Here is a 121,896-nt window from a genome sequence, read left to right on the forward strand (position 1 = left end):
ACTGATGAAGGTCTGACTGTATTCCTCCCCCAGATTTCACGGGCAACAACATCCTTTTAGCTTAAATTTCCTGCCTGGAAAATACAACTCATTAAAAGTGAAGGTCAGTGTGCTGATTGCTCTTTGCAAACAGAAAGCTGTGTGTGTGTGAGGAGAGGGGAGTGAGGATGCTGCTGGGTTCAGCATTAGCAGATGAAATTATCTTGAATATGAAACCCAATCAATATTCCAAGCTATTTAGGTATACATTTGACGTGTCAGCAATGTGTAGAATCAGCATGGGTATATTTATGTGTGTGTGTGTGTGTGTGTGTGTGTGAGCTCCAGACTTGCCAACTGCTCCCTGTTCTCTAAAGATGCCATCATTATTAAAGAGCTTTGCACCGATATCAACAGATTAACACAGCATCTGTTGAAATGATTCTGTTTACGCTATAATTCCATAAACCATTGAGTAAGCTAATCTATAGTGTGTGAGCAGCGATCAAAATAAGTATATTAAACCAAAACATATGATCTACAGCTCAGCTAATGGGCTGAAAAGCACAAAATGTTCAGTCTTAAGACGGGCAGAGAGAAAACACTGAAGCACCATCACCATTTAAAAAAAAAAAAAAAGGCTCATTGTTATGTGTGCCATCATCTATTTCTCCCGTTGCCCCCCTCTGTCATTCTGTCTCCCTCCCCCTTCCCATTTCCCCGCTCTGCTTGCTGTGCTTATCTGGCAACGGGAGAGGAGGAGGAGGAGGAGGAGGAGGAGGAGGAGGAGGATGAGGATGAGGATGAGGCTGACCGATTCTGCAGGCTTTCCTCTCATCCTACCTCCATCCATCCATCCTTCCCTTCCCTTCCCTCCCTCCTCCCACCCGCGTCCCCCCCGGGGAGAGTCACCCTGTGTTAGTGTCAGTGTTTGAGTAGAGCTGCAGGAGGAGGAGAGGGAGCGGCACTGCGTCCCATGTAACACACACTGATCGGCTGTGCCCGGACTAGCTCGTCCCCTCCCCCTTCTCCTTCTTCTTCTCCTTCTCTGCCATGCCCTCCTCTCTTCTCCTCTTTTATCTTTTTTCTCCTTTTATATCCACCTTTCCTTCCACCCTCTCATCTCCTTTTCTGTCCTCCATCTCATCTTTTACCTAAACTCTCTCTCCTTCTGGATCTCACAAAGTGCATTTACTGTGCAGTGGACAGTGTCAGTGTGTGTGTGTGTGTGTGTGTGTGTGTGTGTGTGTGTGTGTGTACGTGTACGTGTGTGTGTGTTTGTGTACACTATATGTCATGGTGTGCCCTGTATTGGCAGTCCACTCCAGTTTGCTCAGTCTGCTGTGCTTAGAGCTCAGTGTCCACGTGAACACACAGTGACAGATGGAGGAATGGCAGGGAGAGGAGAGATAGAGACAGGAGGACAAAGAGAAAAAAAATCATAGAAGGCAATATCAAGAGGTATGGAGAGAGAGAGAGAGAGCGAGAGAGAGAGAGAAATTGTAAAATACAGGAGAGGAGAGCAATAGCCATATGTGAGCATGCAGAGAATGCTCCCTGATTAAGCTTCACACTATCTGTCTCATTATAATTACCTCTCTACTTTCTCCCTCTCTCTTTCACACCCACCCACACACACACACTCCCCTGGGGCGGTCAGTAGACGTCACTTCACATCCGAGAGGTCAGTTATGAGCCAGTATATGGAGCACAGGCCAAAACATTTACGTGGACAGAAAGCGATACCGTGTCTCCAGGGTGTGAGTGTGTGTGTGTGTGTGTGTGTCTATGCATACCACAAACACATTTGTCTGGGGGAAGTAAATGAAGCGTGTCATTGATTTGCAATGAGCTCTGGCCTGAGCCTCCATTTGATTGATAATGACCATGTATGTTAGTGGGTTCTTGACAATGTCTGTTCATCGGCTCAGAAGCCCTTCCCTCACGGCTGTAAATGAAACCCTAATGACATTTATCTGAGGATTTACAAGAATGAAACGCCTTTGCCTACCATCTGGCCATTTAAAATCCAATGACATTGATTCAGTAAGTGTCTATAAACATGTAATAAGTAATACAATAAAATTAAAACATTCGATTAAGCTCACACATTTGGGACTGGACCAAAATGTTCTCTCTTCAGAGAGCTTGCCTCTGGCTTTCAGAACTAAATGAATGTGGCCTTAAATGTTTATACCAACAGGAAAATTGTGAGGAAATTGTGACGAAGCTTTGCCTCTAACAGAACTGTTTATATTGTGCAGCACACAACTTCAGTATTAAGATGTTCAGAGAACTGCAATATCATTATGTTGGCAATGCCAGTACCACAGCCCAGTCTCACATACTAATTAGATTATACACTCAGAGAACCTCAGAGGCTGCATAAAACGGAGAAAACTTGTCTTGAGAGAAATGTCTGTTTCAGTAAGATCTGTTGCATTTTGTAGAAGAAGAGAGAGAGAATGAGGGAGAGAGAGACAGAAACAAGAGAGCCAGACAAAGATCAGAGACAGCAAGAGCAGTGAGTGTCGGCTGTTCCCTCCTGGACGAGGGCCAGTGGTAAGGTACATGCCACATTAGCAGCCATGTCACAGCTCCTCTCATTTACACCTTTCCTACAGTGGCATCCTGCCCATCGGAACAGTGTGGGCTGCCGTGGGCTGCGCTGGGCTTCAAGTAGGGAAGCCGCCGGGAAGTTGATTGAATGCATGGTTGGTTAGTGACAAAACGCCTCAGAGACAGCCGTGGTTTCTTTTCTCTGCAACTTCGCCAGGCCTTCACTCACTCTCTCTCTCTCTCTCTCTCTCTCGCAGTAGAATATGAAATTGAAATTAGTCATGCTGGGCATTGAGGAAGATTGTCAGCTGCGTCATGGACATAATTGTCCTAAGTGAGAGGGAGGGACTTTGATATTTGTGATTTAATAGTTCTCGTCTAGATCTATTGTGCTTGATGCATTTGTGATGGATTCATGGGTAAGATTAGAGTTTTTATTTGCTTTTGTGCTAGCTAGCTACAGATAGAAATGTCCTACAGTACATATGTTGATACATACTGTACATAGGCTGAAGCAGTAGAATGAAGCCACCTTCAGAGCAGCAGTGGATGTAATAATTCAGATATTCAGGATAATCCTAATCTAATTATCATGCAAATCTGAGCAATTACCCAGGGGCAGACACCATGATAAATGTTTCCATAACATCCTTCCTACTCACCAACACCCTAGCACTTCATTGTGACATAAATTCACATTCTATTCAGTGTCGTTATGTTATATAAACATGAAGGCGTTTTGTGTTCCCTACCTTGCTAAGATCTTATTGAAATTGATGATAGTGGAGGAGACAGTGAGTGAATCACAAGCTTAGCGCAGAACATAGTTCAGCGGCACCACCTGTTTCTGTTGTGGGCTCATTTGTGTTGGATGAGCAGCTTTCTCTCTGCACCATCTGAACATTCATTTGCGGTGGTAAACAGAGGGCCAGTGGATAGGCTTCAGAGCATTTAATATGGTCATAAATTAAATGGAAAATTAAAATCACCTTCCTTCAGCCAAATCAGAGTTGAAAACACACACACACGTTCCTTTAAAGTCTCTGAAATTCTAGGAAGAAATTCTGATATTCACAACCAGTAACTAAAAATAAATTATTCAAATATGTGTTTTCTCCTGGGTAGGGATGGAAAGATTTCAAAATGTAACAGATTACCTTCTTAAAATTGTCTGTGTCTATAATCTCACAGTAAAAATACATTTTCCTCTCTCAAGCATGCATGATAATAAGCCTCCATCCGAAACATGTAATCTGCTGTTCATTAACCATGGTCTTGGGTTTGCTAGAAGAGAAGTGACTCATTCCAAGAGGTGACAGTGCCCCCTTGAGGTTTACAACAGCACTGCACACATTTCTTACAATGCAGAAGACAGACTGCAGGAAAAACATGAAGGGTCTCATCCTCAGATTTGCTGAGTTGTTCATATCTTAGTAAATAAGAGAAATGGAAACACATATTAGAGAATGAAAGAGGTCAGGCGAAAGAGTACAGGGTACTGAAGTCGTGACAGTGACCTGACTTAAATGGGTGACCTCTTCACCCATCAATTCATCACAGAGGAACTGAATTATATGACCTAGATAATGCCTCCATCACCTGTTTATGGAATGAAATAACTTCTAATGCGTTTTCCAATGTCCCAGTGGCCAGGTAAAGGCAGGAAAGATGGGCAGTAACTGAAAGGCTTTAGAGTTACAATTTAGGTTCAAGTGATTTTGTTATTTTGTACCCTGTATTCTCTCTGTCCAAGTCTCGATCAGTCTGAGACTGAGCAGATTCATTCTGTTGGATTAAGCAGATCCTGCCTCTGCTGATTAGGGGTCAGGTACTGCAGGCTCTGGCACCAATCATAAACAAATGGGACTGGATTAATTCACATCATTCCCCATCATCATTAGGGTTTCCAATAGGGATTTCAAACTGAAGAACCAAAGTGAACTAATTTACATTGCCTGATGGATAAATGATCAGACCATGACGTAGTTTTCACAGGCCTCATTCTCAAAGAGAACTGTCCATTACAATGCATGAAATTGAGATTTATCTATGGTATTTTTGGCATATATACGATATAAAAACATGACAGTCATACCACATAAAAAGACACTGGGCATAGGCTGCAGCAGCTGCTTGAGTGTATATGTGAGCTTTGGCAGAGCCATTTCAACATGCTCTTTTTGAGCGCTGCTTATCTGCTGTGTAGGGGATTGTTCTGGAAGGAACAAGGTGAAGAGGAATTAGTTGAGCCAGCGCATTACAGATACTGGATTTCCCAATAGTAGGAGGAGGAGGAGGATGAGGCTTATGTTAAAGTTAAGATGATTGTGACACACTGGGGCCTTGTCAGTATTAACATTTCTGTGTGATATGCAGAAAACAAAGAAGCACATAAGGGACTTTGTCTGTATACATTTATTACCTTTGTAATAGCATTTGAATGTCTGAACAAACATTTTTTTTTTTTGCCTGCTTGACAATTTCTCCAAAAATTCTTCCAACACTTAAATCTGTACTACAATAACAGTTAGAATAACAATTGCATCAACAGATGCCACAGTGAAAAGAGCTTTGGCCAAAAGGCAATGTTTATACTCAAATTCTTCTTCTGTGGAACTTGGTGCAGAATTGTACCTTTCTCACACAAACAATGGTTGTATAAGATGAAAAAAACTTGTACAAAAGTTAAGCATTACATCAATTCCTTAGTGGTTTACATTCATTATAAATGTACCATTTGATTGAATGCAGTACAAAGACCCCTTCAAATCCCTTTGGGCACAATAATATTTGACTAAAACAAAACAAATTAAAGACATAATTGTGAAACCATTCTGTCAAGGGCATAGACTAGACAAGCTGGCAGTAAACTTTTTCACTACAAATGAGTCCCTTCATTAATCTATAACAATGCAAAAACATGCACCAATAATTTTTTTTTTTTTTAAACAACATTCACTTGATAAGACTAGAACCTCTACTGCCCTCCAAGCAAACGCATCCGAACAAGGTGAACTTGGCTAGGATGAAAACAAATGTCTGCTAGGCAGGAACACGAGTCACGGCACTGGGAGAATCAGTGCTCAACAGTTTCAATGTAGTACCATGATGAGTGGGGGCGAACAGGCCCCGGGTTTCCTCTCAGGATAAAGAATCCCTTTCTACATTAGCTATCTCCCTTCCATCTTTCACTAAGACTTCAAAGGAAAAAAAGACAAATACCTGGTTGGCATTAGCAACCATGTCAGAATATTATTTAGTATAGTGTTATTATTTTGACAACCACATTGAGAATGGCTCAAATCAGACGAGAGGGAGGGTGAAAAGTGGTTAAAAGTCAACACGGTAAACAACAGATCATGTCAAAGAGAGTCAATGTGAGAGGAGGAAAAGAATGGCCGATTTCTCTCTGAATGTGATTATAGGAGGACTGCTGTTCCTGTTTGACATAATTCAGTTTACAGTTTGTCGAGGATAAACGTTCATGCACACGTCCGGTGATCATTTATTTGGAAGCGTCCTCTACATACCCAATACAGGCTACACATTGTACTCTCATTTCAACCAAGACAAGTAATTCTTCTGTCTTATTTAGACTTTATACAGTACTTACTGTACTGCATAGATATTCAGACACATTTTTCTAAAAAAAAAAAAAAAAAATCAAAACCTTTACAGAGGCACTTGGTGCGGTGTGCTTAACTGCAGTGAACACTCAAAATTCAGGACCTTGGGAAATGGATCGGCTTGAAAGCTGAATCTTCAGAAAAATCTTACAAAAAAAAAATCACACCAAAAATACATTTCAGAGTCCAAAGTTAATGAACTGTTATGAAGAATGTTTCCTTTTCAAAACACAAGACTGAACATAATACAAGAGCCCAGAACAAACACAAGCTTTGATGATAAACACTGCTGCTGCACACATAATCCTGTTACTTCATTAAACACTGCTTAACCAGATTTCCGGATATTAGATTGCATGACTGATACTAGAAAACTGTAGACGTCTCTTTGTCTTCACTTTAAATAGCATGGTCCTTCTGCTGGTTTTGACACTTTAAAGTGGACCGAGCCTAAACAAACTTATCCGATCAGTGTCTATTCTAGAAATGGTCATATGAAACCAAGTTGGCTACGAATATATTGGTTCTTTGTGTGATGTACCTCCTATCTGGAGAGTAACGTCAGTCAAGTTTAGAACAAAATATTAGTGTTCTTACGGAAATAACTCCCTGCTGAAAAACTAGTTATGTACATTGGCACGTTTCGCTACAAAGTGATGGCCTTGCTTTGTTACCGCTTTGACGAGGCATTTCCTTCTTTTAAATGAGACAGCCAGTGAATAGGAAGACAAAAGGCACACAGTTCTAGCATAAAGACTCGTGTTTGGGATACATGGAGGGGTGCACAGTGAGATTTCATGCACACAGAGGGGGCACAGAGAGGCCAACACGGACAAATACCATAGACAAGACAAAAGGCCACATACTATAAACAAACAGGGAAAGAAAACCACAGAAAGATGCCTATTGACACAATCAGAGAGAGGCCTATAATGCTTAGACAAACTGCCTCATCTCTCCACTGCTGTCTAATGGCACAGCCATATAACGGCTCCACAGATTAAGGGGCAGAAAAAAAGTTATCAAAGATACTAATAATCTTATTACAAAAATCATAGAAACTCATTCATGAACATATAAAAAAGGAAAACATACATATGTAAACTGATTACCGTTAAACATCCCTCCCATTCCCCTAAAATGATAATAAAAATTAAAAATAAAATCATAATGTGAGTACAAAATAGTTGATTTTTTTTGTTTTATTTAGAAATACATAGACAGACAAACCAGACTGCAGAACTGCAGCTGTTGCTGGATACAAAAACTGACCTCAGAGGAATGTCCACCAATCAAAACACTGAAGGCAGCCAAAGGTCAAAGGCCACAATGATATCTTTCCTTTGGTATATGTGTTAAAGTTGATGATGTCACCACTTTGGTGTGCTGACCTATTTTCCCACTTCATTTCTTGACGCCCTAATCTCACTGGCTAAGTGCTTACATTTGGCTTGGTACAAAATGCATCTGTGCTTCGAGTCAATACAAAAATGCATAGTTATCATTATTCCAATCTAAGGAATCAGGCTTTCACAGGCAAAAGTCTAGTATTGTTAAAGTGCATGTCATTGATACAACAGCATACTACAAATGCAGATAGTATCAATGTGTAAAATGATTGTACTAATCATTCTGCCTGTTCCCTTCAACAAAAAAAGTGGACAAAAATACTGGACAGTACCCTTTCTTCATAACTATAACAATAACCTTCATACATAAATGCTCCAGATAGACTTAATGGCTCTATAAGGAGTGAACACTGAACCTCATATATCTGAGAAATCCCTTTTTTCTTATTGGCACGTCAGGTAAAACTATGGCTTGTTTTTTTTTTTTATATATGGCAATGGCAACAATTCAGTCTTAGTTCAACTTAAGCTGGAGGAGGGTAAACGACCACTATGAGCCAGGGAGGCTGAAACCTGGGCTACCGAGGTGCAGAGAAAGACGCTGGATGCTGGGTCTCTATCATGGACGGTTCTGGGGTAGCCTGGAGGTCCGGAGGCGCCTACCATCGCCCGCTGACGCTGGCCATGTCGGCGTGGAACTGACGGGAGAGGCGACCGCTCGCGCCCCCTTCCAGGAAAGAGGACCTGATGGGCGGCTCAAATAGCTTCCTCCGGTTCTTGTTCAGTTCTGTAGGAACGACAAAACAACTGCAAAACCTCAGCAGTAGCAAAGTTGATACAAACAAGATTTTTCATGTCACCAACTTTACTCAGTGTTTGTTATGGGAGCTGCAGCAGATCAAAGTAATTGGAGGAAATACAGCCAGGGAGTATGTTAACATTTCTATAGCCTCAATTGATCAACAATGACAAGAAAATTGGATTCAAATCACTACAGGATTGCTCAGATCAACAAAACCCCTCTTTGTGTCCATCTGGTTTTACATGGCAGCTTGGACAAAATGCTTGCATAAAAATGTCAAAAGCACACCCTGGCATCGCTGAATTATTCATATGATAGCTGTGTTTTTGTCCTTGCCAGCAAAAACCTTCAGTTTGATTATTGGAGACAGGCAGCTCGCTCCAACTGCTCTTTATATTGGCAGACAGGCAGGAAGTAAAAACCTGGTTTGCCTTGACTGGCGTTCTATCTCTTCATAATGAGAGGCAGAAACACAGAAAGACAACGAGACGGAGAACGGAGTAGTGCGTGTTCCTGTTTTCAAGCCCACGAGTCCGTCAGCAGAGATGAGAGTTGACCTGCACTTGGCTGCGGAGCGAGGCAGTGAAACCAGTTCTGGCCTTGGAGCGCTCCGCTTCCTTAATAATCAGAGTACTGGCCATGCCGTTTCCCCCCATCGATCCCACCGCTAACCCTGGCTCTAGCCTGGGGTTTTAAAACCGAACATTTACAGAATATCCATGACAGGAAGCTCATGATCCCAAACACCAGCATGATTAAGTTATGCAGTCTAACAACACCAGCTATTACAATGTCCAAAATATGACATCAGTAATGAAGTGTGACACCCATTACATTCACATTACATCCAGAGCAGCAACAGGACATTAGCATGGGGAGGCAGCTGGAGCAACTGGAGCAACACCAACACGCTCATCTGTGAAGAATGTGTCTTAATCCTATTTACTCCTGCGGTGTAAATTACTGCTGCATGTTTTCTTGTATCTTTAGATAATAGAAGATATATGAATTGCAACAGCACTGCCTTGAACTTCTCTTCTACAGTGTGCCAACAAAAAGGGCCTCCTCTTACTTTCCAACCCAACGGACGGCAGTGGAGATTACCTCTTCTGTTTCAGTTCTGACAACAGTTGGAGGAGGTGTGTGCGGCTACACTTTCTGCCTATTGTGCAGCTGGGTTCCACTCAGACTTGTGGCAGAGCCAGACAAAATAGGAAACGTTAATGTAACACATAAGCCAATTTCGCACTGCCTCCAACAAGAGTGAGTTGGCAGGACTCCGCTGTAGCTGACAGCAGCGATTATCAGGACAGCACAACATCGACCAGATATCCCACACTGCCAGATAAGAACGAGGGGAGCTGGGTGCTGCAGCTCGAGTGACATCCTGAGACAGAGGTGTGTGTGTGTATCTGTGCCTATGCTATTGGTATTTTTTTGTCAATTTCGCCTTTATTGGACAGTTGACAATAGAGAGAGACAGGAAAGATTGGGGTAGGGTGACATACGACAAAGGTCCACAATTACTACCACTAATAATGATGATAATGATAATAAGAATAAGAATCAATAATAATAAACACTCTCTGTCACTGATCTGTACCTGAGATGGCGAGCAGCATTTTCCTGCGGGCTCCGAAGGTGGTGATGCCCAGTTCCTTCAGGTCCTGGTCTGTCAGAGTCAGGAAAGTCTGGAGGTCAATCTGGAAGCGACGACAAGCCCGTTCAACACAACTATCACCACACCTCAGCGACTAGTACAAACACTGTGAGAATCATCAACCAAAACTAACTAAAAGGCAAAAAAAGAAAAAGAAAGGGCCTCTTCAGTCCATGTATTGTATCAAGATGGCTATTCCTGACTAAAAATACTATGATGCCACTTGCAGTCAGAAGAGAATGGAGAAGAATTAAGACTTCTCAAGAAGGCGAAATACTCTGACATTTTTTCTATATGACTGTTAGCTTGAATAGACTAAATAGTTTGCCCTCCCCATACTTGTACCAGTTAACAACAAAAACTCTTCCCATTTTTGGAAAACGACTGCATTTCTCCAGGTCAGTCATGTCCTCAGTTATAACCGCAGGACTAGAGGAGGTGGGTCCAGGTCTATACTCTACCTCTTGTTGCTGGAAGACGTCTGTGTACTTCCCCAAGCCCAGCTTGCTGAACAGCTCCGGCAGGTCCGAGCCTTTCAGAGACGAGTTCAGACTGCAGCCGTTGCTGCCGGTTACTGAAGAGATGCAGTCCATGTAGTTGCTGCTGCTGAGGTAATGCTCCGCAGCTGCCCACCGAATGATCGAGGCAAAAAAGTAAATAAATAATTCATAAAAAAACAGCAGCAATCATTCATTCACATTTGAACTATCACAGATGTAAACACGTCGACACAAATAGTATTTAGCATAAAATGATCCCACGTTTTTTAACCAGTCAACAAATGGAGAGTGTAGTTGTTGGACAGAAGACATAATATTTAAGGTACTTTAAATTTAGACTGATAAGGACAATAGTGTTCCTGTTTCTCTATGGTCTTGATAGTGGTGGGTACTCCATTTCTCTGATGGGACTCAATAGGTTTGTTGGTATACTGGTATATGGAAATGAGCTCAAGTAGTTCAGCATCCCTGAACTCCTGAACACTGAGTACAGGTGTGCAGGTGGCACCAGGTGTTCACACTAAAATTTTAGAGTTTAGTTTTGAGTGGGTGGTGTTTTCTCTGAAGTGTGCACTTTATTTGCCCTCTCCAGTGCTTCAACATTAGTAGAGTGGCATTATTTGTACCTCATTAAAAACAAAATGAAGTTAAAAATGACCTTTTCACCTCATCTAATTTTCCATGTCCTAACAATGCATGCCAAACATGTTTTCCAAAATGTGTTATTTTCCTTGTAATTTTATATTAAAAAAGTACTTTTAGTGGCTGCTACATCACATACCAATAGAAATACACAAATATCCCAACCAATAATATGTATTTACAGTAGCTTGTCTTTTGCTCTTTGCTGAAGAATATCTCTGTTAACAAGTGATGGTATTTAATGCTTGTAAATGCATAGTATGCCAATGTGAAGCCGTTGAACTGACCAGATTTGTTCTGCTTCCTCTTGGGGCTGCTGACAGCGGTGGGGAATTCGGCGTGGCTGGGCAGGCCGTTACCGCTGCCGTTCCTCTCTCGCCAGTTGTCTGAGTCACTGCCGTTTCCCACGCCTTCCCGGCTGTTGGAGCGGGACAGGGACAGCGGGGAACCCTGAGGCAGAACGGACAGAAAGACAAACTGAACATTTCAATTAGAATTTCCAAATGACAGTTTGTAATTTCTGATATCTCACCAAGCAACCTTACACTATCTACTTAAACTTTCTTCAGATATATTTCCATGTAATAATGTTGCATCTCTATATGGGATATAATGACACACTGTCTGTGATATAGAACCTTGATAGTAAGACAACATAATCTTCTGTAATATACATATTCTCAAGGAAAATGCTGAAGGCAGTGATCTATTTTATACACCAAGGCCCCGTGTTACCGACCTCATAGGTGGTGCTCATGCTGGGCTTGTAGGGAACATGGTTGGCCCTGCGCAGCTCCTTGATGGTCTCTGCTGGCATGGACTTGGAGAAGCCCAGACCGCTCCATGTGTTGGTGGGGGTCCGCACCTCAGTCACCACAGGCTTCTTCAACATAGCTGTGGGGGCACAGACACACATACAGTGACACACACACACACACACACACACACAGATAATTCCTACCAACTCATCTTGTCAACAACTAAGAATAACCATAAATTATACACTCCCTAAGCCATGAATTCTATATTTTAGGCGTTAAGCTAACACTCCTATTCAGACTTACTGTACACTGAATTCCCTACTACTTCTTATTTGAAGACACTTTCACAGGACACATAGCTGTTGATGCGCTCATTGGCTGTTTCAAGGATTGAACCTGTGACCTTTACATTACACAGCAGTCTCTCTTACCATTAGGCTAAACTGCTAAAAGCGACAAGACCGATCAACACTTACCTTTGGTTGCCAACAGCTTTTTCTGTTCATAGTCAAATGCCTGAAAAGATAGTAGACAGTTATAGATACAGTTTATCCCTTATTACCAACAAGATTTTGTGTGTGTGTGTATGTGTATGTGAGTACCTGCATGTTGGCAAAGGAGGACTGTGGTGCCAGCCTGATCCTCTCCCTCTCGTTCTGCTGAGCTGCCCTCTCGGCCGCCCGCTCGCTCCCCGGCGCCCTCTTATCTGCCACGGGACTGTCTGACGAGCTGGACTCTGCATCCGACAGCAGGCAGTCAGAACTGTGGGGATTGTGAGGAAATACAGATGGTAAAGTCAGGAATGAGAACTAGCCTAAAAAACAGTCAGTTATTACTTACATGTCATAGTATAGAGAAACCAGACATTGCACATTCCTTTCAATCCTCACCATCTCACTACGGCTGTTAATCCTCCCATCTCATCAGATTTGATTGGGTACAAGTTTTTATTGTTAAGATAGAGTAAGTTGTTATAATAATCATGCGGAGGATGAGATAAGGATGTGTTGTCTAGGGTGAGGCCATGTGCTGCAGTCCATATGGCAGCCAATTTTTAAACCCATAAATCTCCCATCTGTGGCGCTTTCTGTATTATGATCCGTCTCTCTCTCACTCTTCACACTAGGGCTGCAACTAACGATTATTTTCATTGTTGATTAATCTGTCGATTATTTTCTCGATTAATCGATTAGTTGTTTGGTCTATAAAATGTCAGAAAATGGTGAAAAATGTCGATCAGTGTTTCCCAAAGCCCAAGATGACGTCCTCAAATGTCTTGTTTTGTCCACAACCCAAAGATGTTCAGTTTACTGTCATAGAGGAGTAAAGAAACCAGAAAATATTCACATTTGAGAAGCTGGAATCAGAGAATTTTGACTTATTTTTCTTAAAAAATTACTCAAACCGATTAATCGATTATCAAAATAGTTGGCGATTAATTTAATAGTTGACAACTAATCGATTAATTGATTAATCGTTGCAGCTCTACTTCACACCATGTATAAACCCGGTGTTTAGGTCTGGGTTCAATTCCACTTTCTGCACTTTGACCCCTGCGTGTCTGTGGCCATCTTTACTTTGCGCACGTCTAAAGATATTAAGAGAGCGATGCTAAACTGTAACAGGACGGGCTGTAAATGATCTCTAGATTCATATCAACATACTGTAGATGAGAGTTCTTGGTGCCCTGCAGCAGCTCCACAGCCTGTCGTTTCCCTGATGACGTCTTGCATGAAGCCAGCATCTGTTTCAGCTCGCTCCCGTTGGCTGAGTGAGACGGGCTTCTGGGCATGCCCACTTCCACGAATGTGTCAGAACCTGGAGGAAACAAACAAAAACATATTATCTTAGCCTTATATTCTATTCCAGTTTATCTGTTCAACTATTCATGTGAAAGCACAGACACAGAGGTTACCACCGTCCTTACGGAAATACTCCTACAGTATTATGACAACCAACAACGAAATATTCCTCATGTTTCTTCTCATTTTCCATCTTATGCCAGCCAGATAGTGTAGCACAGTCTGTCCTGTCCTCAGCACCTGTGAGTCACTCAGTATAACGGGGTGTGTGAGGTTTGGTGAGTGTATGTATGTGTGCATGCAAGTAACTGTTAAGTCTCAGTTGGCACCTGGATTAATTAAAAACACAGCAGCTGTAATTACAGAGGTTTTTCCCTTACCACTCTACTTTGAGCCTGCCAGCAAACTGCGCCGTGTAACAGGATGTGTGTGGGTCTGTCTGAGAGTGCATCTATGACTGTGTGTGTGTGTGTGTGTGTATGCATGTGTATGATCAAGATTATTTGAATATGCATGTGTACCTTTCTGTAGTGTAAAATAATATGATGTCAGTCAACCTAATGAAGCTCTCTGGGGTTTAATGTTTGACCACTTTCCCTGCGCTCCCTCATTCCACAGAGCAGAGCTGAGGCGGTCTGGGACGAGCCAGTCCAAACACATTCTGGGACACAGGAGGAGGTCAGGGAGGGAGAGGAAACCTTACTGGGACACACCGCGTTGGGGGAGACCGGCTCAGAAAACATGGGGGAAAAACGAGACGCGTGAGAGAGAGGCTTTGAGGGGAAAACCGCACGTGTAAGAGACGGAGGAAATGAGGGCCTTTCTGAACCGCTAGTAGACCAGCAGTTAATCTGTCTCTGTTCCAACCCAATAAACGCAGTCAGAGAGGGTGAGAGGGTAAGAAGGCAGTATAGAAAAACAGGAATAAGTTCATTCAAGGCATTTCCCTCAAAGTGGGTTTAAGGGTTACATAAATCTGGAGTGGAAAAGCTTGAGGTGGACGTTTGTGCGCAGTCTGCAGGTCCAAGGTCCAGCAAACTTGCAGAGTCAAAAATGTCCATAACTCAAAAATCTTGTCTATCCCATGTTATGATTACGCATAAATCACAAGGTGGTGAACGTGTCACTTATACAATAGACTCACAGTACGGTTAGACTACTGGAGTATAGAGTAGACTTTCACAGTTAAATTTTAGTTCAACATTCCAGCATCGGAGCTTGGCCAGATAGTAACAACACAGTATTGGCTGTGAAGGGAACCAGAGTCAGTGACAGAGTGTTGGCTACAAATGCAACAATATCCTCAATAATCTGAAGGGTTTTAAAAAGAAGAGATATCCACCATGAGATATCTACCATGTGAAAAAAAGAAATACTTACTCCTACAAAAAGACTGCTGGCAGTAAAATAAGGCAAATCATGGGTTCTTATTAAAGTTATGATATAATATATTTGTAAGACCTTTGCTTGCAAAATTAAATATCTGGTTGAGGATAGACTCAGCTGTCGCTGTGAAATGTAGACTGATGAATTTCAGGTAGTGACATTTTTCCAAATCGATATATAGCGTTTTAGGAATAAAACCCTTCATATCCACGGTGAGATGCCCAACACAAAATAAGTTACTTTTATAAATAGCAAGTTACAAGAGCATTGAAGCAGGACTGTGCAGCTAGCAGTGCTGTAATTGAAAACTGCAATGAGCCGATCTACAGTGATGAGGAGGACAGTTTTGCATGGTCTGTAGGTCAGGCTGATCGGGTTTCTGCATGGTTCAGCTGAGAGGAATACCTTCGTCTGGGTTGGACTTGCTGGACAGCGGTTCTGATGGGTTGTGTCCGCTGGCTTCCTGGACCGAGTCACACTGGGTTTGGCTCAGAACACTTTCTGCCATTGATGCAGTGGCTATCCTCCCATAGACTGAGCCATGATGCTAGACACACATGCATACACACACACACACACACACACACACACACACACACACACACACACACAAATGCACATGAAGCACAACATACATACAAGACAGATGAAATTAACATTAAACAAAAAAGTCAAATTGAATTTAAAGTTAATGCAGCAAAAGCAGTCAATGTGTTGGGGGTATGGGGTTCGCAATTCGATACAACCATGACCATGACACCATGTAATAAATAAAAGTTCAAAGACAACTAAGTATGACAATGGCATTGGCTGGCTAGAATGTAAACAATTTATTAATTTCATTACAAAGTGCAAATAATACAATTTCAATGTAGAGCTTGTAAAATTGTGATGGGCAAGCCGTCTTATTTGTGACTACTAGAGCAGAATAAAATGTAGCTAATATCTAATATTCATTTTTCTGCCCCACAATACGTATTGTCACATTTTTGTATTGCGATATATTGAATTTCGATACTTTCATACATGCCTGAAAAAGTAACATGACAAATTGCACCTACCTTGACATGTCCATTGAGAGTGCAGGGGCCCTTGGTGCAGTCGGGAACCCCATTGGGCTGCTTGTCTATGGGAGCCAGGCCAGGTGGGGGGGAGGGCGTACTCTGGGTGTAGCCCTGCACCCCTGACAGCAGGATGCTGCTCAGGGTGGCCTGGGTGGCAGGGTGCAGCATCAGCTGAGATGAGAAGCCTGAAGGGGGGAAGAATTTGCTATTAGCAAGGAAAATGTGTACATTTACCTACAACATCTATAGTCAGTGTTTTTCAAAAATGTACGACACAATTACATAAAATACTTGAATTGAATAATTGAATAATGTTTAGAATTTAAGTTCCACCTCAGAGTAAGATGAGATGGAGCATAATGAACTTGTAAATGAACCTATAAGTTGCATGGGTTTTCTATATAGATATAATGTATAAACTCTCTCTACAGTGTCACAATGGATAGAAATTCATTTCTCTAATTTGAAATATACATAAACGCTAAGAGAATATGTGTGTGCGTGTCTGTGTGAAAACAGTACTCAATCTGTAGAATGAGTTATTTCTCATCCATAAAGACCAGGGCTGGGTTCCCCAAATCCATCTTATTTCATTTTATACCACGATCATCATTACGAGGTTATGTTACATTGCGAGGTTAGAGCAAAGACAATCTTGACTCTAAGATGAGAAACCCAGCCCAGAGCCAGACAGCACTGCCCATTATACAGACCTTGGGGGCTGGTGAGGGAGCTGGGCCAGAGGGAGGGGGAGGGTGTGGGGGTGCTGGGGCTGGGGGTCTGCAGGGGGCTCATGGAGGAGTTTAAGCTGTTGAGGACCGAGTTTGGGGCGGGGGAGTTGCTGAGGGAATGGGGTGCTGTTGCACCCAGGAGACCTGAAGAGAAAAGAAAGGAGGAAAGAAAGAAAGGAGAGAACAGTAGACGGATGGATCAGCGGTGGTCCTGTCAAAGAACAGAACCATTTTTCAAGCTAAACACATGTTACATTTAGACACTCGGGAAAAACCTCTGGCCTTCCAGCTATTTAACTGGAATGCCATCATATTGCCATCAACCAGACAGCAAATGAGAGGAAGAAATGCTTAAAATCTGCAAGGCCATGGATGCAAAAGCACATATCCTGTATGTCCCCATACTAAATAACACCATGCTATTGAGAGCACCAACAATGTGGTGCTTGCTGTATCAACCCAAACAGTGTATGAAAACAGAAAGAAGCAGGTCTGTGGCTTTAACAAGGGGCTAGTTTGGCTCCAGGAATAAGGCTAGGGATTCTTCTGGCAAGCTGGCCTGTAATCTGATGAAGAGAAGCATGTAGCAATTACTAAAGGCCAGGATGTGGCCGTCCATAGCTTCACCCCCGGGCCCCAGGGTTTGAGCGAGAAGGCAAGAAATGGCTTCTACTGCAATGGGACACAATGAGCACGTCGCTTTGGAGCATATTCTTGAATACACCTCGATCCAGAGGTGGGGACTCGAGTCATACTTGTAACTGCTTGACTTGACTTGACGCATGAAGAGAATACTTGAGACTTGACTTGACTTGGGTTCTGGTGACTTGGGACTTGACTTTGACTTGTACTTTGATGAGCTGAAAAGGTTTCTCAAGTCTTGACAAAAGATCTTGTGTTTGTGTAAATGACTTAGATTGGAAGTTATGAGACTTGCTCCACCAGACGAAACTGATTATAGAAATCAATCTCATGATGCTCTTACCAAGTTTTTATTCTATTAAAACCATATTGCATTGAAAAGTCCAAGATATTTTGTTTTCTTTAAGATACTAAATTGATACTGGACTCTTGATTTGTTCTAACTTAACTTGGTGTTCTACATTTAGACCTGAGAATTGGCATTAATGACTTGGACTTGAGACTTGTGCCTCAGGACTTGAGACTGCCGAGAAAAGTTGACTTGGTCACACCTCTGCCTCGATAAAATAAACTGTGATAATGGCTATTGGGGGCATGCGCTATAGCCATGAGCTGCTTCCTGTCAGCATATTCCACTATTTTCTCTTCCCGCTGCCTTTGATGCATTATTCAGTTTGATAAAAAGCACGTCTATGATTTTTCAACACTTTGAACCCCAAAAACTTGTTATCTCTACCACATGAAAGCATGACGCAGATGATTGCGGCTAAATATTAAATCAGAAAATACTACACCTAGTACCATCAATTAAAAGTGACCCTTGAAAGAAGTTATCACAAGAACTGTTCTAGGCTGAACCAGTCCCATGCCGTCATGTTGAGGTCAGCTCAGCGGACAAACAAACTCCTACACAACTACAACCATCCATCCTATGATTCATAAGCAGATGATTCATTCGAAGTAGCGCAACCGAATTCATACTGAGGTTATTTTCTGATGGTTGACTGATCAAAGACCTGCACATGTGGGACAGGCTTCTTGGCATGAAATTCATATCTTCATGGTGAGGTCAGTCTCGCAGACAAACAACTCCTACTGTACAGCATATAAAGATGTTGGTGCCATGACTCACTGGCCATGATTCATATGAATGTTGAGAAGATATATTTTTTTTATCAGACTAAAATCACTCGCACTTCGTGATTCAGTAAACCTGGTGATAACAAGCTTTAAGGATGGTCTGGCACAGAGATATTATCGATTAATTTTTTTTTTTGCTAGGACAATGTTCTCATTGTCGGAGTGTGCGACTGGTAGAGAAGCGAATGACATTGACGTATGAGGACATTAGTTCCTCTACAAAGACATTTCATCGAATGCATTTTGAGTGAGAAAAAAAAAAAAAGCTGCTGCCTTTGTTTCTTTCCTCGCTGATTTTTCTTTCTCATCGATGTTGTAAGAACGAGGTCAGAAAAAAGAAAGCAAAAGGAAAGAAAAGTAGCACTTTCTTAACAATCCGAAAGGTCTCCTGAGATCCGACCAGAGAATTCAGACAATCTCATTACCCAGAGTGTTGAGCCCCAGGCCAGCTGAGGCCAGGATGTCCAGGCCGACGGGGCAGATGAGGGACGGGGAGGGGCCGTTGGTGGAGGGGGTCACCGCCGCCGATGGCGAGCATGACGACACGCCGTTGTTCTCCAGACCCAAGAGAAACTTCCGGGCTTCGTACATGTTCACCGCATTCCTCTCCACGCTCTTGACTATCACAGACTGAGAGAGACGGAGAAGGAGGGAAGGAAGGGGCACATAGGAAGGAGAGGAGAGGGGCAAAGGAGGGAGGGGTTACAGAGACGTGAGGAGAAGGGGATGAAAAAGAAGAGGTGGAGAGAGGGAAAGAGAGGGAGAATGAGGAGTGATAGTTAGAGAGACAGGGAGTGAAAGGGAAGGGGAGGAGGGTGAGGACAAAAGTTTAGAGAGGCAGGAGCAGGAGGGGGCAGATTGGATAGGGAGCGATAAATACCGAGACACGGAGAGGGAGGAGGAGGATGGGGATAGATAGGGAAGGGGATGATAGTACCAGAGATAGGGAGTGGAAGGGAGGATGAGGGGGGGGGAGAGAAGCAGAAAGGGGAGGAAGGAAGAGGGAATTAAGGGTAGATTAGAAGGATAAACATTGAGGCAGGGAGGGAGAGGGAGGGAGGCATGGGGAGCAAGGATCGAGAGAAAACGTTTCTTAATCAATTGCATAACGTATCTCACTCAGTGATATGAGAGAGGAGAATATGAGGCAATATTGGTTACTCAACGTCAGAAGGAGAAATATTAGACTTCGAGGCACTAAATCAAGCAGAAAGAGCTATAGACAGCGAGTGGTTTCCATCTTAATTGAGTTATAGCGTGAGAGACAAAGGGAAATTCGGCACAGTCTCGTACGTTTCCAGCATTAGCAGAAACTGTGCCCTTTCCTCAAAAACATCAAATAAAAAATGAACGTGAGCACAAATCATGTCATCGTTCTTTGCGTTTTGCCAGAGCCGAACCCTTGCCAAATGGATTCCAGTCACGATCAGTCTCTCCCTACACACCCTCCTTTATGGGCCTGCCAAAGCGCCAGGAGCACAGCGGCAAACTGCATGCATTTGGAAGGGCCCTTTGGATTATTGCTGTCACCTCGTTAAAATGTTTAAGTGAAGGGTTCTTGAGGGGATCTGGGCTGGGTCGGTGTTTACACTGGCACCTACACACCAGTCCCCACAGGCCTGTCTGGTTTCGGGCATCGGGCCCTGGCTGGAGGAGGGACGTGGGCACCTAGCACAGGCTGTCAGGACGAGGCCAAGTGGGCTGACGGTAAAATATGATTAGGAATATTATGAGCAGAAGAACAGTAGACTGTGAGTAACAGTAGAGGCTGGCTTTGAATATAACACAGGTGCACCACGCTTAAAAGGTTGTGATATATTTTGAAAATGGTCAACACATTACACTACTACACTAAGGGCCGTATTTACTGAGATGCACGCTAATTACTACCGTGCACAAAAACTCAACTAGCACAGCTTTCTCCAGTTTAGTGCCTGATTCATAAAGACCACTTATGCAAATCAAGTCAGTCACAATTTTCCAATTAGAATACCTGAGGCAGAATATAAGAACTAAGTGCGTATGTCCACTAGGTGAATAATGTTTTAAAATTGTGCAGGGGAGAGAGAGCAAACTGTGATTCCCCACTGTCTTGGTCCAAGGTTTTTTTATTTCATCAAGTAGTGAGGATATAATATGACTTGGCAATCTATAATTTCTTTAAATCTCATCTTCTGACATTTGAAACAGTAATTGCCACTTCTCAGAATACATATTAATTGGGTCAAATGCACTAAAAGTCTCCTGCCAAGTGTCTACCCCATTTCCACGCGCAAAATGCTTGTGTTCACATATTGCTAAATCAGAATTGTCACTTTTTAAACGCACACAACGCCACCGCGGCCCTGTATGTGTAGTTCAACTGATGAAGAAACCACATTATTTGAGGAGGTCATTTTAAGTTTCAACTCCTCTAAAAAACACTCCAGGCTTGGTGTCATACCTTGCTGGGCTGTTTTGGCTTGGGTTTGATACTGATGAAGACATCCAGCTGCTCCATCAGCGCTGTGATACACTGGGGCTCCACCTCAATGTCCTCTTTAATGTCAAACATCAGCACCAGTGGCAGGCAGCCCTGTGGAACACACACACACACACACACACACACACAAAAGCAAAAGACTCGTGTCATCATTTCAGTTGCAGTCAAATACCTTTCAGAGGCTAACTGTAGCATATTATATTTGTGTACTTTTGTTCCCACACTGTATACCATTTCTCACATCAGCAGTGAATTTTCCTCTAGACTATATCATTTGCAGCCCTCCATGTTAGCCATACCAATAAAAACAAGATTCACAGCCGGATTCACCCACGCCCCACACAGAGCTTGGGAAATTCCTCCAAGAGCAATCTGTTTTGCATGATCACCACCACAAGCGCCACAGACATCTGTATTTTGGGCAGAGCGCTGGACAGCGCTCCTATTGTGAGTGTGTGTAATTAGCAGAGTATAGGGCCAGGCTGGTACTGACAGGGCCTGAGATTGGAGCTGTAATCTACAGTCTGGCTGAAAGACGGCAAAACACACAGTACATGACGCCTCTCCTCCTCCTGGACTTCCACTCTCCTCTTCTACTTTCACTGCTACTCCCCTTCCCTCTCCTCCTTTCTGCCTCTCTCCTCTCTCATCTCATTCTCTGCTCTTGTCCTATCCCTTCCAACTCCTCTCTCATAAATCAATTTTTTTTTCTCAGGCAGACAGTGAGAGGCCCCTTCTTGTGTGTCCCGGTTCCAGACCAAGAGAAAGTCACGTTTAGTCACTGAAACAACTTTGGCATTTGCTAAATGTCTTTGGGGCCAAATGGGAGACCGCAGACAAAGAAGGCAGTCCTGGCAGAGTTACTGCCCCACATTATAGATCTCCAAACACAGAGCCAAAGATGTTTATGACTGTAATGTTTTAAATGCGACCAGCTCAGCAGAAGCTTTCCGCCAAAGATAATTAAACAGCCATCATTTTTACACATTTCTGAAACCCATGTCTCTGATTATATTCCTGAGTAATTCAGATAAGAGTAGCCTCAGTGGTCAGGGGCAACAAGACAAGAATGACCACAAAGCAATTTGAAACAACAGATATCTATATGTGAGGGCCTTCCCCTGGTCCAACAAGCCAATGCTAGAGTGCTGACCTATGAGCTACTGACAGGGGAGACCGCACAGAAATGTAAATCAACCAAAATCTATGTGTGAGGAAAGTCATCACCATTATCACCAATACCAATAATGTGTAAACGGAAAGGACATTTACAACTCAAGCCAAGTTGACACAAATATGCATAAATATCCATGTGGCAGCAATAAATTATGGAGGTCAACCTTAAGTAGGCTACAGATCATTGTTTATCTGATATGGGCATTTCAGCAGCTTGACCAGAGCCAAGCAAATCTTTCCCAAGGCCATTCAAAACCCTTGAAGGCAATCATGGTTAAATTGTCAAACCCATGGTTAACTTCTCAAAACCCGCGCATCATTCATTCACACACACACATACCATGATGATGTTAGTAAAACAACGACATCCATTATAGCTACCGCACATCGTCTGGAATCTCTAAATCTATATGTAAGGCGTATAGATTACTGTTGATTCAAGTTAGTCATTCTTATGGAGTGGTTTTCTGGCCAATGCCACCCGTTAACCACAAAACCAACAAAGCTTAGCAGTTACAGTAAATGCTCTCTACCTAGTGGATGTCAATTAACAAAACACACCGACACACACACACACACACGGGACAGACCATGAGGTACTGGCGTGCCAGGCAGACGGACTCGATGGTGCCCTGAATGTAGACTGTGGATTTCTTCTGGGGGCTGTTGGGGTCGGGGAAGTGGATCTGGGCTCCTGTCCTCTGGGTGATGTGTTTGATGTTGCTGCCGTTGCGGCCCATCATGAAGAGGTGGTGCTGGGGCGCGATGTCCAGGTGGGTGCTGACTGAGATGGCGCTGGCCAGGCTGCCAGCCAGGTGCTCCAGCAGCAGAGCTGTGCCCCTCTGCGGAAAACAGGGATGACAAAGTATTAAAGTATATTAAAGATATAGTATATTAAAAAAATATATTAAAGATGGTACTTTCAAAACTATATATTTGGGTTGGGGGAAAAAATAGAACTATATTCATTGCTCAAATTTTCGAAAATTCAAACATGATTCCATCTTCAAAATGGTGTGTAAACAAAAGTCTTATAATAACTAATAGCTTTAATAATATTCCATTTTAGCTTTAACTATCATGCCAGCATTAATTTTGTATAAGCAGGTGTCACATGGAAAAAATGATTGCAACCTCATTTTGGAACAGGAGTCAGAGTAAGTGAATACATGTTTGACTGTAAGAGAAGAGCCACTACATCTATGGTATGAGAATCTATTTATGGACAGTGAAAGCAAGACAATATTGCACAATCTGTTCTGAATGTGTTTCAGACATGAGTCACAAACTTATCACAAAATATGGCAAGCACTGCAAATGAAATCACATGAAAAAGTGATGAAAGCCAAAGTCTTTGTTAGAACAAAGCTGAAACAATATTTCATTTAGAATAATTTCTACACCAGAGTAATGTTGTGTCACCCATTTCCCAGACGAACACCAGTGTTTTCTATATAACCAATGGAAACTATTGTATTTTCCATTGCATCTGCTGGCCAGTTGAACAGTCTCATTCCTTGCTGTCTCTACTACGCCTCTGCAAGCAATCACTTGGCCTGGAAAAGAAAGCCGTTTCCAGTGTGGAACTAGAGAGTCCACACGCTGAGGCCAGCATAGCCCAGCAATCCACAGCGGTTTTGGCAATCTTCTAAGGTGCTCCAAGGGTCTCGCGCCACCACATAACATAGCACACATATTCCTCTAATCCCCTAGCCTTGATCTGGCTGCTTCCCAATCCTTCCCAACACTGACCTCTCAGACCTACCACAAACTCAAGGGCCCTCCTTCAGCATACACACTCATGCACAAACACACACAGCACACAGGAATGTGCACAAATACACACTAGCATCCAAATCCAAACAGGAGTTCACAAACACACGTGAATGAATGTACGCACACACACATGCATGCAGCCCCTGGAAAAATTCAATGGAGATCCATATAGTAAGTAGTGAAAAAGGGTGGTTGGTGGGTCTGAGGTTTGTTGGCATATATGGTGAGAAGGACAGCAAGTGTGTATGTGTGTGTGTGTGTGTAAGCGCACACAAATAGCAGCAGAGTGGGAGCACAGTAAGGAACTCTGGCTGAATCAATTTGAATGGAGAGAGACTGTCTGGACTTGCTGGTACAGTAGCGGTGCTTAGTTAAAAGAGCAGTATCTCCCAGCGGGGAGCTGAACCAACAGCCGTCCAGTTCAAGCGACCCAACATCTCTCAGCACTCTCCTGCCCCTGTGGTGCCGGAGGTAATGAAGCGGGTTATGGGGGAGAAGTGAGGAACGCTGAGAGTGTTGGTGGGCCTTGAAATGGTGTAGTTCAGGAAACCTTCCCTGGTGTGTGGCTGGCCATGTAAACGGGTGGAGGAGGGTAAATGAATGGACTCAAATGTTTTTACATAACATTTAGCTGACACTCTAAAGTGATTTACGGTACAGTGAGTGAGCAGGTAGGAGTTCAGTGTGTTCCAAGGAAACATATTGGCTGTTGGGGGGGTTGAACCTGTGACCTTGTGGTTATGGGCCGGTCTCTCTAACCATTAGGCCACCCTGACTCCCAACTTAAAGTCAAGAACTGAACATGCATTTTTTTTTGATTGACAGACAAGATTGTATAGTATTTTTGTGTATGACTTATGCTACTTTGATGCTATACAAAATTAAAAGTTCCCATTTAGACCCAGTTTTGTGTCTGATCTTTGGATTTATATAGAAAAGAAAAAAACGATCATACCCTTAAAGTCATACTGAAATGAAAAATGATCAAAATCTCACCACTTTTACTTCCTGGAAAAGTTGACTTTGTGTAAGACAGATTTTTTAGCAGTCCTGCCCCTCTGCCCTTCCTATCAAATATATCAACAAACTGCCTTGCTCTCCCTAATCCCATAGATACCCCATCGGTTTACACTTTTACACACAGAAGAAGCTCTCAAAATGCATTTTCACTGCGATTTTAACATGGCACTGGCAAGTTTTTTGTGTTCATTTCCACAGTACGAGACCGTCCTCACCTTGACGGCTGAGGTGTTGTTCTGCGAGCCGCGCACCACGCCGGTGGCCCCGTAGAGACGCGTGGGAGGCTTGAAGGAGACGGTGAGGTTGTAGGTCTGAGAGATGTGCTGCACGGTGGGGGAGCCGGGGTCAGGCTGCACGATGGCCGGGAGCTCAAACGACAGCACCAGAGGCAGCAGCTCCTACAAGATGGGAGGGGAGGGAGGGAAGGATGGAGAGGAGTTTAGAGCGATAGATAAAAGAAAAGAGAGAGAGAGAGGGAGAGAGAGAGAGAGAAAATGAGGTGACAGTGAGAAAGACATGCATAGTATCAACTAGAACTACATGATAGCAACTGGAATACTGCGGTTATGTAGAGTTGGATAGCTCATCACAAAACCGTCATTGCTACTGCATGAAAACTGATAGGAGTTCATCGGTAGAAAACAACACGTATCATTTCCCTACCAGGCAGAGTACAGTAGCTTGTATCACCTTGTCCTGTCGTGAGACCGTGATTAACGCCATTTGGACACGGAGTAAAAACACATGTCAAGAGGTGGAAGGAGATTTCTTTACACGGGGCAGACATATGTGTATCCACACACAGACATAACAAGCCTCCCTTCAGCAGGGAGTGGCAGAACACGGCATGTAAATCTGTCAGCTCGAATAAATCCAGAGAGGTCAATCAGTGAGAGGTCAGCGGCGCCAGAAATAAAAGATACGCCCTTTATTATGTGAAGTACGCTACCGTGTTGTGGTGCCACTTGGGAGACTGCACCACCGCATAATGTTTGAATCAAAATATGGCTTACAAATTCTGCATAGCTTCACTCCAATGGCCTATATGGCCTGCTGGTTCTCATATGTTAATGTGAAGTCAATACATCAAACCACAAAACTGCACAACTGTAGACGCTGAAGAGCAACAGACAAAGTCATTCAAATTAACTCTGTCATTTAGATCACAGCAGTCATTCAGACCGAATAAATGCAGACAAGAAGGCTTTAGTTCATGCATACACATACTCATGCACATATGGGAGAGAAGTCACACAGGTACACACCCATACACACACACACACACACACACACACAACTGGGAATGTACACATACGCACACACAAGGACGGAATATGAATATACACACACACACACACACACACTCGCACACAGTGTTATCCAAACACTGACTCTTGGGCAGAGTGCCACTATGGTTTTGGCTGCCAGTGAAGGGCAAGCAGCATGAATTGCTCTGACCAAAGAAATGCATCCCTGATCAGTCCCATATGCGCTTGGCCTTACATTTATATCACGTTTCAGCACTCGCTCTCTGAGGGATCGAGAAATTTAGGTCAGCGCCGAGGGAAACGCAGGAGAGGACAAGCAGAACAGCGGGACGCGGGCGCTGAATGAAGAATAGGCCGATTTACAGTGGAGCTGACCTCAGCTTTTTCAAAAAGGTCTACCTGGCAGATATGAGCCTCATATGTATTTAATCTGAAAGCACTGTAAAAAGCCTCAGTTCTCCTGACATAAGGGTGAGAGAGATGAAGAAAAATGAAAATATCTGCGAGGTAAAAGCGTCTGACTAGACTTTTCATCACCCACGCATCAGCTCCACCTCGGAAAGCTTCTAGAAATCCCCGGAGAATCCATCACCTCAACAACAGACTTGTTGCAGATTCAAACAGATCTCCACCCAAGAAAGACCCTGCAATACTTATAGTGGACTCTTAAGGACCACTATAGCCTGAATCTTAAGGGAGATTCCTCACATCTGTAGTGCAGCAAAGGGATAAGCCATAAACCAACCACTTCTGGTTTCAGGAGCGATGGGGGAGGATGTGGTTGACGGGCCACCCAGGACCGACCACATACTGTATACTGTTATATACTGGCAACCTAAACACAGGAGGGCAAGAAACGGAGAAAGCCTCTCCTTCCTCTTACTCCCAACATTGTGGGGAATTAACATTGACTCCTAATACACAGTATCCTTGCAGTCATTGGTGCCATCTTCAAAAGGCTGTGGAGTGGTAAAGTGAGGATGAGAGGGGATGGGAAGAACCCTCCTTGTAAGCACAACATTTCCCTCTCTCCGCCCTTTGTAACTATGGATTTAAAAGGAAAATTGGTGGAGAGACAATATTTTGCCTGCTCACCATCTTGTTTGTTAAATTTGTGCTAATCAGCCCCTGGTGTCCATCAATGTATCTGATCAATTGAGGAGCTTTGTTTCAAAATTAGATATCCACCATTTGAAAACACTGACAATTCAGTTTTTTCAAATGATGGATATCTCATTTTGGAAGAAATCTCCTCAATTGATAAGATACAAGCTGATTGCCGACATGAAATTAAACCTGTTTTTGGAGAATTTTCTTTTTGCCATTTTACCATCTTTGCCTACCAAATCCTAACATTATTGGGGATCAAATTATCTGTAATTCTGAACTGCTGATTGGTAGATTTTGAGTTACAGATGTTTCTTAAAATGGATTTACAGCGTTTTGGAATGAAACCCTTCAATTACACCCACTGTGCACAAGCTAGTATGAATTTGACTGCCAATTGCTGTGCATGTACTGAAAACACAGATGAGCATCTTGCCTAGGTGCAGGGGACAAAAATGTGACAAAAGGCTGCCGATTACCTGGTGAGACCTGAGCAGCGCTGTGTTTCGGCTATATATGGTATTAAAGACTGAAGAGTACTGAGTGCCTGGAATTCAAATGTAAAAAAATGTATAAAAACACTTTACTTCCGTACCTTACCACTTGCTGAATTTGAGAAGATTTCCTCCTGGTTAGTGATGCGTAGTTAATAGCCAAATTAAAGCTATGAGTAGAAGGACTGCCTAGTGGGGAGTGTTGAGTAGTCTTGTGTGGAACAGCAAACAAGCTGTTACGGTAAAAAGTGTTAGGATGAGTATGGAAGTCTGAGTCTGGGTCCAGAGAGAGAGAGAGGCCAGGTTGACGGAGAGGGAAACTTGTCTTTGATCCACCCCACTCATCCGCTGACTGTGTGTTTTTTGGAAGGCAGAACAATCCGTGCGGTTCTCAACAGCTTATATTATAACCCCTTCCTACAACACGGGTACGGTCAGGTTTGGTTACTCTTTTTTTTCCCCCCACAGCAAGGAAGTGGATGAAATGCGCTGCGGCTTGCTGCTTGTGAAAATACCCGTAAAGCACGGAGAGATATGTGTGCGCACACATGCCAGCATGTGCCAATACACACTGCACAAACATCCAGCGTACCCTTCTCTCTCTCTCCCCGCCTCACACTTCACTCGCTCACTCACTCGATCATTCACTCACTTACTCAGTCTCACACACATACACGTAGTGTTGTTAGTCTTGGTCAGTCCATAGTGGAAGAACGTGTTCACTGTAGAGAACTGTTGCGGTGTTGAAATACAGCTTAAGTTCACGGCTGTAACAGTTCGCACGAGCGTAAAGGTCCTCCGCCCACACAGCTGAGGCCGAGACTCCTGGCTGGAGCTGCGGCTGGGGGAAGGGCTTCCAGTCAGACTGAAACAGGAGCCGGAGAGGAGAGGAGGCTGGGGAAGGAGCTGGAGAGCGGGTTGGAAAAGGAGCTGGGGCTGAGATTCATGCTCGCATTTAACCATTGTTCTAGGGAAGTGGCTAGGGAATAGGCTACGGATGGCGCTTGCGGCTTGGAACAAGTGCTGAAATTGTGCCTGGGAATAGAGCTGAAGCTCTGGTTGAGGCTGGGGATAAAAAACTGAAAACACACAAACTGGGGCTTGGGATGCCACTAAAGCTGAAAATGGGGAAAGGCTTGAGCTGAGAATCACACAGGAGCAGCTCCAACCCCAGCAAAAAATACGGCTGCTTATTGGAGCGAAGTCTGGCAGCTGGAGAGATGATTGGCATGTGTGAGCACAGTCCACTCTGCTCCGGGCCAAATGGACAGGAGCGCAGGCTGGATTTGAGTTGCTTATTCCTGTCCCCTGCCACATGAACTATGGTCAGGTTACTACCAGTTCATACACACTGCTGTCACAGTCAGTCAGAAATCAACTGGATGATGATTCCAGTGAGACTATCAGAGTGAAATAAACGAAATAAAAGAATAAAATAAATATTCAGATATATCAGATTTTTTTTTTCATTCTCATTATTCTGTTTAATTTATATGTTGTTGTTTTTTATTCTCTTTTTCAGTTTGGCCTGGATTGGGTGTGTGGGGCAGCAGCAAATAAGTAACATTAAAGTTACACTATTATGATCATTATGATCATTATGTTTACTGTTGTTATTACTGTTATTATCGTTACTATTATCATCAGCATTATTATTATTGATTGTGAAAATATGCAACTGTAGAAATTATGCTCTACCTGCATCCCAGGAAAATGAATAAAAAGAGAGAAAGAAAAAAGAAATATTCAGATTAGAGTGGACATATGGTTCCTTAAGACAAATGAGGCTGATATTTGAGAGTTCCAACTTACCCTTATTTTGGCTCGAGCTGCCTCCACCCCTCCTGGCTGCCCTGCGATGGACACCTGTTCACAATGAGAAACAACACGCATCAGTTAGCCAAGCCAAACCCTGTCCAAGAAACACAATGGCTCAGAGCGTTGCATACAGTTGCATGTTATTTCAATGCTGGGAGCAAAAACTTAGAACACACACACACAATGGAAAGAAAAAAAAAGCAGAAAGTTTAAAGGCCTCCTCTGAAGTGAAAGTTGATACTTAACTCTTTGCAAATGTATTTTTGTGACTTATTTCCATAGCTAATGTTTTTTAATCAAGAACCACAGAACCATTATGGTCAGAAGTGCATTCATGAGTCCAACATCACGATTAGAAAAATGGCCTCCACAATTAAAGAAATTGCCTTTTCAACACATCCATCTAAGATGAGGGGCTCGATTAAGATAAGTGCCTCAGAAATGAAAAAGATGATAAACGCTCTCATTATATTTCTTGCCAATAGATGGGCAAATTTCTCTCCTCTTTCATTCTTTTCCCCCTTTATTCTTCACTCCCTCCCTTTCACTCCCTCCCTTTCATCGGCAACTGCTCACCATAATGGAGCAAACCATGAATTGGCCCACAGTGTCATCGCTAAAGCCAATAAGTGCTCCAGAACACATCAAGCCCTGTTTTTTGGGACCAGCTGGTATAAAAAAAAATAAATAAAAAATACAAAAAAACTCAGGGTAGGTCCATCTGGTTCATCTCAGGGCCTCCATTACTTCCACATGAACACACACACACACAGAGCAGGGTGCTGTAGTAAGTAGCAAGACCTCCCTTCAACCAAAGGACCCGGGTTCAAGCCCCACGTCAGCAAGCATCTGACCTACTGAAGTATCTTTGAGCAACACACTGAATCCCTACCAGCTCCAGCTAAATTAACTTGTGAGTATTTCCATACACAGGTGCATCGTGGAGCACCTGGCATAGCCAAGTCCACTAATGCAGCGCCTGGCTCCTCTGCTCCCCTGAACCCTTCAGACTACAGTTTAATGGTAATTACAGCAGAATCCTACTGCTCTTCTAGTCAGTCCAGCCCAAACACACCAGCTTCCTGTGGGTCGGCCAATCAAAACAGTCAACTGTACCAGCTCTCTGCAAGCTGCCTAGTCCGAGCCCCTCTGACAGATAGTAAATGGACTGGATGGGCTGCATACCAGATCAAAAAGGGACCGGTCCAATTGAAGTAGTTTGGAAACCAAAATAAGCTGAGTTTAAGACTGAGAAAACTCTTTAATCGTCGAGGGATGAGTTTAGCAAACATCCAAGGCAGCAAATCCCAGTACACTTGCTCTCAACACATAGCAACGGTCCAATGTTGTGATTCAGGAGATTAAAGCAAAATCTTCGCTAAAGCAAAGTCTTTGATCAGCCAGCAATTAAACAGCATCCTCCACAGCTCTCTCTCTTATGCAGGAGTGTGACTGTACAGAGTAAATACACGCTGTGGCCTCACACACCTGGTTGCTTTTCTCTGCCTGGTTGTTCCTGTTGGAGTCAGGGAAGTGGATGTGGCAGCCCGTCTCCTCCATCACTTTCTTGATGTTGTTGCCCCCTTTACCGATGACGTGGGAGTGCTCCGTGTGCGAAACGTCCATCTTCAGAGTTACCCTGTTGCTCTGCTGAGCGCGAGAGAGAGGGGTGGGGGTGGGGGGGTGAAAGGATGATTAACAATAACAATAGCAGCTCTGTGAGTTGACACTTAACACTACAAATGTATGATGAAAATGTTAGTCATGATACTATAAGGAGCTCTGGGTGAAAGTGTCCACCAAACGGCATATGTTAGAATAACTATCTGTTAAAGAAAGCTACAAAATTGTGCTGTGGTTGAACTAATGGCAGTGACACAGAATGTCTGACTAATAAGAAGGAATATCAAACTTCACAAACAAGACTTCATCCACTGCATTCATTCCAGGTGGCACTGTTAAAAATGTTGCTGTAGCTCTAACTTATTCCCCAGATGACTGTGTGTATGCCTGGTGCACACTGTGGCGTCGGCCATCTATAGCATATTATTAAGGCATATAGTAGTGCAGCCAACACTGCCGTAGCTCATAAAACTCACCAGATAACCGTCATCATCAGTCAACAAATCAACAAACATGTCTGTTTTTATGGCTGTGTGGCATTTTTACGAGTAAACAAACTATGAAGAGCGCCAAGACGTTGCTCTCTCCTTCTACCCCCCTGGTTCTCACACTGCTCCTCTGGCTACAAACGCTGCTTCACTGAAAAGCCAATGCAGCATCAGCTCCCTTCGCTCCATCTGGAGAGTCACAAGGCCCATGACCAATAATACACCCCATAAACCCCTTCAGATGTTATAATTATTTAGAAAAGAGAAGCAGATGAGCAGAAACACATGAAGCTAACCATTGCTACATTTGAAAAAAGCTTAATTAAACAATTCTATTGATATATTTCCCAGAAGAGTTCTTTTTGTGACAAAACCTTAATGAAAAATGCAATAACCGAAGCCAATCGTGTGTGCCTTGTGTGTGGCTGTTGTTCGAGTGCATGGATGATTGGCTGCCCGCAGGGGGTGCTACAATGCACTCGGCCAGGTACGTGATTTCTCTGTTGCCATGGAGATGAAGCCTGCATGCACACTGCAAAACCACTACAAACTCAAAATGTGAATATCTGGCTAGATGAGTGCCAACTTGTACCACACCGCTGTGTGCAATCTGTCATTTGGACTGCGGGAGAAGGGCAGCGAAATAAATTCTGACAGTGGGAGAAAAAGGGAGAGCAGGACAGATAGACACACACACACACACACACACACACACACACACACACAGAAAGAGAGAATTACACACACATCCTGACTGAACTCCATCTTTACAGCGATTAAAAAAAGGGAGAGCAGGACAGATAGACACACACACACAAAGAGAGAGAATTGCATGCACACACACACACACACACACCCTAATTGAAGTCCATCTTTACAGTGATTAAAAACAAGACGCTTAACTGTACCTTTGTGTCGAGGACGGACATGATTCTGTCTTTGGCTTCCCTCACGTTCTCCCTCTTCCCACACACCTTGATGTGTGGATCTGCAGGGAAATGACAGGGGGAAAAGGAACAGGGATGAGATTAAAAGTGAGAGTGACAACGCGTCCCAAGGTGTGTGCGCATGTATATATGCGTGTGAGAGAGTGAGTAAATGAGAGAGAATGAAGGGCAGAGGCAGGATGTGGAAGAAGTGGGACAGAAGTTAAACCCGTTTAACCAAACATGACACAGTCTGCATTTGTCAACAAATTGCGGTACATCATAGAACGCACCGCGACAGTAATTGCCGCTTTGAAATCTGCCGACTCCCATTAAAGTCGGCAAGAAACCAATCGGTGGGGGGGTGGTGGGTTATATTCAGACAGACAGTCAGTCAATAGAGCACACAGAAGCGCTTTGGGTTGAAAACAGCTTCGGATAATTGTTCTGCAATGAATTAGCCTCAGTAGAAGCTGGAGACAGTCACATGTGCGTCACTTCATTCCCCAGAACCTCATTCTGTCAAATCACTGCAAAGGATGTAACAAGAACTCTGCCCGTTTTTCAACCTCTTTCTCAAAATGTGTGTGTGTGTGTGTGTGCGCAAGTCAGCCTGCCTGTGTGTGCGTGTGTATGCTCTCCTTTTCCTGCCGTCACACATAAACTGAATGTACAAACTATTACGGACACTTGCTCTTTTCATGAAGTGCACTGATGAGGTGAGTCCAGGCAAAAGCCATTATCCTTTATTGATTTTCTTTATTAAATCTAGACCAGTCACGAAGGAGGAGATTTAGATGAAGGGCAGCAGATGAGTTAGAAAAGGATTTTTACGCTTTGAAACAATTGAGATGAGGATTGTGCAAAAGGGGCTGCAACTCCATATCAGGAATATGTCCCTAACATTTTGTACATTCAGTGTAGAACCAATGCCGTCTCCTGCAGTGCAAGAATTACAAATAAAAATTACCTAAATAACTAGATACCACTTTGCAATTGAAACTGCGATATCCTACTTTGCTGTGTAAATATATCGAGTGGGCACACAGAAGATCATGTGAGTAAAGGTACTAATAGTTTGAGTAAACTGTACTTTCAGAGACCTCCTTCGCCACGAAATACCGCCGCTAAAATAACCAAACACTGCATACCTAAACCATCCAAGGCTAACGCTTGTGTCTGTATAGCGTTGGGTAAGCCTACATCTGGCTCTGCCGCACGCCAGGCCCCCGGAGAACACTAATGTGAAAACACACAGACACATCCACATGCGCACATATCCAAGTGTGCACGTTCACATGCACTCATACACATCCACAGTCCGTCGCCCCCGTGTTAACTCTGCTGAGTGGCAGGAAGTCGGCTAAGCCCCCTTCCAGGAATACCCCTCCCAACACACACACACTGAGCATCTCAGATTTACAGTATAGCCTTCGGACGGGACTCACAGAAACGGATTTATTGTTTCACTGGGTCACTGGGACCTCAGAGAACCCCATTGTTGCCTGTTTGGGCTTTTTGGGAGCTTGGGAGTGCAAAGGCCAGTGCAAAATGAAAACAGCAAGGAAAAAAATAGCTAGATCCCATTTGTGATGAGCGAAGGCCTCAATTTATAAAAGTTTTTCATTGTGTCATCTGCCACTACCCACATCAAAGATTCACTCACAGAAACCAAACCAAGATACTCTTGACAGAGCAGCAAGGGCAGTGCATGATCCAAGTTATTCTCCTTCAGAGAGCAGAGTGAGATGGCTTGGCTAGGATGTGGAATCTCGTTGCTGGGAAGTATCTTAGGGAGCCTTAGCTCTGTGTTTTATGAGCGGAGGGGACTGTGGGAGCCACAGAGGGCGACACGGGGCCAGGCAGCCTCAGTACACTATGAGAGATGCAAGATCACATGGGGGGGGGGGGGGGAGAACAGCAGTCCTTAGAATGGCAAGAACCTAAACAAAACAAATCTCTAAAAAATCCCTCCCTAATCCAAACTGAGTTGCATCACAAGAGGGGCGGCGCCGTCCGAGACAGGAAAACAAAGGAAAAAGAACAGCGAGAGCGGCCAGGGACCCTTCACAGGCTCTTGTTCCAGGAAATTTTCCAAACATACAGCTGTTGCTGAGGACAATAGAAAGTCCTCCACTTCCGCCTGCAGCACCCTCTGCGTCCAGTAGGGGGCGTTTGGTCCTTCCACTGCCCTCGCTCTAACCTGCACAGCACATCTGGCAAACATTAGCCGGCCTAAACGAGTGTTGCAGTCGTGATGTAGAACACCCCCGCATTTTTGAAGTGGAGTGTGCTGCGTGCTCTTGTTTGATGATTGATTGTGGAATAAAAAAACTGTACACCTCAAGTCTTAATTTGGCACATGCAACACCTATAAAAACAAACAATAACAAGGTAGACATGCAGCTGCAAAATGTGAGCGCTTTCAGTCGCACGGCTTGGTAGTTTCACTTGACAGAAAAAGAACCTTTTGACCCTCGTCTCTGTACTGGCAAAGCTAAAGCATTTTTCCAGCTAGGGCTTACATCCGAAAATACCACACAAATGAAGGGGATTAAGTCCTTTTGGCTAGGCGATTCTCATTCAAAACATCTGTGGAAATGTTGAAACAGACAACTGGCAATTGTGAGTGGCATTAAGGAATTTATCACATTCAATTAAAGCATCACCGCTTAATAGAGGCCTTAAGGCGATCAATACATTGATTCGGCTACATTTAATCAAACAATCAGTCAACGCTATAGTGGAGTAGTCAGAAAAGGAAAAAAATACCTTTAGCAATAAAACATTTCATCTGATAAAAGTCGCAGTGCCACTGGGAAATAGTATTCATCATTCCATTTCATAGTTTATTCCGAAGATGTAACACAAACCTGGCTTGTGCATCAGCGGTACGGCTCCTCTGTAATAAATCACTGACAGTGTATTGATGATGGCTTGCTCCGGAGGCTAACAACTGGCCTTATCACACTTGTGCAGGTGGCAGCGATAGCTAGCTGAGGGTGATATATGCAATAGAGGAGCTGGCATTTTGATGGAGTGTGGGCCAGTATGGAGAGAGGTTACAATACATACAAACCCCTCACACCTGCCGCTATCCTGCCGGGCGTAACTGATCCTAGACAGCTCAGGAAACAAAACGCTAATGTAAGATACCGGGAAAACAAGGCAAAATAACACCCAACATTCAAGATTACATAAGATAACTCAAAATAATCCATTACCCCCCCCCCCCCCCCTCCCCGCCAAGAAAACAACTACGTCACTGGCTATTTCAAGGGCAGGTGATGGCGGCGGCGAAAACTAGCTGTGGCTTTGTGTTGGCGATATCAAGTGTATGAGTGATGAAGGAAGAATGGAATGTGGATCTCTGTCAACATTGATTCTAGTAATTTTCCTGATGGCTTCCTTGAGGTTTTACCCCCAGGTGTAGCGTCTTCAGTCGTTCTCTGTAAAAGTCAAGGCTGATTACTCTGTAAGGAGGTAGAAGATGTTCTTTCCTGCCATCTCGTTCTCTTTCTCTTTCCCACCCTCCTCCCCTCGCTCCCTCCCGTGACCCCAGGTTGTTAGAACACATGGTCAGGCCCACATGTGTCTCGTCTCCGACGAACACAAAAATGCAACACATGCATTCGCTCATAAGATAACTGCGAGTGATTAGCCAACATTCTTCCCCCTCTGCTCTCGGTTTACGCAACACAGAGAAAGTCTGACAGCCAACAAATCATGGGTCAGAATATTAAACAGTCTCACTGCACACACAGAACATCACTCCCCGATGGAGGGCGCAGGTTTTGTGAATGAACTAATACTTGACGTGAATGACTGGTTGTCTGAATGGGATGGGCAGGACCAACCGTTGATTAATTTGTTGAGGAAGGCTATTGAAAAAGATTCTGATGTAACCTTGTCAACATTTGCGGTACGGACTGAGGAAGTTACATAATGTCACTGGATTCCACATCTGGCTCGAAGACGCACACTGGCGATTCTCCTGGGGACAACAAAGTGGGCACAGCTACAACTAACCCCCCCCACCCACACCCCCACCCCCACCCCCCACCCCCCGGAAGAGCTTTAAATAGCCGTGATAATGTTTTATTGGCAACAGAGCGCTGGAACAACTTGGCCATTAAATGCATAAACTCCCACCCCTCCACCCCCGAAGAAAATCACAATTTTTTTAGTGCAGATGAAATTACTGACCAGTGAGGAATGGAAAACATGCAAGCTTTCATCTTTTCAAACCTTCCAATTAAAGTTTGAACAATGAACGCTAACGCAACCTTGAAATACTTCTCTCTTGTCTGGCTGAGTCTAATGACTTTCCTGAGAACATTCTTCTGGTTAAAACAACACCGGCTCTTAATCATTAACCTGACTTAAGAGGGGGGAAACAACGCAACTGAGTTGTTATTGGAGATTCACACATTAAATTCAGTTTAGCATTTAGTTTGGTGTTACCGCCACACATTGTCACAAACCAAATTACTTGTGTGCACTGCATTTCTGTGAAATGAAGTGAGGAGCATTGGAGTCAAGAGCTTAAGGAAAACTATGGAAGCTTATTTGCTGGAGGTAGAGCTTATAAAAAAATGATGCATTTGGTGCATCATACATTCGGTCTGCTTATTTGAAATCAGACTTATACATGCTCTTGGTCCAGCATTCATCAAATACTCAAACCACACAAGGCAAAAGCAATGGAAGCAGCAGTGCATGGGTCCAGCAGGAGAATCATCTGGGCATTAGAGAGAAAAGATGGGTCACCTTTTTTAGACTTGGCTCCGATCTTCAGTTTAGAAGGCCAGGCTATCTGTGTTTTGGTCTCATCCATGACCTGGAACAGAGAGGGGTCACACTTGTCAGAGGGAATAACAACACATGTTATTTTAACACATTAAATATTTCAACTTGAAAATTGTTCCTGCAACATAGTGTTAAATATGTACAGTACATGTTTTATCATCTATAAACTTTATTTCATTGTAAAGCTAAGCTGCCTCTCGCACAAAATAAAGTCATAAATGCAGCACAGGTGTCACAGCAGCCATGGGATATTTCACACACCCAAACAATGTAGTACAGCAGTATGACATGAATTGGATGTTCTTTGAGAGTTAGCTACTGGTCAGTATTACTAACAGCCTTGCAGTGTTCCTTCTGTGTGTGACTGTGGCTTTGGCTAGGTCTGAACTGTGGACAATGCTTCATTGCTTCTACTAGCACACCGAAACTCGTTTCGCCGTGCTGACGTTGGAGAGCACATATGAAACACGGTCTTTGCCATCAGTAATTAGACAGAAAGGCCTTACACACTGAAAGGGGAGAAAAAAAAAGTCTTCCTTACATTATTATTACTATTGGATCCAGAGAAGTCAAAGGAGTTGAAAAGTGTTTCATTCCAGTTTAAATATGCCTTCTGATATAAATATTTCCAGACACTGTATCATTTTTGCTCGACACCCCCGCCCCCTCCCTGAAAAAAAAACGCAGAAAAATCCATCGAGTGCACTTGGCTTTGGCACACGTGAAAAGTGTCAACAACAATCTATGTGCGAGTCCTTTGACAAGTCTACTCATCGTAACCAGGAGCATATGCACGCATGTGAAAAGGGGTGGCGCTGGTAGTACAAAAAAAATAATAAAAAAAATGCTAGATTGAAGCGCTGGTCCAAGAGGTCGTTCTAATCAGGGGATTCTGTTACACAACCTCCTGCTCCTCCTCTTCACCATGAGGAAGCTCACCTCTCTGGCTTCCTGGCTAGTAATCAACCAGACCAACCAACCTAAGAAATGCCTGCCATCACTACTGGTTCATGTTAGTGGAAAAACACAAGAGAAAAAAACATTCCAAACAACCCAAGAGTTAGTCGGGGGGAGAGGGGGGGGGGCACTAACTCTCCTGATGGACCTGTCCTCGTCCTGCACTTCCCTTGTTTTCAGAAAGGTCCTGTCGTCTTTGTTTGTTTTAATGCGTTCCAGGGGTTCGTGTTTTCGGGGCAGAGAAGGAACGGAGCTGTGGCGGCCTCAGCCACGTGAGCTAGCACCCGAGGACTGCATCGACCCATTATACGAGCTGCAGCCGCCGCTTAGGTTTCACCGGTGGTCCAGTGTGTTATGCAAGGAGACACATTTAACTGAAAAGGCAGAGAGAGCTGCATTAAGTGCAATCAGCTTTCTCTGCAAAAATGAGATGTTCGGATTATTATTATTACTGCATTTGACTTTTACAACTCTATTAAAATACTTTCGCATTACTATTAGTATTGGCTGCACTATGAAACGAAAAGAAAAACATTAATAAAGGACAACACCCTGGATTCTTGGGGGAATCGGTGCATAAATCACAAAGGGAAATGCCTAAATTCCTCCATATGCCACTCTGGAAGTAGCCAGGTCTGTTTGGCCTCCTCTACAACAGGTTCTGACAGCTTGTCCTCTGCCTGTCTCACACACCTGTAGAGCAGAGAGATGTTTGGAAGGCCTGATCTGTGCCGCTCTCTTTCTGCAGTTAACACACTCGGGAGTCCATGATGGTTGAGTGGAAGCCCCTTCAAGCCTCACTGGTTTTCTACAACATGCTATAATCAGATATAAATATGGACGGCCTAGGCAAGTGACAGAATGGGGTGCCTAGACCACTACTCTGCCATTAGCAAACCAAAATAAAATACATTTAAAAACACTTGAAGGCAGAAACATCATTTTGCTCAAAAGCAACTGCACTGATTTTATCAAAGCCAGCTGTGAGACCATTTTGTTTTTGCTATGCTGTAAATTCACAGCAAAAATTAAAAGCTCTTCCTACAAAGACAAGTTAGTCCTTAAACAAAATAGGATTCTGCATTCCTCACAAAAACTCATAAAAGCAGATCGTTGTAAGCCAAAAGACCATTGCAAGACACATTTGTACAACAAATGTGTCTTGTTGATGTTGAGTTACATTTTTCCTTTCTCTCTCTTATGCTCTTGGCCCATGCTGCATGTCTTTGGATACTATCATTCTCTAATGGCAGAGAAACATCCTTCCAAGCAGTCACTCTCATGAAATCTCTTGGCTGTGGCGCTGTTTCTACTGAGTGAAGCACAGAACCAAGAGGAAAGTATTTTTTCTGTGCAATGAAAATCAAAACGCTTTCAGACTACCTTTCACTCAGACTTCATTTAAAGAGTAAAATATTTTTGTATGGAACTGTTCACTGGTATCATTAACTGTGACTAAGGTGAAAATGATTCCAGCTTTAGCTTCCAGCATACCAATGTTCTCCCATTAACTTAGACCCTCCTTCCTTCCACTGGAAATCTCCCCATCCTCCTCTCTGCAGTAATATTACAAGAATTGCAATAATATTAGAAGTCTATTCTACCAGTCTGGCTTTCCACACAATGAAATGTTCTGTTCTGTTTGAGCCCTGGACAAGAGAACTGTAATCTACAGCATGTTACCTTCCCACTGTCTTCCCATCTACAATCTTTCTGTCATAGTATATATGAGAAAGCACAATTTATCACAATGACCCCTGCAGCTAAATGCAATTTTTCCTCCATCAACAAAAGTCACACATTCACTTCATCAGCTGGACGATTCAAGAACAAGTTTCTAGGACATTCTGTTCCTGGTGATGCACAGAAATTCCTTTAAATTCTGTCTTTCACCTTCCCTTTTTTTTTTTGGTTTCATTTTTAAATCAGTCTCATGGGCCAATAACAGAGGTTTCTGCTTTTTGTCACAAAGGCGTTCACCTCAACCTCTACCAGAAAAACTTTATCCTGGCGAAAGGAATTTAACACTGCCTCAAACTCTCAGAGGTGGTTAAAATGACTGTGGCAATTTGAGAGCGACTGGCAGATGAGTGATTGCAAACCTCATAAAAAAGAAAAAATCATTCAAAAACAAATCTACTGCAATATATGTAAATACAAAATGCTAGACCTCATCAGGAAATGTCCCATCAGTCCTATCCCAGCAGGTATATGGAAACACTGTTAATACAAAGCAGAGCAGAAACCCATTAAAGTCTGGTGAAACAATGGAGCTTATGATAAAAATGACAACCGTATATTGATAGAGGTAAATCCCAAAAAAAGTCCAAATTTTACAGCCTATTCAATTCCTTTTACCCTATCAATTTTTTCTCTATAGGGTCTTGTTCAGAGGAACTTGTTTCCTGTCCAGCATTGCTGTTCTTGGCAGGCTCCTGCAGATGGGAGTGATTTCTGACAGACCACACACCATTTTAAAGGGTGGATGGCGTTTATTTTTATGAAGGGGCCAGCAAATACCTCTCAAATGGGTCAAGATATTTGCACAAATTAGGTTACCTATACATTTAATGTTCCAGCCTTTCTTCTCTCTGCCACCACACCCTTTCTGAAAGGAATAAATGCATATATATGTAGGACGATGGTTGTGATCAGTTTCATGGCTCGGCCTTGAGATGATGATTGGTTCTTAGAGGTTTGTTGCTGCTGCTGCAGGTAGACGTGCGCAGAGTTGTAAAACGAATCAAACAGGATATCGTTAAGGCAATGTCATGAAGAACGGCACATATGCTTGACACACGTGACTGTGTGCATACGTGTGTGTGTGTGTGTGTGTGTGTGTGTGGCACACCAGCAATCAACATGGCAGGAGCAAGACCTGTTTCCTGCCCTGTTCTGCAATGGTGCAGCTGTTGATTCAGCTGGAATGTGCGTGTCTGTCTGTGTGTGTGTGTGTGTGTGTGTGTGTGTGAGTGAGTGAGGGAGACAGAGAGGGTTGTTGGGGGGTGTAAAGGGGTTGTGAGTAGAGTTAAGAGATTGACTGTGAAGAAACAGCAGAGCTTGAAGCCGACAGCCTAAGCTGGACCATCCCCACGAGACTCTGCAGTCTCAACTGAGTGCATGTTAACAATCCGAGTGCTAACTCGCACCACAAGCCCCATTACATTTGGGGCTAAGACCTCTACCTTAAGGCTAAGCTAAACATATGCATGGTTTTGAAAGAGTAGCCCACATTACAAAGAGGGCACTTTCGCAAAAACATCCTACTGTTGAAATGCATCAAGGGGAAATATGCTTCAAGGGATGGAACAAAAGAAACCAATTTAAGTTGCTTTACAACCACCAAACATGTCTTTATATATTTTGTTGTGATGGCATTCATACTAGCTTTCTCATTTCAACATCTGATGATTTTCTGCCAACCACACATATCATTATTTTTTGCCCTATGTCAGCGCGAAAAAAAAGTACAAGATGCTTCAGTGCTACAAAACTAATGAAATGGATTATGTCTGGTCTGAGATCTGAATACAACAGCACTTGTATATCATGCCTGGCATTATATACAGAACCACAACTCCTGGGAAGGAGACATGGAAGGGGGATGAGGGATGAACTGGCTGGGGACTCAAAGGCATCTCTCAACTTAAATCCACTCCAAGCTCTTCTGTGGTTCACAGCTATCGGCTCAGCCGGTCCAGCTTCTCAGCTCTTCAAAGTCCCATGGCTCAACTTCTCCACAGCTCTCCAAAAGGTTTAATGGTCTGCGCCATGCTTTGACACTCCAACAGTTCACAGTCCAAACGTTTCACTGCACAAAAATGCGTTGAACTCTTCAATGGTGCACGGTTTTTGTTGTTAAACAATCAAGTACTCCACATGCAGAGAAATCCCCTTGTTCCACCAGACTGATAGCAATGGTACATCAATGGTTTAACAGACTGCAAAGAGGAAGCAACAAGAAAACAGCAGGAGGGAGTAGGAGTTAGGAGGGAGGAGCAGTAGGGAAAAAACATGAGGCAGAGACTAGAGAGTAAAACAGAGAGAAAGATGGAGGACAGAAGGGGACATGGAGCAAGAGTGAGCTGCATGGTTTGTTTCCCAGCTGCAGCACTCCTCTGTGGTCCCACTTTGTCTGCAATCTTCTCTATTTTTTCTTCCACTAAATAAAGTACTAAACAGGGAGATTGGACTGCCTACTCTCTATTATAAAATGCTGCTCTGGACTCAAAGGAAGTCCAACAGACAGTGAGTAAGAGGGGTTGATCAACCACAGAGACCAAACCTGGGACAGAGTGCTCTGCAAATCTCACTCTGAAGGACTAGTATGTTAGAGTGTTTGAACAAATGACCATGTGCTTCCTTATGTGAGGGAGGGAGTGGGTAACTCGCTGTGCACGTAATTTATTAGTCTCACTAAGTGTGTGTGGTATATGGGCGTGTTGGAAGGGCAGGAAGCAGTCCAGCTAAGAGTTTCCATTTTCATCAACTTCAAGGTAATCCACACACCTCATCCATTTTGTTTCAACAATACCGTTCCAGATCCCAAAGCAGTGTTTATTTTCCTGACTTTAATTGGGCATATATGGTGATCACGCTATCAGAGGGAAACTATACAGAGTTATCCAAACGGAAATTCTGCAATAAAAACATGACTTCAGTGCTCCTCCTTTGCTGCTCCCCCCAGCTTGCCAACCCAAACAGCTGCACACTAATTTCTAATTATTGACAATTGAACCTTTAGTAACCACCGTCTGTTGAAAGAGCTGCGAAAGTGTCCAAGCCAGAGTCTTTAAAACCATGACTGGCACAGCCAAGGCACTAACAAGCGCAATTTGTCAGATTAGCTTTGTGGAATGAGCTAGATATGTACAGTCGATATCTTGAACATTAAACACCACTGTTCAAGCCAAAGCAAGAGGCAGAGACAAAATATATCTAGAGTCCATGTTAAAATTCCATGGAGGGGAATCTTATGGCGCCTGGTTTGCATTACTTGGTTTTTGAAAACTGCTTCGGGGACAGTTAAATTGCCTCCCTCTTTGACATTTAACTCAACTTCCTAACCTCCAAAACCAGACACGGAAAATAGACAAAGGAGGAATGCTAAAACAAACCACTGTCCATCATTTGGTTCATTACAGCCCATTAACATACTATAGAGGGAGTTTAACATATTCAGGAAACTGGACTTTAAACGGGAACAAATGAACTCAGATACTTAGGGAGTTTCACATAATTAACAGGGTTCCTATGCAGTAACTGATCACAAAATTCAATGACGACTTACAGGAAACTATGTCTTTGATTACATGACAAAAAAAATGAAAAAGAAAGCAATCATATTCTTATCTTGATTGATTTCCATACCTTGGCCTTCATTTACTGGCAGCACTGCAAATTCAAATCTGGCACGATCTTAATAGACCTAATGCATCTCTTGTGTAAATTCTCAACCCAGCAATATGAGCAATATGTGAACGGCCCATTTTAAAGAGCATGTGCATGTGAGCACACGCACACACATATATACACCGTCCACTGAAGTCAACAAGTAGTATTTAAGGTTCAAATTAAACAAATGGAGCGGACCAGGCCATTTTGTTTGCCAGTTAATAGACATATACACTCTCAACTATTGTTTCTGTTTTTTCCTCTATCTAATAGCACTAGAAGTACATGTACCAAATTTTACAGCACAAAACAAAAAATAATTGTGGATGCCTTACTTGCAGAAATCAAACACGAGGCCTCTGTAGCTGAATTTGTAGATATTCAGACTTGATTTAAATGTTAGAGACAGGGAGACTTTAATTGGACAGAAAAGTTAAAAAAAAAAATCCACTGTAGATTATGAGACTTGAGACCAGTCAGTCCTGATTATGTTAGTGATCAGCAATAGTCAATGAGGCAGTGCTTGCCACATCAAGCCTACATTTAAACTTTCACTAGAAAACTCATGTTTAACTGTACAGTAGATCTCCACTGGTCCTATATACTCTAAGCTGGAGAAGTGTTGTGTCAGCTGTATTTTAGGATCAGAGCCCTGGAATGATTTAACATCAGTTTCGTTCCATTGTTTTTCCTCGTTTTGATCTGTAATTAGGCCCGACTGGAGAAGCACCTGACATCTGCTCCCTTACCGTTACCAGGAGACGAGCGTTCCTCAGCGGGCTTGAACATCACCCAAAGACAATGCAAACATAACCCAAGTGCAGACTACACACTCACCTTCTGAAAGAAATCCTCCCCACCGTTGACTCTCCCTTCAGAGGCAGCTAGAGAGAGACAGAGAGAGAGAGGGAAAATAATTCATGAAACCACACGGAGCCACTCAATGTTGAATACACAATGTAACCTCAGCGGAGCCAAATCACGCTCGGCTTATCCAGTGTCCTAGAAATGTTAGGGTATCTTCACTCAGACCAGGGTTTTCGGTGGATCTCCATTTCTTTGGGTATTGTGCTTGGCGCTGCTACTGATATTATCATTTTCAGATTTGGAATAAAATGTTCCAAGTAATTTTCTATAATCCCAATGATTGGATACAGCTTCCGTGTAACAAATTGATGGATTCAGTGAAAATATTTTGGCATTTCTTACAGTAGCTGTTAACGGTGGAAGTCATACCACAATTGGGTCCACGGGTGTCGTTTTCACACTTGTTGAAAAGGCTTTTCACACTTTTGAAATGAGTCTGTCAGTATGTAAGCCTTCGAGACCATATGAAATACATAGAGTAGAATTGCATAATTGCCCTAAAGTCACCTGTACACAAACCAGCATTCAGGAGAGTCCCACTGGTTAAAAGTAGTTTTCCAAGCAGAATACCAAGAAACTCCCTCATCTGATACAGTAAGCTGGATAGGGACTGTGGGCTAACCACCAAAGCAAGTCAAGTCTTTAGTCTCTCCAACACATCTGCAAGTCCTTCAGACCGCGGCCGCTCTGTTAATGCAAAATACATATCTGCTGTCCAAGGAGAATTCTCATGTTCATCTGCCATTTGGGACGAGAGTACAGGGAGGGTAATGATGCATTTCAGGCAGTGTGTTTTCAAGATGGATTCACTGCTGTCTATGCAAATCTGGGTCAGGAACAGGAGTGGAGTTAGTGTGGGTTATACAGTCATAAATACTGGCCTTGGTGTAATGACAAGAATGATGTTATGATAAAGTAGACCAAAAGTCCTGCTACGTTTCAACTGCAGAGAACAACACATTTATTTCAGAATATACGGCTGAGATATATCGCATTTACGAGTGATTAATGAGCTTTAATTGGTGGGTGGAAACATTAGTTTTGGCTGAAATCGATATAAACATACTGCAAAATAATATTCTTTGCGACCGCACTGTGAAGTAGAAATACAGAACATTCCTCGTATCAGCAGAATACTTGTCATCAGAGTTCAGGGAAGCAGGGATGTTTTGAACTAGATAGACAAGCCTATGTTGATGTACTCCAGAATCTTCTTATCAGTACTTTTTTTAACTGATAGTTGACATCGTCTCCTACAGAATGAAAATGTCTCAAGGCCGTGGGTGCAAACCAAATCATTACGACAATGGGAAATTTCAATTCCTCAAAAGTTGGCTTTTCTGGAGAAATGAGGCTTCTGCGGGACACTGGAAAACAAATATTTACTACTTATTTATTGCTATTATTCAATGTTAAATTTATGTAAACACCTGAAGTCCGTTCCCCTCATACCACATACCGTCCACACTGCACACTGTTCAGTATGATGACCACCATGTGAAACCTGGGTGTGAAAATCATTGTTATGACTTTCCCCATCAGCACCATATTTCAAACCACAAACAAAGCAAATGAATGACCCTCGCTAAACATGGTTTCCTTTTCAACCAGACTAGACATTATAGCCTTCGGCGATGCAGTAATGCCTACATCATGAGCACTTAACACATGTTCGTACTTACACACACTCCCCCGTAAACAAGCCCGGGCCACAGCTGGGTGACATGAGAGCCGGCTGAACGAGGCCGGTAAATTTACACTAAATGGTCCCCCACCATTACGACTATGAAAATGAATGTATTCTGACTTCTCATTGGCTCATCATTCAAAAAGAAGAATAGGAAAAAGGAAACCTGAGAAGGATGTGTATTAGAAACAGATGGACAATGTAGAGTTTACTTTAACAGCATTGTTGTAAGGAAACAGTCAGATAGTTTGCAACCACCAACTACCAACCTTCTATCATTCTTATCCTCATTGCACAGTTGCATTTTAACAACACCACCACAAAGTCAATTACACGTCACCCACAAAGTTTTAAAGATACTTGGAGATACGCTCCATAACTGGAGACTGACATTCCACTGAACCATGAATTCATTCAAACTCATTTTTCTCACAATACCTACTTTGTGAAACACAGAGGCGTCAAAGAAAACTATTTCTAGTGTTGTGACGACACGGAAAAGCTAAATTAACAGATTGAAAGCATCACATACGGGAAAAAACAAAGTTGCTCAAACAATGTCGGTAGTCTCTCCAGCTGTGAGGAGTCACCAATTTGTGTTTATACAACATTTTTCCGATGCACTCTCATGCACTCAGTCACAGTGTACAAGAAAATGGTGTGTGTAATCAGAAGACATCAAAAGAAGCAGTTTAAATTTAGGGGGGATAATGGAGACGGGTCAAGTTAGGGTTCAGGTTGCCCTACCTGGAGTGAATTTGGCAAGCTTTCCAATTTTACTTGATAATTAAGGTTCAGATTGGAGGTTGAAAGATCCATGCTCCTCGCGCACATTCACACAAGGGCAACTGTCTTTGGTTCATCAGGATAATAGTAAGTGGGAGTGTTTACATCTGAGATTTGACATTGATATCATCCAGCTTTGAGGTGGAATGATAGGGATGAAGATCTGACGGAAGTGCTCAGCTCTTGGGTGGCCTGGAGTAATCAGTGATTACGAAAAATCCTTGTTACTGCTAGTGTTTCCTCTAAGAACCAAAACAACCAAGAAGTAGTCCAGCAATATCCAACACACTCTGCAACAACTTGCTCTTCTCATGTGCTATTCTCATAGACAGACACGTTTTATACAGGCTTTAGGCGTATAGATGCACAGAGAATACAAAATGAACCTAAAACTATCCAGAATGCTGTACAAAAAATGGATATAAATAATTAATATACTTTACCTAGTACAGAAGGCCAGTTTTATCAACTAAACAAAAGTACATCGCTCTGAGAATGTCTCTGCCACTGGCAAATGAAAAACAGACAGGAATAAAACCGGGTACAAGATAGGATAATTAAAATGCTAATGACAAACATCCCCAACTGCAAGAGGACAACAGTACTAAAATTAACCAAAAATATCCTCCACACGAAATATGCCTTTGAACTTTGGATTCCGCTCACCATCCATCCTACATATCATTTGAACTGTCATTGGCTTGTAAAGTTACTGGCCAATGGAGCCCTCTTATTATGCACAGAGAGAAAGAAAAACCATTTACTGGAAAGAGCATGAAATTCATGTAAGGCAAGGGGGAAAAAAAGTTGTGAGGTTGCTGTCAGGCAAAGAGACAGATGTACAGCTACTGAATTTGTGTTGCTATGCAAGAGAGTACAAATCACACCAACCACCACCGATTGGGCAGGGAGGCACAGGTAGTGTTGGCATGATAACCAAAATTTCAATACTACTTCATTACCATTCTGAAAGACTGAATTCAACATTGAAATTTCTGAACTTTTGACACTTACACCAAGTATGTTCTGCAAGCTGAAATTCCACTTCAGCATCACCTCCAGAGGGCGTACACATGAGGACTGGAATAGTTCAAACAAGAAGAAGAAGAGGGATTGGAATAGACAGAGCCTGGCTCTTGGCAGCGGACTACAGCAGTTAGCGGCTGAAAACACGGCAACAGCGTCAAACAGTTTACCGCATCTTGAACTGAATCCCAGTCCACCTAAACTGGTTGACAAACTAGTGCCAGCAGCGAAATATGAACCCATTCCACTTACAGCGCCAACAAAGATGGACGCCCAAGCAGCATTTCAACACTCCTGTGTAAAGGCTGCTGCAAAGCTGCACGAGTCAAGTGGTAACACATTGCTTGACGGTTTTTCTTGTTTGCTGTGGTATCGAAGCAGCATCGAATTTTCAGATATTAAACTTAGCACTAGTATTGAAGTGAAAACTCTGGTGTGATGACAACACTAAGGACACGTGAGGACAAATAAAACAATTCAGCATTAAACACACAGCAAAAAATACAATGACTTAAGTCGGCAACTATGCGTGAACCAAACACCAGCACAAATAGCACGACAACATTTTCGGTATGTGAATACTTGGGGCTGAAAGGAATTTGTGAAGGAACATGAGTGAAAACACAAGGGCCATGTGCTGAGAGCAAAACATCCTGTTGGCAGATGCGTGGCGTGCAGAGCGGCCGTGGGAGAACCCAGGCAGAGACGGGGAGGGTGCAGCAGGGTGCCCCACAAGCTCCGGGGTACATTATGTTATGGGGGCGGAGACCAATACTCCCATCCTACGCAGCACTTGTTCTACTTCTGCACTGTGCTATAGGCAATAGAGGGTCATGGTATATTTCAACTTTTTTTCACTGTAGTGTGAATGAAACCATTTTGGATATGAATTCTGCACTTTATTTGCTATAAACAATGGTGGAAGTAACTAATTACATTTCCTTACATTAATGTAATCGAGTAGCTAGTAGTCAGTAAATTTAGTTTTACTTAAGTACATTTTTACTGAAGCACTGTACTTGGCTACGTTTTAAATCACATACAGTACAGAGTGCAAATTTTGTGGCTCTCCATAAGCAACAGAAACTGGACAATCATACATTGACAAATTGTGAAGCCATTAACCGTGAACAATCAGTCAGCAAAGAAGAGAACAGTAATCTGGCTTTACTTTGTGCACTTTATTTTATAATTTCAAAATTTTCCAATTCAAGAATCCAGTTTGAACTCTGTACTCTCGTCCTTTTAGAATTGCATGGAAAATATCACATCTAACATCTAACAATTTTCTCTTTTCTAAAAAGTAACTCAGTAACTTTTACTCCGAGTCCATTTTAAATTAGATACTTTTTACTTTCACTTAAGTAGATTTTTACACCAGTACTTTTACGTCAAGGTCCCATATCGTGTAAAACAGGATTTCCCTTGCCTCTTTGATTATAAAGGAGTTGGATGCTATCTAAACACTGTGAAAGTATCAAAACGCACGGTCGCCAACGAAATCCATACAATCCATATTAGAAAACCGAGCCTCTAAACGAGCCGTTTGGACTTCTGTAACTTTGTGGCGTCACAAAGGTTCGCTCATTATCATTTTTGTAAGAAATAATAGGCTAACAAAGTGTTTTTTTCAAAGCAGTTGAGCGGTTGTCATTGTTTATTACCGGAGAGTTTTTCTTCATGTCACTGTCTGCAATTGCCATGTCTGTGGTGTCTCATGTTTCACTCATGGTTAGCTAATCAGAACAGAGAGGTCGTTAATATTAATGAGCCTTAAAGCCACAGCAACAGAAACAGCCTGTTCTTGGCAAGGCTCAGAGAGATGCTGGAAAATGAACGTGTAAAAATGGATTGAGAGTCTTTTTGGTACATGACACCACACAAACAGCTTTTAATGGACCTCAAGACATAAAATAAAACACTGGAAAGTGTAGAATATGGGACCTTTAAGTAAAATATCAGCAAAGTAACAATAGTTCTACTTGAGATAGGACATTCTAGCACTCTTTCCACCTCTGGCTATAATGGCAGCTGTAGCATTCTTAGTGCAGCCCGATTTTGTCATCATCCTCAGCAGTGCCCAGTGACACCAGTGACAACAGCATATAAAGTGTGTTTCTTAAGAGTTTCATAGCACTGATTAGTATCTGGGAGATTTGATGTCCTTGCTGAAGTGCTATATCAGTGTGTGTTTGAATGGTAGGAGGCCCAGGTTATATGAGGACAATGCAGCGCTCTTCTTTTCCAGCACAGCAGACTGTAAAGGGATCACAGCTGAATCACGACACAAGACCTCTGAGCACACATTAGATGTTGCAATCAGCACTGTCCACTGGTGTTTTTCAAAAATATGAAGCGAATAACATGGCACTAATTTATGAGCACTGATCTCCGACGTCTCCATTAATTAGGCAAAGTAAACATGAGGGACCCATTTAATCAGATCCACACCCATTAGTATAACCCTCTAATCCTTTCCAGGCAATATTTCAACGCACCTAATCTCCATTACTGCATGTACAGAACTGACCGTGCATAAAGATTCTCTGGAAGGCATGAAGGATGCAACACTGGTAGATGGATTTGGGGTCTGGTATCCATTATTTTGTGGACAGAGCAACTTTCTGGGAGATTCCGTTGTTTTGGAGGGGAGAGAAGCAAGAGGAATGTAAACAGCATTGGATTTCTGCAGTAATGGCTTCTTTCCACACACAACAATCCAGCAAACAATAGAGATACAGGCCCGGATACACCCGACAGAGTACTCACCACTAAAGGAAAGAACGTATTAGCGAGCCTATGTTGAACTTTTGACAGTAATATTTATACTTTTAGGAGGTTTCAGTCCTTCACTATGTGTCCAAGTTGAATGGACGAGTGGAGAGGGAGTACCAGCTAAATAAAAGCCAAATTAGGGCCAACAAGTCACAGTGACCTTCCCAAGAGGGTAAATGCCTCATAGCTCAGATGTGAACCAACATCCATTAATCGTTTTGAACACAGCCCATTCAAGCAATAACCACCCATTAACACAGGTGGGTGAACATATACATCTGGTTCCTCCAAGATGTGTGCCATGGTGGAATAGTCAAGAAAAAACACTCACTTGATATCAAAGCATTTGTATGAAGACAGGAGCTTTTTAGAGCATGAACAACAGAGGGAACACCCAAAGGCATCAGCTAAATCTCTAAACCGCACAGCCTGCTTACACAAATCCCTCTGCACTGGCAATAATGATGCGGGGACTAAGAGCTAGGAGGGCACACTGAAGGTGAGGGCTAAAGGTGAAACCTGGGCCATTCACAGAAAAGGCTAGGCAAGCATTAAAATGAGCAAAGTTATACAACCTCTATTTCCTCTGACATGATCGGGATAGGATTTCATAACAAATGCCAACTTCAATCTAAGCCAAGTTTCTGACATCTCAGTCCAGCCTTTGCTCGCATGTACAGGTAGTTACTAAAGTGAGCTAGCTGGAAATCAGAGCCAGATATGTGAGGCCCATTCTGGTCTGGTCTGATAGGACTACAACTAGTCTGGAGGAACTACACTTCCCATTTAGCAAAGCGAGCAGGAAAGCAGGATGTTGTTTTCACACCAGCCTCCCTCCCTCTCTCCCTCAGCAGTGCGTGCTGAGCTGTGCGGTATGGAGTAAAGCAGCGCTCAGCTGATTCAACATGGAGCTAATGAGAAGGCCTCAGGGAGCCATAGCAAAACACAAATACACACGCAACCTCACTCACATTGGGTCAACACCCAAACTCCTTCACACGTGCACTCACACATTTACACTGTTCTGCCCATCCATAGGTGCTGGGACCTGACTGATACAGGGTTGTTTGTCTGATCCTGATATTTAAGGAGAAACATTTGTCATTATCGATTTATCTGCAATCTGTGACAACTCTTGCACAAGTTTAGCTTTTAAAGAAAAATTATGATGACAAGATTCTCTGGGGGCTGATTTTGTTCCACTTGAATAACAGATTTCATAATCAAAATGTTATTTTATGGGTTTATCATGATTTATATCTAGTGATAATGTCTGACATAAAAACTTTGGCTGGTTATTATTAACATCTGATAATCAGTATCCAGACAGATTTGTATTGCTGACATAAACACTAATGACTAATAAAAGCTAATAAAAAAGCTAATAAAAAAAATCACAAAATCTAAATACAAAAGCACATCTGAATGGTAAACAACAAGCTGGACAACAAAGAAAACAACACATTCAGTCAATCAATACCAATCCGTCAGGTTGTTCTTAAATGACCGGCCTGTTCTCATCAATCAAACCTAAACGTCCCACTTCAAAGACGGGACGTTTCTACAAGTGTATCACCTTGCAGCTGACAAGTAGCTGGCAGAGACAGAGTTGAGATCTAAATGAAAACAGACAAAAGCCAACACTTTAGTCTCTTTGTGTGTTGCTTTGGCAGTGTTTTACGCAAGTTGGCATCCAAGCAAAAGACTCCAGTTCCTGAGAAACACTCCAACTGCTTCTCCGAGACTACAGTGATATCTAATCACCAAGGAAGGATTGGGGAAGTGTGTAGCTACAGCCAGACAGGTTGTCTGCTTACCGTGACCTTCAGTATCAACACTGCCAGAAAAGCATCCTGAGCTTTCCACACTTTGTTAAAAGGAAATAATAAGTTTATTCACAGCATTCTCAGATAAATGGCTATTATTTATTTTCCACCGTCATGCTTGCTTGTAAGATTTATTTTTTTCCCATTTTATTTGTCATGTGAGATCACTTATCAATCTGATATACAGCAATTGCTTCTTTACATTCACTTTTCCCCTGCTCTAATCGGGACGAAGTGGTGTTTTGTAGTCGGGGGCAAAGAGCAAAATCTCCATCCTGGCTTGTGCTAATACCTGTTTGTTTTTTTGTTTGTGTTTTTCTTTTTTTCTAATATCTATTTGCTAGCCTATGATCAATAACAATGTTTGACCAGCAGTGTAACCTCTCATTTGATTTTAGGTTGAGGTTTCCTCTAATGTCTAGTGTTTTGAAATCAATTATCACACACAAAACTCTAACACCTGTCAATGTGTTTCTGTCCAGAGCAGAAGTCACCCTACTCCAACATGGCTCCTCTCTCTCCCTCTCCCTCTCTCTCTCCCCTTCTCCTCTCGACGCCTGCAGTGTTGCTAGGCAACTGTGATATCAAATAAATAAACTAAGTGCCAGATGTTGCTTTCCGGCAGACACAGACGAAAGCCTGCCAGAGAAACTAGACTCACTGACCCCAAGGTCACGAGGATGAGACAGTCTCAAACTAATCTGGACAGCGAAAAAAGAAGGAGTCCATTCAAATGCCTAAAACTGTTTCACTATATCTATAAACACCAAGGCCATTACGACCTCACACAAACAGCGAGGTTTTTAAACACACTGTGAGAGTTTTTAAACACATTGCTTACAACCAAAATTGACTTTTCGGGCATGTTTGCAGTAAGCTTATCAACCCAGGAAATACAGCAGGAATAGCGACAAGCTGTTGTTAGTAAATTGTTTGGGTATCTTAACCATCCTCTTCTCCCTCGTGCGAATGCTGCCATGTCTGGAAGCGTGATAACACAACGGCCGTGCATTCCTGGTACCTGGTATCTAGCACAGGGAGTCAAGTCTCACTGAACAGCGTTGCACTATAAACATCGCTTACACTATTGGGAAAGCATCACATTCTGCATTCATCAACACCTCAGCATATGGGGAAGCCTTGCATTATTTCAACGATGGGAATTCGTCTTCGATTACTGTACTCGATTACTCAACCTCTGAGAAATCTCCACTGATACGTCCAATCAACCATAGTTATGCATAACTGCTCATAGGAAATGAACGTAATTCAATTAGGATCTTTTTTGAAATGACTGCCCTCAGCCTAACCTAAACAAAATGAGATTTCCCCTTTCTTTCTTTTTTTCCACCCTCTCTCTCTCCCTTTATCCAAGTGGCGAATATTCTCGCAATGGCCAGGACCAGATCCAAAAGGTACTCTCATAAAAAGGCATTCTCTCCAAATCAGGGCAAGTGGAGAAAAGGCAGATTGTACTGGATGTTGAATGAAGAGAGAGAACAACAAACCAAAAACCGAGGTTCTCCAAAGATAAACACTCAAAGCTCTGGGGGGAGTGGTAAGGGCTGGGTAGTGTGCATGCGTGTGTGTGCATGTGTGTCTGTATGTCTGTGTGTGTGGTGAATGCGCACGCGTGCGGGATAAGTAGGGGGTGCCCCCCCCCGAAAAACATTTCTAAAATAGCAACCGCAAACCAGACAGAATGTAAATCTGCACTTTGAAAAGGGCTGAAGAAAAAGAGCTTTGAGGGAAGTAGAAAAACAGGTATTCATTTCAGCCCATTTACAGTTCCAGGAGCAGAGAAATGGGTCAGAGCGCTCCAGCTCTAGTCGGACTGTTGAAATAGGACTCCTGGTTTTATTTTCTTGAGTAATGAATCACAGGTTTTTCCACCGACTGGAGCTCAATTATATTAGAGCTCCTGAAAGCTTCATCATGCCCAGGATGAAGGAATTCAACGCGTAAGCAAAGTTGAAGAGAATTGTTTAATTGTATCAGCATGTTTCAGTGAAATCTGTAAAAGAGAGTGGAGGGAGGAGGCAGTAGACTAGAGTGCATGGCCCAGTGAAAAACTGAATTTAACACTGAAATCAGCTGAATCATTTCAATTACACAGTTGTTGTTCTGATGCGTGACTGCGTGCCATATTGCTAACCATCCTACATAACTGGGATCACTTATTAACGCCAAGCGTTGCTACATGTGCTGTACAGGAATCACCCTCGTGTGGTGTGGACAGGCCACAGGTTGTCCATACAGCAACAGCTTTAGATATTTAACTGAGGTGTGCTTGGTTTATTTTAACTAACACCTGGGGCTGAAAAATTAAAATATATAATAAATACTTTGATCCTGATCATTTACCATGATTATTTATCTCTGTTCAGGAAACAAAATCCTTTTACTGCACTTTTGCACCTGAACATATATTTATTTCAGTGTAGTATTTCTCAAAGTAGCAGCAGCTGGAAAGTCTTGTTTTCACTCTTACTGTCTTACTCTTATTGTAGTCCTTATTTACAAAATGAAAATAATAAATAATTACTAGTTTATTACTTTGGGGCGTAGCTAACAACCCTAATGCAAACTTTGCACAGAATCTCTACTTGTTTGTTGTCATCTGGTTTAAAACCAAAGTCTCTTCAAATAACCAACGATGATCCACTTTGAGGAGCTAAAACGTTTTCACATACAGACTTGGGAGAAGGATTTTCCTCTCTAATGTTATGTTATCCAATCTTTTCCACTCGTCACTACATTTTCCCAAAGATGGTCTATGTAAGGTTTGTCTCTCTCTTTCCCATCGGAGCTGTCTGCTTCCCCATCTTAACTTTCATTTTGGTCACATGGGCGCACGCTGCACATTCAAAGGTTGTGATTGGTTGTGTGTTAAATAGCACACTGGGACTTTCAGGGGAATTGAAATTATAACAAACACTTCAATACTGCGAATTATACAAGCATTAATTAGAGCTGAAACAATTAGTCGATTAGCTTGACAGAAAATTGATTAAAATTTTGATAATCGCTTAATCATTTTAATCATTTATCAAGTAAAAACATCAAATATTTGCTGGTTACAGCTTCACAAATGCTAAGATTTGCTTACTTTTCTCCATTTCACATCACTATAAAATGAATACTTTGGTTTTTTTTCCAGCTGCTGGTCAGATCAAGTAAGCAATCTGGTAACTTGTGATGGGCATTTGTCATTATTTTTGCCATTTTATAGACTAAATGATTAATCCAAAAATGTATCGATAGATTAATTGATTATAAAAATATCGTTAGTTGCAGCCCTAGCATTTATCGTGGAAACAAAAAACTCTGATACACATCTTATCTTGTAAGAGTACCTCACTTACAAGATAAGAGAACCCAAGTGCTTCTGATGTTTAATCATAATGTATTCAACTAGTTTTTTGCCTGAGTTTGGATCGGTTAGGCCCTGCAGTGGGGACTGTGTGAGGATGAAGACCAGGGAAACTCCAACTGCTCCTGAGTGGATCTGCTGGAAGCTGGAACAACAGAGCAGTGTTCAAATGCTCGAGAGGGAGCAACAGAGGGAGAGAATGAGAGAAAGAGAGAGAGGGAGGGAAAGAGAGAGAGAGAGAGAGCCTGCAGCACATTCCCCACAAGACACTCACTTCCTGTCTGAGGGTCTTACTCAGCACCCAGGAGGAAGAGGAGAGAGAGGAGGATGGGGCCCTCACACACACACACACACACACACACACACTCCTTTTCATTATGTGGGTTGAGAAGCCAGAGAGATAATTCTCTTTGTATTAGGGCTGAACAATAATAAAAAAATAAAAAATACATTGAAAAAATAATATTGTAATCACATTTTCGCCTGAAGGACATTATCTCATTTCTCAGAGGAAGAGGTGTATCAGATGGCCTCCAAAGATATGTATTCTGGTGTTGTGCAGAATCTCTGGCCAGCAAATCAGGTTGTGTGTGAGAAAACATTACATTTTATTCAGACATAACAAATCCTGAGCAACTGCACCCCCCGAGGATATTGAGCGAACTAGCCAATATCTATATTTTACTGAAAACACAAGCACCATATACTGTTCACACTTGTAAAACCTCTGAAATTGGCTCGCTCGTCGCCATGTGTTTGCCGACGGTTTTTTTCCATTCCGAGACAAAGCTACCCAATAATAGTCTGTGGTTTAGAAACAGGAAAACAAATTAGTTCAATGAAGAAAATGATTCACTTAGCCTAATTGTAGGTTGTTGTAGCAGTTACTCAGCAAACATGTTGTTAGGATGTGTACACACTGGTCCACCAGGAGGCTTCGCACACTCACAAACACAACTAAACTCTCACAACTAATACTATGAGCAGGGAAAGCCATGACCCATATACAGTAGAATGCATCGGTAATGTATGCTAAAGCCCATGGAAAACCTTGTTGCACACACACACAAGCACACTCAATTTGGATAATAAGCTTCTGAGAAAATGTTACCGCTTTCCCACACCGGTCTCTTAACTTCATAATGAATGCAAAAAGGCAGAGAAGTTCTTTTATTGTTCTCTGTACACATAAAGCTATCCTTCAAGCTTTCTTTGCCGTGCCAAGGTCTCCCAGCCATAGAACCGAGAATTCTATTCTACAGTGCCAGCAGCACAACACTAAACCCAAAGGGCTGTCAGGGCAGAGATTTTGTTGTCACTTCACACACTACTTACGGATCCAAGCCTAGGAACCGCAACTCTGCCAGTGTGAGGGATTGTAAATCTATAATTGCTAAATGGTTAATAATTTCCATTTTCCTCTAAAGCAAATTGCGCCAGAACGGGGGAGTAAAAATATGACTGATCCAAACAAAAGTTGGTGTGAGTGTATATGCTGGGATTTCCTTCTAATGGAAGGAGTCACTAATATGAGGAGTCACTAATGACATCTGTAATGGTCACAGAGTGCTTCTGGGTCATTTTTCCCTCTTAGGCCTTAAATCTGATCTCCCACTCTCACTCCATGCCTGTACACTCTCTGTATAGCCAGCTGCCTAATTGGAAAAACAGAGTTCAAATTCCTGATTAAAGGCCAATATACTGTATCGATGGTATTATGGCCTAAGCCTTCAGGTACATGCAGAACATTTACTTACTTACAGGGGATGTGATTTCTCTGGTTCTATAGTAAAAAAACGATGGAGGACCAAGTCTGCCATGTCAATAAATAAATAAATTAGCAAATAAATGTGTAAATGTGGAGAGAAAAAGGATACAAATGAATAAATTAATACAACTGTAAGTATAAATAAATTGGGAAATAAATGAATAAATAAATCAATTCATTAATTACTTATTTAGAAGAGGAAAATATGCTTTAAATCACAAATATACATTAAATACATTTCTTTTCATATATTATTTTCCCTTCAACATATGCTAATAAGGGGTCTGCTGGTGTGGTATTGTAAGATTCAGGAGTAGTAGTCAAATTAGCACGGTCTACGAAGATTTGGCCACTTACGGAAACTTTCGGAGAATCGTGTCCTGCAGCCAGAGGGAGAAATGGCAACAGAGTGTAATGAGTCAGTGAATGAGTCAATTGATGAGCAACTGCTTCCAAATTTCTCCAAGCTAAGAGGCAAATTCCGTATTCTAGCAGCTAAACTGACCAAATTTCAGCCAATGACGCAACACCAAAAAGCATAATCAGGCGAGGCTTTACCTTTAGCTTCGTTCACCAGAACGTATAGCTATCGTTTGCCTGGACAGAGGCATCTGTACTAGTTAGCTAGCTAGCTGGTTTCATATGTGAACAATGTAAACAATGAGAAAGGCAATCGATCTAAGCACTTGGTCTTTGGGTACGACCCACAGGGTTTTGACTGACAGACACTCATTAGCATATGTTGGAGGTCAATGAAGTTGAACTGCAGCAATAAAATAAACCACAAATTAAATTCATGGATGAAAAACAAAAAAAATAACAATTGACATCTATTTGACATTTAGTTCTCTTTAATGATAAATGATTGCATACATTTCTTTATGCATGTATCTATTTATTTCCATTTTTCTTTGTGCTTTAAAATTCATTTATTTCCCAATTTATTTATACATTGATTTATTGATTCATTCACTAATGTTCCCATTTCTCTATGCATTTACTAATGTATATATTTACTGATATGGCAGACTTGGTCCTCCTTAAAAAAACAACAGAGAGGTTCCATCGTTCACACAAAACCTCTGACATGGCAGAAATGTGTTATCCATATGCATGAGAGTGAATGAACATATCGCCAAACACTGACAACTGCTCATCTGTCATCTGCCCCAAACCCTCATTGCAATTTCCTAAAAGATTACTCATTGAAATAATGGATCTTATAAAAACTGGGTGTAAACGCCGTTTCAAGCCATTGACAGCCAAGTATTTTGAAGACCTTCCAATGACCAGTTTATGAAGTTTATGTCTGTCTTTGAAAACATAAACTGTAGTCATAACATCTTTGATATTTAATGATTCTGGAGCAGGTGTTCATTCTTGCCACTAAAATGCAAATTAGTTCCCATACTGTCAGAATTTGGGAAAAAAGTGGGGATGCTATTGTTGTTTGGAAGTGATCTCAGCATGATGGGACCTGTGGCCCTTTGCCGAAGGTCGAGCACACTAAATTTTCCAAGGAGGAGAAGCCAGAGATACCGTCACAGACAATAAAACGCTGAGTAAAAATACACTGGAGTTCCCATAAAATGATTTCACTATGGGCCAAACTCTGGCCTGCAGAACATGCACGTCAAAATCTACATCTAATCCAATCAAAACACAGCCAGATGTTATACAGCTATGACGCCAACTGATGGAGACCAATAAGAGCATAAATATTTGGATGTATTTGGATGTACAGCTATGGCTAGCGAACCAAAGTTGAGAATCACATTGTTTATAACAACAGTAAGTTGAAAGCAGGGTGAAAGAAATCCAGACTGTGACTTTTGGTAGTCATTAGTGAATTATGCACACAAATACAGATGTTAGGACCATGTTGGGACTGTCTCTAAACGATACACGAGCCGCACAGGATGCAATCAGACACATCCTGGAATCTTCTTGAAGGCTAGAGGTCAAAGGTCGCAGCCGTTTCACAGTTGAGATTGTGTGGTCTCTCACCCCGAGCCTAACACTGACCAGAAACACCAGGACACAGTGGAACACAGCGGCAATTTCTATTCCACACTCCAGCTGAAACGTCAACATGAGCGATGTCAGCCATGATGTCATGAAGCAACAATCAGGAAACACCATGTTTAAGAGACGGGAGACCAAACTAACAAACCGTTGAGCAGACCTAGCCAGAATGCAAAGACGCAGTAAACTAGATAGGTTATAAACATACACACACACACACACACGCGTGCGTGCGTGCACGTACACCCACGCTCAGGCACATCGAGTGACGTGGCGCATGGTATGTCCGGGAGACTTGGTTTTAGGGCCGGTCTCTGGTTAAGTTGTTTTCCTGGAAGAGGCAGGGATGACATGGAGCTTTGAGGAATGTACCGAGCAGCGAGGCAGCAGTGGGCCCACAACCAGGACGTGCTCAGGGGGAACTACGTATGTGCGTGTGTGTGTGAGTGTGTGTGTGTGTGTGTGTGAGACAAAGGATAAAGTAACTCTAAAACCAGCTGCTTGCTGAAGATTTCTCTAAAAGGAAACACCTCGACCAAATTGAAATCACAACTTTGCTAGTAAATTTGACGACCGAACTCTGGTGAAGTAGTCACTGATGAGTAAAGCATACCTCAGTGAAAAACCTTGTGAGCAAGCTACAGTTATATTAATGTAACGTCATTCCAATCAACAAAGCAGAAACAGTTGAACATTCGATACCCTGCTTGTTTTCATTATATCCTCATGACAGACTGTTAATGTTCCTCCTCGGCCCTGTTTGGCAGCTTCTCCAGCTGATGGCGACTCGCTGTCGTCTTGTGGAATTGATATAGAATCCAGCCCACTTACATAACGCAACAATCTTTCACACTCTTGTGTTTTGAAATATCTGATAAATGACCTCAACCTCTGGGGTTCAAGGGACCTCTCAATGGAGATTGCCTGGCCTCTCTCTTCACAAGCCTGACAGTGACATCACTCCTCAACTGTTCACTGTCACTAGCGGATCATGAGAGAGGAGATAAGTGGGTGAATCACTTTTATCGCCACCTCAAAACAAAACATACAGTAACAGCGTTTGGATAAAAGGACACGTCACACAGAAACGGTCAACATGATTGTGTAGCCTACAACAGATGAGTGACTTGGGGTTTTTGATTAAAAGGACTCTACCGTATTTAGTCTGACAGTAGCTGAGTGCATCAACAATATGATAGCCATGAAAATGAAAGATTTTCCTTTTGTTACCAGTGTACTAACTGCATCATTCTTTCAGGTCAAAATGTCACTGACCACCAACTGCTTTACACTTATTTTTCCATGACGTTTTGTTTTTTTTCTTTAGGTCAGCCAAAGTTTTTAGACTGAACTTGTGACACCAGCGCAGTTGCTTCTGTATGCAGACTGCCTTCAAGTGAGAAGACTATATGTTTAGGGTCAATTATCCAATTTCGGGATGGTCTAAAACTCAAGGCACACAAAGGAAGTTTGGGTAGCGACTTCTTTTGGCCGAAACATGCTACTACCTCCCTGACCACAGAGCATCGGGCATGCTGATGGTTGCTGACTCTCGTGTCTTTGACCTCCTCAAGCCTCTAGTCAAACTTCAGTTTTAGGCTACAACATATAGCCTAGGCCCATCAACTCGACTCTTTACTGTGGTCATCATATCATTTTCTGCAGCCCGGGTATGACAGGCTAGCACTAATTGGAATCACAAAGGCTAATTGACTCGGCTTAATTGGCTTAATCGACTCAGATCCGGGTCATGCTCATGACCCGTGCTAACCAGGAATCTTAAAAAAATGTAAATTACTCAAAGTTAACGGTTTCAAGGTGTAATTTTACAGCTCCAAGTTGAACAAAGGACCGTCAAAGTACCGCTAAGTGGTGCAGATTCTGGGAAAACACGGACAGGCTACAAAATTGTTTCTCGAGTTGGGATGAAACGTGGAAAGAATGGAAGTTAAAAAAACACTATTTCCTATCGTTTGTTAACCGGTGAATTCATTTACAGTAGTTGCTCTGATATTTTTTGGTACTTTTTTTTACCTAATAACATGACTTCCAATTTCTTGCGGTCCACCCGAAACCTCTCCTCTGTCCACTCCGGGTCTGGCAGCGGATGAGGTCCGCTCAAATCCTCCTCGGATCCCGGGACAGGAGAGTCGGTGCTGCGCTCGCTGTTGGAGCCCTGGTCCGACTGCTGCAAGTATCCGCTTAAAGTGTCGCACTGGGCAGCCATTGCGCTGCGCAGCAACGTCTCCAGTGGCCACTGCGTTTTACTTAAAGTTATGTTGAGCTTAAGCAAAGTGTTGCACTTCTAACTTTTATTCCGTCACTTCGCAGCGTTGTTCGAGCTCATTGCAGCGCAGTTGAGACCTTCCTCTGCAGTTTCTTCAAGCCCCTCCGTTTTCCCCCATTAAGCAGACTTCTAAAAATAGGCAGGACTGGTCTTGCTATAGGTTCTGTGCTGAGTCCTCGGAGCGCCGCACACAAAGTAGGCTAAGCATACCAACCAACTCCTCGGGAAAGTTTCACGTGTCATCCTGCAAAAAAGCGGGACTCCTCCCAAACAAAGTTTTTTGAGCATCTACCTCCCCCTGTGTTTCTTTTATACTTTTGAGAAATTCATAGGATTCAATTTGTGTGTTTGAGTAGGACTTCTGGAGTGTCCTACACTTTCACTCCTTCACGAAAATACTATACAAATATTACAGAAAACCATAAAAATACCATGCAGCTACTATAACCTAGGTGAAAAATGATGCCACAGCAAATCTCATGGTAATACCATAAGACATAGGAAAAAAAAAACCATAAAGTATGATATGGTCACTGTAAACTCACTATGAGTAGCTTACCACAGAGACACTTCAAGTCCTTAGGAATATGCATATTATAGGGTTTTTCGCTTGAGTTGGCAGTTAGTTTATAGTAATGCCCCATGTAACCAATTTATTGGTTTACTGAGCAAACACTACGCATCCTGAGGGTGTGTAATGGGAAGCAATACAGGAAAGGGAAACCAAAACAAATATGCACAAGCACACAAAAGAAAATGAAAAGTTAAATGGATACAAGTTAAAATCACACAAAGAAGGATGCGTTCAATAGGCTAGAAGTCTTTATAGCATTATAGTGATACCATAGGAGATTTAAAAAATAGCTAAGAGGTATGATATGGTCATTATAAACTCACTGCTGAGTAGCCTACCACGGACACACTATAAGTAGATTATGGGAGTATTATTTTGGGTCCTAGGTCTATTCACACACTATGGCCCTGAAATGATTTATGACAGCTTACTAGGATTAATGGCCTATAATTTAGTACAGGAGGCTGGCAAGTGTTATATTAGCAGGGTTTAATGTGTGGGGAGTTGAATTTCAGTTGCCAGCCTTGCCAGATTTTAGATGACCCCCCTTAGACTGACTTTGATAGGCGCCTTCACTAACAAGAAATAACATCCTTGAGGATCATTTTTCATAGTATCACAGAAGAGCTTTCACTGTGTGTGGCCTGTGTGTGTTACAGTAATTCAGAAAGAAAACTGTCTCCTTTCTTGCATGTTGGGCCCCAGCAGTTCTGAATCTGGGGTTAGGGGTGGGAACTGCCATGTACCTGACAACTTGATTTTAATTCTTACACATTTGATTGTATAAATGTATGAGAATGCCCTGTGTACTGTAAGTGCATACTCTGCTAACAACTGAGGCCTGCTTTGATGTCTGAGCTCTTCACCTAAGCTTGAAGTGGTCAGTCAAAACAAAATAGGACTTTCTCAACTTGCATAGGCAAACTAGTCTATTTAAAAGACTTCAATCAAATGCCACATGTTGCAGACATAAGTGTGGTGTTTTCCTCAGTGAGCAAGCCTAGGATAACCTGTAGGATCTTCACAGCACATTCATGTTTTGCATCATTTGACCCCAGTATTCAATCAAACATGAAGCGTAAACATTCTAGATGAGTGCAGGTAGGTTGAGAGCTTAATGCACCGGAGTGTAAAAAACAGTCCTCTCATCTCTGCCATTGTAACTTTAGTTTGTTATATAACCCTGCATAAGCCCCACCAAATGCCAAACACCACAGGCCTAATGGTTAGACTGACAGTCCCATAACTGAAAGGTCACAGGTTTTATATCTGTATCAGCCACCTGAGCAAGACACTGAACTCCTGCCTGCTCACTCATTGTAAGCCACGCTGTTCAGCTAAATGCCTGAAATGACTTTCAATTAAGAAAGACCTTGTTTTTCTGGTCGGTTATCAGGGTTGCAAAGCTGTTACTGAGGGCCTGTATTCATTAAATGTCTAATAGGAGCAGGACAGGTACTGATGCTGATCCAGGATGTCTGGTCAAGCCACATCACCTTATCACTGCCAGCCAGACTATGTTAGTGCTCATATACTTCAAATGAGATCACCTGGTGGAACATTTTCATTTTTTTAGCATACACACCTCCACATGAGACTGATCAGATCAGCTGCTCTATGAATCTGCTGTTACCAACTGCATGGCAACCAGGAGTCCAGCTGGTGATGATGGGTGGGATAATGTCACTAGACTAAACATTTCTTCTCCATTTCCTTGCTAAAGCCAGACAATCAGAACTGGACCTGAATTATTTGAATAACAAACGAATATGAAGTTGTTCTGAATAGAAAACAGCCTTGTGTAAAGGCTCAAGCTGTAAAAAGTAAACAGCACCACCTAGTGGTCATGTGAATAATGCAGGAAAGGCAGCCTCCGGTTTGTTGATGCCTACAAAGGAAAATGTAGGAAAGTGTCATCTCATGTCAGGAACTCAGAGCTTTACCATTTAACATTTACATTTTACTCACGACGCTCTTATCCAGAGCAACTTGCAAGAGGTTAGCAGGTAGGGGTTCAGTGTCTCGCTCAAGGACACTTCAACAGGACACATGGCTGTTGCCAACATCAAACCTGAGAGCTTCTGGTTACAGGACAGTCTCTCAAACTCCGGCAGCAATCACCAGTTAAATACCTTTATGGTCTGAGAAAATATGACTGAAGCACTGAAAATTCTATCTGTGTATGTGCTTGACTTCTAATGATGAAGTCCTTTGCCTTCTGGGTTGATACATGGAAATTAGGTTGAATCAAATACATATACTGCATGAATATCAAATGTACTTCCAGAGCCAAGAATGTAGTTCTTCACTTCAGTTCACCTAGGTGTAGTCCGGTGTAGAAAACAGAAGAAATTGCTCGGAAAGATTTTTGATTCACTTTTTTAATGCAAAATGATAAAAATAGATTCTGTATAGTTTTATACTATACAATATAAATCTCTAAAAGGAAAAAAAGGAAAAAAAAATTGCAGGCCATCTCAATAATAATAATAATATTAATAACAATAATGCCAAAAAAGGAGAAAAAATAAATTCAAGAATAAAAACAATTAAGTCAAGTCTGGGTAGAGAAAGTGCTTCCAGTGTAAAAACACCTTGTCTAGAACCAGTGTGGATGAGGAGTTGCAACAGTACTGCAGTATTTTGGAGGCGTCCAGCAATGCGTCTAAACCATTGTTGCTAAAACTTCACAGTCCTTCACATTGCATACTTTTGAGTCCATTCTCTGGCTGTTTTGTTGTACCTATAGAGGAAAAAAAAAAAAATCAGAATGGGGTTTTAAAGGAGTAGTTCACTGATTTAACGTTTCCCTGATGTCGAAAATCTTACGCTTTCATACTCACTTTTGTTTGTCTGATTTATAGATGTGTGCAATGTCTGGGACCAGAGGGTCATCTGGATTTGGGTCGCATAGCAAAGAGCATATGGATAATAAAACTGGAAAAAAAAAGACCAACAATCAGCATAACATTTTAGATATACATACACAATGATAAAATGACATTAAACTTGCAATGAAATGAAAAATGACCTTTCCTCTTGTTAGCTAATTCTCCATATCATAACGTACACCTATTTAACAATAAATGCCAAAAAATTACAACATTTTTATTTCTTGTATTGTCACATCAAAATCCAATTTACTTCCTTGAAAACGGCACATTTTCAGTGGTTACTTCACAGTTACCAGTAGGTGTACATAAAAATCCCAACCAAGAATACCATCACAGATTTTTTAACAATCCCCCTCCGCCCCTCCCATCATATAAAACCTGCAATTTCACAACTTTCAAACTTCCACACAAGTGGCAACATGGTGTGGTGATTCATTGTTGGGTGTTCAACCCTGAAAATCCTGTTTCCTTTGTCTAAGACACTGTGGTTGTGTCCCAGTGGCTGTGTTGGAGAATCTGGAATTTGTGATAGCCCAAGATTATGTGCAAAGGTTTTTTACAGTGGATTACTTGACCAACTACACTGAGCATGCAATGGGCTTCACTGCCTCTCTCTTTCTCTGTTTGTTATGGTCCAAACCACTCACATTTGAACAGTCCCTCCCTGTGTTATGTGCCCCAACATCCTGTTTCAACCGGAAATACCAATTACAGAAGCAAAACACCATCAAAATGCAGCTTCCTTGTGACTTTAAATTAAAGCTTGGGGACAAAGCATATCCTGGGCTGTGGTCATGTTAGTATGTGCTGTACAGGCATAAGTATAGATCTTAGTTACCTTTTGATACTGTGAGCGCAGGTGACCACTGTGACCTTAAGATGTCAAGACAGATGCTGCCATTGCTGTTTATGTTCGGGTGATAGATTTTTGTTGTGAAGGCGACCTATGAAAAGAACAAACAAAGCAGAAATGGGTAAAAAGCTAATATTTAAAGTGGATTTTTTAAAGGTGGTCGTTGTCTCTGTCAAATGGCATATACTTAAGTAACATTGATTTTTCTGGCCAATCATGCTCTGTGACGTAAATCATCTCACCTTGGGTGGTTTAAAGGGGTAGTCGGTGGGGAAGTGGATAGCAAGGAAGAACACTCCTCCATGATATGGGCTGTCGGTCTGAAAGAGGAGGGAAAAGCATTGTTAAACCAGGCTTGGTATATCCTCACATGATAAAAATATAATGACATTTTGCTGTTGGAGAACACACATTTAAATTCTTATTTGCCTTTCATTTGTTTACAGTAGAGGAAATGAGATGAATGGATAATAAACAATCTGCTAGACCATGTATGGGTTAAAATAGTTAATTAAGCATCAAAAAGCATCCAAAACTGGTAGTGTCAGGTGTGCGTACGATGCTATAGGCTTGAGTATGTAACCACTGACAGAGTGCACCATTCTATACTTTCCATACAGAACAGAGGGGCTGTAAGTCAACATAAAAACACTATTGTCTAAAGATCCAGAAGCAGCTTGGTACAAAAAAAAAATCCAGAAAAGGCTCACCGGTCCCATGATTGTAGCTTGCCAGTGAAACACTGCAAAAAACATAAAGAGACAATCACTGAGAATCTGACTGAAACACACTCCTTGAAAGCATACCTCCAATGATAGTAGCAAATTGGGAAAATGATTTACAGATAAATTATGGGTTAGCCTATTCATTTTTTGTCATTATTCGACAGTTACATGATCAGGCTTATATTTTCATGGGCTCCTTCATTCAGTAGAGCTGACTTACTGTCCTCTCCTACAGGTCCAGCTGAACATTGAGCTGGGGGATCCCTTTGCAGGTCATGTAATTCCTTGTGATAACAAATAAACAACAAAATAAACGGTCAGAGTCTCTGAATTACACATCGTCAAGCACATCGTACAAGGCTTTTCAGCATAAGGTTTGATGGGCAATCAAGAGAACATTCCATTTTAACGTTCATGTTATTGCGTATGTCTTAATGAAGAACCATTGGGCTATAATAATATATAAAGACAGTAAAAACACACATTTTAGTAACTTTATACCGCTCGTCCAAGAAACGATTAGCTAAGGCCTATCTTATGGTAGCTAGCTAACTTAAGTTAACCGGCTACCATTTAAACGTAATGTCATCAGCCTTACTGGCAAGATAAATGGATCTTCTGGCAAAAAATAGCTGTCTGCCAAGTCAGTAAATCATGTACCAAACGTTGTGGATATGTACGATTATCAGCCAAGTTTGGTTAGCAATGTTAGAGAATCCGTTAGCTAATATTAGATGACTGGCAGGCTAGCTGCGCTCCCGTGTTATTTTTTGTCAGACCAACCTTTTCTAAACGTTGAGAAATGAAGGAATACACTTACCTTCTGTATTCTTTTCAACGCCATGACAAACCTCTTGAATTGTGAGAAGCTATGGTGTTAAGTTTGACCGCTGTCAGTCACAACTACGCTTACTTTAAATCGACTCGATGATATTTGTTTTGAGAAATTGGTGATTTCTTTTGTTTCCGCTTTTTGTTCTACGACGAAGCGTACCGAGGTGCATTCTGGGAATCCGAGTTTTTAGTCCCAGCGCTTAAAGGGACAGTTCACCTAAATATGTAGGCCAAATCTAAATGGGCGTGCAAGCCACCAGATGGCTCTACGGTTCTTGACCACTCTTTTTAAGAATTCAAAAACCAGAACCACACACCAGAAAACGAAGGCTCTAATATGATGCCATACTGTTGTACAGCCTGCTGCTCTACTGGCATTTAGTTAGAGACTGAATTAGAGTGTGATTTTGAGGACACAGAGCATTTGTCTGAACTATTACATACAAATAATCATTATAATGTGGTAAGGGTGCACCTTAACCTCCAGAAAATCATACTGGATACTGTCACTTCCTTTCTTTTCCAAATTATTAAGGCAGTAGTATGACATATTCTCTAATACTGTTTGAATGGACTGTTTGAATGTTGAATCTTATGAATAGGCTACATGTCAGATTTACCGACATACAGAGCAAGTAGGCTACACAATTTCACTTTTGCTTCAGTAATAGGCTATTTAGTGCATTGCAATAGGTTTTGGCATCATTTTCTGTAATTCATGTAAAGCTATTTGTATTGTTGTAGTTAAACTAAGAAATTGCCTGTTGAAGACCTTTCCACAGAAATGCTCCAAATAAAGCTAATGAGCCTGAAGTGTGTGTGTGTGTGTGTGTGTGTGTGTGTGTGTGTGTGTGTGTGTGTGTGTGTGTGTGTGTGTGTCCGTCTTTGACTGCAAGTCTATCTAACCCTGGTCTGAGATGGTTGGACATGCTCTTCTATTCCCTTCCTTTCATTGCATCTGCAGCAGGAGAGTCACAGTTTATGCAGTAGAACGATTTACAGCTGTGATAGTGACATTCTGTTTTATGTATTCCCCTAGAATAAAACTGTGCTGATTGGTGTCTGACCTTTAAGGAATATATACAGTATGTCATCGCCTGCGGGTACTGGGCTGGTGCACATGAAGCCCACAAGGGTTCGGTGAACTCTAGTTCCCAGAGTCCTCCTTGGTTGAAATGGCCAGACCTGACTCTGATGTAAGCTCCACTAATGAGACACTTGATATCTGGCCTCTCTGGTGACTGGTTGTCAAGACTGCATAGTGTAGCAACAGTGAGCTGGGAGCAAAGCCATAAAACGTTGAATAAGTTGGCTAGTTATTGCTATGAAGACAGGGTTCTTGCCTTTGAAAAACCACTGGAGCCATTCTTCTTCGAGGACAATTAAGGGAGGTCAGGGGTGAAGGAGGAGGCATCATTATGCTTAGCATTAATTTTTGGCGAAGCCCCCTTATTAAAGCTATTTTGACAGAAAAATTTTTACCAAATGGGTGTACGTCTGACAGTATCACCCCAAAACTTAACATGGACACACAACTGAGAAATAGAACACAGACACAAGCTAGATCAACAATGCTGGTGTTAAAATATCACTTTTATCACCATGGCTTGCTAATCAAATTGCATAATTTTATATCTGCAAAGCTTTGTGATGATAAGCTCATCCTTGAGATTACAGTAGCACACATAGTTTTGAATCACTATAATAAAATAAATGAACAGAGGCCACACAGAGCAGGGCAGAACGTATTATAACACCTCACTTACTTAATTAATCTATCTGACTGGAAATCTTCCAGCAAAGCAGAGTGTAACAAGTGCTCGTTTAAAAACATTCCATCCCTCTATAAACCTCTCTGAGGCTTATGTTCCAAAAGGGATCCAGACAAAACGTTTATTTGGAGAATTATACTTGTTAAATAAGAACTATTTTGGAACCTTGATTTTCCTACCTGGCTACCTCCAACATTTAAATTCTTAATAAAAACAAAATGAACAGATGAAAGGAACAAGGGAAAACAATGCAATATAAGATAAGATATGAGTTGTGGACATCAGTTGATATTGACTCAGTATCTTACACAACTCTAATATCTACTGCTATTTTGCTTAGTAATCTATTATCATTGCAAAGTTGTTACAGTACCATAGTTCCTTGGTGTGTGTATGATCATACATTATTGAAATGCTGATGGTGCAGCCCAAGGGGAAACTGAATGGACTGAATGTTTGGGTCCACCTTGCAGAGGACAGACACTGTTGCCCTGGCAGAGAAAAGGGGGAGGGGGCACAGAAGACAGATAAACACAGACAGACAGATACATAGGGAGAGGGGGCGCATCTGTCATCTTTCACGCCTGGACTGCTGCGTGCCTCCAAGCCACAGATTGCAGCAAAATAAGAGATTTCAGATTTTTTTTTTCTGTGGCGCTGCTTGAATCATGGCAACAGATAGTTAACAGGCGACTATTCATAACATTTTGTCAGGATAGACAGGCAGCCAGTGACTGATACTATTTCACACAAAATAGCTGCAAAATAGAACCAAATTAAGCGCTGCATTTGAGTGAGCTACCTTTACACTGGGGAGAAACTCACTTTCAGCTCCTCTGCATACCAAGAGCTATTCATTTTAATGACATAAATGCTAATCTGGTTTCTTTGGGCTACATCAGTATGATTAAAATTCTGCTAAGGTATTGTGAGAAAAGACCATTATTGGATGATCTCTGAATAATGCAGCATTGTGGCATTGTGTGTCTAATGCTGATTGAGGCAAAAAAAAAACAAAATGGAGAAAAGTTGTGATAAGATCTGCTTCAAAACAAGTTTCAACTTTCCTCCTGATTCTTCATCTATGCATCTACAGAAGAGGTTTGGTCCTTGAATGTCTTAATTAAAATAGTTAATTAGGCATAACCTTTGACCATCACCCAGCCTGAAAGAGAGAGCCGACATTCAGCTCTAATGAACTAGCAAGCAATATCCGCTGTGCCTCAGTATTGATGTTTTTAAGTAGTTTTACTTTATTATGTTATTATGTCTTTATTATATTCTGATTATTACAATCAAAATGGAAAGCCTATTACATCAGTTGAAACATGAAAAAAAAACTTGATTGCAAAGCACAAAGCCAGTGAATTAAAGCACTAAACTATAATGTCATTAAGAAACAATAGCAGGAACTGCTCCACTGAGAGTGAATGAAAGGGACTTTGGGTGCTTAGAGTAAGCGTTATTTCATTGTAGAATCATAGTGCTAGCAGTTTTCAACCACGTACCTGCCCATAACTCTGTTTATCCATCCTGGGTGCTATTACTGTGTCCACAAAGTATCCCATTCATTGTCAATGGGACAGACTCAGGATTTTGTCTCTGATGACACAATTAAAATAATTTAGTTTGGGAATGGTTTGTCCTAAAATGTCCAAACTTCTAAGAATATCACATGAATTCTGTATTAAGACCATTGATTAAGATTCTGCTACAATACAATTACCTATTATGACTAACAATTTCCACAAAATATTTTTGGATGAATATCAGTGTGACAACGTCAAGGTTTGTCTCTTGATTACACATTCAAATCAGTCGTGACTCTATTGTCTCTATATTTGAAGAGTTTCGTTTCAAAATGAGATATTTAGCATTTAGGTAAACAAAAATGACAATCACTCTCCCATATTTACTGCTGGTATGGAAGTTAAGCACATTTTGGGTATTGAAGTTCATCTCAAGACATTTGCTAATAAAATAGATCATTTTTGGGGGACAGAATGATTTGTTTTTCAAATATTGCCTGATGAATTTCTGGTAGCAATTTTTTTTCTCCAAAATTGTTATGCATTTTGTAATGAAACCCTTCATTTTGGAAAGTCCAAGCTCAAAGGAATGCTACCTAAACTCTTTGATGAGATAGATTTTCCCTTAGGCTACTGGATCTTTGATGATTGTTAAAATATTAACATAATTATTCTGACTAGCTTGAACAAGCTTTTCAGAATTTCAGATTCTACAATTTGGAAATCAAAAACGTAGCAATATTTCTCCAAAAACGGGTTCTAATTTATTCCTTTCACGCGATTGGTCATGGATCGATGCGCGTTCGCGGAGCTCTGACGTTGCGCGCCTGTGCTTTTGAGCATCATTTCGACAGGAGAGAGAGAGAGCTGTACCAACCAAGTCTCCACCGAATGCCTGCCTCTTCCCGTTGCCAATGAATTATCCTCGCATTCCTATGTCTGCCAGTTGACATACTGAACGCAAGGCATAGGCTTCCACTTCTGCAAGGAATCAGGAGTCCTATCGCGGGTCTGCGCGTTTTTCAGGTAAGCCCCCGGTGACCGACGTTGCCGTGTTGTGTAGATTTTCGTGCATTTCGTGATAAACGAGAGGCACCGATTACGGGTGCGGGCGTTTTGCGGTAGCTGTCCACGGTTCTGAAACGGGCAGTGTGGAGGAAAAACATGAATGTTGCGAGCAGGTTACATGACTTTGCTGTTTGCAGGCTATAAGCTATTTAGTGTTGCAGACTAATCCACGGGAGGATGTCGTGTAGGTGTCGTTAGGCGAAGACAGAATGATGAACCTCTAACGTGCATACGATATCCGTTGCATTTCCACCGTCTCACACGTTTTGATTATGCCCCTTTACCCGAATGGATGTTTCTAAGCTGTATTCTATCCTATCTCTGTGAGGGACAGTGTGTTATTTTACTGCATTTTCCGTTGTCAGGCTCTGGCTTCTCACCTTATCGTCTTGCCAATGCCATCCCACAATTCATCCGTAGTTTGGGGCCGTATCGGACGTCGAGCTAAGATTGCTATTGAATCCTCCAATGTCAACAAACAGTGAAGGCGTTATGACTATTTCAGCTATTGATTCTTCAACACAACGAATCCATCTCAGAAAATGATGCTAATAGCGTAATCCTGCACAGTGCATGGTAACTGTCATTGCCTTTAATGTTCACATTCATTGTGATTAATGTGGATTCACATGGTGCCTGTGCCCATTTAATGTGTCAGCCTCCTGTTTGCACCTTGTTTTAAAAAATGTCCTTGTCAAGACCTTGTCAAATATGAACACGTGTATCCGGATTGGAAAGCTGCGCATCCATTCTGTGTGGAAATGTCAAATATGTTGAAATGTGATCTAGGCCACAAGGTATGTAAATTACTTTCTTCTTGGCAAGGTAAGGGCAAGTCCTGTTTCACGTCCCATTGTTCTTCTGATGAAGTGAAATGTCCCCTCTGTCCACAATAGGAGCACCTGACATTTGCTGTGGCAGATTACCCTACTGGATCATGGCACAGACCAACAGTGTTGGGCAGGGAACCAACGGGGTAGCGGATGAGTCCCCCAACATGATAGTGTACAGAAAGGTAAGGCAGCTGCTATTTATAGGGCGTGTGTGTGTGTGTGTGTGTGCGTGCATGCAGGCGTACATGCTTGTGCGTTTGAGTCAAAATCTTCCTTGCATTAATTTATTTGACGATGAGCTGTGCGATGGAAACAGTGGATGTCCACCATTGCAAGACGGTGTTTTGTGTCATGGTTGATTCTGGGTTTTAACGCTACATCAGCTGAGCGTGGAGAGAACATACGATTTTTGTATCAAAACATGCATGATACATATTCAGTGCAGACACACACACACACACACACACACACTGAGACACACTGAGATACACCGAGACACATTGACATCCCTGCTCACATGTTCTAGTTTACACCATTGGCTGTTATTAACAACATGTTGGAGGATGAAGTCTTAACCGATTGACATTAATGGGAGCAAAAGGAAGCCACAGGCTTTTAATGCTCATTATACTGCCAGTGCAGTATTTCTTTATGTGTTAGATCTTTTACTACATCAGAGCATTAGAGAAAGAGAGAGAGAGAAAGAGAGAGAGAGAGAGAGAGAGAGAGAGAGAGAGAGAGAGAGAGAGAGAGAGAGAGAGAGGAGGGGGTGGGGGGGGGGGTGGGGGGTGGCGTTGAAATGCTCGCTGCTGAGACCCCTTAATACGGTATTTCTCCAAACATCAAAACAGAGTAATGCAGTAATTGTCTGCAGGGAACTTGTTTTTGTTTACTTGTAGAGACTTGATGTCCGAATGTGATTTTATATAAAGAAACAATTTAAAACACCTGTACTGTGAAATATAGATATCTAGGGAGGGGATATGTGCACTGCTCATTATTTTTGCATTGATTTGGTTGAGTGCCTTTCATCTCCCTGGACAGAAAAAAAAAAAAAATACACAATTTAAGGTTAACTGACTAATATGCTATTCTGAAAATTGCATTAGCTACCATCAGGAGAGCCTAGTGCACCTGGTAGCACTGCTGTTATTACCTACATTTTAAGATATTTTCCCATTCCTTGTAAGTGTAAACCCTGGTGTATGTGTTGCATATTTTCTCCACATTAAATCCAATTCCTAATTCATTTATTCCAGGTATCATTATTTTCTGTAATTACATGCTGCTGGCTTCTGGCTTATGGTGCCTTGCAAATGTAGTAAACATGTAATCTACAGTACAGCACCAGAGCAACACTAGTTGTATGTAGTCTTCAGGTAACAAGAGTGTCTGATGGGCAATATAATGTTCTACTTCACTGTCAGATGCGCTAATGAAGTGATCATTTTCTCATCTTGCTTGTGGATGACTCCGGCGTTGAGTTGATTTCTTCATTTCATTTTCTTCACCCTTCAGTGGATGCTCCCATTCCATCTGTGACAGCTTCTGCACACCAGGAAGAGGATACGCTTAGCATGATCTCATAGATTGCCTGTCTTTTACAGCACACACACCGTGTTAAGCAATATTACTGTCAGTGTGCGGCACGATTTACTGGAAGAGTCTTTTTCTATGCCTTTAGAAAGTAGTGCTTGCTATCTCTTAGTTGCAATCTTCCTACAGCAAGAAGATAGCTTCATAAGTTCGATTTTTGATAAAGTAGGCCAAATATTAAGGATAATAGAGATGGATTAATGTGAATGGTTTTGTTATTGCTTGTTTGTTTTTGCTGTGGTGATGGTGAGAGAAATTGTGTCACTTATTTGAATTAATTTTGATGTGAAACTGTATCAAAAGACGCCAAGGCAGGAAAACCAGTTGCATCCTGAAGAAGAGCATCAATATTGACTCATGGTCTTTCCAGCTATTCAATTACATTTGATGTCTCTTCCTTTCTCTTGCTATTGATCTGAAAATCCTTCTTTGTCGATCGTGGCATGAAGGATTTGTAATGAGATCCAAGCATGCAAATTAGCAGAAACATGCAAATAGTTTAACCTGTCTTTCATTCATTTTGCATCTTACACCCTCAGCAACATGACATGTTTTTTTTTATTGTGTCAAGACTACTGCATACCTAATATGGCAAAGGAAACAAATCAGCACATAGTACAATCATTTTAGAATTTTGTGGCTGTTTGGTCTTCTACCCTAGAAAGTGGAAAACAGAGCATCAGATTGATAGCTCCTCTTTGCCAGAAATCTTTTCCAACTCATCCAATTCCTCCTTCCTCACCACTTGACCACACATGGCCCCGGCTTGGCTCTACAGACTGACTGACCTAGATACACTTCAGAAGGAAAGAAGATGGTAAAGTCAGCGAGAGTGGAAATACTTTTTTTCTAGAGTGGGTTTAACTGAAATTGGAAAAGTACTGTCTGTAGCCGCGCGGATACTGCCAGCGTGAACAGGTGCCCCAAATGGTTTTCAGATGGAGATGACTTGGCAAAGGTGTGAAACTCACAGTGATTGGGTCGCGCTAAGATGGGCTCAATTCTTAAGTGGAAGAGATGCACTTATAATCCATGCAGCACAGTAACTAAAGGTGGATTTTCAAGTGCTCCTGCTCAAACGTCTTGCTCATCAGTCTCATAAATACACAATGTCTTCGATGGAGATGCAATAATGTTGAACTCAGTCAGTTGGTCATATCTGCTCAGTATTAAAAGATGCGGTAGTAGCATATACAGTATATACAGTAGGTTTATGTAATAAGAGCGGAGGGAGTTTTATTGGTGAGGACAGTGGATAGCGGTTTAATAGTCTTTCCACTGGGAGCATAACTCTATATCCTTTCACTCAATCTGTCTTCCTCTCTCTTTCTCTCTCTCTCTCTCTCACTCTCTCTTTCTCTCTCTCCATCCACTCTCTGTCATTTACGTCTAATGAAAATGGATGGGAGGGTTGAGGTGTTGACCTGATTGCTGTGGAGGTGTGTGTTTTCTCAAGGACACATATACACCAGCAGCATCTAGCATGGGACACATATTCATATGTGTGTCAACACTCGTACAGCACATGCCCACATCAAATATGTAAAACGCACAAGTACAAGCACTCTTAAACCCAGAAAATATATTTAAGCAGGCACACATACGCGGTCACACACACACACACACACACACACACACACACACGCACAAACACACACACACACACACACACACACAGCTGGCTTTGTGATAACCTGATTTATTAACAACATTCTCTGGTGACACTGAAAATTTCACCGCTTAATGCTCACTGAGTAAAAGCGAAACATCAAATATGAATCCAAGGAAGTTGCTAACAACTGATCTGCCAAGGCTGCTCCAATTTATCAACAAAAAATGCCAATAAAAGGCTTCAACAGATAAGTATTTATATGTATGCATGGGGTTGTAGCCAATTACTTTCTATATAAAGCCCTTTGTGACGTCTCCCTGCTCATACATTAACTGCACACAGTATCACAGTGTACTGTACATGTGTGTTTCTTCATGCCTGCTCACATGTGTGTGCTATGAATAATGCTGTGATGTGTGTGTGTGTGTGCTGTATGTAGGGCGAATGTTGCAGAGAGAGAGTATTGAATTTTTCATGCGGGCCTAAAACAGCTCTGGCGAAGCTCATAGCCACTCAGCATGAGGAGGGAACATCTTCTCTCACTAGCCAGTGCACATGGCTCTGTGTGTGTGTGTGTGTGTCTGTGTTTGTGTATGTGAGCATGCGTGTGCGCATACATGTGTGAAAAAAAGAGACACAGAGAAAGACTGTGTGTGTGTATGCGTTTGTGTGTCTCTGGCTGGGGCTGTGTGTGGTTGTGTGCGCGCCAAGAGGGAAGAGAGAAAATAGACAATAAGATATTTATATTTTCTTCATTTTTCAGAAAGTGGAAATCTATAGTAGGCTACTCATTGACCTGTTACAACAATATTGTCAGTGAAACAGATCATAAGCAGAGTACACGGTTAAAAGTGTCCTAGCTGTAATTCCGTCATGTACTCGAAACCAACCTTTATTACTCTGCCTATTCTTGCATCTTTGACACCATTTCCTCCCTATGAAATGCCATTGCTTTTCAACGATCTCCTTCAGCTGTGCTCCAGAGCGAGTTTTTCTCATCCTGCGCACGAGAAAATGTGAGATTCTTTTTAATAAAATGTTTTCTTCTGTCTCTATCACCACATTTGTACAGTGTAATCGGCAGAACAACCACACTGTAAAAATGCTGACCTCAATAAGTCATATTCTGTATTAAAAATCGTATTTTTTCTAAGTGATAAATTCTGCAAGTGAGGTGAGATAAATCCACTTGCAGTTTCACTGGTAAGAGGAATTTTGTAGAAACAAGTGTGAATATCTTGAAACACGGCAGAAAAAGGGAGATCATTCCACTAGTTTCAAGATAATAATACAATTCTTGAAACAAGTTGATTTGCATTAGAAGAAGTGGCAGATTTTTCACTCGTTTCTAGAAATAGGATTTTAAGGCTCCATACAAGATTAAATGACTTGTTAAGATGGACATTTTTTGCAGTGTAACTACTGGAGTCTGATCTTCCTCTGTGGTGTAGTATCTGACAGCTGAGGCACCAGCCCACTCTTATTTACATCTGAGCCGCCAACGGGCATCCAGTAATTGTAGTCCCAGCAGCCAGCTTGGCTTCTGTCTCCATGTAGGGTCATTAATCCTCCTGTATGTTTATTGTTTTTTTCTTTTCTTTCTTATTCTCTGTTGAGCGCATGCCACATTGTATCGCACTGTTATTGTTATCTTCAGTCGATATTGGGGTACTATTTTAGATTCTGGTGCTTACATGGATGTCAATACAGTGCATCTCTGAAGTAATTGGTCCCTGGTGAAACTTCGTCTTTGCAGCAGATGACAATGATGCAAAATGGAGGCAGAATAGTTTACGGGTCTCTGGCTCCCATTGTCCTTGCTCAGTTCAGCCTCTTTATGCAGACACTTAGTTAAAAGTATTGATACTATGATGGTATAATGGCACTACTAATGGATTATCCATCCTGACATTGAAGGATATTTTTTCTTATTTTCATGTGATGTTCACGTAGTTCATTGACTGGAGAGGAGTCTAAGAACTAGGAGAAACTGGAACGCATGGTTTGGTTTTCTGGTGGTACGTTCACGACTGTTAGCAAAAATTAGCCACTACTAATGCTAAATTAATCGGTGCTTCAAATTTTGGGCATCAAATCATCATCATTAACATAAACAAAGTGTTGCCATTGATTTAAGATCATTTCACGTGATTTGACCAAATTTTACATAACATGTCATGACAACTCCATTTAGTTTGCATGTGGCCATTTTTTTTCCGATGTTTATGTGGCTTCCACCATGAGAACCAAACCTTGCACTCCAGTTTCAACTGGCTCTTTCATCTTGGCATGAGATGACTCTCAGGCCAAAGAACCATCTGCATATCAGCTGCAAATAATATGAATTATCCTTGAAGAATGATAACAGTCAAGTCGCAAAAGATTATTAACATTCCCTGCATGTTTTTTGGCTTAGGGAAACTGTGTCCTTCACACTGTGGAAGAAGGGTGTTGATGCTACACTGAGATTTGAACCAGGTCCCCTCAGTGTGATTCAGTGACGACGTAATGGACAAACAGAAATAACAAAGAGGGCAAACTTATTAGTACATGCTATTGATTTGTCGATTGATTAAGTGGTTGTGTACAAGCGGTCATTTTGCTGGAACAAGACTTTCCTTCTCCTCTGCATTACTGCGACACAGCAGTAATACAGTATTGTTAGATGATGCTGAACTGCAGCCATTATTAATACACTAAGGCTTAGTTTCTGTGACATGGAGCCAAGTCCTAGACTACAGCAAATTCAATAGAGATCTAAACATTGGAAAGCATTTTTCAGCGTAGGGCTAATCTGCATCCGTTAAACCTAACCTAAATCAGCCAAGCCTGTTATGCCCAGCCATTCTCAGTTGTTCGTGAGTCATAAGGAGGGGGGCACTGAATACATTTTCAGTTTTTTCTCAGATTGAAGGGTTCTTGTACAGCCTGTCTCCCTCAATCTGCAATCAGAAGATCAGTAAGACCGAGAGAAAGAGAGAGAGGGGGGGAGGGATGATCCATAATTGCCAGATCAGAGAGAGATCTTTGTGTGTGAAGTAGGGCTCTTTGTATGTCAGCTTGCCAGACGGGCGATTTTCTGTTCCTGTGTATGAAAACATGCGTGTTCTTTTTTCCACATAGTGTTGAGGCTAAGTGTGGGTGTTTGGCAGCCACTGCTGGATGGAAAATTGGCATTTATGTCTTTGTGCTTTTCAAAGTCATCTATTCTGCTCGCATGTGGTGACGTCAAACTTAAGCACCGATTAGAGGAATTGGTAGTTAGTAACACATGCTACAGTCAGTGGTAGTGAGGCTCTGGTATCTCCTTATACAGGGGGCTGCACTGGGTTAAGCTAATCCACCCGGTCACGCTGTACCTTGTCACATTTCAATGCACTGCATGGCACCTGCATTCCACAAATAAATAACTGTAGGTAATAATACTATTTTGATTAAATCAATTCAAGAACCCTTACAGTTCTTTTTAAGTGGGTAGTTCATTCTCCTCAAGCCATAATGTTGGTGCTAGAGGCACAACAGGTGGGTGCTACACACCGGTGGTGGATGAGTTTGAGTCCCCCCCCCCCCCAGATATGTGAAGCACTTTGAGTACTTAGAAAAGCGCTATATAAATGTAATCAATTATTATTATTATTATTATTACTATTATTAACTTAGAACTACTACACAGTCTGTGGGCACAGTTGAATAGTTACCGTATACCCCGTCTTTGATGATTTGGCAATTGGTCACAAGTAGTGCCGATTGAACTTGTCCCCAGTGAGACCCATTTGTATCCAATAACCTTTCTTGGCTGGAGCTGTAGCCTGTCAAGGGCTGCGAGCCAGCGGGATGAAAGTGATTTCGAGTTTCGTACATCAAATTAAAAATCTAAAAAGTGGTCTACCTTGTATTAGAAAGCACATCACTGGAATGCAAGACCAGAATTAAAGTGAGGAGCAGCACATCAAAGATTTAATGCTGGACTTCATCGGTGATGGTGTAAATGTGTTTTGGCTGCTCCGTAAAGACAGCCAAAAGATACTTAGGCCCATCTGTCTCTAAGCCCTCCCTTTGGTGAAAGTCTGCCACAGCTGGAGACTATAGTCCTGTCTGTTAGTGTTATATAAGGGTCTGAGGAAGCCTGGGCATTAAGATAGAGGCTGAGTCAGTCTCGTCATTTAATTACAACTCAACATTTAATGGAAGATTACAGGAGAATCCCAGCCTCGGTTCTGAATGAAGTCTCTGCCATCTCTAGTGTGATGGTCTTAATGAGGATTCAAATGGTCAGTTAGGAATGGAGAGAGAAAGAGAGAGACCGAGACAGGGAGAGCGAGAGAGAGAGAGAGAGAGAGAGAGAGGGGGAATGTGTGGAAGGAAACAGAGACAAGCTGACAGGTTTATCCGAATTCTCTGCTGCATTTCTCTGTATTCACTGCACAGTGGGTCTGTGTCTGTAGAGTCTATCCACAGTGTCTTTGTGTCCTTGTTCCCTCCTTGTTCGTATTTCTCTCTCTCTTCCACTGTCCCTTCTCCTCTCCCTCCATCTCTACATACACCATCTGCATCTCACTCTCTATTTCCAATGCACTCTCTACATGCAAATCTGTTACTGAAATTAGGCTGATGATGGAGTTCCCGGTGAAGCCTCTGTCCTTCCCTGCTTTCATCTACAGTATTTGAATGCCTGCTTGTCTATATGTCTGGTCTATGTGTCAGACCTTCTTCCCCTCTGCTGATTTCATAAACTCAGTATCCTCTCTTGTCTTTCTCTCATATTGCAGTTGCATTCCCTCCAACTATCTCCAGCTCTGGTTACGTTTCGCTTGTACACAGTGATTGCTTGTCTTGTACTGTAGGTCACAAGTGGATTAATACTAAAATTCAGGAGCATTTTCTTTCTTGCTTGCTATTGCAGAAGGTGGACATCAATTGTGAGATGTTTTAGATATGTTTACACTGTAAATATGTCCATCTTAACAAGCCATTTGATCTTTTATTGATTCATTACTAGGATGGTGACTTTTTGCAGTGTAGGAATCAATGTACAGGAATGTTACATGAATGAGGTTGTGATGTGCAAATCACTTTTCATACATCAGGTCCATGATGTGAAACCAGAAAACTGTGTGAAGACAAATTGTTTGAAGTTAATATGCTCACCCAGTAAGTGTGCAATTCCACATAAATTATCCTGATGGGGAAATATTCACTTTTTAGAAGATTTCAGTGCTTTTCATATCTGAAATTATCTATTAGTCTGGGCAAGGGAAAACATTCTACCAAAATGAAACAAAATAATTGGAAGAGCGCATTCATCCCAAACAACCACTGTATATTTCATAGCAGCCTCAAATCATTGCCTTAGCTAAAATCACATTTGAACGTCAAGTCTTCAAAAGTAAACAGAAATAAGTGGTCTTGTTATCTTCTCCACAGAGTATTTCATGCATTACCTCCCTTCTCTGCGGTGTGTTTTGGCAGCTTGAAGCAAGAACGTGTTAAACTCTTTCTGCAGAACATCATTTCACTTTTCTCCCTCTCCGTCTCTCTCTCTCTCTCTCTCTCTCTGTCTGTCTGTCTGTCTGTCTAGACCTGTGAAAAATTTCTGCCAATCCCCAGACTTTTTCAACCCAGTTTCCCCCACTGTCTGTCTCTCACTCTGGTGTTCACACTTCCTCATAGTCTCTCCATCTGTATTTCTTGTTTTTTTTTATTTTGCTCGCCCCCTCCCTCTTACTGTGACTCCCACTCTCATGCCCTCTTTTGTTCAGTGTCTCTCTTTGATGTCTCTCATACACTCCCAATATCACACTAACTTTTGCTGTCTCTCTCCCTCTCTCTCTCTCACTCACACACACACACACACACACACACACACACACACACACACACACACACACATACATCCACTCTCACTCTCTCTACACGCCTCCTGGTGTGTGGTTCCTTGCCAGTGAAGCATCCATCCACCCCTCTCTCCCTATCCCCACCCCTCTCATCCCTCTCCTCTCTTTGAAGTCATCAGAGCCCATGCCACTCCAGTCGGAGCTTTTATCCTCACACAGAGAAAGAGAGGAATGTATTTAGGTCCTGCCGAAGCACAGTCATCTCTCCTCCTGTGTGAAATGTTGATTCACTCGTGACTCATGGCTTTATTGGGAACACTCTAAACAAACAGCCATTGGATGTGGCATTTTCCATCTAAATTGACTGTAACTGTAACTGAGACTGCTGGCCTGATTGCCCCCCCCCCGCTGTAGCTCAGCGGCTCACTCAACAATGAGAAGTCATTCTCCCAAATGCAATCATGTCTCAGTGATTAGCCTTCTATGACTGAGCGCCGCAGCAGAGTCCAATACCACCGGAATAATGAAAGTCAAACAGCGATTGGACCAAAGGGTACATTTTCGTGCGTTCTACATTTGCCGAACAGATGGAAATGCACCTTTTTGGAAACTGCACCTCTCCTTCTCTACTCATCAGCGAGGCAGACAGACACATTGCTCACAGCGCGGAGGTTGGAGTGTGCAGAGAGCGGCTTCCACCTGCAGCCTACTGAGGCTCACAGCTTCACACCATTAGTTCAGCTTAGCAGGCACAGCCATCCACAGCGTAGCCTAGCCTAGACCGGGCCGCCATCTTGACTCTACCTGCTCCTGCTTCTTTGTGGTGTTGTGGCGTTTGATAGGTAGAGCATAGCAGTAACACTGCCAGGTTTCAGTGTTTGTTTCCCACTTAGCCCAGCCACAATAACACTGTATGCACTCCCAGCATAGTGATTAGTGATTTTGTAAGTGGCTTACATAGATGGTTCATGCTATTTCAGTGTTTTACTTCTGATGATGTAATTCAAGCAAACTCCAAGTATATTATTTCCATATATTTAAATATTATTTGGAAACAGTGTACTTGAAACAATGATGTTATATGTAAAATATGGGCAGGTAAAGAATTATGTCAGATGTAAAATATGTGGGAGTAAATTAGCTACAGCAAACTATCTCTGATGATGTAGTTTGATCTAGGCGAACTCCAAGTATTTCCATATAATTTAACATTATTTGGAAATAGTACATTTGAAAGATTCATGTCAGCTGTGAAATATGGGGAGGTAAATTAGGTTCTGGGTGGAGGAAAATTGGCCTCATTCACTGAATTCAAATGTCTGTCTTTCTGTTCCAGCCTTGTAAACAAGGTGATGTGATTAATCTAATATAGTTGGCAAGAAAAAAAAAAAATTAGGAAAGCAGCGGGTTTCCTTAGTGCAAATTCCTGGAAAATGCTTGTTGTGATGATAGAGGGAGCCATGTTCACAACTTTTATGTTATACATGCTTTTTTCAGGACAAGATATTTCCAGTAGTTCCTGAAAGAGAAATATGTAGTCTCACTGCTCTGGAGAACATAATTATCTTGGTCATGATTATTTTCCTTGTGTTGATTCTCAGACCGTGTCTCCTGGTTACAGTGTTTGCTAATTGAGAGACGGCATTCCTATGGATAATGGTTTCTGGGACGGTTGTGCTTTTTCTGCGCTGCTCTCTCCTGCCCTCCTCTCCTCCCTCGTTTCTGCTGTGGTGACTGAGGGCATTCCCATGACAACCACACCAGCAGTCCGTCAAATGCTATTATCTCAGACACTTCAACAGTGTGTCCAACACACCCCAAGCTAGCAGAGTGACGGAACATTTGAGTGTGTGCGTGTCTGTGTTTCTGTATTTCTGTACTTGGGCGTGCGTATGTGTGAATGCACGTGCACACACACTGAAAAAGAAAAGGACTGCTCATTCCAAGAAGGCCTGCAGTGCAGCAGCTGAGCTTATGCAGAGCGAATTAAACACCTTTCACTTGTAACTAGGTGAAAAAAGGGTGACAAAACCCCACCCTCCATTAGAGAGGCAGTACTGAGACATGCGCGGCACAATAGAGCATAAATCAGATTTTCTATCTCTTCCCTGCTCGGCCTATAAGTCGATGACTGGACATGGCTAACAGCCTTTTCCATCTCCCAATAAAGCCTCACCACAGACCTCCTGGACATTTACATTGGCCATATTTCCTCCTGTTTCATGCTGCCTTTGGCGGAGAGAGGATATAATGTATTATCCAAGCTGGTTAATGGAAGCTTGCAAGCCCGAGCAGAGTGAAAAAAAGAGACAAGGTCGATTTTAACAATGCATTAGGATATGGTGGGAAGGGTCTCTCTCGTCTCTGCTTCAGATTGATTTGATTTCTTGATGCTAGCTCGCCTTGTCTTTGATGTCAGCAAAGCCCTGTGCATTCATCCAGGAGCTGGTATTGGGATGAGTGAGAGCGAAGGATATGTCAGGTTTAGGATGGACGCACATGACCAGATTTTGACAAGATGTAGCCTTAAAGGTCCCATATTTTACACTTTCCAGTGTTTTATTTTATGTCTTGAGGTCCATTAAAAGTTGTTTGTGTGGTGTCATGTACCAAAAACACTCTCAATTCATTTTTAAACGTTCATTTTCCAGCATCTCTCTGAGCCTTACCAAGAACAGGCTGTTTCTGTTGCTGTCTTTAAGGCTCATTAATATTAACAACCCTCTGTTCTGATTGGCTAACCGTTTCAAGAGTGAAACGTGAGACACCACAGACCCGGCAGCTACAGGTAGGGAAAACTCTCCAGTTAATAAACAATGGCAACCGCTCAACTGCATTGACAAAAACATTTTCTTACAAAAATGATAATGAGCGAACCTTTGTGACACCACAAAGTTACGGAAATCCAAACGGCTCGTTTAGAGGCTTGGTTTTCTAATATGGATTGTGTGGATCACAATGTTTAGATAGCACATCTAACTCCTTTATAATCAAAGAGGCAAGGGAAATCCTGTTTTCCACAATATGGGACCTTAAATAAAGCTGTCCTCCATAAATCTAGAAAATGGAGGAGAAAAGTTTTTCTCAGAGGCTTTCTTGCAGCGCTCTTAGTCTACAAAATTTACAGGGATGACAAGTTGACAACCTTGTGCTTAATTAGTTGATTAAGAAATATAACACCAAGGACCATGGATTTTCCAACCCTCCAGAGAAAGGTTGGTAGCCGTCTATCTATATTTGCGGTATCTAAAGCATCATTTCATCATCATCATCAGCCATTTTAAGTTCCTACCTGATGCCACCGTCTGAGTGAATCCATGGGTGACTGTCATTTTGAGAGGTTCAACAAAGCCTATCATCAGTCATCTCGATCGCTCCGTAGTTCAAGTGTCATTTACGTCAAACAGTCTACCCTTATCGGTTTATCGTCTATCCCGACTGTGTCCTCTGAAGTGTGTATGTGAGTGTAGGTGTGTGTGTGTGTATGTGTGTATGTGTCTGTGTGTGTGCGTGTCCTGTCAGACACCCAGCCCTTGTCTCATCGCTGTTCTGCAGACAGGAGAAGGCAGAGGAATGTCAGCCTGCCAGTATCCAGCTGCTTCTATCTTATTGGTATTCGCGGCACACGGAGCCGTCCTGAGCGTCTGTTGCACGTGCCAAGGAGGAATGTGGGGGATGAAGGGATGGAGGGGGGAGGAGGAGAGGAGTGAGGCCCTCTCTCTCATGTTATCAGGACCTAAAAATAGACAGCATCCTCCCTTCCCTTCTATTCCCAGTGCATCTCTGTTTCCCTGCCCAGCCTCCCTCCCTGTTTCTCCTTCTCTGTGTTTTCCTCTCTTCCTCTTCCTCTTCCTCTTCCTCCTTGTCTATCTGTTTGGCCTCAGTAAACATGCTCTCTGGTGTCCACCGATAAGACTCCTCAAGTGTAATGCCAGACTGTTTGGACTGTGCTGACATGCTTGCCTTGATTAAGGATGCACTGTAGGGGTGATATTCATTCATTAACACTCCACCCATGGTCAAACTCCCTGCTGTTTTACCACCAAAAATGAAAGTATAATAACTAACTGCTGCCAAGTAAATCAGAACGGCAACAACTGCTGATTACTAAACAAAAATAAGTGCTGATAAAATGTTATGAGCTTGTTTAAAAAAAGCTTAAAAGCTTGTTTTATTGAGTTATACATTTTTTTTTATATGTAATTCTCTTTTTATGGCTGACCAGTAGATGACAAGATGCTTTGTAGTCAGTGTGTACATACTACTACAAACAACTTAACAACTGTAAAAGGCTACATAAGACCAAGAATCTAATATTAATCATCCATAAACAAATATAGAACCATGACAAATGTAGGAAAATTATAAACTTCCGCACAATTCATCTGAAGATAATACAGCTTTATTCTTCTTTTATCTACTAATTTACGATAGCAGGCTGTTGGAGTGATGAAATCACGATAGGTGGGCAGGAGGGATATTGGCTTTCAGTGGATTATGTTCTAGCACACGGCCAACCTTGGCTTAGTCATCGCGCCCACTGCCCGCCCACCAGGAGAATGAGAGAGACTGAGAAGGAGAGAGAGAGAGGGAGAGAGAGAGAGAGAGAGAGAGAGAGAGAGAGAGAGAGAGAGAGGGAGAGAGAGACAGGGAGAGAGAGAGAGAGAGAGAGAGGGAGAAAGAGAGAGAGAGAGGGAGGCCTTGCCCCAGGAACACCTTCCCACTATCAGCCAGGAACACTAGAAGATAGTAGATTTAGAAATAGACAGAACACTAGAAGCAGACCAGTGGTGGAGAAACAGAGTCAGAAGGAGAAAGAGGAGAAGGCCATGCCCCAGAAACACCATCCCACCGTAAACCAGAAACAGATATGCAGTAGAAACGAGATTAGAGGAAACAATAAAGATAACAGTGAAAACAGAAGTAATACCGGGCTATAGTGAGTGTGTGTGAGAGAGTGAGATGCCTTGCCCCAGGAACACCTGCAGCAGAGAAAACATTGAATTACATTAGCGACTTATGAGCAAAGAGAAGCAGATGCATTTTAAAGTAGAGCTTTTCCCACAGTAGAATCAGTGTAGGTAATCGGATTAATACCACCACTACTGATCTTGCTGTTCTACTGCTGGTCACTAGCACTACTACTACAACTACTACTACTACTACTAGTACTACTATTACTGCTACTAGTAGTACTGCTAGTACTACTGCTTCTATTGCTATTTCTACTGCTTCTATTGCTTTTTCTACTGCTACTACTTCTACTTCTACTACTGCTAGTACTATTGCTGATACTACTACTGCTATACTATCACTACTACTACTACTACTATTACTATCACGATTACCACTACTAGGAAGAGCAAGACAAAGAAGAAGTAGATAATTTGTATGGTATGTTTCAAAATAATTGTAGAGCACTACATGTAAAAGCAAAACGAAAAGAAAAGAACAGAAAATAAAATAAAAAAAAGGGCTTAATAAAAAAGGGGTTCATAAAAACGGACAATATAAAGGAGAGTGGACAGGTTAATGGCAATAAAAATGAAAAACAATAAAAGGTATAACCATGTGTATTAAAGTTTTATTTTTTTTATTAAAGTGATTTAAAAAAAAAAGTTCCTGACTTCACCGGCCAGATAAATTGGATCATTATATAACCATCAGTAGAGATATCAGTGTTAAACTGCATTCGACCTAAAGGCTCCACTAAAACCCATCGGGAATTGTGTGAGACTATGAGGTTGAAAGAAAACGTGCTGGGGTTGCATAAAACGTGAGATGGCAGAAACCTACTGGCTGGCGTATTTGGAGCAAGAACTGCATTAACTGTGGCAATGTCAAACGAGGATAAATGCCACTGTTTCTTCCAGGGAGCAGGCATAGCTGGCTGACTACCTCTCATCCATGATTCAATGCTCGTCTCTTTCTCTCTAGTAGAGGGTTGTCCCTCAGGGAGGGAGATGTTGAGGAGTCAGGGGAAATATTGAACATCCTTCTGCAGCCATACGCCATTCTCTCTCTGTCTCTGTTGGGACGCTGGTTCTCTGGGGAGAGGAGCAGAAAGGAAGCAGTGTGTTCTAAAAAGCTGTATAAATTTATGAAAATACTGTTTTGTAGAATCAAGTCTGATGGATTATCAGATGGACTACTGTGGATGTTTTGGTATGCCGTGGATTGGGGGCAAACAAAATATTCCTTTTTTCTGTGCTGAGTACACTTTTTCAGATAAAATACTCCAGGTTTGTTTAATTTGAGTTATTTGGCACCAATGAGGCCAACGTAACAATTGCAAGCTATTTTAGAGGGACCTCAAAATAAGTAGTTTAGTTATTTTACATGCCTTTATGTTGCAATCACAGAAATCCCCAACTTTTGGTCCATACAACAGTGAATTATTGCTCCAGTCTCAGTCCATCCATTAGAGGATTTGTTTAGAAAATTTAAATTTGGTTCTTTTTGGTCATCGGACAGTGAAAGGAATGATCAAGCAAACACATGACTGAAACTTGTGTTACAATCTGCCTATTCGTGTGAGCTTTCAACATTGTTTTTTTTATGTTTTGTACTTGACATTTTACAAAAGAAGAGGCTGCAGTGCTAATGCAGGATATCTGTGGGAGAGATGCACTATGCTGGCTGCATAGTACTAATAAATACCAGGCTACTAACTTGAAAATTGCACCTATTTAAGCCCACACAAGACTGTGCTGTAGTTTTCACAGTTCATAGCTACCTGGATATCAGCCAGTTCTTGTACTCCCTGGGTTAGGGGGCACTTTGTGCATTTAGGGCCAATTTCAGCATAGTAGGTAGTTGACCTATGATATTGCACAGATACTGCATGCTACTTTCTCCAGGCCTGACGAGAAAGTGGAGAAAGTGGGTCTGCCTGGAGAATGTGGGTTGTGACAATTCAATTCAATTCAATTCAATTCAATTCAATTCAATCCAGCTCAATTCAGTTCAATTCAGTTCAATTCAGTTCAATTCAATTCAACGCTGTGGTTTGCAGACAGTGTTTACTAGCCTCTCAAGACGAGTCTTTTGAGTTGATCACTCATCTGGCTTGCAAGGCTAAGGGTTTACAATTAAAACACACAATAAAATCACACAGTAATCAGCTCCACAACATACCATTCAGACAGACATCAGTTGATGAGACCAAATAGGGAGTGAAAAGCTTGGTATAGTATAATAGATTTTAATTGTCGCTCATCCATCGCAATTAAAAAGTTTTTATACAGGCATAAGACACTGCATAATTTTATGTGCAAATGAAGCAGTATGATTGCGATGGGGATAAACGAGTCCCTGGTTCTTTTACTATTGAGTTTCAGCACTCTAGAGCGGCATCCGGAGGACATCAGCTGAGGCGGCCCTCTGAAGAGCGTTGGCCTTCCTCAGCACATGCCTCTCAAAGACTTTTTTCTTCTCTTCAGCTTTATCAATCTTCTAATGGGCAGCTTGGTGGCTTAGTGAGAGGAGACGGCCCTTACATCACAGAACCCAGGTGTCCATGTCGACAAGCATCTGTTCTACTAATGTCTACTTGAGCAAGAATTCCTACCAATTGACCTCTGACCTCCCTAATGAGAAGGGCAAGCGAGAAGAGAATTTTCCAGTGGGGATCAATATAATATCATTTTTTTCAGCGGAGCCATGTCCCAGACTGTCCAGTCCACATCTGTCCAATGACACCAATGTTAAGCTTTGCATTTTTATGAAAATCTACCTGCTAGTGCTGCAAACGGCCCTCTCTCATTTTGATCTATTGGTGAGTGCGCTCCTTTAACTAGCTCAACTAGATCAGATCAAGCCATCAACAGACCCTCAGCCACACCTTTGGGAACACTTCAAAGCTGAGGAGGAGCATCATGGGTGTCAGTATCCATTGGCAACCATCTGGAAGGCCATCTAAATGCAACCAAGTCTGTAGTGAGAATGCCATCTGTCTATCAAACCTTGCCGATGACAATGCCGCTGCTGCCGTGCACAAGAGTGTTATAGCAGCAAGTTTTGCTTATCACAGACCTCCAGCAAGCAGTAAGGGAATGATGGAGAGAATACAGAAAGGTGGTGCACTACCAACTGGTACATTATGAAAGGCATTTGATGATATTGGGTGTGAGGTGAGAGGGGAGGTTGAGGAATTATTCTTGGCTGAATAATTACAAGATCATTTCAGTTTGCTGGAAACATAAAAAATATCCACTGTAGATGACATAGTTTGAAAATGCTTTTTTGTGCTTTTTGTGCTTTTTGGAAACAGCTTTGTGCTGTTATTTCAAATGGCGTACGATGAAGAATAAAGAAAAAAGTCACACAAAAGTCACAAAAGTCTGAGGGTGAGAAAACACCCTGAAGTGTGAGACAGCGAAGTGACATTCCAAGAAAGAGATGCTCCACTTGACTGATGCGTCCATGGAGCCTGATTGTGTTTAGAGAGACATATATCTGTATTGATGTAGAATACAACCGATAACAAGAGGCATCAAGCGCCGGCTTGCAGATGTTATTAAATGGTCAATCACTGCTTTCCAGAGGCTGCCAGACAGTGTGCAGCAATAACCCTCTTGTTTGAATGAAGTAGTTGCCTCCACTCTGGGCGGTGTTGTCACCTAGGCATCTGCTCCTTATGTTCTGTGACCCTGCCCCGCTGTGAACCAGACTGTTGGCCGCTCTCCATCTGAGGAGGCCCCAGCCACTGTACCTATGAGAAATGGAGGATTGAATGAATAGAGAAAGTGTGAAATGGAGAATGAGAGAGCGACAGAGGCAGGTACAGGTATAGAGGGAGAAAGAGAGAGATCGAGAGAGACAGAATGACAGGGCAAAGAGATGCAGTCTCATATTTGAAATTCTACGCTGGGTTATGAATCAGAAGAGTTTGTGTGAGACAGGTGAGCAAAGCAAACGTAGCAGGATCATCTATTTGTCAAGGCTAAGAGAATTTATACCCAAGTGTACCCTATGAAGCTTTAACCTTGATTTATACCTCTATGTTGTATGTGCGCAAAATGGTCTTTATGGGTGCCAGGAGGCTGCAGAGAAGTAGGACAGGGAATTATTGCTCCACTATTGCCCCATCCCAGAGAAAGATAGTTTTAAAATTCAAGTTTTGGTCTCTCTTCGGTTGTCAGAACAATACAATAAATGATCTAGCAGCCAACTGTTTTAGATGCTCAAGTTATAATGTGGATATTCGACTTGACAACATTTGAGAAAGATTCGGTTTCTGTGGCATCTGTGGTAATAATCCACAATGAGCACAGGACTGGGGGGATTTCTACAATGGCTATCACTGGATATGTACCCTTTATAACTATTGATATTACCCAATTTCTCCTAGATCAATAAAGTCTATCTTATAAGTAAAAAAACCCTGCAAATTCTGTGTGCTCTCCACTATGATACAAGGTGGATCCCACAGAGTATGAGTGAATCTATATGCTTCCTTTGCAGGCCTTATATGTTAAAGATTCCCTTAGCAAACCTGGGTCCTCATCGTCTCGCCCTCCCCTGTGTCAATTCATCACAACCAAGAACATACTTCCTGAGTATAAATTCAGTCAGGGTTTCTCCCTCTCCTCTGCAATTACAAAAGCAAACTCAATTTATATTACTCATCACTGTCATTCACAGCCACACAATCCCATTCCTCTGCTCTTGTATGGCCTCTGCGCAGAACTGTGCATCACTACAGAAAAGAAACAAAAACGGTCTTTTCTCTTCTTTTTTCCTATTCCCTTCCCTGAGACAGTGTCCTTCTCGCCACTCCACTCCCTCCTTCTCCCCTGTTCCTCTCTCCCTCCATCTCTCTCTTGATCTCCTCCTTCACTCTCTCCTTATCTCCGTATCTCTCCATCTCCCCCCCCCCCCCGTCACACACACACACACACCCCTCTCTCTTATGAATGACCGATGGCCAACTGCCAGAGATGTCCTTGTGATAGTGGTCTGGTCGTGGACTACGTTGCTGTGGTAACTCGGAAACGTATGGTAACCGCGCAGGGACTTAAGATTCGTGACATCCGTTGAACAACCTTGTCAGCAGGAGTTCAATAACTTCCCCCTCCTGTCTGCAGAGTAATTTTTTATTTGAATGCCCAAGTGGTGCGCTGTTGCACAGGCACAGACTGAAGTATTTGAGACGAGTCTGGGAGAAAAGTCTGTGGCTTTAAGTGAGGATACCCACCCAAAAGTTAGATGTGCAGCAACATGCAAGAGGAAAACAACATAAAAAATCACTGATATAACAACATCCTCTCATGCTTAAGCAATATTAACATCACCCATAACAAATGCATGCAATGCGGTAATATGGATCTTTTTATTGTTAATTAGGTTTATTTTGACCTAGATATCATAGATACTATAGGTGACATGCACACCCTTTGAACGAAAACAATCATATCTATGTAAATTCTGGATATTTTCTGGATATTCTAGTTTATCTCTTATATTATCTGTCAGTCACTGTAGTGATGTGACATGTCCAGGTGAGGCTGTACTGCAATAAAATGATTAGTCCTTTAACTTCCTATAATGTATGAATTATTTCATTTAATAACTTGATTTATGTGTGAAGTCTTTACATTGTGTTTCATCATCAAAAGACTGGCTGTCATTGCTGGACATGTTTAGTTACAGATAATTTGTGATGGATAGAGAAGTCTGTGGCAAACATAAAAGCCCTTCCATGCACATACAAAGTGCTCTTGTATAATGAAGACCATTATGAATGCCTTAGGTCAGCATATTTCATTAATGTGTAGTAATAAATGAACAATTGATCTCTACATTTCACAGAGTGGTGGTTAAGAAAGTGAATGTTTAACATGGTCTTGAGCAAGAGCATGCTTACAGTCCTGATGTATTGTATACAGATAAATAAAGGCCAGGCAGACAGGGACTGAGAGAAATAATACTGTTACTGTAAGGCAAAGCAATATGACGCATAACAATATTTCACATGAAAATCAAAATGTTTGCATTTGAAGTGCAATGAGATTCTTCGAGAAATAAACAGCATGTGCTGCCTGTATTGCGCCCTACCCTTATCCCCCAAAGTATGGCAAGAAGAACATTGTGTTTTTGGATGGGGTCCATATGCAAATGCATCAGTCTGTCTAGAGGGGATATGTGATTAATTTGTGTTGACATAGCATTTCACAGTGCTTTAATGCAGCAATAGTTTGGCCCTTTGAGTCCTTGTGTAGTCCTGTTAGTGTTGAGGTTATTAAAAAAGTCAAACCAAAAAGTTTACACCAAGGTGAATTCCTGCAATTTTGCGTTTGCTTAGCTTCATGGTGTTTACAGTCATGCTTTTTAGCCACTTGCCAGCCTCAGATTGTATATATTGGATTTGTTGTGTGTCACTATGGTTTTCCTGAGCGCAGACAAAATGTGAAAGGTTGCCTCTCAACCTCTGCTATAGACTCTGCCTCAGCCATGGAGCAAAGGACCTCAGTCTGGCAGGAAGTGAGAACAACCCACTGCTAGAGCTGAACATTGAATCAAAAAAAAATTGAAATCGCAATATGAACTTCTGCAATTTCCAAATTGCAGAGGCTGCAATTAATTGCTTAAGAGAGAGGGGCGTCCACAATGGATGAAATTAGATTTTTTTGTCAATATCTTTCAGCCCTACCCACTGCTAAGACCTTTTTATCTATTAGGGCTATCATGCTAAGTAATGACAGGATCTATTCAGGCCGGGTGGGCTAGGTTTATTCACCCACATGTGATCCTTTGATGTTGCCCTTTTCTTTAATACATTATGTATTTATGTCTCTGATGGCTTTTTAGCTATGCACAGGTCTTATGAATCCCCCCCCCCTCTGGGTTCATAAAGGTTTCATAATTGTTGTGTGTGTGTGTGTGTGTGTGTGTGTGTGTGCATGTGTGTGTGCATCCGTGAATTCTGCCTGACAGCACACGCTTTACTTGCAGTGTCTCTTGACTATTGCTGTGTGAATTGCGTGTCATGAATTGTGTGCGATGTGTGTATCTGTCTGTGCTGTGTGTGTGTGTGTGTGTGTGTGGGTGCATGTGTTTCTCTGTGCGTGTGAGTGTATGTTTGTGCGATGCAGTGTTGGGAGGAATGCCTGTTCTCCCAGTGTAGACACACTCGTCCTCAGATAACACTGTCTAGATAATTCCATCCTCCCCATACATCTGTTACAGTTGCAATCATCCATCACAGAGCAGGCAAGGAAAGCGAGAGAGAGGGAGAAGAAAGAGGTGAGAGGAGGGGGGAGGAGGAGGAGAAGAAGAACAGAAGAGGAGAGCTTTTAATTTCCTCAGCAGCTCAGTCAGCCAGGTTTTTCGATCTGCAAAGACTCCAGACAGAAATAAACAGGAATATGAATACGCACGCAGCTTCATGAAATGCCAATTGGATGACAAGAGAAGTTGCATTTGATGGAACATGCTAAAGAAGACCAGATGTAGATTTCTTGTAGACATTAGGGGGGGGGGGGGGGGGGGGGGGGTAATCTCAACATTATACCAATGGGACAGTTGCATCTGTCTGAATTACACTGTGTTGCTGGGCATCATAACAATTGGGCACTCCTTGTTGGGCATAGAAAGAAAATACTCAAATTCCTAATAAACACTAGTCTGTCTCAAGAGATTTAAAGCTTATGTGGGAAGTGATCTAATTAAGGCTGTTTGAAAAAGGAGTTTGAGTTCATGAAGTACTGAAGATTTCTCCCCCACACCTAAATCTAGGTCACCATTGAAGAGGAGCAGCATCCTTTGTTGAGGAAGGAATCTATTGCATGTAACCTGTGCAGTGTAATCAATATATTAATGTTCTATGTTGTGGTTTGCACAGGATCTCACAGCAACTCTCAAGGTCATTGTAGTTTACAGTATTTCGTAGCCATTTTGCCTCAGGCAGTCTATTCGTCTTCCTCGGTTAGCCCACAGAGCCTGTCCTCACTCAACCCCTACACACAGGGTTTTATCCTCTGTGAGTGCTCAAAATGTCTCGGGCCAATGGTACATTCTTTATGAGAGGTGTTTATTTTTAAGTGAGCTACTATATATAGTGGCACGCTTTTATATGTTGGTTTGGTGTATGTCATCTTTTTGGGGGGGCAAAGTTGTCCCCATCACGCTTGGCTGTCATCAACCAATCTCGATTGGGATTGGCCGTGCTGTAGACCGTAGTTCAGTGCAGTTTTTTAAGCGGGCCATTGGAGTGGCAGAAAACACAAAACAGAAAAATGTCTGGGCTAACTTGCAAATCTCCCCTGGTCTTCGGTGGCCCGGGTTTGAACACAGTTTATTTCCTTGTCTTAATGTCCAAGGAGTTAATTTAACTTTAGCAGCTGAGGCTATGTGAAGAGGTTGGCTAATTGTTGCTCAACTCTAGCCGGGGCTGTTTTCAGCTCGTAATTGTGTTGTTGTGAGAACCCACAGCTAGTTTATGTCCTTACTCAAATTTGCCATCTATACATTAAAGGATAATCAGCACAATTCACGCTAGGGTGGCCAGTCTGTCTGGCATTACGAACCATATCCTCAGACTTGGAGGTGCTGAACAGCCCTTCTGCAGGGACCACGTGGCTCACAGCAACGACCCGCAGCACCTCCCACAGGATACCTTGGGGAACACAGACTTAAGCCTTTTCCAAATCCACAAAACACATGTAGACAGGATTAATAAATTCCCATGACCCCTAACTAACTAATGGTTCCGGCTAGAGTAACTGTGATGTTTAAGTCTTTGACTTTTGGCACATGTCATTCCCCTCTCACTCTCCTGTCTTTCCTGTCTTTCTCTACTGTCAACTATTTGATAAAGCAGAAATATTATGAAAACAATCTTTAAAAAGAGAATTTACATACATGTATATTATTCCTATTGTCTAGGATAGTGGTTTCCAAAGTGGAGTCCTGGGACCACAAAGAATCCTTGGGAGGATTCCAGTGGGTCCCTGGAAAAAAATTATTTGATAATTATTTCACTCTCCATAAATTAGCACAATGACACAATGCATAAGGATATTATTACACCATCTACAGTATAGGCTATTATATAATTCTGTATCACCTCAAATGTAACAACAACAGTCTTCTCAGGGGTTCCTTAAGACAAAATCTTATCAAATGGGTCCTTGATCTGAAAAAGTTTGGGAACCACTGGCCTAGGACACTCCAGCCAGTACTGGTGAACATGAACAACAATTTCTCCAAGCCAGAGACCAAAGTGAACCAAGATGCAAAACTGGGATGTCATCACAAGACAGAAACTGGAACTGCTGAAAATGAAAGGGGGCCGGGGTAACTGACAATATCCCTGTCTCCTAAAATCATACTATCACAGTCAACATCTCCATCTTTTATACCTCATCGTGTACATAGTTGTACATCGATATGACATCATCAAATAGGGAGCGGAACAAACTCGTCTCTTTTGTTTCTGTTTATTGGAGTTACAATAAAGTGAAGGTCATTTCCAAATGAGCTGTCTCATGGCATACAGATAACATAACTGAATGCTCAAACTCCACTTCAAACAAGTGGCTGTTAAGGAAACCTTCCTACCTTCCTAACGTGTTCAAGATAGCAATATTTATAATAATTGATCCCTCCTTCAGCCCTCTTTTCTTAGTAACGACCAGCCAAAATCAGTCGACATATGGTGTACTTAACAATGGCTAAAAAGAAAACTAAGAGGCCAGCATTGATTTACAAAGCTAGTTTGAAATGTTCCTTTGTTCAAAATGGTGCTTCAGAGCACTCTGAGTGCACCCCGAGTGCCCTCAGTGATAGTCTTTGAAGTGGTTGGAGCCGTGCGCTGAAGCACAGTATGTGCTTATATCCGGAGCTTTTGTTAGTCACTTCATATGTACCAAGTCCTGTGCCATCATTATTCAATGATTCACACTGTGCAGCCAACACACTCACTCTTATCTGTTAAGAGGCTGCAGAGACGCAGTCAGACAACTCTGGGTGGGTGGGGGACAGAGAGAGAGAAAGAGAGAGAGAGAGAGAGAAAGAGAGAAAGAGAGAGAGCTAAATCCAAACTCCTCTTGTGGGAAACCACTTTCCTCTCTTCCTCACACCATGAACCCAGAGAGCATCCAAACTTCAAGAGCTTTAGAATATTCACGCTGATGGCATTTTACCATGTGTAGGCGGTGAGGGATAGAGGGGAGAGAGTGTGTGAAGTATTGATCATCGTTGCTCTGTTGTCTTTGTTTGCTCTGTCTCGCAGTGCCAGCTAACTCTCAGAGAACGATAGAGCGATATAGACACAGAAAGAGGGTTGGCATCGTAAAGCATACAGCAGTGAGCCAGCTGCCATTGGGAATAGGTTGGAGAAAGATGTTCATGAGCAGCAAAATGAATGGTTGTCAGTCTCCCGATAGCAGGATGCCACATGAATACTGGTAATGGCGATCTATAAGTCTGTAGTAACAGCTTTTCCAGACCCTGTTTAGAACAATATTATATTAATGCAGGAATGGTATTACTGAGGTTTGGCATGGTTTTTAGTCTTATCTGTACCCAAAGCATGAGGTACATAGAAGAAAAATCCACCCTCGGATAACACTGTTAGATGTCATCATTTTGTGATGTTCAATGCATTTTGTGATGTATGTGAAGTATTGCAATTCACTTTTTTGGTGTACCCACTTTCCCTCAACCTGCCTCGTCTGCTTTTACTTCAGTTTGTGAGTCCCTACATTTCCCAGACTGACCTTTGACAACCCCCACAGAACAGGCATGGACTTTTGCTTTCAATCAAAGGTGGGTGTATAGGATATAAATACAGCTATCCAGCCAAGTTTGAACTTTGGGGAGTGTTATGATCGCGGCCGTGCCCCTTACTCAGAATGCAACATGTCTTATGGCTGCATCACGCTGCTCTTTGAGGCTACTGTCAGCGGGGGGATGGTTATCTCTGTCTCTTCTATGATGGATTGCTCCCTGGACGATTGTTGAACGTCGGTGTAAAATGGTGGGTCTAGGAAGAAGCCCTTGCTCTTTGGTTCAGAGGGCTTGACACTAAAACATGAACGTTCACCGCTGATGTTTTAGATACCTGAAAATATTTCTGCTATCAAACTCCGTTGTAGCTGCATTTTAAATATCTGGATATGATGTCATGTTGGCTACGTTTGGCCATTTATCTGCAGGAATAAGAAATATACACCACCAAACAACAAAATGGGCCCAGAAATGCAAGATACATTGCAAGTAGCTGTTTTGCAACAGTGTTTTAGGATGGATTTTTTCCTTTAAGATCTTACCAAATGGAGAAGTTTTGATATTTTGTCCTAGACATTTGGGTTGGTCTCATACCGTCACTTATGATATGATATTCTATAATATATTCCCACTAGATTCACATGGGTGTATTACAGAGGAAAGGTTTCTCATTGACAACTCATACATCTCTGGGAGAGAGAGATTAAGACAACACAGACTGAAACAATATGGAAATGTAAAAAATTTGATATCAATTCAGGTGTTTCTTCTTGTTTTCTTTCTCTCTCAGTCTCTCTGGCCCTCACCTCTCTCCTAGCCGCTTTTAGCTATAAGCCTGCGCTCCATCATTGTCAATTAGGGTCCAAACCACTAACTGGGATGATTTTTCGCTCCAGGGTATTTGACTAGCTGCAAGCTTTCAGTATAACATTATGCTACAGTACTAGCTTATGAACTGCCAAAACCCAAGTAGTCACAGATTTGCATATCAAACCCAGCTATTTCATAATCAGCATTGTTCCTTTCTCACAAATAAGGCCACAGGAATTCATTCTCGCCCACACAAAATCTACATTTGTAGAAAATGAAATTGGCTGCATTCAAATAGGATTGCCCATCCCAGATGAGTCCCACTGATAAGTCGCGTGTATGTCTCATGAAGCCTGAGAGGGAATGGAGATGAGGGGGACGCTCCGTGAAGCCAGATCCGTGAGAACAACATAACACTTCCTCGCGTTGCACAGTCACTGACGTTATTCTAATCAACACCAACCAACCCCTAGCAACTCCCACTTACTGGGCTATGGAGCAGAAACAGGTCAGTAACTGAGCAGCCAGCCTGTCGGTGTATTTGTTGGTGTGTGTGTGTGTGCCTGTGTGTGCGTGTCACATTCCGGTGTGTTGCCAGGCCGTTGAACTCTGTGTGTGTGTGTTTGTGTGTCCATGTGTATGATATTTTTACACTGTATTTATTCATGCCAGAAGGAGGAGTTTGGGGAGAACTCTTGGCGTCCAACCGTGATGGCTGACGTATCGGGGCCATGCTCTACTCTTTGCTCTGCTCCCTTCTGTCTGTTCTTGGAAACGTGGTTGCCTCGCGTTGCCCCCGCCAGGCCCCAGAGACGACGCCCAGCGTATTTCTGTCCCAGTGACGTGTGTGAGTGTGTGGTTGTGTGTGTCTGTGTGTGTGTGCGTGTGTGTGTGTGTGCGTGTGTGCCTGTCTGCCTTTATCTTTTTGCCTGTACATGTCATCCCTCACTTCAGTTTTTGGCTCAAACCTGTGACTCAGTCAATGCTGAACTCAAAAAGGTCTGTCCGAAATGTCTTTTTCTGTGACATCTTGCCTCTTGGCTCCATAATGTATTTATGTGAGGCTGCTATGGGACACAAAGAGACTGCGCCGCATAATATGCACAAGAAACGTTGTGGTTCGTCTTTCAAAACTCACTTCTTGTTGCAAGATTCAATAAATTCAGTTGACATTGACAACATTGTGACAAATTATACAACTCGGAGAATTGTCAAAGGAGAGGCAGAATCCTGACAGCAGCGAGCGTTAGTCACCAACTTCCTCTCCCCTCACTCTTTCCCCCAGAGACACGCCTGGGCCACATGGGAACCTGTTTCTATCCGTTTACCTCTGTCTCTCTTGCTCACATAGCCCCCATTTATTGAGGCAAGTTGAATAAAACTGCTCTCTTTTTGTCTCTCTCTCTCTCCCTTCTTCCCCCTCTCTCCCTCTGCCCCTCTGTTGTCCAGATGGAGGACGTAATAGCACGCATGCAGGATGAGAAAAATGGAATCCCTATCCGCACGGTGAAAAGTTTTCTATCCAAGATCCCCAGTGTTTTTTCAGGTAAGGCTCTCACCTCCTCGCCTCTCCTCTCAAGCTCCGTCTCCCACTCACTAACTGCCCGACCGATACTCTGTGCTTGCCAAACAAAACACTGAAAATATTTGGAGAGTTGTCCGTTTCGCGTTTCACACCAACAGTGCCAGAATGTCAAGAGGATCATGTTGGATTTTTGAGCCGTTCAACTTGCTGGATAACTTCCAGAATCTAAGTTTGAGTGATACTCAAGTACGGGATGAGTTGAGTGGAAAACACATGCAACACTGAGATGAGTGAGGCGTTTGCTGTAGTTTTTACTGTACGAAGTATGAAGAAAAAAAAGATCAAGGCACTCTATACTGTAAAAACCAATAAATGATATTACTTTAGATTAGTTTTACTCATTGCATAGTCCTACAATAGATAACATTTCCCTTCCAATTCACACATCCATTACCTTTTAGTCACATTAGAGCCCTCAGAGCTCAATCTGCTCTACAGCTGCAGCTATTTAAAATGATCAGTGTATTATCCCAGTACAACATTATGCATCACATGGAAGTTTCAGTATTTTTAGAAGCCTACTCTATTGATTATTAGACCCTTCTTGTGACATTCACATTTCAATACAGGTGTTTGTTCCTGTGCAATTCACACCAGCCTGCTTTTTGAGAAAGATAAACAGCCATTGCATGATTTTGCCTGGGGCTCCAACAATGCCAGCAGCACTGCTGGACAGATGAGTTGACTCTCACCAGCACTGCTAGCAAAGGCTCACAGGTGGCTTGTACCAATTTCTCTGAATCAACAACAACAAAAAAAACAATTGTCACATTCACCAATGTGAAATATTCAATATTCTAAATGGGGATTATTGGTGATGAATAGATTACACTTCTAAAAATCATGAACCACCCATTAAAGAAACTGCTAAGAAACCTGTATTTCATTATAGTTGAGTAGTTATCTCATCAAAATTGTAATCATTAACATAATCCAAGGAATTACCCTCTATGTATTCTGATCATTTTCAGTTACTTTCAGATGACTTTGCCATATTTGAGGTACAAAAATACCCGTACAGATTGAAAAAAGTGAAAAAGTTAAATTCAGGAAATGTATTTGCACATAAAAACACAAATTTCCACCTGTGCGACATTTTACAAAGATGTAGAACACCTGCCACTATCCAAATGACCCTCTTGAGTTTTTTGCTTTCTCTTTAAAAGTTATCGCAGAAGTAAGCCTCTAACTTTTTCACAAGTATCTGCAATCAGAATACATTATTTTTATAGATAACGTAACAGAATGCCATTAATTTTTTTTGCATTTAGGATACGCAACAGCATTACAAATATCCCGTAACTAACCAACCCTGTCTGCGACATGCCGAACCATGCAACATTATGTCATTTACAACCTCTTCACCATGATATCTTGAAATGAATGCAGATGGGATACTCCTGAAAGTCTGATCTCACTTTCTTTAAGAGGACAGCTGGCATTGCCTTTAATGGCCAAGAGTGTGTCGAATGTGTCAAGATCCTTGCCAACAGGCGCTGCATGTGAACTGCATCTGCACCGCATGTTGATGTCATGTGAGATGTGATGTGCGCTCGTGGATCCTGAAACACTAACGGGACTGCTATTCCTTTCCTCAGCCTGGGAATGAAAAGAGACATCTCCCAAAGAGCTGTATGACAAGAACCAGCATTTGTGTGTATGTGTATGTGTGTGTGTGTGTGTGTGTGTGTGTGTGTATGTGCATGTGCTTCCTTTCCTGTCTCCTATGCACATATGTGTGTGTGTTGGTGCACACTAAGTGAGCAGCAGGACCACAAGACACATAGCTGAGAAACAACTGTGTTGTTCCATCAAATGCAAGGAAGAAACATTTTTCTATTTACAGTATGCTCATTGAGTCATACAGATGCCATCACGCATGCACACACTGCTCATTTTAGCACATCCTGCACATATGCTGCAGCTTCACATACTGTTTTTCTTCATATTCTATTATCCTCTCATTTGTGATATGCAGCATATGTATTGATATTTTTAGAATGTTTTTCATACTGCACATATTTCTATTTTTTTTTGGTATATCCTCATATCGCACATATTTTTCATTCATTTATTTTCTTCATCTCATTTGGTTCTACTGCTGCTATTTGTGCCATTTGTACACTCTCCTAATGCTGTCATCTATAGCTTTCCCACTTTCATTCATACATTTCTACTCAGCATGTCCTATAAATTGCTAGTTCCACATGTTTATATGACCCTCTTTTGCTGCATACTTATTTATATTCTATTTTTCCTTGCTGTATCCTGTATATTTTCTTATGCAACGACCCAGTTTTCCCATGGGGATCGTTAATGCTTCATCTTACCGTATTATGTGTATTGTATCAGTGCACAGTGGCTCTCTCTCACACACACACACACACACACACACACACACACACACACACATATAGATAGACACGCAAACATGTACAGCCCAATCTATGAGTATGATATTAATCAATTCAGAGAACAGCCTTGTTAGAGGATTACCTTACACATCTCATTTAAACTCTCTCCTAGAAAGTGGGTCATCACTGATAGTGTGAAAATGGGGTTGTATTAATGATGTTAATCCATGGTAAATCTCATCTAGTTATGCAGCGCAAGTAACTGCCTCTGATTATTAATACGGCTACATTCCCCATATTAATATGCAGAGTTGTCACGTAATAGTTTGGGCAAGTTGTGTTTTTGGGAGTGTGTGTGTGTGTGTGGGGTGTGTGTGTGTGTGTGTGTGTGTGTGGGGGGGGGGTTCAGAGACAAAGTAAGGGGGTGCAATGAAAGAGACAGAGTGGGAGAGAGTGAGAGTGAAAGTGGGTTGAGAGTGTGAGAGAGAGAAAGTGAAGACGGAGACAAAACAGACACAGAGAGGCAGAATGATGGACAGAGAGACAGCCACACAGATTGCCCGTCTCACCGCATGAATTCCCTTGTGTCTCTTTTTCACACCTTTTTCCAGTCTTCTGCGGCTCTTGTCTCCTCAACACACCCTCACCTGTCAGCATGACAGACAGTAATAATAGCTCGGGAGGTATATTTAGCCAGAGTGCCAAAGTCACGTGTTGCAGTGGGGTGTGAAAATGCCTACAGGGCAGAGGTTGCTATTATGTTGTTCTGAGATGTGAAAATTATTCATTCTCATTCTCCGACGGAGAAGATGAGTTGAGTTTCATTCCAAAAAAAAAAAAAAATGAAATATGATGTCCCCTCTTACAAAATGCCTACTGGCATAAAAGTAAAGCACATTACAAGTTGCTGTTGAAGTTTGGAGGCATCTCAAGACCTTTGCTTGTGGAATCGTTACATTTTTGAAGATGGAAATATATATATATTTTTAAATACAGACAGAATTTCAGCTATCAATTTTTTTTTTCCAAAATGGATGTCTCCTCTCCTCTCCTCTCCTCTCCTCTTCCTCCTCTCTTCTCTTCTCTTCTCTTCTCTTCTCTTCTCTTCTCTTCTCCTCTCCTCTCCTCTTCCTCCTCTCTTCTCTTCTCTTCTCTTCTCTTCTCTCCTCTCTCCTCTCCTCTCCTCTCCTCCTCTTCTCTTCTCTCCTCTCCTCTCTCCTCCTCTCCTCTATTTAGCCCATATTTAACCCCTATTCATAGTATTCCCTCGATGTCACATGCATTTCCTACAATGTGGTGCTTTACCATATTTACCACAGCTCAGTGGCTGTGGCTGTCATTTCATTATAATCACCTGTTAATTTATTACTGTTATTTTCCTAGCAAGATGGCTGTGTGATGATGTAACAGAATATTATGAATTCTGTCCCGTTTTCTATTCAGTCCTTATCTTTGTTTTGTCTACCTGCAGTTGGACGTTTCCTTTGTGGTGTATTGTGTTCTTCAGGGAAACAGTTGGAATAAAATAATCACAATACAGACTGCTCTGTTTATGCTATGACTGAGTCAGACAAATTGTATTGTTATAAATTGGGTGCTTCAGTATGCCATCGTACCTCTCCGGTCATTTATATTAATGGGGTACAGCCAAGGAGAGGTGGTGTGGAGGGGGTGTCAGAAAAGAATATTTGGTACTGGATGGCCTATTACCCACCCACATGGTGCTAGACGAGAGGGATTTGCAAGCACTGTAATGATGAGGAAAGGTGGGCAGAGTTGAGGATGTCATTGTTTTCCCCTTCATTTGCATCTGTATGGAAAAAGGTGTTTTAGCATACTGTGAATATCTCAGCTGCATGTCACTGATTCATATTTTTATATTTTCTCTCTCGTTCCAGGTTCTGATATTGTACAGTGGATGATCAAGAATCTAAACATTGAAGATCAAGGTAATGCACCATTGGAAGTGAGCTGATGAACATTTATCTGCGAAGGGTAGAGACTTCCTTTTGTCAATGCTGAAGTTGATCTAAAAAGTTCAATATACTGTACAATAATGTAACAATTGTTCATTTAGTTGCAAGCTTGCTGGTGGTGCCCAGGGCTAAGAACAGAGGAGAAACAGTGCTCATCAGTGCAAGACCACTTGAGTTCAGATTCTTCACATTTTCATTAGTCTGTACTAAAAAGAATGCTTTTGGAACATATGTTGTTAGCTGATGTAGAAGTCCCCAGTTCTGCATTTTCCTTTGATCTGTCAGTGGTGCTGCGGCAACTGCAACTTGCTTGTTTTGCAATGTGAGTAGAACTACACTCACATTGTAACACAAATCTGTTTCAACTGTCTGGTGTGACTGGCTGCATGATCATTCCTTGAGCCCCCCGCTGAAAACAGAATAAAAATTTAATTTCCCCAACAATTGCTCTGAGGGAAAGATCAATACTGCAACATTAATGCTTTGTTGCATGCAGCGCATGAAAGTAGGATTAATACAATGGCTATATCTGTAAAGTCTTATTTGAAGGGAAAAACGTTTATTCTTAACTCTATTCTAGAAAGGCAATCACCCATGTACAAGTATTTATACACTTCCAGTATACAGTAAGTAGGTGTGACCAGCATAATTATTAAGTATGAAATATTTGTGAAAGGAGAAAGTAACTAAAGACATGAAGTGGCAACATGCCATGAGCTTGGCAACAAAGGCAATCTTAGAGATCCAGGATTCCCAGCTCAGGTCATGAGACCAGCAGGTTGCCCAAACACAGGTGTATGTCGGTACATGTTTTTGGCATGAAATGAAGCTTTGATTCCTTCCACCCATGGCAGCTCACCTGCAGAGAGGTGTGTGGAGGAGGAGGTTGTCTCACCTCCAGCTCTCCCTGCTGCCTCCTCTCAGCGCTCACAGCTCTGTACAAGGCCTGCTCAATGGCACCAGCACAAAGACTTATCCCGGCTGCGTGTGTTTGCATTGTGTGTGTACAGATATTTTCATCCTATTCATTTATGTAAGAAATGCAAATACTCATGCTCACATCATAAGTGTGTCCATGCGTTTTGAGTGTGTGTGTTGTTTTCATTTTATTTATTTGTTTAAAGTCACAAAGAAATGGCATTTCGACGGTGTCTTGCTTCCGTAGATTGTCGTATTTCCGGTTGAAATCGGATGTTGGGCCGGGACATAACACAGGGAGGGGTCGTTCAAAAGTGGTCGGGTTGGACCATGACAAACATGGAAAGTGACTCAGAAGACCACTCGCCTCCTCCAATACCTCCATCACCACCATGTTGCCACTTGTGACACTTTGAACGTTGTGAAGTTGCAGGTCTTACATGATGGGAAGGGCGGAGGGGGGATTGTGATGATATTATTGTACGCCTACTGGTACACCATGAAGTAACCACTAAAAATACAACATTTTTCAAGAAGTAAAAGTAATCAGATTTTAATATAAAAGTACAAGAAAATGCAAAAATGTATGTTTTGGCATTTATTGTTAAATAGGTGTAGGTTATGACATGGAGGAATAGCTAACAAGGGGAAAAATTAATTTAATTGTGACTAAGTATTGTATATGCTTCTGCTTGCACTTGAGGTGTGTGTGTGTGTTTGCCTGTGTATTTGCGTGAGTGTATCTGTGTGTGTGGCTGTGCATTCTGGTGTTTGTTGGTGTTTTACTCTAGTGTGTGCTTTAGTTTAACAGTTTACACACATTAGTGACATACTCTATTGTTCATTTAGCAGACTCAACAATTCACAGTTCCTTTGTGTGTTGGTGTGTTTGTGTGCATGTGTGTACCTGTTTTTTTTCTTTCGTGTGTTTATTTGGGTTTGTATGCATGCGCCAGTGTGTGGTGGTGTAGTGGAGGTGAAGGTGGCTTTGCATATGTGTTTATGTGTGTTGGGGGCAGCAAATCAGATCAAGGTAAAATACCTCTGTAATAGCTCAGCAGTATTTGGGATCACAGAAGAGTGAGCTTACCTCTCAAGTGGACAGGGTAACTGTTTTTATTGTTTTTTTTTTTTTTAACCTTGAGAACATTGCTCAGGTAGTTGCAGGCATTTAAAATGCCCAAGATATGGTGCTTTTCCCTGTGCTTCAGACTGCACTATGATTAATAATGCACCGTACCATGGCACCTCCAATATACAACAAAAACAATAAACAACAAAGAAAACTGTCACACCAGTTCTGCTTAACATGCTCAACTGGGCCACAAGATGCTCATCCTTATATAATTTTGTTGCTCTGTAACTGAAGTCTGACAATAACACATAAGCCATTCCCTACAGGAATTTGCAATTATACAATCACATTTTTTTGTGATTGTGACCAATCACAACTCTTCCCCAGAACAGCATTATCATCAAAGACTGTCATTTTATCACAGTCAAGGGTCTGATCATAACACTTGCCAACAAGCTGATGTTCACAACTATGTTCTTCAATGCAAATTTTTGTCAAACTTTGCACTTTTTGCACAAACGCACTCAAAAAATGTTGTCAATGGCCTTGCGGTGGTTAACGAAATCTAGAGCAAAATCAAGTGGTTTTGGTGGCAATACCACAGAAACACTCCTGGAGGGGCAGACGAACTCAGGAAACCGGAATGCAATTAATTCGGCTCACAGCATGATAGCAGCATATTTATTAAGCAAAGGCAGACAAGTTTATATCGAAGTGGACTGGAGTTTAAGAGACTATCTCTTTTTTGCTAAATGAATGCCACATATAATATACGGACACACTCCAGATGAACTCATTATCATCCTATTTTACAGTCTCTGTACTGCTGAATCCTATTTTCATCCAATACTGCATTCGATTAGCCTACTAAACTGCCTGCCCTCCAAAGTTCTTTCAAAACTTTTAGCCACTGTATGTGGGGATAGATCTCCTCTGGGAGATTTTAGGAGACAGTTTCGCACAAGTAACTCTTCACAGTAACTCTTTCATTCAGTACAATTCAGATCATTACAGACCATCATCATTCATCCTTTGTTCCAATGTCAGTTGTGGGGATTTTTTAATCAAAATGGTCTGCAAGATCCCGTCACTTTCTGACCACAGGTTTGGTTTCTCATCTCTTGACAAGCTGATCAAATGGTTTGTCTGGCATGGGAAGCATTGGCTTGGACTTAATTCCAGACCACAGTTAATGGGCTCAAACACCCTTTTAGTAGCATACATTATTATTCAGACCAATCCAAATAGCTGGCTCAAAGGTTAGAAACACTGAAGAGATGGATGTGGATGAGGAGCCACAGGTAGACATGATGTACAAATGGGATGAATCGTCTATTGAAACTGGCACAGTTAATCCTTTAGTTATACATTTTGTCCAGACATGGTATAATCTACACTATCTGTTTAAATAACAGGGAATCTGTTCATCCCTGGAGAAATGTAGGTTGCTCTGTAATTTTCTAGCATAGGAATTAAATAATTTAGCATAGAAATTTTCAGAATGCAGAGTTTCAGGAATGTCATGCATGAAAAAGGCTCTAATCTTCTGAAAAATAGTAACAAGGGAAAGGGCTTTTAATGGCCTTTGGGCTGATTTCACTGAAATGCCACTCTAGTAAGTACCTTTTTCCATTATCCACAAATACTGTATGAGATTTAAATACAGACAGCCTGAAAGGCCTGTGGAGCTTATGTATTATGTCACTTATGGATCAACTTTGCTAAATTAGCATTTGATTTGGGCAGCAGAGTTCTGAATCCCTACCAGCTCCAGGGTCACTGACCTCTGACCTCTGACCTCCTGTGAAAAGTGAAAAAAGAATTTCCATGCAGGGATCAATAAAAAGTATCACATTGTTATTTTTAAAATGAATACATTCAATGGATGTATAAAGCTCTTATGTCAGTTTTACCTTTCCCTGAGCCAGATCAATTCTAACTCAGATTGGAAGATTTGGTGTCAGTCTATAGCTATGGAGTTATTTATAGAAATGGTGTTCCAACCATTTTAAATTCTTGATGTAAGCTGATTCATAATTTTCAGTTCGCCAAACAACACAAATACAGGTACAGTAATACCTGTATTTGTATTTGGAGAAAAATACAAATGCAGTATCTCTTCAATATTCTTTGATCTCTTCAATAAATATTTATTCCTTCTGCTCAGCTGAAGGAATATTCCCACAATCCCCTTGGCAGTGCTCCAAACTGCTGGGTTTTTGGCACGGAGCTGGTATCTTGTATGATGAAATCATGGGGTATTTTCCCTGTGGACTCGGAGGCCTGCCTCTCTTGGCAACTTGACTAATTCCAATCCAAGGTGTGGTCCGCTGTAAAGCTTATAGAACTTATGCCTGCAATATGTGAAATGGAAGTCCGTTGCTCCCTCGCCACAAGAAAAATATCTTTATAGACTCTTATTGGTTGAGAAACAACAGCAACAGATTTGACAATCCTTAATTTATTAGATGGATAATCTTCCACCACATTGGACTGATTGTGCTTCTTTGTAGTCTCTTTCATATTTATCATACTGTACACATTTGGAAACATTTAGTGGACCACATTATCCTTGGTATATCACACTGTTCTCTTCGTTTATTAAATATAGAAAGAAATATAGGGAAATACAGATTTTTAAACTATTATTTCCTATTTAATCTTATCATGTTTTCTGTTCATGTTTTTTTGACTTGTGTTGCATTACTGTCTAAATTTGAAACAAGCAAAACAAAATATTAAAATGGGACAGTGTGGCAAAATGAAGGTTTTGTTTCTGGTATTGGCTGTTCAGAAGAGCGGTTGAATGGTTGTGAATGTGTGTGGGGTTGACATTCAACATCCATCCAGACTGAAAGGTCATTGCAAACACCCTCAGCTTCACTTGAACAATAGAGAGGGAATGAGCAAACCATCACAGGTGACATATGCACTCCACACAGAATGGGAGCAGAAGAGCCTGTGCTCGAAGCAGAAGAGACAGCGAGACCTTCAAGTCTCTACGACTCCACTGTCACAGATGTCATTTTTCATACTTTGCCGACTTCACTTTCGGCTGACATTCATCACGTCAGAGATAATAATGTGGAAAATGTAATTTGGAGTGGATAATAACTTTGAAAGTACAAAGAGAGTAAGAAGTTATATGGATGAGTGGATTTGTTCTAGTAAATGTCTGTCTTCTCCGTTTGAATTCCTCAGTATTCCATGGACAGATGCAGATGAGTGCACACAGTCTAATCTGCTGTCCAGATCAATAAAGATAATCAATCCTTCTAGACCTCCCACTGCACAACCCCCCCCCCCCTCTCTTTTAATGCCACACCAAAGCTAATACCTATTATAAATATATTTTTATTTATGTTCATAATATATTTATGTATAATATATATGAGACAATATTTATTGTAAGGAGAGAGACAAAGCACAGTGGAGAAGGAGAAGAGGAGGAAAGGGCATGTTTATAAGTAAACATGTATTTAATAAGTTATGAGTCATAATTTATTAATGCATATAGACCAGTCATACACACCCACCCACCCACCTGCCCACACACACACACACACACACACACACACACACACACACACGCTGGGTCTAGTGTGATGGAGTGGAAGGTGTGATAAATATAGATTGGCTTTTTCTTTATCCTCTGAGGTGAGTGACAGGGCTGTAAGAGGTCAGGATGTGTGTGTGTGTGTGTGTGTGTGTGTGTGTGTGTGTGTGTGTGTGAGAGAGAGAGAGAGAGAGAAAGAGGGAGAGAAGAGATCTGCATATTTTATGTGTGCATATGCTCTTGTTATAAGTGTCGGTACCTCTGCCTATTTAGACAGGGTCACAATTTCACCCCTCATATGTATTAGTTTATTAGTTTATTATGATTCCTGGGACAGACAGAGAAATCGACACGAATGGTATGCTATTATTTTTTTAAGCGATCTGATTGATAGTTTTTTTTTATGTGCCTCCAATGAAGAATCCCTCCCTCACTTGTTTTAGTTGCCACAACACTGCACTCTTTTGGAATTACTTAAAACACATTTCTTAAAGGGGCAAAAAAGATTTTTACTACTCCATGGCACCAAATTTCCATAATATATCTGCAGGCAGGGGGTTGATAGAGTTGTTAATCAATACCAATGGTCAATCAATTACTGTAGTGTGTAGAAGGAAATATGTTCTATCAATGTTATTGCAATTCCTGCTGGTCGTCGATAAAGGTCATAGATTAGGCTACTTAATGCGCCTTTAAGTTTAACAGGTCAACAATTTTACTTTGGACTTTAAATATATGTTTTTATTGTAAAGTCTCTTGAATGCATTGCTATTTTGATGATACATAATGTGTTGATGCATATAAGCGTTTTGCACTTGTGAGTGCGAGCTTGTGTGTGTGTGTGTGTGTGTGTGTGTGTGTGCGCGCATGCTGCTATGTCACCAGGAGAGTTGACAGAGGGAACATTGGTATAACAAGTTGGAAACGGACTGTGTGTTTGTTTGCTCTCCCAGTCGAGGCTCTGCACCTAGGAACTCTGATGGCTGCGCATGGCTACTTCTTCCCCATCTCAGACCATGTCCTCACTCTCAAAGATGATGGCACTTTCTATAGGTTTCAGGTAAGAATGATGATGATGATGATGTGATGATAATGATAAAGATGTGCATAGTATGATAAGTATGTATATGACAGGAACATCTCAAAGTATGTAAAGCAGCATTAAAATAAAATATCCAAAGCTATTTGATTATATTACTGGCAGTCGCATTGTATAAATCACATCACAGCTTTAGATACATTTCTTTATTTTGCTGGGAAGTGCATTGCATGAATTTGCACTGTAAGGAAGGCCATATTGTTCCACATCTTTTTTTAACTTTAATAACTCAGTTGCCTGCCATGTGAAGGCTTTTTATTGGTTTTCTTTTCAAAGCAGTGTGTCATGATTTATTTGAAATTTGGATCTCATATAGGCTAGACTTAATTTTTCCACTCTGTATGGACACAAACTTTATTGAGTAACTCCATTATACGCTGGAGTCAAAGCAGTGTTTGGACTCTGTTTTAATTAGTATATGGCAGTGTTTAGCGGTTATTGTGTCCCAGAAAGCCTTGCAGTTCCATGAGGAGGTGCATGTTATTCTGAATGTCAATAGTGGGATTGACAGCTTTAGCGATTTTCCACACAGTGAGCTCCTCCAAGTGTGTGCCACAGAACTAACTAAAGTAAATCAATGCCCAAAGCCATTTGTGTTAGTACCAGTCTTCACTCTGCTCTTAACATCTAATCTGTTCTCATCTGAAGCCAGTCTCTGTAACGCTACGGAGGGCCAAGATTCATCTTGGTGTCTTGGTACTCACCCACAGCAACTTATGTGCTTTAGATTTTACGCCTAGCCCATATATACGGCTAGATGTTTTATTGTGACAGCTGCAGCGCTGTGACTTCATGGCCCCTCACATGATAGTAAACACTTTGGTTTACCACAGCAGGGTAGTAGTTCTGCACTGTCAAAGATGTAATGTTTTCTTTCGTCTCTTAATAACGTTCCCTCTCCCTCCAGACTCCATACTTTTGGCCATCAAACTGCTGGGAACCAGAAAACACAGACTATGGTGAGAGAAAACCCTGGTTGTTCTGTTGTAGTCTAATATCTACTTTGTGCATTGTGCATCCTATACCCAAGATGTTGATGATACAGACTATATTGTATCCTAAAGTGCAAAAGATGAACCACCAATGGAGCAGATGGTAGATAGAAACATAGAATCATATTCAGCTCTACTCAAATGCCTGTATGGGTCCAGTGGCCCGTTGTCCAGTGAGAATCAAACATGAATGAATTCAGTTGTATTGTGTAGTGTGTATGTCCCAAACCCTCCACAGCGCCACAGGCTTCATGGAGGCAATTTTATATTCCAGTCGCAGTCATCTGGTTCTGCCTTATTTGTATTGTCTGACTGATGTAGACTGATTACAGTGAAGGAAATCAGGGCTGTGCTTGCGTGTGTGTGTGTGTGTGTGTGTGTGTGTGTGTGTGTGTGAGAGAGAGAGAGAGAGAGAGAGAGAGAGAGAGAGAGAGTGTGCACCTGTTTTTGATTGTGCATGTAAATGTGCCAACATTTGGTTGAACGTTTTTATGATGATACAGGGATGAGCTTTTCAGTGTTTACAGAGAAGCGGAGTGGAGATAAAGGCTTCGTAATAACAAAAATGGTTGGCGTGAATAGCTGGTGCTAGGCAGGCCTTTCATTTGTTGTTTGAGTTATAGGAGAGGGAAGGGCTAATGAAAGCTGTGGGAATAGTTCTGAGTGTTAGGGGAACTTTAAGTGTCTCAGACGTGGCAACTGATTCACGTGAACGGTGCCTCTTAATGAAAACATGCATCCGGCTAATGGAGTAATGAAGCTTCTGCATAATGGTCAGTTAACAGAGGGATGAAGGGATGGAACTGCTGCAGGTGGAGGTACAGTGCAGAAAGCCCTTGTTTACTGTCTCACACCTGAAGAGAAATAAAGACATCAAAAGTCAGGCCCATGCAGGCACACACACACACACTCACACACACACACACACACACACACACACACACACACACACACACACACAAACAGACTCTCACACACACACATTGCACAGCCACTGACCTTTGTGATTTGCAGGCCAGTTTAAATGTGCAGTTGAGAGGATTAAATGAGTAAACGCAGGGCCATTTAAGGCTGTTAAAACCAAGCTGAGCTCATGTTTTCCCTGTCTTCCCACTCTCCCTCTCTCTCTCTCTCTCTCTCTCTCTCTCCCTCTCTCTCTCTCTCTTTCTCCCTCAGCTGTTTACCTCTGCAAAAGAACAATGCAAAATAAAGCACGTCTGGAGCTTGCAGACTATGAGGCGGTAAGTAAGAGAGGTCTTATAGTGTCAGCACTCCTTTATTCACATATCTGTTTCGTTCCTGCGTTGGCACCGCTGTCAACATTTATCTCTCGTCTTTTGTTCATACTGAACCGGTTTTTGTGTGTGTATGGGTACACCATTTGTAACTTTCTTCAACAAAGCTAAGGAATGAATCCCTTGGTTAGTTACACTCCGTGTTTTTCTTTTGTGTGTGAGCAGGGATCATTACAGATGGCACCCAACTGTGCACTATACCCAGTATGTGCAGCAAATATAATTAACCCAGATCCCTCAAAAGCCTTTATTTTGTGTCTTATTTTCAGGAGAGCTTAGCACGGCTACAGAGAGCATTCGCCAGGAAATGGGAGTTCATTTTTATGCAAGCAGAAGCACAAGCAAAGTAGGTTTCTTTAGGAGCCACACATGCATTGAGCAAATATGAGCGAGTCCTCTTACCACCTCATTATCACATGAACACCTTTACCTTCGACTGAGACTTCCCTGTAATTTTCAACACACAACTTCACACATGACCTGCCAATTAAACAGCGTGACGCAACGAACAGATCATATGAATGTTAGAAGGAAATGTATATTTTGTAAAAAGCATTCCCGTTGTGTGTTGAACTCATTTATCCTCAGAGTGGACAAGAAAAGAGACAAAATTGAGAGGAAAATTCTCGACAGTCAGGAAAGAGCATTCTGGGATGTGCACAGACCAGTGGTGAGTGTCACCGTCCTCACTGATATCATCATCATCATCATCATCATCATCATCTTCATCATCATCATCATTATTGTCATCATCATTATGATCATGATCTTCATTATTGTTGTTGTCATCATCATCATCATCAGGCTGGCAAAAGTGAATAATATCAAAACAGCAGTTTACAATTCATACACTATACACTCATTCACATTTTGATGGTGGATTGCAGAATGAATAATGAATAAATAATAAAAAGATAGATAGATGGAAAAATGCTTGAATATATCATTGTGATAATATATAGCCTATACTATTTCTCATACACACAAACACACACACACACACACACACACACATAGACACACACATAATCTCTTTCTTTCCTTTTGGGTGCTAAAGCCATCTGAATCATCTCCTGCCTCTGGGTATTTTAACCTGTTCCGCTGGCAGCAGAGACACGTCAAGCTCTGGCAAAGGAGATAACATTTTGAAAATGTTATGCAGAAAGTACAGCATTAAAAACAGAAGTCTTCATGAATTCTATAATTTACATCAACTGTGTGTGAGCTATACATCTGATTCTCATTACATGTGAAAGGCATGCAGGAGTGAACATAAATTATCACTAATTATATTCCTCTGCCATACATAAGAACTGTCACATCAATAACTGTCAGAACACATCAACCTCACTGGTCCTCTTTAACCTTGTTCATACATTCTTCCCTAGCATTAGCATTTAGCTTCCCCCTGCGGTTAAAGGGTCTCCTCTGCTGTATTTCTTCCAAAGCCACAGCTCCATACTTAATTGGAAAATAACAAGTTCAATTTATGCATCCTCGGAGCAACATAATCAATATTAATTCAGATTTCACAGTGATGCCGTCAAGCCACTTAGCTCCGTTCTCCTGGAAGAGACCTACATTAGACCGCTTGTTCAATCAGGCAGAATTTGCACACTGAGTGTTTGATTTCCCACTGGTTTCCTTGTTTTGGTAGAATTGGCACATTCCATGTTTGATTAACCAGCATTCGACACATAGTCTTGAAGACTTCTCAGAATCAGTTCACACCGCTGCTACAGTGATGGATTAAAACCTCCTATAACAATGGCTAAATTGCACCTTTACTGTTTGTGGCATCATCCTGGAAGGTGTAGCATGAAACAATTGAACTCTTGTCTCTAAGAATTTAAGAGAGAGATAAATTAACTCTGCTTTTCTGTTTGTTTTCCTCTCAGCCTGGATGTGTGAATACAACAGAAGTCGACATAAAGAAGTCCTCCAGAATGAAAAACCCCCACAAGACAAGAAAGGTACATCTTCCTGCACTAGACACCTCTTTCTTTTAGAGTCAGGGTTAAGGTTATAGGGCTTGATAACATGGTGACACACAAATGAACAGAAAAGTTTGTTGTACATTATTCTACGTGCTTGTCAGTTGTAGTAAAGTCATTGCTATTGATATTTTTTTAATACATTTATATATATTTTACCTGTTTCCTCTCCCTTAGTCTGTGTATGGGCTGCAGAATGATATCCGTACCCACAGCCCCACCCACACCCCCGCCCCAGAGGCCAAGCAGCCCACAGAAGAGGAGCTGCAGGACCAGGTTGGAACTACATGGGGTGCTCTACTACCAAGGAGGGGACCTTTAACAGTTTGGAGTTAATGCTAACATTCAGACTGTGGAGCATTTTGTAGTTACTTCATTCTTAGATCATTATGGGCATGTAATCAATTGCATTCAGTAGCCTTTTGTAATAATAATACAGTGATATATATGCATTATGTATGAGTGGTGCCATAGTAGAGAATTTATTATGTAGAAATAAAGCAATTAAGTTAAATAATGTAAATACAATGCAGATGGTATGTTAATATGCTTGTTAACCAACAGTTACCAGGTTGCAAAAATGTCTTCACAAACGCAGTGAGTTCACAGCCAGGCAGAGACAAAGTGCATGCTAATTGTTCCCTGCTATGGTTTCAGATCACCTTTTGGCAAGTGCAATTAGACAGGCATCGACTGAAAATGTCCAAAGTGGCGGAGAGGTGAGTGATGTTCTTTGTGTCTTTATTCAGTTTAGGCATCGATCTGTTTATTGAGCCCTTAAACGGCCTAACGTGGCATGGAATTAAGAGCTCCAGTGACCTTGAGGAGTGTTTGGCCCCAAACAATGCCTCCGGTGGGCGTCAGCGCCGATGCTGCCAGACACTGGGGGCACACAAAGCCTTGATTTGTCATTTCCTGCTCTGAAAAGAGAAGCGTGCGCTCAGCAGAGAGTTCTCTAGCCTTCCGTCCAAATACGGGGCCATTCCCTCTTGTCAAACTCTACCTTTTATTTCAGGAGGAAGTGAAAGACTACTATATTTGCTCTCACAAGGTTTTTTCCTTTCAACCACATGAAAAAAAATCCACTGAATGGAAATCCATAACTATTTAAGGCTCAGCACTCAAGCATACAAAGTCTTAAGCATAATATCATCAATACCATGTCAGTGTGATGCAGATTGTCATTTGCTGCTGTATAGTAGTCTTGTCTTGTGTTTGTTTTGTTTCTCCTCTTCAGTTTGCTGGGCTACACAGAGCAGTATGTTGAATACGACCCCTTCCTAACGCCACCAGATCCCTCCAACCCCTGGATCTCAGACGACACCACAATCTGGGAGCTAGAGGCCAGGTGTGTATGTGTGTGCGTGTCTGTGTGTGAAAGAGCAAAATAGAGTGTGTGTATGTGTAACAGAGAAAAGTGCAAAAAGTTAATCGTTTTTCTGTGTTTTTACAATCTGTGAATTTTAGGTAAGAAGTGGCATGGCATGTAATGCATTTTGTTGCACACACACTGCATCTGTGAGATGATGTCTTCTGTGTGTGTGTGTGTGTGTGTGTGTGTGTCCTCCCCCAGTAAGGAGCCGGGCCAGCAGAGGGTGAAGAGGTGGGCTTTTGGCATCGATGAGGTTCTCAAAGATCCTGTGGGGAGAGAGCAGTTCCTCAAATTCCTGGAGTCTGAGTTCAGCTCAGAGAATCTCAGGTAAGGGAGAAAATACACTCTAATACACACACACCTGCACACACTCACGCACACACACAGAAGCATATATGAGAGGCTGTGTAGGACTTAATTGACACTTTGCTGGTCACCCACACACATATATATATATATACAGTATATGACATATACCAGCACATACATGCTGTTCTGGACGTCCCCCGCACACACCAATACATTTAATGAGCAATAACAGTAGTTATTGCAATAACAGAAAAGGACATTTCCATTCTCAACCCAGTTACTCAACACACTCGAAACTGGGTTGAGTTTTTCTAACCAAGTTATGATCATAACTTGGTTAGAATAACTCAAACTCTGATCATAAGAAACCCGGTTCAGATGTCTGGCTTACTCTGACATTAAACAGGTAACTATGGCATGTAAACATCTTACTCCTTTCAGCTTTGGTTTTTGCTAAGTGTACAAACTCTATGGGTACATTTTCATGTCAATAAAAACATGGCGGCTAACAGTACTTTTACTGTTACTATTTGGATCATTGTTTCTTTCTCATGTATTAGAAGTAACCTACTATTGCTCAGTCAAAGAGGGAGGGGTTAGCTGGTGGCCGCACCTTTTCATAGGACTATTCTAGCTGTGGGCAGGACAACGCAGGTAGAGAGGAATATTGTGTTAATTGGTTTACTCATGGCAACAGAGATACTCAGTTTCAGGGTATCAAAGGTGCATGTAAACAGCTTAACCCGAATAAGGCCTCAAGTACGGCCAGTAGGTTACTCAGCACATGTAAACACACCACAGTGTAGGACGGCTCCTCTGCTCCCTCTGGTGGGACACGTCCTTACTGCTTCGGCCCAGAGCTAAGAATGAGGTCAAATTTTCATCAAATTACAAATGTCATTATAACTCACCTGTAATTGGATCTATGGGATGTTATCACAGAAAAGGGACATACCTCTATTTATGAGCACATTGTTTTATTTAACCTTTTTTCTCTTTTTTTTTTTTTTTTTCAACAATTCTTAGTGGGTTGGTGCTGTGACAGCCCATTATGTAATTGGAGGAATTTACATTTGATCACTCTGACAGCCAGAATCTATATCTGCTGAAGTGTCCTTAACTGAGGCACTGAAATGCTACTTACTGCAGTTATAGCTACCCATTTCTTACCATGCATTCTTACTCCTCTCATGATATATTCATACAGGCATGTGTGGGCAAGGTGATGGAACGAATTCCTAATTATACTGTGTGTAATATGGAAAGTGGGGGCTCTTAAAAATGAATTATTGAATTAGTAATATCACATTATGTTGATGGCTGGCATTGCAGTGCTAAGGAATGACCCATGAGGAACCTTCTGACTTATACATTTTTTATATTTTGGTTTAATATTCTGTCTGTATAGAGTCCCATTGGGTGCAGTTACTGTACAGGACAGTGGTCAGGAAAGGTTCCAGTATGGATCTGGCAGCTTATTTATCATAACTCACTATTATCTCATTACCTATGTTCTATATAGATTCTCCTGAGTTTTGCTGCTTCGAATTGGTGGTCCAGAGGTACCAACCTGGGTCTAACAATGAATTACAGTACTGTTGTCTGTGGTTTATAGGTTCTGGCTGGCGGTCCAGGAACTGAAGAAGCGTCCCATCAGAGAGGTTCCAACCCGGGTCCAGGAGATCTGGCAAGAGTTTCTGGCCTCCGGCGCACCCAGTGCCATCAACGTGGACTCCAAGAGCTACGGCAAAACCACCCAGAATGTCAAAGACCCCGGGCGCTACGCCTTTGAGGATGCACAGGTTAGCCATCATTCTATAGCAACTGATAAAATGCACTAAATCACAACTTCTATAGCTGAAGGTAATTCTTGTAGTGGTTCTTGTACAGTTTTAGACAAGGATTCCTCGTGTTTGTGTGGGTTTCCTCCGGGTGCTCCAGTTTCCTCCCACAGTCCAGAGACATGCAGGTCAGGTGAATTGAAGACTCTAAATTGCCCATAGGCGTGTAAAGCCCTTTGAGACTTCACTGTGATAAAGTGCTATATAAATAAATAAGACTAGACTAGACTGAAATTTAAAGTACAACTTTTGTCTGGAAGTACTAGTTGCTAGCAGTCTAGACAAGCTACTGTATAGTGCAGTTGACTCAATGGAAATGTCTGTTCTCCCTGGTAACTGATGTGTTTCTACAACAGGAACACATCTACAAGCTGATGAAGAGTGACTCTTACAGCCGCTTCATCCGTTCCAGTGCCTACCAGGAGCTATTACAGGCCAAGAAGAAGGTAAATAACAGCTAGCCTGACCCAACACCTTGGATTGAAGTCCGAGTTTCAGACTCAGACTAAATGGATCAGATGCAGAGAAATACATGTACAGCACATACTTGCATGTACAGTACATGCATGTCCATGACTTTATCGTTCCTGTTTCCTGTATGAACCTTGACCTTATCTGTGTTTTTCATGGTCATGGGCATGACTATGTCCTTTCATGACCCATATTCTTCAGGTTCTACTATTCCTTCACTCACCCTGTGTTCTAATTGGATATATTGGAAAAACAAAGTAGGCCTACTTGTAAATTTAACAAGAAAACCTTTCAGAGTTGGATGAAGAAGTCAGAAAGTTGGGGAGGTTTTGCTACCCGAGTTTGATTTATGACCCAGTGATAAGCTTTAACCTTGTTATAAGGTTTAAAATCATAACAAAAGATGGAAGGCTACATTTCCTACTTGTCATTTATAAAATTTATCACATGAATTTGATCTAATTTCAAGTACAAATACATAACCACGGTATAAGTTTGAGCTAATGGCACTCAAATTTATGAGTATCGTTAACATTTTTAAGACGGTGCTCTATAGGCTTAAACATGAGCGGTTGCTTCGCCATAATGTGATATGCTGTTCAGTCAGACCTAGAGCAGGCATATAACAGAAAGCCATTCGACAAGAACATAACCAATTGATATATCAGATAACATCTTCTTTACTGATCTTCTGTGCCCCCTTCTCCCGTTCTCTCTGCAACGGCTGATTCTGTTCTGCGCATGTTAGTAAGAGTGCAGGTCACTGAGAAGGTCGAAGCCTCTAAGTGTGGTCTGTGTATCTATAGGGTCTGCCCCAGGTGTGGATGATCAGGACTCTGGGTCTGCACCTGTCTTAAAGGGACAGAGACACCATTAGTAGTAGAGGCGACATCAACATGGCGTTCTCACACACCTGCCATGTTCCTCCTCATTCTGATGAAGAGACTGACAGCGTTGCAGCAAGTGCTTTTTAAAAGCAAGAAGCAGCCAAATCCACATCATCCTTTTCAGGATGTCCTTGTTTGTTTATCATATGTCTTCCGGGTTTGATTTTCTGACAAAATAGCACATGAATGCAATGCTGTAGCAGCTGACTTGGAAGTCCTGGATGTCGGACCTTCCCACCAGCACATGAACACACAATCAGTGCTTCATTCATTTCTGAACTCAACCTATTCCACCTCTCTCCTTTTAGCTCTGTGCTGTTACTCTCACATAATATGAGAGAAATGATAAGAAAGATATCATTTAATTATTGTTCTAGCACTAGGTGTTATTAATTGCAAAATAGAATTTTAATTATTGATCAGAAGATTGCTACGTTCGTCTCCTTGCAGCTGTATTAAATTCTCAGTCTTATTATGCTAGGATAATCACTTTGATTAGTCTGATTAGTCTTTGCTCTTTACCCAAACCTTCTTTTCAAACTCAGTTTTTTATTGTAACAGACCATGATTTCATTTTACAACAATCTATGTGGCCTGTGAAAGTTAATTTCGTCACATTTTATTATGCAGTACATGACCCTGTGGAGTTGTCTGATGACTGTACAATCATGACAGAGCATGATACAGACTCTAACGTCATTCCTTCTTAGAGGCCAGCTGAACTGAAAGGACAGCTCTTGTCTGTGTGCATTTGGCCTGTAAACGGCCTGTTGTTCTCTACATGACTCACATTTTGGTTTCCTGAATCCCTTGTATGGTAAAATGCCTTCACTCACTATGTGTTTTTCTCCGTGTTCCCACAGAAAAGTAAGAACTTGTTCTGAGGGAAGTTGCTTCCAGGTAATGCCAAATGCAGAATGATTTTTTTATTGTGAATTGGCATGTGGTTGTTTACTGTCAGTTAACACATTTGTGGTTGTACTGTAAATTAATTTTATCTTGAATTTGAACTTTTTTACCATCCCTACAGAATGGAAATACATATTGTATAATTGTTGTTACAAAATTTTACCTTCATTTAAAACCTTAAATTGTAAACATGGAA

General features: G+C 41.9%; 3 protein-coding genes across 4 annotated transcripts; 1 reads left to right on the forward strand and 2 right to left on the reverse strand.

The window, feature by feature from the left end:
* Positions 1 to 6,783: 6,783 nt before the first annotated feature.
* Positions 6,784 to 62,341, reverse strand: bicc1a (BicC family RNA binding protein 1a). Of its 2 annotated transcripts, XM_078288728.1 has the most exons (22): positions 62,149 to 62,341; positions 44,819 to 44,865; positions 37,592 to 37,661; positions 32,804 to 32,883; positions 31,273 to 31,431; positions 29,779 to 29,832; positions 25,313 to 25,495; positions 22,892 to 23,143; positions 21,087 to 21,218; positions 19,069 to 19,273; positions 16,840 to 17,005; positions 16,691 to 16,695; positions 16,134 to 16,315; positions 15,472 to 15,613; positions 13,543 to 13,696; positions 12,481 to 12,640; positions 12,355 to 12,394; positions 11,857 to 12,011; positions 11,405 to 11,567; positions 10,437 to 10,600; positions 9,919 to 10,018; positions 6,784 to 8,300 (listed from the first exon to the last, which is right to left on the reverse strand). In XM_078288728.1, exons 1-22 carry the CDS (start codon positions 62,339 to 62,341, stop codon positions 8,173 to 8,175), a joined length of 2,934 nt encoding a protein of 977 aa, XP_078144854.1. In that variant the 3' UTR covers positions 6,784 to 8,172. The 2 variants fall into 2 exon arrangements, with proteins under 2 accessions (XP_078144854.1, XP_071766095.1); XM_071909994.2 differs by lacking the exon at positions 16,691 to 16,695 and having other exon boundaries at positions 15,472 to 15,600; positions 16,115 to 16,315; positions 16,844 to 17,005.
* Positions 62,342 to 65,361: 3,020 nt separating this feature from the next.
* Positions 65,362 to 68,423, reverse strand: LOC139920091 (ubiquitin-conjugating enzyme E2 D4-like). Its single transcript, XM_071910001.2, has 7 exons — positions 68,268 to 68,423; positions 67,668 to 67,731; positions 67,433 to 67,464; positions 66,965 to 67,042; positions 66,708 to 66,813; positions 65,819 to 65,912; positions 65,362 to 65,718 (listed from the first exon to the last, which is right to left on the reverse strand). Exons 1-7 carry the CDS (start codon positions 68,289 to 68,291, stop codon positions 65,673 to 65,675), a joined length of 444 nt encoding a protein of 147 aa, XP_071766102.1. The 5' UTR covers positions 68,292 to 68,423; the 3' UTR covers positions 65,362 to 65,672.
* A 5,164-nt stretch (positions 68,424 to 73,587) lies between these two features.
* Positions 73,588 to 121,675, forward strand: rgs7a (regulator of G protein signaling 7a). The gene is made up of 16 exons (XM_071909999.1): positions 73,588 to 73,665; positions 100,517 to 100,613; positions 104,905 to 104,955; positions 111,485 to 111,591; positions 112,538 to 112,589; positions 113,799 to 113,863; positions 114,187 to 114,263; positions 114,506 to 114,587; positions 115,816 to 115,890; positions 116,089 to 116,187; positions 116,569 to 116,630; positions 117,149 to 117,259; positions 117,485 to 117,610; positions 119,208 to 119,394; positions 119,790 to 119,879; positions 121,655 to 121,675. Exons 1-16 carry the CDS (start codon positions 73,588 to 73,590, stop codon positions 121,673 to 121,675), a joined length of 1,380 nt encoding a protein of 459 aa, XP_071766100.1.
* The last annotated feature ends 221 nt before the right edge of the window (positions 121,676 to 121,896 follow it).

The sequence above is a fragment of the Centroberyx gerrardi genome, chromosome 15 (assembly GCF_048128805.1).
Source record: "Centroberyx gerrardi isolate f3 chromosome 15, fCenGer3.hap1.cur.20231027, whole genome shotgun sequence".
Classification (NCBI taxonomy): Eukaryota; Metazoa; Chordata; class Actinopteri; order Beryciformes; family Berycidae; genus Centroberyx; species Centroberyx gerrardi.

Excerpts from the sequence above, each read along its gene's own strand:
- rgs7a (XM_071909999.1), top strand. The coding sequence starts at position 73,588 with ATGGCACAGACCAACAGTGTTGGGCAGGGAACCAACGGGGTAGCGGAT. Across the intron at positions 73,666-100,516 it reads ACATGATAGTGTACAGAAAG|ATGGAGGACGTAATAGCACG; the intron begins GTAAGGCAGCTG and ends TCTGTTGTCCAG. Across the intron at positions 115,891-116,088 it reads ACCCCCACAAGACAAGAAAG|TCTGTGTATGGGCTGCAGAA; the intron begins GTACATCTTCCT and ends CCTCTCCCTTAG.
- bicc1a (XM_078288728.1), bottom strand. The coding sequence starts at position 62,341 with ATGGCTGCCCAGTGCGACACTTTAAGCGGATACTTGCAGCAGTCGGAC. Across the intron at positions 37,662-44,818 it reads GGGAGGATTTCTTTCAGAAG|GTCATGGATGAGACCAAAAC; the intron begins GTGAGTGTGTAG and ends TCTCTGTTCCAG. Across the intron at positions 12,641-13,542 it reads ACCAAGAACTCTCATCTACA|TTCTGACTGCCTGCTGTCGG; the intron begins GTATGTTGATAT and ends CAATCCCCACAG.
- LOC139920091 (XM_071910001.2), bottom strand. The coding sequence starts at position 68,291 with ATGGCGTTGAAAAGAATACAGAAG. Across the intron at positions 67,465-67,667 it reads TGGACCTGTAGGAGAGGACA|TGTTTCACTGGCAAGCTACA; the intron begins GTAAGTCAGCTC and ends TGTTTTTTGCAG. Across the intron at positions 65,719-65,818 it reads TATAAATCAGACAAACAAAA|GTACAACAAAACAGCCAGAG; the intron begins GTGAGTATGAAA and ends TTTCCTCTATAG.